Below are 102,053 nucleotides of genomic sequence, written 5' to 3' on the forward strand. Positions count from 1 at the left end.
AAAATGAATTTGATTTTATTTGTAATTTAATGTAGTGACTAAACCTTCCACTTTGTTCTATTGAAAAATGAAAGAGCCTGCAGATATTTTAAGTACTTTTCCTGCCATTCACCTGTGCATCCAACAGGTGTTCCAGTAACCATGGAAATGGGCAGATGTGACCCCCCCCCCCCGCCCCCAACACACACACACCAGACTTTGTCCTTTTAAGTGATAGAAGCAGCCTCTTTGCTGAGCAGTAGAAACTGGTGGGTAGGGACTGAGAGGAACAGAAGCTGAAGGGAGATAGAGAGCAGTCATGCACAGAGAAAGAGTTAACAGTACAAGAGAGAGTTAACAGTACATGCTTTATTTTCTAGTTGGCTTGCAAGCAGCTCTGAGCCCTCCGCTTGCAACATTGCTTGTAGTAGGAAATTTTTGGAGCTGCTTGAGTGAAGGGCTCAAGCATTTTTACAGGACTTAATCCCATCACAAGGACTAAACCAAAGGGAGCGGGCACTGGCAAGCATTTCAAGTATCTGTAAGAGTTTGGGGACTGGAGTTTCTTTTTGTTTTGTTTTTGTGTTTTCCTGCAAGGCATTTTTTTCAGACAAAGGCAAAGCCTGTGAATTTGTTTGACTGAAGCCTCAACCTGGGCCCCCCCCACCCTCTCCATCACACTTAATTAGCAGCTATGCCACTGCTCTTATCAGATTCTAACATGTCAGCTTCAACTTGGAATTGAACAAAAATATTACTTTCCCTCGGTTCCGTTCTTAGAATGGGAGTAGATTGCCCTAGGGACCCTGTGGAATAAGAACCCTGAACCTTCTGGGGGAGTTTGAAAAAAGCCAGCTCCAATCCTGCAGGTACCTTTCATCATGACAAAGCTTTAAGATCTCAGGAATGAATAGTTGAATGTAGCAGGACTGAAAAACCAGCTGTGGTCCAAGATACCATTCATCACCACAAGCAGAGTTGCTGCTTCTTCTCTGACAGCAAGAGGCTGCAGCCAAAGAAGAAGAAAAATTTAGAAGCAGGTCTGATCTCAAGTCTCCAGCCCATTGCAACTGATACAACTTGGTCGGGGAGCAAGAACCAGGGTCAAGCTGTACCATGGAAGGTGAGGACCTACAGTTTTTAAGTTCTTAAGAAATGCATTTTGCATGGGTTTAATTTGTTCCCTTAGAGTCTAATCCAAGGTCAGTGGGAACTTTTTCATTAACTTGAGTGGCTCTTAGATCAGTCTTTTATATAGCATATGTTTTACTGCAGTATATTTATTTGCTGTTATCAGTATGGGAAAGCTATTTCACCTTGCACATGCAGATAAGAGTAAAGGAAAGAGGAGAGAGAACTGTTAATTTTGGAGCTTCCAGAACAAATGCAGCTTATCTCTTTTCTGTATATGTATGCATATGTAGCACTTTGAATTAATGCATTTTGCTAGTTTCAATGCCTTAATGTACAATGTAATTTAAATGTAGTCAAGTTATGATGGATGTGGGAGCCATAGTCTTGTATTTCTAACAACTGTGGGTTTAAAATTTGATTTTACACCTTACAATAATGCAGGACTGGCTCATCCTATACTGAGAAACCTGCGGCTGCAGGGGGCACCACAGCTAAGGGGCCCCCTGCATTCAGCTGCCCCCACCCCCTATGCCAATGCCGCTGGCTTCATGTCCAGCTGCTCGCCCTCCCCTCCGCCCCCCATTGACTCCGGCCTCCGCTGCTAGACCCCCCACCCCCCCACCACCTTTTTCAGGGCAGAAACTATTTCTTGCAGGGGGACCCAAAAAGTTGTGGGCCAACCCTGCAATAATGTAACAAGGAGTGTTTCATTTAATTTACTTCCTTACTTTTAAATAACATTCTGAGTAAAAAGAAAGACCTCTAGTAATCCCTGCCATTGGAAGTTTTAATGCCTTTGTGACACCACGGATTCAGCAAGCACCCTATGGCTAAGCTTTCTTAAAGTGCAGTCCTTTTCTTCATCATAATTTTCTTCTGATTGAAATTGCATGGTAAACAGAATCACAGTCTTTCTGACCATCCTGGTTTCTTCTTCCACTCTCTCCCTTCCCTATTCCCTCCTCAAGGCTTCTGCTTCTCGCTCCCCTCTTTTCCACAGGTTCCTAACCTCTTGCCTTCCACTGCATTTTGTGCTAGGCAACTCCCTGTTCTTCCCCCTGCAATGCTGGGTTATCAGTAGAGGCAAGAAAGTTATTGAGAATTCTCAGCTCCAGTGCTAAATGTCACAATGGCCCCTGCCATCTATGAGGAGCAGTTGCAAGGGAAGTCCCAAACAAGCCCTGCAGCTCTAGGGTTGAGTATGCTCAGTGAAGATAGACTCTTCAGGGCATTCAGTTGCCAAATGTTAAAACAAGTCTTTATTGGGCATATCCCAACCAAGATGTTTCAGGCTTGTGATCTGGAGACATTTTCCCAGGGATGGCAAAGGACATCCCTGTCACTAGGTGAATCCTCCACCACAGTTGAAGTCTCTGTTGCAAAACATGGAAAGCCTAGAGTTGCTCAATAAAAAATATTGCAGAAGTGTTAGCTTGTATTTTCCTGCAGTCATGTTCTCGCAAACAGCTAGACATTTTGATCTAAAACTTTCCTAAATGTAGGCAGACCCCCCAGCATGGGACACTTCAGCTCAAACAATTAAAAGCTTATAGCTTTGCCAAGCTTTTCATGGAAAGCATCAGGCATTTCTAACAATGGTTGTTTTTGTCTGTGCTGCCTATGAGAACCAAGCTGACTAATGTGAGAAATCTTGAGGTACCACTGGAGCTGCTTGACTACAGGCAACTTGGACCAAATCCAAAAGTAGCTTTGGAGATGTTGCTTTCCATTCTGTAACACTGCTGTACATTCTCTGCATATCTGGACATACAGTCCTAAAGCCAAGTTTACACTCCTTCCTGAGCCCACTCTTCATACAGTGGGAATGCAAGTATCCAATTCCTGCTGTTACCAAGAGCACAGCCTTAATTCACACACATGAAAAACAAACAGATTAGAGCTACTGCAGTCCACTGGAGAAACCAAATAAATAGAAAAGATGGTTTCTTACTCAAAAAGAGTATTACTCATGAGTACATTCTGATTATTTGGACAGACATGTTTTGACCAGTGTAATCAGCTTTACACTGGTCTAAGAAAGAACAGATGGCCAATATAAACTCACCTACATCGGTGTAGTTTACTCATATCTGGTCTAGAATTATTCCCAAGACAATCTGGATAGAACTATACCAGCATAGATGTTATCTGTCTGCTCACATCCCAAAGAAGCTGTTTTCTCAATGCAAACAGACTGTCACCTGCTAAAACAGCACCTAATGTGAGCAGCTATCTTGGAATATATGTTCTTCTGTCCCCTTTGGATCTCTGAGTAATTTACAAAACCACTGTAAATTATTCTGATATAAATGTGTCATCTGTCTGAGCCCTGGGTCACAACTATGTACTGCTGATTAAAACTCAGTTTACACTCCTGATATCTCAGCAGGGCCAGATTAATGCATAGGCAAACTAGGCACATGCCTAGGGACCCAAGCTGCAGGGGGCCTGGTCCTTCCCTCTGCAGTGGTGGCGCAAATGGCCCTGTCCATCTCTCTCTCCTTCCCTTCCCCTCTACTGGCCTCATCACCACAGCAGCTCCAAGCTCCGCTCCCCATGGGCAGCAACGCTGGAATGGGGAGGGGGGTCTTTACTGGCTCAGAGCCCATGAGTTTGTTTGCCTAAGGCCCACTAAAGGGTTAATCTGGCCCTGAGGACCAGCAAAACACTGGAACAGGAACAATGCCATTTACAGGATCTGGGGCTGGGACTCTAGAATAGATCCAGGTCTCCAAGTTCTCTTAGTGATGTCTTGGCCATTTTGAGCAAGTCACTTCCCCTCCCTGTTCCTCAGTTTCCCTTTTCACCATTTATCTGATGTCTTATTGCTTTAGACTGTAAGCTGATATAGGACTTTCTTACTCTTCACTGGTAAATGAAGTGCCAAGAATTATGGGGCTCTGAATACAGCTGGGAGTTTTAGGTGCTATTCTGCTTTAAACAACAATAAACAGAATGGCTTCTCATTTGAAGGTCTTCAAGGGAAATAATAACTAGAATTCTAATGGCTGAGTCAGAAAGAGCCTAGTTTATCTTTGATTCAAGCTTGATCTTAAGAAGCTGGCAGTTGAAAAAAAAATCTTTTCTTGTGAAAGGACTAGATCCAATGTGAAAATCATTGACAGCCGACAAGCCAGAAACCCAGTTGTCCTGTACTTACTCATTTTTCAGAGCAGAACAAAGCTGGAAGCATTTGGCTGAGACTTAAGATAAAAGTACTTTTTTTCTCTTTTGTACTTTAAAAGTACATCCACATCTTTGCTCCTGCATTCACTTGAATAAATCCCATCAAAACTAATCAAACAGCTTAACACACTAAGAACCACATATAGTTATTTAATATTAATTACAGTGAACAGATGCAAAGGTGGTATGTTTCTGGGCCTCTTTAGTGTTAAGTAGGTTTTGCTGATGAATGTGCCCAAAGTGGTGAATCTCTCTTAGAATCATAGAACTGGAAGGGACCTGTAAGGTCATCAAGTCTAGCCCCCCACTGTGGACAGGAAGTTATTGGGCTCAGATGAGCTCAACAAGTTACTTATCCAGCCTTATCTTGAACACCTCCAAGGAAGGTGACTGTATTACCTCTGCAGGGAGTATGTTCCAGATTCTGGTGACCCTTACAGAGAAAAAGTTATTCCTTATATCAAGCTTGAACCTACCCTCTATTAGCTTATGCTCATTGGTCCTCATCCGCCCTTGGGGTGTCTTTGTAAAGAGTTGCTCCCTTAGTATTTGTAGGCAGCTATCAAGTCACCTCTCAGCCTTCTCTTACTCAGGCTGAACAGACCCAGTTCCCAGAGTCTCTCCTTGTAGGGCCTATCCTCCATACCTTTGACCATACGAGTGGCCCTTTGTACCCTCACAAGCTTATCCATGTTCGTCTTGAAGCACAGTGCCCAGAACTGGACACAGTACTCCAGCTGAGGCCTCACCAGTGCCGAATAGAGAGGGAAGAGCACCTCCCTGGATCGACTGAACACACAATGGCTGATACACACCAGAGTTCTATTTGCCCTGCTGGCAACCTCATCGCACTGCTGCTCATATTCATCTTCTGGTCAATCATGACCCCTCCCCCCCGGTCTCATTCAGATACTGTGCGAGCCAGTGGATCTTCACCCATCGTGTAGTTGTGGCGAGTGTTCTTTGTATCCAGGTGAAGGACCTTGTACTTCTCCCTGTTAAACTTCATCCAATTTCATTCTGCACATGATTCCAGTCTGTCAAGGTTGTTCTGGATCCTGGTCCTATTCTCCAATGTGCCCATGTTATCCCATTGCTTGATATCATCCACGAATTTAATCACTGAGCTCTCCACCCTTTCATCCAAGTCATTAATGAATATATTGAAGATAACGGGTCCAAACACCGATCCCTGGGGGACACCACTGGAGATGGCATTGCAGGATGAGGCCATCCCATCAATTACCACCCTCTGGAAGTGGCCTCTGAGCCAGTGGTCCACCCAACTCACTGTAGACTGGTCCAGCCCAGTAACCACCAGTTTGCTTGAGAGTATCCTGTGGGGAACAGAATCAAAAGCTTTACTGAACTCTTTAGTACATTATGTCAGTCTCATGTCCTTCATCCAGATGGCTAGTTACCAGGTCGTAGAAGGACACAAGGTTTGTTAGGCATGATTTACCCTCAACAAAGCCATGCTGCTTGCTTCTTAACACCTTGTCAGTTACCAGCTTGTGATTGATGGCCTCCTTAATACATTTTTCAGAGATTATACTGAGGTCAGACTGACCAGTCTGTAGTTTGCAGGATCATCTCTTTTCCCTTTCTTAAAGATGGGCACCACATTGGCCTTCTTCCAGTCGTCCGGGACCATTCCCAAGTTCCACGACTCTGCAAACAGCTTGGCCAGAGGCACTGCTATAAGCTCAGCCAGTTTTTTCAGGACTCTTGGGTGCAGGTCATCGGGCCCAGCAGACTTGAAAACACCCAAGTGTTGTAGGAGATCCCTCACCTGTTCAGGACTGATTTCATGTAGTCTGTTGTCTTCTCCATGATCCCCGGGCCTCTAGCCAGGTGAACAGCCCCCTTTTGGAGCACACAACGAATGACATGAGTGGCCTTGGGCCCTTTTCCTTCAGGCATGCTGGCAGGAAGTCTAAGATAACCCAAGATTTTTTTTTCTCTAGAGGAGCCCAAATGGGGAAAACTTAGTGGAGGCTCCCTATACTTTCCATGGCAGCAGGAATGGCGGGAGTAACTTGTTCTAGCATGAGGAGTCAAAGGCCTATGAACTTTCTTGACATTCCTTTTCAGATCAGGATATGTCATTCAACAAGGCCAATGTTATACAGATGTTCTTATACTTTGGAACTTCAACAGGTTGCACTGTTTGTTCATTAGAGAAATATAAATTAAATTAGTTTTCTAGGCCATCCAGTCTCCCATAGTATGAAGTATCCCTTTTTCTGATCACTTTCAAGCATCTCATGACATCACTAATGATGACTAAGATATAGCTGTATCCTGTGACAATCTTCTGGAAGGATCCCTGTAGACCCAATGTGATCAAAAGATAATTCTGTTACAGAACAGGAACTCTGTTGGGAGCAAACAACTGACATCCAGGGCATGAGGTACAAAAGTAGATAGTCTCCTTGTACTATCAGGCCAAAAAAAACAGGCCAATACCATACCTAAGATTTTACCTTTACCCAAGGAGACAGCAGGAGTGTAAGACTTCTCAGTTGGATTCCTGTGATGCCAGAGAGCTGAGCTCCTAGCTTTCCTGTCCAGCTATTCTGTTCAATGTGATAGATCATCTTACGTCAATTCTAATACAAGACCACTCCCTTGCTCAATGAGGACTTGAGACCTCCCCATTCACTTGTGCCAGCTCTTCATATGCTCAGCTTGGTGCCTGACCATCCCATTGTTCTTGCACCAAATTGGTGTCTTGGTTCAGGACATTGATTTCCAGTAGTGGGACCATTTCCAGGCCTTTGTTTGATTGAGAGTGAGAAAGGGAACCCTGAAGAACTGGAGTTCTCTTGGCCAGGATCCTTCCCTTTCCCTAGTGTGACCAAGTTCTTCAGTGGCCCTTGTCTCTCTATAGAGGGCAGTTTCTTTGGACAAATGGTTGCCCCACTCCATCCTCATTTCTATGAAGCTTTCCTGTTCCCAACCCCTGTTAAACAAATGAGTGAGTGTCAGGACCAGATCCATGCTGAGAGCTCCTGTGTGCTATGGCTGGCTCTCTGCACCTACTGGGGCAGGTTTTCATATCAGTGTGGACACACTGTAGGAAAATAATTGTCCTGGGGATATCCATCACTTGCATCACCTGATATTGGGCTATGGTCTGGCTACAGGATGTATGAACCAAGCCTGCTCCTTTGTCTCATTACTCTGTACAGGATAATCATTTTGGCAGGGCCTTCCTCACAGACCCAGTTTCCCTGGTCCTGATCTATTTGTAAGTACATCCCATGCAAGTGAAGAAACTAGGATGTTCACATGCAAAGCAAAATGTAGTAGAAGCACCTGTAGGTCCAGAGGGTGAGGCTTTCGAAGTCTGTAGAAATGCCAGCACCTGTAGCATTATTTATTGCTGCTGGTCTTGCCACTAGTTAATTGGTTCCTGCACCAATGAAACAATAATTTTGCAGCAGTTGATGCTGATGCTCTTGTAGTTTCCTTCCAGCTGTTTCAGTCACCAGTCCAGGTCCATCCCATGGGCTAGAAAAGATCCTTTATTTTCAATCAACTTGTCATGGGCTTGGTTTCCCAGGGTGCCATTTTAGGGTGTGACAAAGCTCTGCACTCACTCAGCCTCGAGTCCCTGGTACCTGAACCATCAGCTCAGATTCAGGAATGGGAGATACAGCCTCCGAGCTGAGTCCTGCAAGAACCTACTCCTTTTGGAACTCTCAAAGCTCCCAAGAGTAACAAAGGAAAGAAAACAAGCTGGAAAACAAAAGCTTACACCCAACCTACCTACCTAGCTTACCTACCAGGCTTACACCCACCCTACTGGACTAAAGAATCCATAATCTGGGACTCACCTAGGATTTTCCTGCTGAAAACTGTCTTCTGCTGAAGTGTGAACTAGTGCCAGGCAGGGAGAGAAATCTTCTAGTCCACACCCTGTTCTTTCTGGGCAATGTTCTGAGTAGCTGATTTTCTTATTTAAAAGTATGAGTGTAAAACACTCCTAAATGAGATTGGTAGCCATTTGTACACCTTTGGTACAGGTGTACATGGCAACACAATGTGTGAGGCAGCAGGGAACCAGGTCTTTGGCGCCTAATTGGCGCACAGTTATAAGTGGGTGAAGGAGCATGTAGAAAGCCCCTGAAAGAATAGACTAGTCCACGGATAAAAGGATATCATTAATCCAGTACAGGTAGGGCAGTTGCTTGATTGGAAGCCTGTTCTTTAAGAAGACCTTGCAGGCACATGGTTTGCAAACTGAAGAATATCCTTGATGAGACCAAGCCTTTCAGGGGCCTCATACACTCCTCATTTTTGTACAAGTATAAATAGAACCGCAAGGTAGGGGGTAGTGGTAGCTCAGTACAAGACCAAAAGCAATTCTCAGAAGTGAGAAAGAAGCAGCACACTGATACAGAGACATACTCCCTGTGCTGACAAGAACAGCAGGGGATGGACAGAATGGATGTAAATACAAAGAATGTCAGTGCAGAATGAGATGGTATCGATAAAAAGAGACCTCCTGCTAATTTCCACAAAAGGAGGAGACAGCATTGTTGAGAATTTCAGGCAGAGGTCTTTGCAGCCCATAATCAGGCCCTCTGTATTTTAGAAAAAAGCTGATAAATGTGTAAGGGGAGGAGGGGTGGGATTGCTGGGAAATGTTACCTGATAATTAAAACCATGTCCATGCAGCCCATAGTTCTTCCCTGTCCGCCTCAGCCATAGGTAACTGGTAGAGGGTGCACGGAGGTGCACATGCCCCCCAACGGGGCCAGTGCCCCTCTGACAGCTGACACTGATGCTGTTGGCAGGGCCGATACCCCCTCTGACAGGGCTGCCGCTGCCGGCAGCTTCTGCAGGTGCCCCCCCAGATTCAGGAGGCACCAGTCGCCCATGACCTCACTTGAAACATACTACAACACCTTCTCTTTCTTAGACTGCTTAGATGGGAGTCTAATAAATTAAAATAAACTCAAGGTAGTTAAGCAACCAATGCACATTAGAGCCAATATCCTTGCCAGGAATCCCTGAGAGAGGTTATATTTGTAGTGGCTGAAACAAGTGCACTATCATCAGTGATGGTGTCAAGTTGTAACAGATTTTGAGCAAATATTTGCTTGAGAATACTCACCACATTTTGTATAGACAGTTTTCCTTTCTGTATTGAAAACATCCCTGTGAGAAAGAAGAAACACTTGTTTCTTCTATTTTAGAACACTTGTTTTAGAAGAAACACTTAATAATTTTATTTTCCTTATGGATTCAGAAATCTTTTATCTCTAGCAGTGGCCATAAGAATCAACCTGTTCGCAATTTAGACCCCTGTGTTGGCCTAAAGGCTTGGCAAAAAAACAGTGCTAGTCATGAGGAATTACCTCATGCAGTTGCAAAGGACATATTTGTTCATGGCACCTCTCATCAGCTTCCAGTATGTGGCCTGGAAGCAGTGCCAATGAAGTACAACACATCCAGGAGATGGAAGGCATGAGAAGGGGATAAGCAGAGCCAGAGGCACAGGCTGGGCCTGATCTAGTGTCCAGAGAGGTCAGTGGGTGTCCTTCCATTACTTATACTGGGCCCCATGCTCAGCCCATCCAGCTGCTTTGTGTATCATCTGGAAGGGAAAAAAACTGAGCAATAGAGGATGCATCCTCCATCAAAATACAGCTAGGGATGAACCTATCAGTATCATGTCTTTCTCAAAGCCTGCCAACCCAGACTATCACCCCACATGCCCTACCTGGAGCTCTGAGCATTAAACAGTTCACAAGGAATGCACTTTCTATTTTTAAATATGAAAGCTGTGATTGAGTTTGATGTTGTGGCTGTGGCTGAAGCCTACTGTAGTGTTCCTGTGACATAGCTGGCCTTCAGGGCTCAGCTGCATTACACTGTAGACCCTTCTGTGGAGTGTGGAGAACACAAACTAGCTGCGGGGGGGGGGGAGCTCTCCATCACTGTTGTGGGGTTAGATTTCCATCCAGGGTCCCTCTTGTTTTTCAAACAACCCTAATTAAATAAAGGCAGTAGGGAGCGTGGGTGGCCATTATCAGAAGTGCACTCCAGGGGATGCTAAAAAATGGGCGATCTGTTTCTCTAACCTCAAAGGAAAGAAATCTTGCAAGGTCCCCTACTGCTTAATTGCTTTAAAAGCATATTGTAGGCTTCAAAAAGAAAATAATATGAATGTTTTTGTTGTTATGGAAGAAGAAGCACTGGGCATGTTAGAAGAAATTTTTGGTTTAGCTGTATAGGTTGCAGTACCACTTGCAGTACCACTCTTTGGGAACTGAAAATACTACCAAAATGTATGTCAAAACAAGATGAAGGGGATGACACTGAGGAAAGGAAAGACCCCTTGAAATACCTAATTCCTGAATGTTTACAGCCCAGAGGCACCTCAAGTGCTGGGCAGAGCAAGAAACAGCTTTCAAAACAGGTTCTCCATTTAGATCTCAACATCACAGTGTTTAATATATGTCGAGCAGTGTAGTGAAATTCAGATCCTGGCCCTGGCTTTGAGGTCCCCAGGCCATAGCTCCATCTCCTACCTACCAGCTCCTTTCTTTGAGCTGGGGTTAGCAAGAAAAAGCTTAATGGCACTTGAATCTGATTCTCCACAAACTACCAACAATAGCTCTCCCCTTTGGTGTACTTAGGAGTCTTATATGCATAATGGAACTGTAGCAGAGGTTCTTTTGAGTAGAGGGGTGCTGCAGAGACTGGTGAGTGACAGGTATGGGGCTCTTAACTGTCCTGGGGAAGATCTTTAGAAAGAGTTGTATCCTGATACCTACCTCCCCTTTCTGTCCTCAACTCTTTGGTACCTAAGCTGCTAATGTAAAAATAGAAATTCTGAGCCTCTCTATAATGATATTCTGGCCTTCAGCTTCTGCCAAGTAGACTAAGCAGACATTTAACTATATTTGCTAAACTTCCCAATCTTAAGCCAGTAAGAAATCAATATTTGCTGCACGATATTACAACTATGTATTCTAAGACTTCTATTTGAAAAAAATACAAGGCACCTTACTTTGATTTTTGTCTCTGCCAGTTTGAGACAAACTGCAAGAAAAACAGTTTATCATTCATAATTTCCTAATCTATCTGTCCCTCTCTTTGATTTTTTTTATGCATTGTTTGGTTTCACACGCAGCTTGCCTTGGTGAGCTTCTAGACTCAAGTGAACCTCTAGCACATTATACTTGCTTCATAAACATTGATCCTTGGAGAAAAAAACCTTGCTAACTCATTTTTTTCTGCCAAAGCTATTTACTCTACATTGTCATTCTTTTCACCCCTGTTGGGGTATTTTTAATTAATTTTATTCAACATAAAAACATGAGTAAAAAAATATTATAAATAAACTCCCCCAAGAGCCTTATAAAAGGTTGAGGTTAAGCAAACAATAGCTTTACCATACTGAGACTTCATGAGTTTATTATTCTCTCTTCTTTTCTTTAGGTAGTGCTTTCCTTCCTTCCAACACCAGTTTACCCTATTCCAAGAATGAAAGCAGCAGCCATGTGTTCAAGGACAACTACACTTTTTCATCTTACTACCAACATTCCTCCCCCATCGCTGCTATGTTCATCCTAGCCTATATCTTCATTTTCCTCATGTGCATGATTGGCAACATGCTGGTGTGCTTCATTGTGCTGAAGAATCGGCAGATGCGAACCGTCACCAACATGTTCATCCTCAACTTGGCCATCAGTGACCTGCTGGTGGGGATCTTTTGTATGCCAACCACCCTAGTGGACAACCTCATCACAGGTGAGCAAGGGAATGAATGGTAACCCAGATTGCAAAAGACAAGGCGAGCCAAAAGAAGTTGAGGGAACTGAAGGAGGGATTTATTTATGATTGTTGGGTCTTGCAGATGTAAGCTGAAAGCTAATCCATCAGTGGAAAGGGAAATAATGTATAATATTTGTGCAGTTACTTCCTAGAATAGAAGCCTTGAACCTTCAAGCAGAATTTTTTACTTTTGTGCTAATACACTCTCGGACTAGTAAATTTCTTGCATCCTGTCTGGAGTGTCCATTTCAGAAGAGCTAAGACAAAGTTAGTCTTTCAGAATTAAATCTGATCCATAGTAACTGCAGGTGGAGGAAGGAGGGAACATCTCTCATTATAGCTTTATTTTGTTTCTAACGATGAAGCTCTCCAAAACAATATTCCTCTCCCTTTGGTGGTATTCCACCCACAGTGTCTATGTTGGCAGCATAAGAATCATGAAGTTTCCCATGCTAATCCCTTGCCAACATACCCTAGTACAGTAAAGACCTGCTGGCTATGCTTATAGCCCTCCAGTCTACTGAGAGGATGCATGTGAAAAACTACATGAAGACCACGTGTTGCAGCACTCCCACTGCACTACAGCCTCTTTCCACAGAGTTGTTTCACAAAGGCTTCCCTCCTCCAGCTCATGTACTCCTCTTCCGCTACCCCAGTGAAATTTCCCAACCCCTGGCTCTTCTCCCATGCTTTTCCACTATATTTCACCCATTAGATGGTAGCTGTCTTTCCTGAAGTCTTACAGTTGAAATGAGAAAGGCAGGACATGAAATTCTGTACAACCAACTGTGACCAAATAAAAATCATGAGTCGGACCTCCAAAAATCATCATGACACTGGCTTAAACAATATAAAATTTTATTTAAACTGGGGGGTTCTTTTTTTGCTCTCCTAGTTTTTTGAGCTTTTAGGTCATACTCGGGTCATGTTTTCAAAATTATCTCTGCAACTATGAGTGCTGAAGTAAGTAGGAACGATCTTTTTTAAATAAAAGTGAGATTCTTACATATTTTTTACAAATAGAGGAGCCAAAGCATCAAATTCAACAAGATTTAGAGTTGTTGGTTGTAGCCATGTTGGACTAAGGACATAGGCAGACAAGGTTCTTTGAGTGATATCTTTTATTATACCAACTAAATAGTTGGAAAAATTGTTCTTCGCAAGCTTTCAGGCACAAATGCCCTTCTTCAGGCATAGGGAAAGAAAGATTTAGAAACATTTTAAGCCTTCCTGAAATATCACCTCCCCAGAGCATCACAGAGAGGGGCCAAAATTCCCTTCTGATTTTATCTATTTATTAGGGAATGCAAATCAATGAAGCCAACCAATAGCCATTCAGATAATCTGACACTTTTTTGCCTAGAGAGCAAAAGAAAGAAAGTTAATATCTGGCATTAAACAAACCATGCCAATAATGCAGAGGATCGGGGCAGATTTATACTTTCCACACAAGAGGCTGAATTGTATCAATTAATAAGAGGACACAACAACAGGAGCTTCAAGAGCAGGTTTTGCTTGCCAATGAGGGTATTCTTTCTCACAGGAAGTTCTTTTGGGAAGTGCTGGTATTTTCTCGTTGTATTTTATTATTGTTATTTCGTAACTTGTCACGCCTCACTGTGCATATATTGCTGACTTCCAGGAGATGATGATAAGCCAAAAGCTATTATAATTCAGTGTGTACTTGTACTTGGAAAGATTGCTGTAAAGCTTTGCTGAATATGGAATACGATTGGCAAGGTCATTAGTAGTATCATGCAGTGGATTTTATACGAACCAAAGGTCAGATGAGCACTCCAATCTTCTCTTTGATTCCTCTTCCTCACACTCCTACCCTCATACCTGTCAGTCACCTCATCAAGACTGGGCCAATTTATTTCCAGTTACAGCAGCTTTTCAGTTTATGTGTCAGTCACAGCAGCAGCTAGTGGTGTTTTGATACCTGAGGGAGAGCTATTCTAAGGGGCTGATAAATTGCCAAGTGTGATTTCCCCCTGAATCTTGGGGTTAGGCAACTAGTCTGTCAGATCCATTTGGTCTGGTCTTAAGCAGTTAGTGTTTGCCAACTTCCCAGTATTTTCTTCCTCATGCAGTAACAGTGGTGATCAACCTCTAGCTCCTGGGCTGGATGATGTGGCCCCATGTGCTGGATTATGTTGACATGGGATTGGGCCATGGTCAGATCTGGTGTGTGGGTCAGTTTGGTGCATGAAGTAGGTCCACAGCCCAATCTGGCTTGCAGAGGCATGCCAGGGTGCTGGATTGAGCTCATGGACCAACCCTGCATACCAATTTTATGTTGGGTCCAGCCTGCAAACTGACCTTGCCCACGGGATCTGGCCTGTGAACCAGCCCCGCACCACTCATCCAGCCAATGGGTCCAGAAGGTTGAGCACCACTCCTATAAGAATTAGAAAGGTTCCCTTGGCAACCTTGGCAAATTTACAATAACAGCAGGCATCAGGTTCCCTAGTGCTTGAGCCCAGGTCTTCTGAGTTTACGAGTGGAGGCCTGGGATATAGTGCCACCAAATAGCAAACTGGGTACTGGACTCAGCCCAGCCTTGGCCTTTCTGTGCAGTTTGCCCTGGAGAACCATGTGACCCAGGGCAGCCAATGGCAGGCACAAGCCCTTGATGGGAGGGCTATAAAAACCCTACCATTTGCCCTGGGGCCTTGTCCTGGTAACAGTGTTGGTAGCTTGGTTATATGGGACCTTCCAGCCATGTTCCTTCCTTGTTCCACGCTAGACCTCAGTACCTCATTCCTGCCTACCCTGGCTCCTGACCTCTGGCCTGGCCTTGACCACAGAACCATCTTGACCCCCCAGTGTAATACTTCAGACTCAGATTGATATCCGGTACTCTGACCCTGGGCTCTGGCTCCTGGACTTCCCATATTGTAGAGCCTCTGCTCCTGAGGAAGAACCCTAATTTCTTCATGTCCAGGTTCTACCTGTGGCAACAGGGGAAAAATAATGTCATTCAATTCAGAAGGGAAGGCCATCCAGTGACCTGCATCAGGTTGCAACCTTGAACAATGAGTGCCATTAAATCACAAATCCCAGGCAGTCCTATTGACAGAAAACAGTTATTAGTACAATTCATCTCCTTCCCTCTTTGATCTTTTTCATGGGCTCAGCTTTGCATGCTGTGTTAGCCCCCTGTGTGTCTGAAGCCGATGTAATTTGCTTGGGGAAAAAAAAGAAAGCAATTTGTTTTTCTTCCTTTACACACTACAAGATTTTTAAAGGGCAAATCATGTGATGAGATGTCTGAAATGAACATAGCAAGAAGCCAGAATGTTCTCAATTTATGTAGTTACAAAATCCCTCTTTCCCATGTACCATGGTGAAAAAGCTCTTTAATTTATTTGGTGAATTTATCAGTGTTATTGCTTTTAATTTTATCTTGTTTCTTTCTCAGTGCACCCAGCTGTTTGTTTCTTCTCCAGTTCCTTTAACATTTTACACTATTCAAGACTCTTTTTCCTACAGTCACTGTTTATGGCAAAATATAAGCAAGCTCTGCATAATTGCATTCTTCTGCAGCAGGGAGATCTGATCAAAGTAACAAGTTGAATGCACAGGAGTCATTGGATAAGATGACATAGGCTTAGATCAGTTGGTCTACCCCACAGGCTGGATGTGTAGAGTGGAGTCAGTCCTGGGACTGGGACTGGAACCTGTGTGGGTTGGTCCACAATGTGATCCCACATGCTGGAGCCAACCCTGCACCAGCCTGACCCATACATTGGATCTGACCCCATGCCAGCCTGGATACAGCCAAGCAGTGGTATGATCTAGCATGCAAAGCCACATTATCCAGCCCACAGAGCTTTCCTTTGGTTGGGAAATTTGGTTGCAGGGGAGCACAAGCAATTAATGTTGTTGTGCTCCCCTGCCTCTAAATTTCTGAGCCATGAGGCGCTCCAGGGGCCATATGACATGGCTTCAAGGCTGGATCTAGCTGTGGGCTGGAGACTGAACTCTCATTTCTAACAATGCAAAGCAGGCAGGGGGCAGGATGGCACCTTAAACACTAACTCATTTAAAGATGTAGAAGCTTTTGTGCAACATGGGTAAGAAGAGGCAAGTCTAGCTGGATACCTTCACACTGATCTCACAGTTACCAGAAATGTTGGGAACCCCATGCATAGAAACAATCATAGCAAACAGGGAAGATGACCAATCATGAAGCTAGATCACCATCTTGGGCCAAAGCAGACAAAATATTCTCTGCTTCTCCCATCCCTCTTGCTGTTGCTCTTTTGACCCCTGTCCAACATCTTTGACTGAAGCCTGTACTTTCCTGTGTTTCCTATACTTCTCAGATCCTCCTCTGGTTTGCACTCTCCTTCAACCAGGGCCTCTCAGCAATTCTTCCCAGCTTTTGGAGTCTTCTCCAGCCTCCTAGGAGCAATCTGCCTCCTTTCTGATCATCCTGACTACTGCCCTATCCCTTTTTGTCACTTGGATGCTCCTTTGACACTCCCTTTTTTCTTTCTAGTGGCTTCTCCTCTGGTAAAAAAGAAAACAAGCTTTACAGCGATGCAGCAATGTTTGATGGAGAAGTGAAGAAAGTGTAAACCACTTATTTTTCTTATCTCAAAGTGCTGCTTTGATTAGAAAAGTGACTGCTTATGTAGAAACAGCACTTTCTCTTTATTCAGCCCCTTCCATGAATCATCCCAGCTCACAGAACGCGCTTTCCTAATCTACAAACAGACATCGTTTTTGTCACGGAATCAGCTGTGCCAAAATGTGCCCTGGCTCAGCTGATCCAGTTGATTGGCAGGTACAGACATTACCTGGGGCCCATGTTCCGCTTGTCAGTCATGCAGGCTTCAGAGGCCCAATCCTGTGGAATGACCAGGAGTGTCTGCTCAGGGTTTCCTGCTTAGGGGTTCCCACAGGGTTTCCTGCTCAGTGCTTACAGGTGCGTGTCCCAGGAATTCATGCCACAGGACAAGGGACCCCAAGGGAATCACCTGCCCAGGGTGGCTGGAGAGTGCAGGCAGCCCTAGACTGCAGGAATCACACCATAAGTGAAGAGACATCCTCAGGGATAAGGACCAACAAAGTGTGGACAGGTATCATCATACAAATATTTCTGGGCACTAGGAGCACAACAAGAGGCAAGGATGTCTGTTCACTCACAACTTGTACCTGTAAAAACAAGTTGTAAAAACACCTTTATGGTGGCACAGGGGTGACATCTCCTTGCAACCTTCCTGTCAAGCCAAGCCTTTTACCCCTGCTAGTACTGCAAAGCAAGTACAGCTAAATAAGGATGGTCTATATTCTGTTATGCTGCTCACGTGGCATCATCAACAAAATACACAGTTCTGACTGCAGAAGGTTACACTGTGAAGAACAGCACCACCCCAAAGGGGCTCCTGGAGTTAGTCATGGCTCCACCTAGTCTATTCTTCTTTGTGAGCCACTGGAACATAGGTGGCCAACCTGTGGGACACACACGGCAAATAGCATGGGTCACCTGTGTGTAGCAGACAGCAGAAAGCAGAGCAGTGTATCGGGCAGAGGAAGGGAATCAAAATGGCAGGTGTACAAGGCATGGGGCTTAATTTGTGGCATGCCTGCCACAAATGTTGTAGAGGAATTATTTCTCAAACTCAGTGGCTGCTATTTTGCTTTGTCCTGATACAAGTTAGGCAAGGAGGTGAAGAAGCCTCTTTACTCTTTCATGCTTCTGCTCATCAGCAGCAGTGCTGGTCAGGTCTAGAAATCTTTATTTCTAATAATGTGAAGAGCAGAAGGATCTCAGCTTGATTTTTCAGACACCAGGTGTTTTCACTCCTGCCGATTAAAAGAAGCATCTTATTCTCATATCACTTTCACAGAACCACTCTTCAGAGTGCCCCTGAACATAAATATTGGAATCTCTACGTCTAGGAAAAGATAGCAAGTATTTTATCAAGTATTTTTTTCTCTTGGCTTTCATACAATATGTAATTTCCTTTTTGTCATGTGATATCATCTTGCACATCTCTGCTCACTCTGCCATCCACACCATCTCCAGACACAAAGTCTGGATCTTATTAAGATAGGAAACTTGCACTGAAATAGTTTGACTACCAAGTATGCTAGTATTCATTTAATAGAATGAACAGGAAACACACTCAGTAGCCTGCTGCAATTCCAGTTTAAAAGGACAACAGAGAATATTCTAATAGAAAATCTCATACCAAATATTAAGCATCAGCATCCCTAGTGACAATCTAGTGTTTAGTGCCCTGGAATATATAGCTGGAAATGTGGATCCTGTTCCTACTTTCTACCTCCCTAAACTACTGGAGATTGTCTACAGTGTCATAGCTAGTGTATGCAGGTATCACCACCACTCATGGAATGCCAGACTTTGTCAAGCATGTTAGATGTTGCCTCCCAATAACAGAGACTTAGCAGGGCAGTTTCGTACTCTGAGCAGCAATGACACAAAGCAGGACCATCCCCAACATAATCATCTCAGCCAGGGCTTTGTCCCTTAAAAACCTCCAAGGTAACCTGTTCCAGTGCTTCACCACCCTCCTAGTGACAATTTTTTTCCTAATACCTAACCTAAACTTCCATTGCTGCAACTTGAGACAATTGCTTCTTGTTCTGTCATCTGCTGCCACTGAAAACAGTCAAGCTCCAGCCTCTTTGGAACCAGCCTTCAGGTAGCTGAAGGCTGCTGTTACATCTCCTCTCAGTCTTCTCTTCTGCAGACTAAAGAGGCCCAGTTCCCTCAGGTTCTCCTCAGACATCATGTGGTCCATCCCCCTAACTATTTTTGTTGCCCTCCACTGGACTCCCTCCAACTAGCCTGCATCCTTTCTGTAGTGGGGGCCTGAAATCTGGACACAGTACTCCAGATGTGGGCTCACCAGTGCAGAATAGAGGGGCATAATTACTTCCCTTGATCTGCTGACAGTGTTCTTACTAATGCAGCCCTGTATGCTATTAGCTTTCTTGGCAGAAGGGCACACTGTTGACTCATATCCAGCTTATTGTCCACTGTAACCCCCAAGTCCTTTTCTGCACAGTTGCTGCTTAACCAGTTAGTCCCAAGTGGTGCATGGGATTCTTCCCTCCTAAGTGCAGGACTTTGCACTTGTCCTTGTTGAACCTCATGAGATTTCTTTTGGCCCAATCCTCCAATGTGTCTAGGTCACTGTGTATCCTAGCAATACCCTGCAGCATATCTATTTACTATTTCCCTGCCCCCACCCCCAGCTTGGTGTCATCTGCAAATTTATTAAAGGTGCAATCTGTCCCATCTTCCAGATCATTAATGGGAGTATTGAACAAAACCAACCTCTGGGGCACTCCACTTGGTACTGGCTGCCAACTAGACATCAAGCCACTACCTGTTTAGCCCAACAATTCAGGAAGCTTTCTGTCCACCTTACAATCCATTCATCCAACCCATACTTCCTGAGCTTGCTTGTAAGAATGCTGTGGGGAGGCCATTTGTAGACAACACGGGTGTTTACTTCACCCTAAATTGTAGTCATGGTTTTTTAAAAACACCACTTCAATTTAGGGTGAAGTAAACCCCTGTGTTGTGTGCACCTATGTCAGAGCCTGATCCTTACCTGCCTGTTCAGTGGTGGGGAGGGGAGAGCAAGCTGCTGGTGGGTAGAGCGATCCCTGAGCTGTGGGTGGGGGCTGGTGCTTCCCTCCACAGCAGCATCCCTCCAGGCAGCACCTGCCTGCAAGCACCAGCTCAGGCAGTCCCGGGGGGTACCACAGCCACAGAGGGAAGCACCAGGCCCCCACACAGCTCAGGCAGGCAGGCTCCAGGGGGAGGGGAGGAAAAACAGGCTTGCCACTTTTTTTTTTTTCCTTCTGTGGAGCCTGCCTTTTTGGGCTGCTGCCAGGCTGCCTGTATGGTCTGCCGCAGACACCCTGAGCTGCATGGAACCTGGTGCTTCCCTCCGTGGCTGTAGAGTAGAAAATTAAAACTCCTCAGAGTCATTTTACTTTGCAGTGCCCCAAAGTATTTAAGGTGCATTACACTGCCAAATGGGCTACAGCGGCTGGAATTAACATGCAATACGCCGCCAAATTTGCAAACTCGTGCAAACAGCAACACCATTAAAGTGGTGCAAAAGGCGTTTAACCTGCTTTAATACCTCTTTAAAGTGTCATCTACAAACGGCCAGAGACCATTATCAAAAGCCTTGCTAAAGTCAAGGTACATCATGTCCACTACTTTCTCCACAACCACAGCCACCACCTTCAGGTACACTATTGCCCTCTAGTGGCTGTAGCACAGGGAAAACACAAACTACTAATAATAAGCCAGTCACAGTCTACATTAAACACATCTAGCTACAGAACACGGCTGTGCAAAACACCATTGTTTCATTTCGACGTCTGTTTTGCCATTTTGAAGGGACAGGGTTTCATTTTGTTGTTTCGTTTAGTTTCAAAACACTGTCCCAGGCAGCAGCGGTAGTTTCCTCTCATCCGGCACACAGATCGGGGGCTCACACCCCTAGGAGTCCGGCACAGCCCTCTATCCCTCCTGGGGGTGCAAGCCCCTGGATCTGTGTGCCAGATGACAAGAGGCTGCTGCTGCTGCCTGGGACCAGTGCTGAAGTCAAGTAAGCCCAGCTTCAAAACTCAAAACATTTAGAAATTTTCAAAATGTTTTGAGTGCCCTCATTTCGTTTTGAAGCTGTTTTAAAGCCTTTTGTTTCATTTCGATTTTGCTTTTTGAGCTTGAAACAGCTTCGAAACAAAACACCCAGTGAAATTTCGCATGGCCCTACTACAGAACTGTTCTATATTGCTAAATATATTGTTTCATATCTGCCTGTTTGTCTATATACTTGTGTGGCCGTACACCAACTCCTCACAAGGAGCAATGACCTCAAACTGCATCAGGGAAATTTAGGTTGGAGATTAGGAGGAACTTTATGAGGGTGGTCAAGCACTGAAACAGGCTACCTAGAGAAGTTGTGGAATCTCCATCCCTGAAAATTTTCAAGAACAGGTTGGACAGACACTTGGCCAAGATGGTTTAGTAAGGAATGATTCTGCCTTGAACAAGGGGCTGGAATAGATAGGCTCATGAAATCCCTTCCAACCCTACTTTTCTATGATCTCTCTCTCCCTCCCCCCACACCCATCCCTTCGCTATATGCACATTTATGATGTCTCTGATCAGTTTAAACTCCAAAGAAAACCTGGCTTGACTTTTAGGATGTCATGGCACGAGAATGGGAGATGCAATTTTTTGCTTGAGACTAGCAAGGAATTAAAATAAGCTGCAGCAATCTGTTCTTTTATTTAATGATTCTGAGCAGCTCCTTTGCCTAAATGAGGAGAGAACATTAGCATTTTCTCCATCTCTTCTGGATTTTTATGATTTCAATATTTAGGTTTTTTTCTTCCTCTCCTTTACCATTTCCATTACAGTAATGCCTAGAAGCCCTAGTATTGGGCTAGACCCTTTTAGGCCCTTTGTGCTGCATGTGGTATGAACAGAGGAAACAAAAACAATCCTTGGCCCAAAGAACTTACAACCCAGTCATAAGGCAAGATAAAATAAGGGATACAGACAAGTGTAGGAGAGAGTACCAGGAAACCATCAGACAGTACCGGTTAGTGAGATTGGCTGTAGTGTCAGAACATCAGGGGTCTGTTGTCAAGCTTTTAGTAAGCATAACAGCCAAGGTGAATTTAAAGGGGGGATTTGAAAGAAGGTAATGTGGTAGCTTTGAAGATGTTTTCAGGGAACTCATTCCAAGCATGAGGAGCAGCATGGGAGAAAGGACAAAAGTCCTTGTTTGGAAATGTAATGAGTAGGTGATAGAGACTGACATCACTGACCTATGGGCAGTAGGAGTTGATGTTTCAACGGTGAATGAGAAATAATAGTCAGGAAAGACCTTGACATCAAATTACATTGGATGTAACAGAGAAGGGGGAGACAGTGGCGGGAGTCAAAGGGAGATTGGTACAGTCCAAGTAACAGGCTCAGAAAATGATCTTTGCAACAGCATTCTGAATGGATACGAGACGGGAGATGAGAAGCTACATTGGTCAATGTCAGAGAAAATGCTCCTATAATAATAAGGATGCAAGGTGATGAGAGCCTGGATGAGAGTTTTAGCTGTGCTGATGGATACAAATGTTATAGAGTTCTTACCATCTATAGAAAAAAATCAGCAAGATTCAGATAACTTGGACATGAGGATGTAAGAGAGGTCCAAGTCAAAGATGATGCCCAGGTGATAGGTCTAAGTGATAGCAAAAATAGTCATGTTGTCCCAAGTGATTCAGAAAGGAGGTAAAGGGAATTTGGGGGAAAACTATGAAGAGTTCTTTTAACTGCGTTAAACTTGAATTGATCATTAAATATCCACCAGGAGATGTCAGAGAGCATAGCCAAGATTCTACTTTTGGCAAAACTCTGGGGTAAAGCATCCACACCTGAGGACAGGAGGGTGATCCAGGCAGCTCTTGACAGGATCATGAAAAGGGTGGATGAGAACCTGATGGTGTTTAACACTGAAAAATGCAAGGTTCTTCACCTTGGGATGAAAAACCTGCAGCGTACTTATAGGCTCAGCACTGCTACACTGGTTATCACTACAGATGAAAGGGACTTGGGGGTCATGATTGACCACAACATGAACATAAGCCTTCAATGTGATTCTGCAGCTAGTAAGGCAAGCAAAACACTGGCTGGCATCCATAGATGCTTCTCAAGCAAATCCCAGGACATCATTCTCCCATTGTACTTGGCCTTGGTGAGGCCACAGCTGGAGTACTGCATCCAGTTTTGGGCTCCACAATTCAAAAAGGATGTGGAGAAGCTTGAGAGGTTTCAGAGGAGAGCCACACACATGATCAGAGGTCAGGATAACAAACCTTATGATGAGAGGCTGAGAGCCATGGGACTCTTCAGCCTGGAAAAGCGCAGGCTCAGGGGCAGTCTGGTGGCCACCTATAAGTTTATTAGGGGTGTTCACCAGGATCTGGGGGAATGTCTGTTCACCAGAGTGCTCCAAATGATGACAAGATCGAATGGTCACAAACTCCTCTGTGACTGTTTCAGGCTGGATATAAGGAAGAACTTCTTTAGTGTCCAAGCCCCCAAGGTTTGGACTAGACTGACACCAGAGGTGGTTCAAGCACCCACTTTAAACGCCTTCAAGACACTTTTGGATGTTTATCTTGCTGGGATCCTATGATCCCTGCTGACTTCCTGCCCCTGGGCGGGGTGCTGGACTAGATGATCCTCTGGGGTCCCTTCCAGCCCGAATGTCTATGAAATCTATGAAAAGGAGGCAAGGAGACAAGTCAGCAGTAGAGAGGTAGATCTGTGAATCATCCACAAAGATATGGTGCCTAAATTTGTGCAAGTGACATTACTCAAATCTAAGGTGTAAAGGGAAAAAAGAGGATCAAAGAAGTGTCCTCAACCCCAACCTCCCACCCCCAGGAAATAGGAGGGGAAGAGAGATAAGGACATGGCCAGATCTGGGAGAGGCCTTATGGGTGAGTGGCCAGACCCCCTATGGTGGTGCAGTTCATTCACACTGAGCTCTTTGAGCTTGTGACTGGTCAGTGCAGGCACCTACTGGAGCTCTCTAAGTTCACCAGCTGGTTGATGAAGGTTCTTGCTAGAGCCACTGCTTTTCCATAGCTCCAGAGCTCAGTACGTGAGCACTACCACTCTTCACCTCCGTACCCTCTTCCCTCCTGCTGAATTTAGTAGAAAGTGAAAAAGGGATGTAAATGACAGCAGCACTCACCACCTGGGCTCCAGAGCAATGCAAAAGCAGTAGTTTTGGCAGGAGCTCATGCTGGTCAACTGGTAAGCTTAGAGAGCTTGCTGGGCATACGGTGCATAGCCAAAGCAGGGAGCATCTACACCACTGTACCCTCTCCTCCCAAATTCACTCCTGGGTAGGAGATAAATTAGGGTCATGGAAGCCAAGGAAGGGGAATATTTTAAGAGGGACATGACCAATTAAACTGAAGGTAGGTGATGGATCAAGGAGGATGAGGATGGACCACTGGTTCTGTACTATGGTGTGGCAAAGAAGTTATGAGAGAGTTTAACAACTACAGAGTCAGCAGACTGGAAGCCAGACTGGAGGGGCCCTGTGATGTAATGAGAAGAGAAGAAATCCAGACATTTGTCTAGACAGTTGGGTCATCAGTCTGACAGATGAATCAGAGAGGGAAGGTGGGGTTGCTGTTGTTGTATTTAGGATTACTGGATTTTGTTTAGCAATTTCAGTGATGTCCCTGAGGAGAATGAAGGGCAAAGGAGAGATATGGTAGGTGATAAAGAATGACATTTTCTAAAGATCAGAATATTGTTGTCTTTTGTTTTCTCATAAACTGTGTATGATAAAAAACACAGTCCAAATGCATTCCTGGTGCAACTTTACTGAAGGTCTTATACCAAGAATTTGATCCCATGGCCCTTTCCATACTATTGTAAAAATGATATCATCTTTGTAAGACAACATCTTCAGCATGTAACATTTTAGAACAATAAATAATAGCCTAAACCACTTCTTCCTCATACCTGTTCTCAGCATAAAGTGTTGTAGTGGAGGGCTGATTTTTCACAGTATCAGTGCAATGAAACAATCGCACAAGTCCTGGAATTTAGTGTGATTTGTTAAGACCTATTAATGGTGTTATTACATGTGTTGTTGTTGTTACATGTGTAGGTTAAGACCTATTACATGTGTGGCACCTGACATAAATGCCATGGTCGTGGCTTCCTACTGCTTCTCTGCATCAGTTATTCCCTGTATTTTAGTGCCTGCAGCCCAGAAATAGCAGTCCACTGTTTCTGAACACACTTCATGAGAATTGCTACCCCTTTGAAATGAAAATGGATGATAGCTGAGTAACAAGTGATTTGTTTTATTTCATCTAACCCCATAACTAAGAGGATAAGCGCAGTAAAAAGGTTAGAATGCAAATCCTACTTATGAAGAGCTGCGGGTTGTAAATGGAAATGTACTAGATGTTTTCCAACAAATGTCAGAAGTATCCATCAATACCACTCCCAGCAGAGCATGTAATTAGGGCAACAAGTAGCTGGGTAGTAGGTCAGAAATCCATAGGTAAGCAGTGATCTCAGTTGGAGCCACTGGGATTTGAATTGTAATGAAGAACTATTATTCCTGTTTGCAAAAGCAAACAGTAAAACAAGGGTATGTTTTAAACCGATATACACTTGTTCTTCCCCCCGCTCACTTTGCAATATTACCACATTATAGTGCAGATGGGTGCTATAATGACAATGAATATTAATCCTCCTTCTGTTTTGGAGGGTTCTTAGAGCTCCTTCTTTCCATTTTTTCCAACCAGGTACAATCAACCTTTTTTCCTAATTTTTAAGTGCTAAACAACAATATTTGTTTAGACCCTAAAGGAAAAGGCTTAGCAATTTGGAAAGCATAAAATAGGCAAACCTGAACTGGGTGCTGACTCTTGATATTCACAACATCCTTGTCAAGGTCAAGTGTCTGCTTCAGCCTACATGGCCTGTTGGGCTAGCATAATTAAAACATACCGATTTCTATTGCTGATGGCACAGTCAGGAAAGTTGCAGGTAACATAACGTTTGGCCGTCTCTAACTCCCCAGCCTGAATAACCAGGTACCAATTTATGAGTGAGCCAACTGGGAGTAACCTTTGGAATTCACACTGCTGGAAACTGCCACGTCTTATTCCTAAAATTCTGTTTTTCCCAATTTGCACTATCCCATCCTTGGTAATGTGTCCAGGCCCCTCATCCCTCACACAGCTGGAGAGGAGTTCTTTCAGAGCCTTACATTGGTACTTCTGTTTAAATTCACTGAAGTGTTCCTACTGTAGTGCGCAAGTTTGTCATTACCCTGAAATAGAATAGTTTTCTGAAAGCATACTGTTAGGTTTACAATAATTTGGATTTTTAAGAAGTATTAGCTTTACAGCTGAATACAAGGCATGACCTGTGGCCTAGTAATGCATCTGACCACAAGGCAGAATGATAGCTAGGCCTTTGCTTGTGTCAAGTAATCATTTTAACTGCAACAAGCATTTTCTGAGTTAAAAAGTGAATCTGTGTCTGTGTGCTAAAAAAAATCAGCTACAGCTAGAAGTAAGATAAGACAGAGAAACCATTGTTTGAGCTTACTGGTTGTGTCCTTGAGAAGTATCTTCTACTGTGTAAGGTTTTGCTAACATAATGTTACTGTTACTTAACTTTTAGCTTTTAAAAAGTGCTAGTTCAGCTTAATAGAAATATGCTGTTACAAAGATTTGTAGAGCACCGCCCCAAGTATTGCTTTTTGTTAACCATATAGTCTTGCTTTGTTGTAAGAAGTATAAAAGATCGCCTCACCCTTGTGGGGGGGCCATTTTGCCTTTTGCTGGCTTTATGGTCTTTGCTCGAGCAAATAAACAGCTGTCTTTCTTTACCCGCGTTGTCTGTCAATCAAATTACAGCTAGACAACGGACCTTAGGGAGGTTTCTCCCACCACAATTTGGCACCCCAGATGGGACCCGTCTAGCTTGACGCCTTTGGAGACCTCCATCCCCCGACACCCCAGCGCGCACCAGGTGAGTTCACCTATTGGGTTAGTCTCGGGAGGTGGACGGTCCCCTCAGGACCAATAACGCGGGATCCTCAAGTCGGGTAAAGGAACGGTACCGGCGAGTACCTCAGGTCAGGTATGTTTTTGGTTTCTATCTGGTTTCTGGTTTTCTGGTTTTACCTCTAGAGGTCTCTGGAAGCAGTCTTTGAGGGTATCTGTCTGCTGATCTAAACGCTGATAGAGCCAGCAGCCTCGCCGAAAGGCAAAAGACACAGATATAAGGTAGAAATGCTGTTATAACGGCCAATGACTAGGGTCTTGGACTCAAGACGCCCCTCCTCACAGAGAAAGCCAGTGGGGTCCGAGAACACCGGTTGTTGTACGTGGACGAAACAGCTTCTAGGCAGGTAGAACTTAGGGAAATAAGACTGCTTGTGCTTGGATATAATCATGGGTTCCGGTCTAGGGAAAGTTATTCCTGATTCACCCCTTGATTTTATGATTAAGAATTGGAAACATTTGGAGGGACGGGCGGAACTGTCCAAGTCTCGTATGGCAGAACTCTGTTTAACTAATTGGACGTCTTATACGTCCCAGTTAGATTTGGGAAGACAATGGCCAGAAAATGGATCATTTGACCTAAATCGTCTGGCTGCCTTACGAAAGATCTTGGAGGACCTCCGCCCTGGCCAAATTAGTTATTGGTATTTATGGGAAAACGTTGCTAGCAAGCAATTAAAACCTTTAGCTTCCCAGACCCCTGCACCTTTTCCAAATCTGTTAGCTCCCCTTCTATATCCAAAACCTGCTGCACCACCGTCATATTCAGAAGATGATTACAGACCCATGCCTAGGCCCCCTAACCTACCATTGATACCACCCCAAATGTTTGAACCCCAAAACATTGCCCCTGGGCCGGCCGAGGGACTGGGAAGTCTTCGGGAGGCATCACCTCGATTGTCTCTCTCAGAATCCCCGAGTCCCGGATCTGGAGATGGGTCAAGAGATCCCTCTCCAGATTCCAGTTCCACTCCGATTTCAAATCGCACTCATCAAAAATTGTCTAAGCCTGAACTTCAGTTACCTCTAAGAGAATACCCTGTGCCTGGCGAGGGTGGAGAAGTTATCAGTCACTGGACACATGCTCCGTTCTCCACCACAGACCTCTTAAACTGGCAAGAAAACACCCCCAGGCTCAGAGATGATCCCGAAGTAGTTCTAAGACGCTTCAAAACCATTTTCATGACTCATAACCCCTCCTGGTCAGATGTCATGCAGCTTCTTGAAAGCCTCTTAACTATGGATGAGAAGACTCAAGTACTATGCCATGCTGACCAATTTCTAGCCGATCAGCCCCATGAAAACCACCCCATGCCTAATGGCGTGCCCAGGCAAAATCCGAATTGGAATTACAATCAGGAAAGGGGGCAAAATTCAATACGAATGCTGAAAGACAGCATTTTAGAAGGATTAAAGAAAGCAGGAGATAAAACTACAAACTGGTCCAAAGTGACAGCTACTGTTCACGGTCCCGAAGAACACCCTTCAGACTATTTTGAAAGACTCTGTAAAGCTATACGTCAGTATGGAAACATGGACCCCGAGACACCTGCCACTTTGCCTGTGTTAAGACTTGTGTTCATAAGTCAGGCTAGCGAAGATATTAGAAAAAAGCTTCAACATAACACTGAGGGTGTTGAGGGCAAATCCATGGCAGAAATCTTAGCCATTGCTACTAAAACTTTTAATGGAAGGGAAGAAAAAAAGAAGAAAGAAAAACAAAAGGAAGATCAGTCCAACATTCGCATGTTGGCAGCAGTAATACAGCCCACAAATGCCTATAGAACCAATCTGCCCCGTAGCCCGAGGCCCTTTGTGTCTAGGCAACCGGGCCGTACCTACCAACCGTATGGGCCCAATGTATGTCATTACTGTAGACAGGAAGGACACTGGAAAAGAGAGTGCAAGTTAAGACCAAAAAGATCCCCAAGTAATAACCCTGAAAATCAAAAATTCAAGAACCCTCAGTTCACTACAGTTACCCCAGATCTTGCTCAAAACCAATGTGACGACTGACGTGATGAGGGAGATTCTACATGCCACTTTCTGCAACTATCCTCTGTCCAACCTAAAGAAGTCACCCTAAACTGCAGTGCTCAAGATCCCCTAATACCCTTAAAGATAGGAGAACACGTCTACGAGTGCCTGCTAGACACAGGGGCAACATTTTCCAGTATTTCCAAAGGACATCTTTCACCAAGTGAAAAACAAGTCACTGTTATGGGAATTGAGGGAAAACCCTTCCGTTGCTCATTTTCACAACCCACGAATGTAAAAATTGGCCCCCTCTCAGTAGAACACTCTTTTCTTCTAGCAACTGGCCCTGTTAACCTTCTTGGACGGGATCTTCTTTGCAAACTACAAGCCACCATACAGTGCTCACCTGACAGAATTATTCTAACGTTTCCGTCCTCCCTGGTCCCAATGATAGCCACAGTGCTTGCAGTTACAGAAGACTCGAGCTTGCAGTCTCTTCCCCTTGTTCTAAAAGAAAGGGTACCCTCAGAGCTTTGGGGCCTCACCTCCAGCTCGGTGGGACTCCTAAAATCTGCAGATCCTGTCAAAATTCTAATTCGTACCAATCTTGAGCCACCTAAAGTACCCCAGTATCCTTTGAAAGCAGAAGCTATTGAGGGACTCAAGCCTTTAATTGAAGATTTTTCTAAACAAGGAATTTTAATTCCCTGTCAGTCCCCCTGTAACACACCTATACTTCCAGTAAAGAAACCCAAGCCTGGTCCAGACGGGAAACCTGTGTATCGTCTGGTTCAAGATCTCAGACAAATTAATAAGTATGTCATTCCTCGACACCTGGTTGTTCCTAACCCCAATACTATTTTAACTGCAATACCCCCTGACACTGCTTTTTATACCGTAATAGACCTCTGTTCTGCTTTCTTCAGCATCCCCATCCACCCTGAATCCCAATATCTTTTTGCCTTCACCTGGGGTTCTTTTCAACTGACCTGGACAAGGTTACCCCAAGGATATGTAGAATCTCCCAGCATTTTTTCTCAAATTCTTCACAAAGATTTGCAAGATGTTACTTTTCCTAACTCCTCATCCCTTCTAATATACGTGGATGATTTACTCTTATGCTCTGCCTCATCAGAAGCATGTATTCAAGACACCATCATTTTACTCACTGCACTAGCCGCCAAAGGCCACAAGGTGTCACCAAATAAGTTTCAGTTTTGTAAATCCACTGTTAAATACTTGGGCCACATTTTGGAGTCTGGCCAAAGATGCCTGAGTGATGACAGAATCCAAGCTATCCTAAATATTCCCAAGCCTATAACAAAGCGTCAAGTTCGGGGTCTGCTGGGAATGGTGGGGTTCTGTCGCTCCTGGATTCCAGCCTTCGGAGAGTTAACCAAACCACTTGTACAGCTTACTACAAAAGAGGCAGAAGAGCCAGTCTTTTGGGATCATGAAGCTGCCCGTAGTTTCAATAATATAAAATCTGCTTTAACTTCTGCCCCTGCCCTAGGGCTACCAGATTATCAAAAACCTTTCACGCTCTTTGTCCATGAGTGACTAGGAGTAGCCTCTGGGGTACTTACTCAACCCTTAGGCAACACCCAACGCCCGGTAGCTTACTTCTCTGCACAATTAGATCCAGTGGCAAAGGGGGGAGTAGGCTGCCTTCGTGCAGTGGCAGCAGCTGCAATCATAGTCGAGAAAGCCCAGGAATTAGTCCTCAGATATCCCCTTATCCTCAAGGCTCCACATGCAGTTGCCCTACTTCTACTCCAGAAAAATACTCAACATTTTTCTCATCAGAGAATGAACAAGTATGAAACCACACTTTTAATGGCTACAAACCTGGTCATAGAGAGATGCAATACCCTGAATCCGGCTACTCTATTACCTCTACCCAGCAACAGGGAACCAGACTCTCACGATTGCCTTCAAGTTGCAGCGTTTTCAGACAAACCCAGGGTAGATCTTAGTGACCTACCCTTAGACAACCCTGACTTGATTTTTTTTGTAGATGGCTCTTCAAAATTAGTAAATGGAGTTAGAAAAACGGGTTATGCAGTAGTAACTCCATTTGAAGTACTTGAAGCTGAACCACTGCCTGGGCAGTTGAGCTCGCAGGCGGCTGAACTTACTGCCCTTACACGAGCTTGTCAATTAGCATCGGGCCACTCTGTAAATATTTGGACTGATTCTAAGTATGCCTTTGGAATCTGTCATGCCACTGGACAATTGTGGAAACAGAGAGGATTTATGACAGCTTCTGGAACTAAAATATCAAATGCTAAACAAGTTAATGATCTCCTACAAGCTATAATGTTGCCAAAAACATTAGCGGTAATGCATTGCCCAGCTCATACCAAAAAGGGAGATCAAGTCTCAAAAGGCAATGCCCTGGCCGATGCTGCAGCTCAAACAGCAGCCTTACAACCACTATCCGCCCTAGCCTTCCAAGCTCAAATTCCCCAGTCAAAGGCATATTTGGGAATATTGCTAGAGCCAAAAATGTACGAGTCTGTACCACCTTTAGAACAACAGATGGAAAGCGGCAGGAGCCACCTGTGAAAAAGACGGAATATGGAGATTGCCAGATGAAAGGATAGTGTTACCTAAAGCAGCTCTTAGACCCTATCTGCAACAACTCCATCAAAGCGAGCATTTAGGTTGTGAAAAACTTGCGCACTACAATTCCCCACTTTGTTCCAATTTTTCAGAGGAAATTTTGGAACATACTTTTAGGTATTCAACTTCTTGTGGGGTTAGGTTTTGATGATTGATGCTGGATATTTGTACAAACTGACCATACATTTTTACTTGCCTTTGCATAAACTGTTGTCCTAGAGAGGACACTGAAAACAGCACAACAGGCAGATTATAGTTATAACAATTCCAATTAAGCTTAATACAAAAGGTCTAAGCCATCCTGTAAGGGAAGGCAACCAATTTGTGAGCCAACTAAGAGATGTATCTTTGGGGATTTTTGCTATATCTTCGGCTTTTTGGATATGGACAGCTGCATCATTGAGGTGGGTTTGTTTCTCCCACCACACTACAAAGGAAATGCAAGAAATCATCTTTCCATTAGGCCTGAAGAAACAGCTTTAGTACCACAGGCCTCTCTCAGCTCTGGTTTGCCCAGGAAATGAAATTGAAGTTGGAAACTCACCTGGCTCTATTATGGGAAATTAAAATATGCTACTGCAAGATAAAGCTGACGTAATTAAAAAGTCAGGGAATGGAAAAGCTTGGGTTCTTAGAGGAATATTACCTTGCTTATATTCAACATATGCAATATTTTGAATATGAGTTAGGCTGTTAAATGCATATAAAAATTTTAAGTGAATGTTGGGGTGAGCAAACACAACTCCATTAAATCAAGTCAGGTTCCTCAGTGTGGGTCAATTGATGTTAATATGAATACCTCAAAGTAGTGTTCTAATTTGAAAAATGAGCCTGTAAAAATGGCACTTGAATTTCTCTCAGCAATTACCAAATGTGCTCAAGTGAAAAGATGTTTTTCTATTTGCCACTCCAGCAAATAGGGTTTGGGACTTGACGATAAACCTGGGTTCTTTCCATTTGCAGCATCGTAATCAGTAACACAGATTCTTGCAGGCCAGACTAAGCCCTCACTTTCATGCAACACAGTTCTACTCAAATGATACTCCTACTTGTTCCAGTACAACCCTGTTGCCTTGCAAACAAATCTGTTTATAACATATACACTGAAATAAAGTCCAGCTCACTCAGCATTAATTAGTTCATTATCTTTGTAATGCTAACAGGAAGAAAAACAATAAAATTATGTTTGTCATTCAGGTGAGTTTATCTGACTCTGAATGTGGAAAGGATTGGAACTCTTTCATAAAGTGCCATTTTTTATACAGCCACATCTCAGAATAAAAAAGTCCTTCTGAAAATTTGTATTAAAATGCAGCTATAACTTTGCATTGATGTACTTTGCATTAAAGCACAATTTTACTTAGTCAAGCAGCTATATAAAGACATCATCTTTCCTAACCAGTTTACTCCCTGTGTTTGTTTAGTTGTGGCTGCTGACCTTTTTGATGGCTAAAATTTTATTTTACTACTTTTGACACCTGCTCAGCCTTCCAAGCAAGTGTAGCTAAGGTTTAATAAACTGGATAATATTGTGTAATGTATATGGAATTGTTAACTAAGTGCTGATTGCAGAACCTTTATTACTTATATTGCATGGGCCAGAAAGAGCCCAACTTGACTTGGACAGCACAATGTCCAAGGAATCTGTTCGAACAGCTTAAAAGTTCTGTGGAAGGTGATAAACTCTGCATACATCTTTAGAAAGCTGCCAGCTCCATTTTAACTATGCTGTTATCTTTTCAACTCCAGCATGGGCTAAAATCCAAGGACTTTTGGCACTCTTACGGTAGAGGGCTCTTATTCAAATACAAACATCCTAGACATTATGTTTCTCTTTAAGATGGTGATTCTTAACCAGGGATCCTTTCAAGGGTACTGTGAGGCACCACACAATGTTAGCACTGTTATGTGTGCAAACATGATTCACAAGATAAACCCAGAGATTTCAAATAGGATCCGTAGTGATACAGACATTTTGCCCTGTTGCTCTTTCTGAGTTCTTTGAAACAGAAAAAATTCTGTATTATTTTTCCATAGTCAAAGGAAGAGTAAAATCTAAGAGCTGGCATGTTCCAGTAAGTGCCTTTAATCTAAAAAGGTTGAGAATTGCTGCTCTAAGAAAACTGGTTTTGTCATTTGCCAAAGCTTCCTGCCCCCCTAAGACATCCATCAAGTGATTCCCTGAATAGGTTGCTCACATCAGAAGGACTGGAAAGTTATAAAAGAGCAGGAAATTCACCTGTTCACTTTTGTCAGCCATCCTGCACTAGCTCAAGATAAGTGGGGCTATTGCAGGATTCTGAAGATGCAGAGAGAAAACTTGCCTTCCTAAAAGTGGATGGGCCTCTCCAGGTGAAGGGAAGGATTAGCTGAACTGAGAGGCGGTGCATTCAGGAAGGTAATTGTTTTTTAATGATAAATGTTCACTTGTACTTTGTCCTCTAAGTAAAAGCAATGGTGTGTTCAGAAACTGTGTAAAAACTCTTTGAATCTGTATATGCCATTTACTCTCATTTACCATGTGACTTCTGACTGGTTAAAACGTAAAACCTTTGCTGAGATTCTGGGGAAGAGAAAGTCAGTAGTGGAACCTGGGTACATGCCATTTGGTTGCATATTCCCAGATGAGGGTCCTAGACAGGTCTGAATCTCAGGAGTGTGCCTAGGGAGCTAGGACTGAAGGGCAATGCCTGTTCAGACTCCAGATGCCTGAAACATCCAGGGGTCCCTTAACTAAGTCCCTGACGATAATGTGGTAAGAGGCCAACAGGAGTGATTCAACTGTATGCTACTGTACATCTCCCATGTTGAATCTGCCATGCTGCCAGTTAGAAAAAGCTATATTTTGCACATTGAGGAAATTTGAAGTGAAAACTAGAGACAGACTTTTAGATTCTTGTTTGAGAGCACAACCACATAGTAATCAATATTAACTTGAGCTATTAGCTGAATAGGTGATAGTTTTGTACCCAAAGCAAATCTGGTGATTAGTATTGGAAACCTTCAATATAAATCTTAAAAAGATAACAGGATGGTATTTATTTTGTTTGCTTGTCCATTATGGCTTCAAAGTACAGTCTTTAGCAATTTTTCAGAATCATACGGGTTAAAGTACAGACCATAACCATCCTTGCCTCCCACTGATTTGTACTGCAATCTATTTACATTTTTTAAAGTCACTGCATCACCAAAGGACATGCGAGGCGTAGTAAGAAACCAGATACACAGCCAGCCTACAAGATACCGCCCTAGTACCCATTCATGGTAAATGGGGACATCTAGAGGAGATTGTTGATGGAAAGCAGAAATCAAATTTAAATCTAGTGTATTTTAAGGCTTTATAACACACCTCTAGAGGATTGCTAAAAATCTCTTATAGATTTAAAAACTGCATCTCTGGGTGCAACCTGAGAGGATTAGTGGGTTCTGTAGTTTTACCTAGGCCTCAACCAGAAGGATGGTATGGAAAGTGAAAGGCAAACAAGGGGGCTCTGTAAGGCACATGGATTAGGTAACACTCATTTTCCCTGGGCAAAAATGTGGTATCTTCTTTTTTTGCAAGAAACAAAAAATATGTGACTAGATTTATGATCTCTCTGCAAAATATCAGCTCAATGCAATTTAGATGAGACAACTCACAAAACCTCAAAAGATATGCAGCCTTTTCACGAGGCTTATTTTCACCGGTTCTGCAAATATAAACCCTAGTCAAATGTAAATTGTTCTGTATAGGAGTTTATGGTATGTGCAAATTACTATGTTCTTTGTGTCATTTTAGGTTGGCCATTTAACAACACCATGTGTAAAATGAGCGGACTGGTGCAAGGGATGTCTGTTTCAGCTTCAGTTTTCACACTGGTGGCTATTGCTGTGGAAAGGTAGGTTGGCATCAGTAATCTCTTTCTAGCCCTTTCCCTGCAGCAAATAGACTATGGTCAGAAATCATTTCAGTTGATCTTCTCAGTGGTGCCCATTGGGTGGACCTATACTGCAACCACACGGTAACTCTTCATTTCAGTATTCCAAAGGAGTCAGCAACCTTTGTGGAGTGGTGGGCAGAAATGCACAGTTTAGGCTGAGGCAGGCCAGCACTTCCAACCTGACTACCACAATTGCTGCTTCTCTCCTGCCAAATTACTGCCAATACTTGTGTGCAACAGTTTCCCTCAAATGCCACAGAATTACCACTGAATTCTCCTGCCTCTGACTTGCAGCAGTTATGAAGCCTTCATGAACCAGATGAAATCACTAGGCAGGCCAAATCCTGCCCTCAGGCCAAAGGTTGCCAACCTCTGCTTTAGAACATAAGGGCTAAGTGCTGTTTGTACTCCATCAGTCCCTAAACTTACCTGATGCAGCCCAACAGATAAAATACAAAATGTGCATGATGGAGAAAGAGAACTGCAGAGATAATAAAAGAAAAGAGATTTAGGCTTCTGAATCGTAGACATACATATGCAATAGTATCCTGTCAACCCTCCTAATGAAGAGACTTGTCTCAATAGAACGTGAGAAAATCCAGCTGCTCATCACCAGGATTTTTGTTTTTTCCTCCAAAGCCTTCAGTAAGTTGATATCCTCATAGGTCACTTGTTGGTATGATGTTCCTCTGTGGTGTCACCACATTTTCTAAAAACATTTTATAAATAAAAAAGTTAAAGAATTTCCCAGTTCTCCTTTTCCAAGTCAGCACATGCATGAAAAAGCAGAGATAGTTATGCTATGACTATGTCTTTGCATTACCCCATAACTGCAGCATCCTTCTGCCCAAACCAGTGTGAGTAAAGAAGTCTGAATCATCAGTGCTTGCTACTCATTTTCCATCATTGAGGATGACCATGAAATAGGCAAGGCAATGGAGCATCAGGCCCAAAGAGATTTTAGTGTTTCAAAGTCACCCATATAATGGAAAATACACTGTTAAGTGTAGGCGGTGGCCCAGGGGGTCTTGGCAGTTCACTTATTATTCCATATGTGGATTGCTAACACATCAATGGCCATTTAAAATGTCACTGTACAGTGCTTTCTCTCTGGAAATAAATGAAATGTGAATGTTTCTTACTTTAAAAAGTAATTTCCTTTAGTTTGACATGAGTTGTCCTACGGCAGTTTTGCTGTCATGAGATTCCATTAGTAGTTTGCACTTGTAAATGTTACAGAGACAGATAAATCCCTAGCAACTCATGGTTTTATTGAATAATTAATGTATTAACTAATTTTGCCACAATGTCTTTACCTTTTTCTTGAGTTTGTAGTCTTCTTTACAGTCTCACCTGAATATATGGCCCGTGTAGTGCAGGGGAGCCCATGATTTGGCCCTCAAAGTAATTTCATCTGGCCCCTAGTACTGCCTGTGGGTCTTAGAGTGACCCACAGGCAGCATGTGGGGTGCACTGGGTGGGGTGCAGCACAGCCCCAGACTGCCCATGTGCCATTCTGCATACTGTGCTGTGTGCAGTGGCCACTCCAGGGTTCTAGGGCCATGGAGCACAACGCCACAGTAGCAGCTTTAGGACCAAGGAGAACAGCCCCATGGCAGCCAGAGCAGGATTGCACTACATGCAGTGCCCACTCCAGATCTGGAACACAGAGCCAGTCTGTGGTTCCAATCTAGCCCATGGACTAACCCCACAGCACCCATCTGGCCCATGGGGCTAAATGAGTTTGATGCTCCTAGTTTAGTGCATTTAGATGCAGTGTGACATCAGCTTTGATTACAGGACCCAATCACTACAGCATCCCTCTGCTGAAGTTCTGACCCAGTGGTGCTCAGTCTTTTGGTACCATGGGCTGGGTTGGGCCCCACACGCCAGTGTCGATCCCTGTGTTGGCCTGTGCAGCCAGTATAGGATACAGAGCAATGATGTCCAGCCTATAGGGCTCCCTACAGGCCCAGAAATTTGGAAACAGCTCAGTGGCAATTAACACTGCCACCACTCTGTCAAATTTTTGGACCTGGGGGAGCCTTGCAGGCTAGATTACATGGTTCCGTGGGCCAGATCTGGCTACAAACCAGAAGTTGAGTATCTCTGTTTTAATCATTATTTTGTATGTAATGATTTAGTTCCAGAATACAGGCTAATGCCAGATGAAGAGAAGAATGAGTGCTGCAATAATTTTCATTTTGCACAACTATTTTTTTTAAATAATTTTTGCTCCAGGATGAATGGACTTGTAACAGAGTGCCATCTCCAGGGGTGGCCATGAAGCCCCTGGAGGCTGAGCAAATTCCTTATACCTTGTTCTCGGGGCAATTCACCCTCCTTTTTTATGCCATACCTTGATGTAAATGGTTATTAAAGCATGGGAGGCTGTCCTGATCTTACACTAATGTTGGGGATCCAAGCCTTAAGTGCTAATTATGTGGCTCCATTCCTCCCCTATACCACACCCCATGCCTCACAGGTGTTATAAGTCACCAACTGGGTGGGACACTTGTCCCTACATCTCCAGGCCACTTCAAGCCTTCCTTCCTTTGTTGGGGTTTTAGCCTTCCCCGCTTCCACCCCTCTACTCTGGGTCATCCTGCCCTAGGCCCACTGTTTTAGGCCTTGCCTCTGGGCCCCAGCCCTGCTCTTACCCCTTTTAGGCTTCAGGCCCCCAGCCCCTATCTCTGCCCTGCTTGGGCTTACTACAGCTGACCTGACTACAGGGCTGTCCTTTAACCCCTGCTCTGCTGGCTGGCTGTGCTATAAAGACTCTGCCCTGAAAGAAGCCAAACCAGTCTCCAGTAACAGGGTCATGATTCCCTGTTACAGGACCCCTGTTTAAAAGCACAGGGTGTTTATGCACATGCTTTGGGAGGTGGGGGAGACAGGATGGGGGTGGCTTCAAGTGGCTTTAATTAGAATGACTCTGAGAGCTGCTATAATTAAAGTACACATGTATCAGCATCACATGTATCAGCGTCCCCAAGCTGAAAAATGGTGGTAAGGGCATGGGGATGCTGATACACATGATGCTGGATCTGCTCGACTCGATACACATGATGCTAGATCTGCAGACTCAATTAATTGAGTCTGCTCCAATGTGCTGTAATTACAGCACATCAGAGCAACCTTGATGCACATGTATTGGTGCCCACAGTAGTTAAAATGGTAGGACTCAAAACTGGGTCTTCTGCATGACAAAATTTATATAATGACAGTTTCTTTTTAAAAAGGCCTTTGTAAATGTAAGCTCACTGCGTCTTGGAACATGCAGTTAGAGCCTCAGGAGAACGTGAAAACAATGCTTGTTTCTTTTTCTTCCTCTTTTAGGTTCCGATGTATCGTTTACCCCTTTAGACAGAAACTCACCCTGAGGAAAGCCCTGGTCACCATTGTAATCATTTGGGTCTTGGCTTTAATAATCATGTGTCCCTCAGCAGTCACCTTGACTGTCACCAAAGAGGAATATCACTTCATGGTGGATGCTTACAACAATTCCTACCCACTCTATTCCTGCTGGGAGGCATGGCCTGACAAGGGGATGCGAAAGATCTATACAACTGTACTCTTTTCTCACATTTACCTGGCTCCACTCACCTTAATTGTCATCATGTATGCCCGGATTGCTTTCAAACTTTTTAAGTCCTCTGCACCCATCCGGGGCTCCCAATCAGAGGAAAATGAGGGGAGAAGAGTCTCCAAGAGGAAAGTCAAGGTAATCAACATGTTAATCATAGTGGCATTGTTTTTTACCCTCTCCTGGTTGCCTCTGTGGACTTTAATGCTGCTGACAGATTATGGAAACCTAACAGAGTACCAGCTCAACCTGATTACAGTTTATATTTTCCCATTTGCCCATTGGCTGGCATTCTTCAACAGCAGCATCAACCCAATCGTCTATGGGTATTTCAACGAGAACTTCCGAAGAGGGTTCCAGGAGGCTTTCAAGGTCCAACTCTGCTCCGTGGAAAGAGAACATAAGGGCACCTATTCTGAGAGGAACAATAATGGGTTCCTTTTTGGCATACGCAATCGAATCTTTGTTGAAGTGCAAGGCAGTGATTCAGTGCAACCATCTGAGTCTGGACAAAGTAACCCCCCCAAAACTGGGTTATTTCCATTGAAGAATGGGCGGGTTGCTCACCATGGGCTGCTGGTTGAGGATTTGGACAGTAAAGGTTCTTCTCACAACTGTGTCAGCATCCCAGCTTGGGATATCTAATACTGCATACAGGATACCAGTGTTTGATAGATCTTGCCCAGTAATGACATAGGTCTGTGAACTATGATGTTTGCAATCAAATATTTCATTTTGAGAGGATGTTGGCACCAAGGGAATCTTTTGTAGTGATGGGCATCTAGACAAAAAACTACAGGCAGTCCTCAGACTTATGACACAATTGGTTTCTGAAAACCAGTGTCTTAAGTCGAAACGTTGCAACTTGGAACCAATTTTCTCATAAGAAACAATGTTATAAATGGGGGATTGGTTCCTGAACCAAGGCCTGATACCCTATTTTCACAAAAAATACCCCGGAATTTTGTACTCGATCAATTATAGATGAGTAATATAGCTACATGAATGTATTTATATTGTAAATAGCAATCATATTGATTTGGAAGGACTTTTTTGAAGTGACTTTGTTGGACTTCCCGGAGGGCAGGGAACAACTACAAGCAGACCTGGGCAGGTTGGACAAATGGTCAGAAAACAACAGAATGCAATTCAACAAGGAGAAATGCAAAGTGCTGCACCTAGGGAGGAAAAATGTCCAGCACACCTACTGCCTAGGAAATTACCTGCTTGGTGGGACGGAAGCGGAAAGGGATCTTGGAGTCCTAGTGGACTCCAAGATGAACATGAGTCCTCAGTGTGATGAAGTCATCAGGAAAGCTAATGGCACTTTATCGTGCATCAGCAGATGCATGATGAAGAGATCCAAGGAGGTGATACTTCCCCTCTATCGGGTGCTGGTCAGACCGCAGTTGGAGTACTGCGTTCAGTTTTGGGCGCCACACATCAGGAGAGATGTGGATAACCTGGAAAGGGTCCAGAGAAGGGCCACTCGTATGGTTAAAGGGTTGCAGGCCAAGCCTATGAGGCGATACTAGGGCACCTGGACCTCTTCAGCCTCCGCAAGAGAAGGTTGAGAGGCAACCTTGTGGCTGCCTATAAGTTCATCATGGGGGCACAGAAGGGAATTGGTGAGGTTTTATTTACCAAGGCGCCCCCAGGGGTTACAAGAAATAATGGCCACAAGCTAGCAGAGAGCAGATTTAGACTAGACATTAGGAAGAACTTCTTCACAGTTCGAGTGGCCAAAGTCTGGAACGGGCTCCCAAGGGAGGTGGTGCTCTCCCCTACCCTGGGGGTCTTCAAGAGGAGGTTAGATAGGCATCTAGCTGGGGTCATCTAGACCCAGCACTCTTTCCTGCCTATGCAGGGGGTCGGACTCGATGATCTATTGAGGTCCCTTCCAACCCTAGCATCTATGAATCTATGACTTTTTGAAAGGCTCCTGGTTGGACTTTTTGAAGGGTTCTTGGCTGGAGTCTTCTCAGGAGTCTTGGCTGCAGGTTTTTCTGGAGTCTTGTCTGCTTTCTTAAAGAAAGTGTCTAAGGAAGTTTGGACAGATGTTCTCCAGGGAGATGAGTGATGCAGCAAACTTGTTCGCTGCCATGGTGTTGGATCAGATCAAGCATTGCAAAGTCAAAACAAATGTCAGAAAGTTGAAGCAGGGTGTCAATTTATAAACGTTGTAAGTGCGAAACATTGTAAGTTGAAACGTTGCAAGTTGAGGACTGCCTATAATAAATTTGGGGGATAAGATCACAACAGGTTTTGATGGTAATACATAATTATAGTTACAAAACAAACCAGAACAATTTATGTTCAGATTTCACAATGTATTACTTTCTTATAACTTCATGGAATTTAAGAGTGGCCTGAGAATGAATTTGGGATCTTGGCCCATGATCAGAAGGGACATGCATGTAGTGGTAGCTCATACTACAGACAGAGATGTGGAGGTGGAAGTACAGTATCAGGGTACTAATTATTCCAGTCTGCTACCTTATGTGGTGGATTCAGATTTGTTAGGCTACTCCACTTGGAAGAAAGAACAAAGACTCAGTAGTGGGAGAAAGAAAAAAAAAATTATCCAGGGAGCAGGGGAATGACTGGGAAGAATAATCAGTGTATAACAGGTAATTGCAGAATAACTCATATACCCCACCCAATTCCTAGAACCTTAATTCTTCAGCTCTAGGAAACTGATCTTTGCCCCTTGAGCTCCAAGACTCTTCTTCAGCTGCTGGTAATAATCAGTACTTTTGCTTGCTACCCTCCTTTCCAACCATCAAGACAAATCTTGTTACAGAGTCAACTGAGGTTCAGTAGAGTTAAACCTCAACAGCACCCAATGTGCATTGACTTTGTATTGCATGTACACACACACACATGTTGGTTAGTTTATAAGGTGCAAATCTACCCTATTTTCTCTTTGTATTGCAGATAAGAGAAAATGTTAATAGACTTATCTCACATGTCTAATCTGGAGAACTAAGTCATGATGTTGTATGATGTTATGAGATTACACTACCTCATACTGACAGAATGCAGAAAGAGGGAAGGAATAGGAACAAGATGATAAAAGTATTTGAAAATTCATGTCCCCAAGCAGGACATCGCCCACCAAGTGACCTGTGCACAGGCCCAGTCCCTGGTGCTTCTCACACCTGTTTTTATATAAATTGTCATTGTGATTTGAGTAGAATGGAGAACCTCTGTTGAAATGAAAATGGAACATCCAGAGCCTCTGCTCAGACCTCCTTCCTCTCAAACCTATGAAATAAGCTGTTTCATTTAAGTAGATGAAGACAATTCAAGAGATTTCATGTGAGATGTTCAATGTATTTCCTCTCCCAAACAGAGGGATGTGGCAGTGGGGGAACTTCTTTCCCTCCATGAGTAGAAAGTGGAAGAAGCAAAGACATATATTGCCTCCTAGAAGAAACTGGATCTGGGACTTGCTGCTGGGACACCTCTAGTACTACCAACTGCTGCCACTATGCTACTCACTAGCAAGCGAAGTTGAGCACCTCAGAAACAGCATAGGAGGGCACCACACACATTTCTCAAACTGCTCCTCACTTCATCAGCTGATTATGATCTGTTGTCTCTTTTATTAGCACAGGGGAAAGGAAGAGCTTTTCCTTTGAATTTACCAGAGGAAGAGAAGCTGTGTAAGCACTTGTAACCCACACTTACAAGTCTGGGGGATGGAATGTGGCTTTAGATGCTTACCCTCAATAGCCAGTCCTGTGTGTTTCATTGTTTAGTGAAAACTAGCTAGAATAGTCTCTTGGTTATTTATAGTTAATTTTAAGTTGTGAATGACTTCAGTTTTCATAAAAGCAGTTGGCTTGTGATACTGGCCTGGGCCAGGAAGAGTACAAGCATGTGTATGTTCGCTCTTCGTTCTCATTTTTGTTCTCACCCGTGACACTGTGATTCCAGTCCTGATGTTGGCAGAGACTGCCAGCTGTGATTTGTACCTGAGCATATTGTGGTCCTGTGATATACATAGAGAAATCTAAGAGGCCTGACAAATTCATTTTCACTTCTAAAATCTGAACCTAAATCTGTAAAGGTGAAAGGGCAGTTCAGTTAATTTACTTGGCTATGCACATTGCTTCTCTAATAAAAATCCTATTTTTACATAATATTAACTCCAAGACTGCATGTTCACCATAAAAACCCCCCAAAACCAAACACTGTAAACTATTGCTGAGTAGCGTCTTGAACTGTGACATCCAGTTGTATATGACCTAGCTCAGGACATGAGGAAATGAATAATAGGTAAAAATCTGTAAAATTATAGGGCACCTATACACATGCTATGGGGTGGGGTGAGCTTTTTAATTTGAGTGTCAATCAAGAGCTGCTCTAATTAAAGTGCCAGCAGCATCTCATGTGTTCAGTATCCCACATTTCAAAATGGCAGCAGGGGCACTTTAACTAAAGTTTGTTCAGCGAGCTTTAGTTAAAGCATCCCACCACTATTCTGAAATGCAGGTACACTGAATACATGAGACACTGCAGCACACTGGAGCATTGAGTCTGCTTCAATGTGTTCTAATCAGAATGCATCAAAGCATGTGTAAAAGTGCTCTATAGTGTTTTATAGCTGATACATTGGAACTGCTTTTCCTGTCCACTCTGAATGGAGGCTGAAAAGCTGTAACTTTAAATCTGTTTCATTCAGGTTAAAAGTACAAGGTTTAGCTCCACAGGAGCAGACAGACAAAACAGTTATATCAGTTCAGCTGATACAAGCTCCCAAGTGGTAAGTCCTTCCCATCCTTTTAAAATGGCTTATTATCATCTCTCTCCACAGCCTTATTGCATTCTTGCCTTACACTGTTAATATGCATCTCATATGCAACTCCATAATAATACTTAGCACTTTTTATTTGTAAGTGGTTCTACAGCCACCAAATGATCCTCCCAAGTCCACTGTGAAACGTAGAATCTCCTTTTCAGTGATTGTAAAACAAAGGAGCAAGTGCTCAAGTTCATAGGGAGGTCAGTGGAAAGCTGCTATTGGAAATCAGTAAGTCCAAGCCTGTGTACAGGTCATACTTTTCTATCAAAGTTGTCAGTTTTTTCAAAGTAACATCACTAGTCAAAACCATGCACCTTTTCTGTGCATACAATAAGGTACAAGGATCTGTTCCTGAATAAACCTATGATAGTCACGTTTTTAAGAATACTGAATTGTGAGTGCCTATACTTATACCTGATTTTCTGGGGGTGCTGAAATTTATAGCTCCCTTTGACTTCAAGTAGAGCACTGGGGCTCCACTCTTCTGAGAAATTACTTTGGTCTCAAACACACCAGAAGTGAGGCACTTAAAATTAGAGGCTATTTTTAAAAGTATTAGTCCAGTGCTTCTACTGTCCTCCCCAAAAATCTTTTTCTAATGGTTCTTTAACCTGTTTGGTCACCTACAAAAGTTTATCAGGTTAAGGATGGGATTTTCAAAAGTATTAGCATTACTCTAGCCTTGTTCCCTTTTGAAGTCAATGAGTGTTGTCATTCACTTCAATGGGAGTAATGTTTAGCCAGTGCCCTAACACGGGGTAGCCAACCTACAGCAAGTGTGCCACAAGTGGCACAGGCTTTGTGGGTCCTGCCATATTAGGGAGGCGGCAGGAAGCGGAGCAGCACATTGGACAGGGGAAGGAGATTGCACTGGCACTTGGGAAGGGCGCAGAGCTTTATTTGTGGCACCTCTGCCAAAAAGGATGGTTCCTGCTGCCCTAAGACATCAGCTATACCTGTTGTTTTATTAATGCCAGTTGGACAAGTATCACACATGGCTTGAAAAATAAAGGTTTATTTGACATGACTCCAGGACTGGAGTTTGGAGCCAATGACATTCCAGCCTGGGTTGGGAATGGGCACAGTTAAATGAGGCAAGTACAACACAGGGCCTGGCACAGCTGCTCATCATTTAACTGTATCACTTCAATGTGACATCACAAGCACTGGATGTGCGACTATAAATTCACCTTTCCTAGGCACGCAATGGGGCTGGGATACATTTTAACTCTCCTGCAGCAAGATGAACTTTGGTAGCTTATTAGTCTAATATTGCAGAGATACCAAACTAAGACTTGATCCCAGTAGGGTGGAAAGCTGGTATGTCCCTCACAGGGCCCTGAATAATCTCAGCATGTTCTTGCTTCATGCTAGAGGCAATCTGCCAACAGGTCCCACCCTTTACCTAATAACTAGCGAGATAACCTTCAGAGTGGGGGAATGCTGTTCCTAAATTAGCTGGAAGAAAGAAGCAGAAGGTGCTCCTTCCTTCCAGGACGGGCCAGCGGGAGTATTTGTGTAGCACCTTAGCTTCTGCCAGCTCAGGCTAAAAGGGAAAATGGACCCTGAGTGCCCTTCATGGCATGATGTTCACCACCTCCCTGGCTTTAGCAACACTGTGAGTAAGGCTGTGCTTGGTGTGTAGTGAATTCTTCTATTACTGTACCAAACCCTTTCCTGACATCAACAGATCACTGGCACTGAGTAATAAACCGCCCACCCTGCTAACCACCCTCGGGTTTGTCCTTTTCTATTGCAGAGGAGTGATGATGATCTGTGCTCTGGTAGCCCAAGGGCCCTGCGCAGAGCCGCTCGCTCTGCTGTGAATTGCTGCTGGAGCCTGATCCCCTAAACACTGAGCGGAGCCGGGCGCCTGAGCGGCTGCCGCATCACGCACAGCCACAACCCCGTGGCGGACAGAGGGCGGCAGGGAGCTCAGCTCCCCAGGGCGGGCAGGGTCGGAGCTGTCCCGCAGCTGCCGCTGGAAGCGCGGCCTGCGAGACCTGCTTCCAAGAAGAGAGACAGACGCATCCCGGCCCCGAGGTGCAGCCTTCCCAGGCTCGCCCATTTCCTGAAGTAGCCTCGCAGCGCCTGCCCTACGCTTCACGCCCGTCCCTACCCCTGCCGCCGCGTCCCGCCGGCGGAGGCGCTGCAGTAAGGGCCACGTGGGCGCCCGGCAGAAGCCAGATTTGGTGCGCATGCGCGCGCCCGGCGCTGTGACACATTGAAGTGGAGTGCGCCTGCGCCATGCTGCTCCTGGCCGGCTTGCGCGGGGGGCGTCGTCTCTTCGCCCCGCCCCGCGCCTGCGTGGTGCTGCTCTGTGGGTGGGCCTGGAGGGAGGCAGCCCAGCGCCTGCGCAGTAGTCACCGCGTGGGGAGCGGCTCTTTGGCGTGCGCGCGGCGGAGCGGGAGCGGGGCCGGTTGCGTCATGAGCGGTTACAGCGTGGAGCAGCGCGGCGCCGCCAACAGCCTCGGCTACCGCCTCTTCTTCAGTGAGTGTGGCCGGGCCGGGCCGGGCGCTGCCGGGTGCGGGGCGGCTGCAGAGCGGGGCACGAGGCAGCAGCGGCGCCCCCGCCGGGCCTCCTGGCTTCGGATCCAGGGCGAGGGCGTGTCGTCCCCATCGAACAAGAGGGGGCCCTCGGCTTGGATTTAAGCGTGTGGCGGGGGCGTGCAGGCGGCTGCCCTGCGGGAGCTCCAGCAGCCGGCCGGGGCTGGAGGGGGCAGGTGGTGCGTGGGGGGCAAGTGGTGGGACCGGCAGGGAGGAGCTGGGGGCGGGGCGAGGGGCATGGGTCCAGCTGCTCGGTTTTTCCAGCCCCTGCTCCCTCTACTGTAACCCTGGCTGCCCCCCTTGTCCTCCTGCAGCAGTTACAGAAGTGTGGATGGGGGGGTGCTTACAAATATAAGACAGCTCTCCGATAGTCAGGTTCTGTGCATGGAAAATCATAACAAACTTATAAATTCTTTATGTATAACATCTAATTATTGAGGAAGCATCTTAAATCCAGAGTAATCTTGCATTCGGGTAAATATGGTGAGTGAGTACTGATGTTAACAGTAACAATAAAGAGATAGTTTTAATAAAATAAGACTTTTGAACTTTGTTCTGTTTGTTCACTGGAACTTTACCAAGTGACTTTTGTGACTTCTGGTGACTTTTATGTTGACCTTTGCCTAGAGGCTAGCTAATAACATTGCTCCTGTATAATGAAGCAAGTAAGAGGCATCTGGGAAAAAAGGATGCCCATGAGATTGAAACCATTAATTCTGCCCTCTCTGCCCCTTCCCTCTGTCTGTTCCATGTAGACTGTTAACAGCAATGCTCTTTCTGTTGTGGCTTAAAGTCCCTACTGTGGACTCCAAACTCAACCTGCAGCAGTGCATGAGACAAAGTGGACGTGGCTCCAGAGTAAACTAGTATTTTAAACATTGTCAGCACTCTGTTTACTGATGGTTCTGGCCACAAAGCTTTTAGTAGTAGCCTGTCTTACCTCAAAACCAGATATGGTATCATGTAGCAGACAAATAGTCACTTTCACTGAGTATTTTTAGCTTTATACGAGATATGCAATCATGGGGAATACACAGGGTTGGGAAGATCCTGCCTATTTACCTGCAGACTAGTCTGGAACTGCCATCAGAACCTCACCTGCTCAACAGGTCTGAACTGAGGGTTGTTGCCATTTTGGAGAACTGCCACTGCAGAGCCAGAGGAAGTAGGAGGGAGTTAGGTCTATTAATCTTGGCTTGTGATCATGGTTAGTCTTCAGTAGGTAGCGCAAATCTATGGAAAGGCATCTTCATAGCTAAAGTACTCTTCTACATCTTAAAACCATTTACTTGCTGGGAGGTCTAGAGCATTTATGGGGAAAAAAATTAGGATACTGTCATATTTATACTGAACTTTATACACCTGTGCTAACAGCTTTCTCATTTGAGTGTTTGAACTACGCACATGAATTCTGTTTCTGCATTCTGTTTCACTGTGCTGTAGCTGGTGAGAAGCAGGTGGTGTTTGGTAATAACTTTTCTTATTGGACTAACTATAGCTGGAAAAGTTAACAAGCTTTCAGGAACAAAGGCTGCTTACAGACATTAAAAAAGAAAAAACGCACTTCATCAGAAGAAGCCTCTTCTTCATCATGCCTCTTCTGGGCATGCGCAGAGCTCATCATGAGAATGCACTGAGTTTAAAGTAAAGCACAGTTTTTTTTGGTTTGGTTTGGTTTTTTAATGTCTGCAAGCAGCCAAGATGCTCTTCCTTAGGTCTGGTAAAGAAGCACATACAATCTTGGATAAATACCAGGTAGAACTATTTATTTTTGCTTAACTCCATTATCTAAATAATTATTGTATATTCCATACACTGTTATGGCTACAGCATCACTAAACACTACTGTAGCTAGTGAGGCAGGAATAGAAGCATAAACATAAGTACTTTGAAAAGATGCATTCATTTACTTCCTATGTACATGTACCAAACTTATTTGAAAATGTGCAGCTATTACAGAGACCCTCTGCAAAGAAGTAATTGGGGTCTTGAAGTCATAGAACCATAGAAGTAGGGTCGGAAGGGACCTTGTAGATCTTCAAGTCCGACCCTATGCCTGGGCAGGAGGAAAACTGGGCTCAAATGACCCCAGCCAGGTAGGCATCAAGCCTCTTCTTAAAGACCCCCAGGGTAGGAGCCAGCACCACTTCCCTTGGAAGTTGGTTCCAGATCCTAACCGCCCTAACTGTGAAGTAGTTCTTGCGGATGTCTAATCTAAACCTACTGTCCAACAACTTGTGGCCGTTATTCCTTGTTATCCTGGGGGATGCTAGGGGAAACAAGGTCTCCCCCCAAACCCTTCTGGTCCCCCCTAGTGAGTTTATAGACGGTCACCAGGTCCCCCCTCAGCCTTCTCTTGTGAAGGCTGAACAGGTTCAGGTCCCGTAGCCTCTCATTGTAGGGTCTGCCCTGCTGTCCCCAGATCATGTGGGTAGCCTTCCTCTGGACCCTTCAATGTTGTCCACATCCTTCTTGAAGTGGGGTGCCCAGAACTGGACACAGTACTCCAGGTGTGGCCTGACTAGTGTCACGTAGAGGGGGAGGACACAAGTCATCTTGTGTTGTATTGAATGAAATGTAGAGTTTTAGACTCCTGGTTGCAGCACTAGTTATAACAGTAGACTGATTTTTTTTTTTTTTTAATCTGACACTAACCTCACTGTTACTATGTCAGAATGTTGAACCTAAGCTATGCATTCAACCAACTCTAAAACCATAATAAGCTATCTAATGCCAGCATAGTAACCTATTTGTTCTTTTTTTCCCTCCCCAGAAAATGATAAAGGACAATACATTTCACCATTCCATGACATTCCAATATATGCAGATGCTGGCAAGGTAATGTATATGGCTACATTGAGACCTGCAAACTCTAGTCATTTAGGGTGCCTGTAGACATGCGGGGAGGCTGCTCCGATGCACTGTAATTATAGTGTGTTGGAGCAGACTCAATTAATCGAGTCCACTGGAGCATGCTAATTAGCGCGCTCCAGCAGTCTCTGCATCTCATGTATCAGAATCCCTGTGCTTCAAAATGGTGGTGGGGCACTTTAACCATAAAGATTGCGTGCCTCCCAAGGCTGGGGGGGCACAGCAACTGCCTGCAAGTGACGGCAACAGGGAGCCCGTGCAGGTGGCCTCAGCAGCGAGGGAGGAGGGTGGCGAGTGATCAGTGACTGCCCACAGATGCAGTTGAGGGTGGTGGCATGGCAAGCAGGGACTGCCTGCAGGTGCCGCCGGCAGCCAGTCTCAGGGGGTGCATGTGCACCCCTTACCAATGGCTTTAGGTAAAGTTTGTTTGACAAGATGCTGTGGGTGCTTTAATCGTGACCTGCATGAGGCAAGATGCATGTAGTTTCTCTTTCATGGAAGGGCTCTGTGGGGAAGGCATGTGGTGTTGACATCTGAGTTGAGTGATTACACAACAGAAGCTGATGGTAGCTGGGTTCTTTGGGTAAACCTGATATATTTTTATTAGACCAACTCAGATAGTTGGAAAAATTCTTCTTAGCAAGCTCTTCAGGCTGAGGAAGCATCTGCAGATGGTGTATGCTCTTCCTGGATGGAATGCATAGTAAAGAAGTCAGAGGCTGGTATGAATGCAAGAAACCAGTCTTTGAACATGTAACTGAAGAGTCAGTGGGTAAGACAGGTTGCGGGTGGGGGCTGAAGGTAGCTGAGCACTTAATCAGTGCAGTTGCCATTTGTTTATTGAGCAACCTGGCTTCAGTGAACTTCATCCATTCTCTACAGTGGCAAGTAAAACACTTGTGTAAATGTAGTTTCAAATTGAATTATAATATGTCTACCCTAGAACAAGTTTGGTATTGGTTTTGGTGCGTGAGGAGAAGGGGAAGAGGCACCGTTCTGTTAGCAAACTATTGGTTGATTTTTCTTAACTTAAATGTGCAACCAGTTTTGATTACAATCTTATGATAATTGTTTTGCTTTATGGACACGGTATATTAAGATCACAGTCTTTGAGTGTTTAATACAAAATGTGATTCAGAAGTGAAATTAAAGCCCCGTGTCCTGTAAATTGCCCCTGGTGAGCTGAATACCTCTGCAGAATTTCACCAATGTCATGTGAGCCACACACAAAACTAAGGCCCTTTTTTACTGAGCCACTGTGAACCATAGATGAAAAAACTGTTAAATGGGTGTGGAGGAAGAGATTTAAGACAGCCAATCTTGTACCATTGTGTGAAAAGGAATTGTATTGGATTTCTTTCAGTCCATGTAATGTTTAAATAGTTTGTTCTCTTGGAAAAGGATTTTTATCTTGGGGGTGGGGAGAAAGGAGTTGGGGGGGAACTGTGTGGGGAAAAATATTAATCCACTGGTTTTGTAAATGTGCTATACAGCCCTTTTCTGCTGAATCTTGATCTTCAATGCTGCATTGTCCTTAAGTACTGTGATCAGACAGTTAAGGCTAAATTCTCAGCTGTGTAAAGTCAGCTTTGTGTCAGTCACCCAATACAAATCCATTCTAATGTCAGTTTAACCAGCTACTGGAGATCCTCAGGGTGCGTAGGATGACTTTCTGCCCTGTAATGCTAAGTGTGTAATAAGCCTTTTAGGCTGTTGGAGTCTGCTCTACTTACGTGGCTGCTCTAATTTATGTTTGTGGTCTGGTCAAGAACAAGAGGGTTTTAAGTTAGTCTTGCTGCACCTTTCCTCCTTCCTGCACCTGCACTGAGCATTCCTCAGTGGTGGTTTGGGATCTAGGAACGATACATCTCCAAACGATCTTTCATGTATGTATTGCTCCCAAGGTTTATAGGGCTATAGTTTGACAGGATTAAAAAAGTCTAGTATTGCTGTAGAGATGGAAGTGAAACAATGTGACCTAAACCACTTCTGCTGCTATAGTACTTACTGATGCTCGTGGGAGTACCACATAGGTCAGATCATAATAGAATCCAGAGAAAAATTCATTCTGCATTTCATAAGGATTTAATAAACCATAAAATTCTATCAAACTGGGCAATGGCCATACCCAGTACTGCTTAGTAAAGATGTTGGATTTAAGTAGGAATTGTTGCCATTTTTTCACCTTTTCCCACCCATCATGAGTTAAATGATTGTCATTCCCATTGTACAAAGTAACTTGTATGGCTTAAGTTTACAGAGAGAATCTGTTAATTTAGTAGTGATTTGGATGATAGGATTGAGTGCACACTTAGTAGGTTTGCAGATGACACCAAGCTGGGTGGAGTTGCAGACACTCTTCCTGAATATATGAAGTGAAAGCCTCCCAACCTCTCTTTGGACTGGTGTGTTAAACAAGTTCTTAAAATCTATCAGTAATTTTCCTCCTTCCTCTATTATTTGGTTTGATGGTGAAGTAGTACATACTTACAGGGGGTTATTTTCTGTGCTCATAAATTAATGATAGTGATATAAGAGAAGGAAACAGAAGAAAGGTGTGGATAGAGTCCACTGGCTATCTTTCATTTATTACAGTAAAGACTCTTAGTCAAAATATCTGACTAGTATTTACCTGCACTAGTATCATTCTGACGCAGATGGCAGTTTTCCATATTCTGAGAGATGGTGTCATACATTTAAGAGGAAGATGAGCAGGGAAAAAAAGCCCTCTCGTTTATAGAAAGCAAGATTTCATGTACTTGAGCCATGTTCTACATGTAACCATTGTGCACCCCAGAACAAATAACGAGCATGATGTGAGGATGTTGGTGTACTAAATGATAAGATGCATTTTGTAAGTTAAGACCACTTGTGAAGCAGTATATGCTAACTTGGGTGAAAAGCAGGGTTTTGCCTATTGTACTAACTTCAAAAGCAAGTATCTGGAAAGTAATGAAATGCAAATAGGTAGTGCTTCACTGCCTTGGTCTTCATGGAATTGGGTTGAAGATGAACTGGGAAGTGTATTCGTGGAAAGGTGACTAGCTGCTTCTAGGCTGGGTACATTTCCCTTGATAGTCAATCTTGGATAAAGCACTTGGCACACTGCCAGTATGTCTGTGGGGTGAGAAGTCATTAGTGATCGATGTTGTAGGGTCTAAACTATACAGTAGAGTGCTGATCATATTAGAGTATTTTCTCTCTCTCTATTGCAGGAATACTTCTCCAGGGAATTTTCCTGGTCATTATGCAGGTCAAGTAACAGCTCAGTTAGGGAGCCCAGTTTAGGGCAAAAGGTTAAAGTACTGTCTATTCACTTAAGAGTCTTGTGCTTTTAATCCTGGTATTTAAGATCTTGGAAGGATTATAACGTGTCCCTCAGTCTAGGTTCTGAGAGATGGTGACCTTGTCTGGACAAGGATTCCTGCTCTCATAGCAATTAATGTGGCCTTGCAGTACCTTCGTGTATTAATTGTGTATCCTACGTGATAGCAAACTTTCCCACTTTCTTCCCAAATATCAGTGGTTTTTGTTAAGCAAGCAAGCTTTCAGAAACTGTCTATCTTCAAGGGAAGACAGTTGCATACTCCAGTTCCCTTTTGCACCATGCAAAAGCCAGTTTATAACTCTGTCCACATAAACACTGAGCAGCTGCATTTTGCCTTGCTCTGATTAATTTAATTTCCCCACTAGCAGATCTAATTCTTCTCTTCTGCCTATTTGTGTATTGTTCTACTACTAATGAAGCACCAGGAGTTTACAGAGAGCCCCAGTAGCAAATTCCCACTGCTGGAGGGCTTGAACAAAGTCTGTATGGTAACTGCTATGTTAACGCAGTTAACTGACTCTGACATATACCAGTATAACAAGTCCCTTTCACCTGTATAATTTTTTTTTTTCCTGAACTGTTAGTGCTGCTTGTCTGAGGGCTTAGAAGGATTGCTTGATGCTATGCAGCCAGAAGCTGCAGGTGCTCAAGTTTTTTACTTAACTTTTTGTCAGTCTTATTTTTTTTAGGGGAGAGAGCCTCTGGAGGGAGAGGGACTCTAGTGTTAGTACAACTTAATGGGAGTCATCAAATCCCACCTATAGTTTCAGTACTTAAAGAGACAGTTGTTAATCTCTCATACTACTTGTGTATGCCCTGCTGAACATGTTCTTTCTATATAGGAAACTGCCTTACAGACAACAATACAGGGTACCTTTCTACTGTTAGGGCTACCTTAAACTAAATCCCTTAGTACTGGGGTTTTTGGGCATCAAGAACACCATATAAATATCTGGCTTTTAATTGGATGATTTTAGTTTTTTGAAGTTTAAATGCTCTTTATTAAATATTCAGGTTTTAATTAACTGTCCCAATAACTATACAGATTATATAAATGAACCATTTTGATATCTTCAGGTGTCTAAACTAATTCTTTCTTTTTAGTGCTAAACAAATTGATGTCTATCATGAGATACTAGTTGCTGTGTATAAACCTCTAAACTAAAAAGCATTTCAGGATCTGCCAGAGGCATGGGTAATTTTTAAGGAAAGATCTTTGTTCTACCAATTACTTAAAAACCATTGTCAGGCTATAAAATCCCTTAAAGAGTAGTTATGAATGAAGGAATTATTCTAGTCTGGGTATTGTCTTGGAAATCTCCAGGCTGTGGGGCTTTATCAAAACTTCGACAGGACATAGCAAACTGTTTTAGCGTTTCAAACAAACTGATCTGCAGTGAACTAGTTACATGCCTTTTTAGTATATAGGGTTTACTTATCATTTTGGACTTACTGATCTGCTTCTTGCCTTCAGAATTTGTTCAACATGGTTGTGGAAGTACCTCGATGGACAAATGCAAAGATGGAGGTAATTAGACTACTTTTTTTCTTTAAAGTGAAATTCAGCAAAGAATTGGGAAGTCTCATTGCTTCAGTGATCTTTTAGTTTTATATTGTTAAACACTCTAGATTCTAAAACCTAGAAATGCAAGTTATAAATCTAGAATTATCACAAGCTTTACTGATAACAGAGTAAGCAAATATCGTGGAACTTAAAGCTCCGTAAGCAGAGAGAACTGGCCCAATAACAGTGGCAGACTGCCAATTAATTGCAGTGTGTGGACAGTTCTTAATTTGTAAACGTTGAAATGATGTGCTGAATGAGCCTAGGTAGTGAGTAGCTCTTGGCTACTCGCTAGCTAGATTACTCCTGGGGGTGCAGCTACGTTCCATCACCAAGATCTTGGATGGAGCTGTGATCGGAGCTGTGATCCCCTTGCCTCAGCCTCTGACATCCCTTGAAAGAGGATATTTTGGGAAAGGGGTTAACTTCCACCTACCTGCTAGGGGGTTGGAATTGCTACAGGCACATTTAGATGTAAGGAAGAACCAGTACTATAGTGCCTTGTGAGGAGGGCAGGTGCTCAGGGAGTAGCCCTTATGGCTCCTGACTAGTTGCCACAAAGTAGGAGAGCCACAATTCACAAACTATATCTGAATCTGCAACTAAAGTCTTGTCATAGAGTACCAGGACAGTTTGTATTAAGCAACTTCAAGAGGCAAAAGAAATCTATTGTGGAAAATACTAATCTTGTACTAGGGAACCCAAGCCACTAACGAAGTCTTAAGCCATGTTTTGGCATCTGCCTATGGCCAGACTTGGTAGGGCACTGAGAACCCAGTTGTTCAGATTGACCTCGGTGAGAGTTGCTCGGTCTTCAGCACCCATTAATAAATGGATGGGTTCTTAGGTCCTGCTGTCTTCTGAAAATCTTCACCTAGTTTAATAAAAATACTTGCATGCAACTCTTGCCTCTTTTTAGATTGCAACAAAGGATACTTTAAACCCAATTAAACAAGATGTGAAGAAAGGGAAGCTGCGTTATGTTGCTAACGTATTTCCCTACAAGGGATATATCTGGAACTATGGTGCAATCCCGCAGGTATTGTAATGTACATGTATGGTTTGGGATTTTTCTTTTTCTTAGTGGTGAGGAGGGGTGAGGTATTCATCAACCACCATTCTGAATGTATTTATGTAATGTCTAAATGCTACCAAATGAACAAGATACCTTTAAGAAATGCTTGGATGCTTATCTTGCTCGGGTGATGTGACGCCACCTTACTTCCTGCCCCTTGGGCAGGGGGCTGGACCCAATAATCTCACTAGGTCCCTTCTAGCCCTAACATCTATGAAAGTCTATGAAGATCTTCTAAAGCAGAGGTCAACTATCTGGCCAGTGGGCCAGATTTAGCCTGCAGAGCTGGGGGGCTTCTGTGAGAGGGCTTTACCAACATGGCAACTGTGTGGTAGGGAGTAGTAGTGGCATGGGGGAAGCGGATTGCAGTGGTACAGGGACCAGGTTGGAAGTGTTAAAGCAGCCTCCACTCCAAAACATTGCTAAGTAGGTACATCACAAACAGGTCTAGGGAGGTGATATTTCCCCTCTATGCAGCATTGGTCAGGTGGTAGCTGGAGTACTGCATCCAGTTTTGGGCACCACACTTCAGGAGGGATGTGGATGTGGATGGCCTGGAGAGGGTTCAAAGGAGGACCAGTTGTCTGGTTAAAGGCCTACAGAAAAAACCCTGTGTGGACTGATTGGGAGACCTGAACCTCTTCAGCCTCCACAAGAGGAGAAATAGGGGATGCAATGTTTACCAGGGCATCTGTTGGAGTAACTAGAAATAATGGCCACAAACTGGAAGATAACAAATTCAGATTGGACATCAGGAAAAAATATACAATGAGAGTTGCCAAAATATGGAATAAACTTCCAAGGGAGGTGGTGCTGTCCCATTCCTTGGAGGTGTTTAAAAGGAGATTGGACAGACACCTGGCTGGGGTCATCAGACCCCAGCACTCATTCCTGCCCAGGACAGGGGGTTGGACTCGATCTAATAGGTCCCTTCCGACCCTACATCTATGAAACTATGAACCACATGCTGTAGATCCATTCAGACTGTATTTGCAGTAGCTAATGAGAAATTTTTAGATACAGCACAGATGATTACTAGTAGAAATCTCAAGAGAGAAGTAGGTATGCAGTTTACAGTGTAAACAGGCTTATGCAGCTCCTAGAACAAAAGAACCATCTAAAAACTAGACTTGATATTTAGCCTCTAGGATGAGTTTAGAGGGGATACCCCACTCTAAAAAAGGAATTAATGTCAATGAACTATGCCTTCTATCTAACCGAGTAACCCACTTAAAGGCAGCAATACACTATGTATCATGGGTTTCTCTGAGTTGTCTAGCCATTGCTGTAAATTCAGAAGCCTTTTGCATCCTGAAGGAAGGATTGAGGACAGAGGCTATGCTGGATGTTGGCCAAAAAATAAGAGTTCTGTATTAAAGCTAATTTTCTGTATCCTTTCTCTATCCAAGAGGAAGTTGTAAAAGAACTCCAAAAAAAGACGCCGGGGGAAGGAGTGGGAAGAGAGGGAGCAGAGAGAGAAAATGAATGTAGGAATGTGGTTTTCTGAACCCAGAGTCCCCTAATTTACGGAAACTGGTTAAATATAAGAGGAAGCATATGTAAGTACCACTTCAGCAGCATCAAAACTGACTCTTCTCACTGAAGCCCAGTAGGTGCAGCAGTCCATCTTAAGTAAGCCTCTTCACAAGATTATTTCTTCTTACCTGAATTAAACCTTGAACCATCCATTCACTAAATTTTCTTTTGGGGGATGGGGGTTATGGCTCTCTCTTGCCTTGTAGACATGGGAAGATCCAGGTCATAAAGATGAAAATACTGGCTGTTGTGGAGATAATGATCCAATTGATGTGTGTGAAATTGGAAGTAAGGTAACTGCATAATATTTATCTCTTTTAGAACTGTAATCATAACTATCTGATTTCAAAGACTGCTGAATTTTCTGTCTTTGTTAATGTTTCAGTTAATGATCAGATACCAAAATGTGTCATCTTAACCGCTAACTTGAATGATATGAATCTGTGAATCAAGCTAATGGTCAACCAGTAGTGTGGCTTTGAATCACTGATAAGATAGAGCTAATCTCTTTAGTGTTGTATGCCCTTATAATATTTTAGGGTGTTTAACTATTGAATTGTGAGTTCTTTTTGGCCATCTCTGAGCACCTTGGTGCACATAACTGATAATTTCACCTTAATTTCATAGGTATGCTCAAGAGGAGAAGTAATCAGTGTGAAAGTCCTGGGTACACTTGCACTGATTGATGAAGGGGAGACAGACTGGAAAATAATTGTGATCAATGTTGAAGATCCTGAAGCAGCCAAGTATAATAGTAAGTATGACAGGAGGGAACAGATACATATTTTGTTGGGGTTTCTTTGGCATTGTGGGGTGTTTTCTTATTGCAGTATAGTAAACCTGTGAAAAGTTGATTTAACCTTACATCCACTAGAATCAAAGATAAATGGACAAAAGAATTGCCTGTAGCACTCTTAGATGGTCCCTATTTATGTGTTTTATATAAGGGTTTTTATTCTGTTAGATATTGATGATGTCAGAAGGATGAAACCTGGATACCTAGAAGCTACTATAGACTGGTTTAGAAGGTACAAGGTACCTGATGGAAAGCCAGAAAACCAGTTTGCATTCAATGAAGAATTTAAAGACAAGGTAAATGCCTCATCTGTAAGGCACATTCTGATTGTTCATCACAGTGTAGCTTGGTGAAGATGTATAGGTGGTTGCTGGGAAGAATTAAATACTTAAACATTAAATCTCTTATCCAATTTAATTTTTCATCCACAGGGCTGGACATTACTCATTGTATTCTTTTTCCTAGTACTCTAACAACATGCCTTATTTTTCCTAGCGTGAATTTGTATGTTGACAAAATAGGAATCAAATGCTCAAAGGCAATACAATTGCTTATCACTACACAGCTGTTGGAATTGGATTAGGTGTATCCACCCCCCACTTCGCCTTTGCCACCCACATGGGTCTTTTCAATATTGGGAGTCTCTGGCATAGAATCAGCATAGTAAATCCCAAGCTTCTAGTAGTGGCTGTCCTGCACCGTAACTAGAACACAGGTGTATAATTTGGTTTCTCTCTGTCCTGCCAACCCTTTCCTTCCCCTCTTCTGTGCCTTGCTCTTGTGCCAGTAGAGCCTGTTGGCAAAGGAAGTAATATAAAGAACCCTTAAGGCCTTATGCCTGGGAATCTGACTTGCATCCAGCCAAGTCATTATGACTTAAGTTTTGTCACCTTTGTGCACACTTTTTCCCTTCAGACTTTATATTGTGCTAACTCTGGCAGTAGCTCTTACTGGTTACTGGAACCTTGTTATTCCTGTGTCTCAAACTGCCTGTTGACTTCCTTGGGGTAAAGATTTTGTCTGGGCATCATTCTTTCATTTTCACTTGTTTCCTGCATCAGTAACATGTTAAATATATTTTTTTAAATATATATTTTTTTAACCATAGTTATGCCATGTTTCATCTGGCTTTGACTGTAATCTCATCATACTACTAGTTCTCCTTTATGGATCTCTTTTTACTGAAGGGCTCCTGTGTATTAGACTGACGCTTAAAAGAGGAAAGAAAAACCTTGAATTCAGATATTTTGAGTGTCAAGTTTCTTTAAACACAAAAGTGCTTAAAGCAATTTTGGCTTAACTGGTAAATTTCCTTTGCTTTAGGTTTAACCACTTTTTGGCATTAGTCTCTAAAATTTAACAGGTGATTAGCTCTTTTTTCCTGTTCTCTATCCCTTTAGGCTTTTAGACCACTCTTGTATAAGGATTTATCATGGCTATTGGGAAAATCAAGGTTAAGTTAGAGTTGACCAACACATGTTGGCAAACTTCGACCTCCCCCCTACCTAGGAAACTGAGGGGAGAGGAAAGATAGATTTGTGTTTTTAAGAGTCCTAGTCTGAGATTTGAAGATCTGGATTCAGTTTTTTAGCCACATCACAAGTTACTTACCTAAGTTTACATGGTATGTTCCCATCTTTAAAATAGAGAAGACAGTTGCATAATCCTTCAGTTTATAAATTGCTTGGAGCAAGCACAGCTTATGTCTAGGAGTTTCTGTTTCTTTACAGTAACCAGCACTGTATCACCCTAATCTTCCTAAAAACTTTAGGTGCCTTCTCTAATACTGACAGAAGACAAAAATACCGGGGGGGGGGGGACCCTTTTTTTTTAAATATCTTCAAAAAGATCTACTTGTAAATCTGTCTGATTCTGATTTAATTTGTTTTTCTTTTATGTGTAATGTGAAAATTTTACTTTTAAATCCTAGGATTTTGCAATTAAGGTTATCAAAAGCACTCATGAATACTGGAAAGCTCTAGTAACTAAAAAAACAGATGGAGGAGAAATCAACTGGTAGGTTACAGCTGCTCTGTTACAAACTTTAAGTTTAAGGTAATGATAATAAAATTTGCCTTCACAGCTTTAGAACTTTGTATTACTCTTTTACAGATACAGTAAAACTGTGATGAAAGCATTGGGTGTGGGTTTTTTTCTTTTGAAATTTGGCAAGTTTACATTGTTTCTTAATTTTTTCCATTGACTAATACACTTGGGGCGAAATGTGTTTTAACATTGTTGAAATTGACCTCTCTTCTAGTACAAATGCAACGGTGTCAGACAGTCCTTTCTGTTGTACCCAAGAATGTGCAAAAGCTACTGTAGAAGCGGTGAGTACAAGTTGAGCTGGATATCTAACACTGCTTCAGTGACATAAAAGAGAAAATGAAAGTGCCTTGGGTTACGTGGTGGCTGAAGAAACTGTTTTGCTATTAGGAATAGCCCATTAAACTTTCTGAAATTATTCTGGATGACTAAACTGAGCACAGACTAACTGTATAAGAATCTGTGTACACAGAAACACAAGTACTGTTTGCCCTTCTAATTCCAGAGTCATTTTTGCCTTGTTAATCTTTCAGAAGAGATTCCACTCCTTAGGTGACTGAAACTCTTAAGGATCTCTCTTTAATATTGACATGATAAGCATTTTTGGAGACATTGGAGATGGAACCACTGCCAAAAGGCACACTTATGATGCCTGAAGTACCTCATGTCAAATGTATTGTTTGGCATTTCTAATTTGCTCTGTTAATCCAGACTTTTAAGCAAGGGAGGAATCCTAGTCCTGAGGTTTCACTGAAACATCCTAAATCTGTGAAGTAACATGCTATCCAGGAACTTCTATTGAAGTGGTGCTAAAGGTGGGTGCATCTACACATGCATATTAATGTGCAGCAATAAACTTTGGAGCATATTGCGTCAGAGTTCATTGCTCCCGGGTGCTGTGTTTACACACGTGCCTGGGACCGCAGCATGTTGAGCTGAGTCAGAGCAGCCCTGGTTGGCAGGGGGACCGGGAGGTTATCCTGCCAACCTAGGGCTGCTCTGACCTGGTTCAGTGTGCTGCAGAGAGGCTGGCTGGGGCATGAGGTTACTCCCGTGCAGGGCTAGCCACCAGGCAATCCCTGTACTGAAGCACCTTTGTGACCCAGCTAGTCCCATCAGCGTCTACATGCGCATTGCTGCATATGAAAAAACTCTGCCACAGGGTGGTACTTATATTTACAAGTACTAACCTGCTGTGGAATTTATTAGTTTCCTGTGGCCTAATAGGGCCACATGTAGATGCTGAGACATTTACTGCGGAGCTAATTATGCAACTAGTTATGCATCTTGCATAAATGTATCCGGTGTGTAGGAACAACCTCGAGGGCATGGGCAAATGTACACTTAGAGTGGTTTTAAAGGGAGATGGGGAGCTGGTGCTCTACAGCATGCAGTGGATTTTACACTGTAACGGTTACAGTGGCACAAAATGGGAGTGATATAAATGTAAGCTAATCTGTTCCAACTTTAACCTTGCTTCATACAGGATTAAAGTTGAAGCAGTGTTCCTACATTGGTATCGCACCCTGTTCCTGCACCTGCAACTGTTACAAGGTACCAGCTGCTGTGCGGTCCCCTCCCATTATGAAACAGTTCCAAATGTACCTTTTCCCTCTCTGGATAAGGACATCCTTCCAGCAGTTTGGATTGGAAGCATAAGACGTTATAAATGCAAACAAAGGTTTACAACATTTCTAAAAACCAGAAGTTGTTGCAGCTGTGAATTGCCTGGAATATTGTGAGAAAATAATTTTTTATTGGAGTTGTCACCAGCTAGAATACTTTTTTGTCTTGCTTCTAACTGAGTAAGTAGAAAACTCTTGTGAGTATTGAGCCTTGAACCCAACACTCATTTTAAGGGTCTATTCCAATGCACAGAGTTTTTTCTAAGCTACAGAAAGAAAACAGTGTACACAGTAGCATGGTAATGATGCCTGTTGAGAACACAACTTGACCAAAGTATAGGGGGAAATGAATCACTTTTTCACACAGCTAGGCCTTTGTCTTGCACAGGGCTAGCTCTGTTGCTTTAACTGGAAGTTGAAGTACAGACTACCAAAGGTTCACAGTGTTTAACAAAGTAAGAACAGAGGAGAAAAAAAACAATATTGGCTGGTGTGGATCCCTTCACAGTTAATGAACTTGGATTTTAAAATTTGTTTCATAAAGTAATTGCTTTTCTGTACTTAAACTACTGGTCTCAGATCTTAGTGCAGTCTGAACCGTAATACCTTCCATAAGTGACACCCCTGAACACAGTTGTCATTACAGGTACCACCTTGTGGAGTTGCCAACCCAATACCACCTGAAGGTAAGATTTAAGATACCCATCTCATTCTGAATCCAATGTGACAGTTCCTTTAGGCAACTGTAAGTAGGAAAATAATATGGACTTGATAGCAGAGCTGAACGTTAAATATGGTGCTAAACTGAAGCCAAAGAAAGCTTATGCTTATTAGAACTCAAGGCCTTGTTAGTAGCTACACTATATCTAGAACCAGGGAGTCAACTATTTTAGTCAGGGCACAGCCTCCAATTTTTTTAAATTTAACCAAATTTCTCAACTCATGCTTGAGAGCCACTACTATTGTACTGCCTCTGTTTATCTCAGTGGTTCTTAGCCAGTGTTCCTGTCTAGTAGTGTTTTCTGATAAACATAAAGCAGACAGGAACAGAAACATAAGTTTTGGACCCTGGGAAAAACCCTGCTCCTGTGATAGGATGGGGTGGTCTTATCTGCCTAGGGTGTCCCCACAACTAGCTTCTTCAGCCAGGGTGTGTAAAGGACTACTCCAGCTTGGCCTGACCCCCTCCAGCAGAGCAGTGTAAAGGCTGCTCCATAGCACAGTCTCACTTTTCTGGTTGGGCAATGGAAAGGGCTGGAGCCAGAGCACTCTTGCCAAAGCCCTTTCCAGTCTAACTCTGTATGCTTCTCCCAGGAACAGGGGTGTGGGACAGTCCCATCTCCCCATAGTGTCTGTTTATAGGAGGAGCATATGGATCGGGAACAGCTGCAGGAAGAATGCAAGTTCCAGCTACAGCCCCTGTCATTGAGAACTACTGATCTCGGACATCTGAATAGCTGCCCCCCTGCCTTTAACTCCTAATTGGCACATGTGCAGGTGCTATGAAAATGAAAAATGGAATGTCACAACTCTATTTAGAAGCAAAGGAAATGTCTGTTCTAGCAGATTCCTTTGAGGTTTGGGAGAAGCTCTGAAGGGAGCTGATGATAGCAGAACACTCCTTTTAACCAAAACTGATGTAGGGGAAGGCTTATAGTAGCAGTGTAATTAATACCAATACCGAAGTAAAATGCAAGTCAGCTGAAGAAGTGAAGCTAGGCAAAGGAAGTGAGAGAAGGAAGGAAGTAGCAAATATGACAGTTATCAGAAAAGCATTGCTCCTCTCTCTAGAGAGCTTCTAAAGCTTTTTTTTCCAATTGTTGCCTGCTCTGTTTAAAATATTTGTTTAATTTTGAGCATGCTTGGACATGTAGCTTTATCAAGACTATTCAGTTACTAGTTTATAAATGGGTTCAGGGCTTAATGCCTGTCTGTCTGTGGGCTGCTGCTATGCTGTGCCACAGCAGAGGAGGAAGGCCTGTTCAGCGCTGCATAGGGGTCTTGCTGTGCAGCTCCTTGCCAGCATGGTATGCACTTTGGGGGGGATGCAACCCACTGGTAATCAGATATTGGAGAGCACAGCTGTAAGAAATTTCTTCCTAGTAGCCACCTTGGTGTAGTAGCTTCTATAACACTGAGGTGATATGCAAGTGTGTGGCTCAACTTGACTCCAATGCATAGTAATGATGTGTGTTCTCTCTCTCTCTCTCTCTCTCTCTCTCTCTCTCTCTCTCTCTCATAGTGGACAAATGGTTCTATTACCAGAGAAACTAAGACCTAAAGATGAATCTTAAAATGACTGCACTCTTCCATCAGAAATCATGCCTGCAAAAATAGATGAGCAGTAGTTTCATGTTCCATGGTGGGGGGAAGGTCTTGCATATGTAACTTATTCTAATTGCATATCTGTCAATGATGTGGCTTGTTCATGATGTACCAAGGTCATATAGTGACTAAAAGCAATTATTTGTCTGAAAGGTTCCCCCCCCCCCAACTAGGCAGAGTCTTAAAATAGCCTTGTACATCAAACAGTAGCTGTTTCTGTACACAGATGTGCCCAAATGGGTGTAGAAATACTTGATGTATGTTTACTCTGTTAGTAAAGAATAAAATAATGTTGCTCAGAAATATTCAGTGGATTCCAGCCTCCTTTTTAGCCTTTCTTCCTCCATCCATACACAATGCCAGTCTACATCATATAAGCCTTAAACAAACTTCTCAGAGGAGCCAAAGGCTGCATGTTTGCCTTGTGATTCACTGCACGAGGACCTTTTTTTGCAGGAGGGATCGTGGCATTTTAAGTCAGTGATTGAAAAGTCATTGTAATTCTGTTTGGAAAAGTGCTTAGGCCTGGAGAAACTTGCATGAGCAGCAGGCCCGGTTTGCGTGTTGATTAAGAAGCTCTAGCACACTAACTAGAGTCAAAATGCAGAAAGGTTTTGCTTGAATAATGCTGTGGCTTGCAACCCTTCTTGCAAGTGCTCTAAATAAAGTGTTTGCCAAAAATCTAGGTGGCCTGCCTAGTGTTGGTCAGCTGCTTTGACAGGGGTGCTTGCACTGCATCACTTGCAAGCTCTGCCCCAGTAGTTTGCAAACGGTCTTCAATCTGCACAAGCGTTTCAGAGGTAGAGCTCCCTTCAGAGGCTCTGACTTGTAGGGGGAGGGGGTTGTAAGATGATGGCCCTGTGGAAAGTTTTACACATTTCAGGGGATAGCCCTCTGTGTGGGGCTAGGGCCGGACACGTGTGGGTCAGCTGGTGGCTGCCTGGGGCCTTCACAGAAAGGGGGCTCGAAAATGGTGATTTTACTGATTATTATTATTATCATCATCATCATCATCATTGGCGAAGGAGGGCCGTACTAAAAGTTCGCCCTCCGCACTTGAGGCGCTGGTTGGGAGCTCGACCCTACTTTGCCGCAGGGCTTCCCTAGCCGCTGCCTCGGGTACAGCCCACTTCCAAGCGCTGACGGGAGGGGAAGCGGGCCGACCCGCGCCAGCTGCGGGAGGGAGAGGTCCCTACGGCTGCTCCCGGGACTGACTTCCTGCCCCAAACGTGCGGCAGAGCCCGGCCTGCCCTCGGCGCCGGCTCGCGAGGGTCGGGGGGGGCGACGCGCTCGGGGCCCCGCCCGCGGCAGAGACACGTCACCGCTCGGCGGCCGCGCGCCCGGCCCCGCCCTGCCCCGGCCAGCGCGGCGGGCCCGCCCCGGAAGCGGCCGGGGGAGGATGATACGTATTTCCGGCGTGTAGGTGGCTGTCGAGCAAGTGAGCAACCGAGTCGGGGCCGCAGCCCGGGGGTGCCGCAGGGAGCGGAGCGGTGAGGGCCGCGGGTCGCTGGGGGCCGGGCCGGGGAAAGCGCAGATGGTTGGGGGGCCGCTCGTGCCTGGTGGGGGGTGGCCGCTATTGTCCGCCCGTGGCCGCGGGCGCAGGCGGGGTCTGGGCCTGGCGCCCCGTTGGCGCCGCAGCCGCGAGGGCCGAGCTCGGCCGCGGCCCTGGTGGAGCGGGGGACGCCTGATGGTGGCGGCCCTCGGGGAGGGGGCTGGTTTTGCTTCCCGAAATGAAGGGGCCTGTTTGCCTGGCTCAGCCTTGAGGCCGCCTCGTAGCGGCTTGTGTCGTCGTCGTCGTCCCCCCCCCCGCAGGTTGCGGACAGAGCTGTCAGGGTCCGGCTTGTGAGGAAGGGGAACGGGCGACCCTGGAGTGCACCGACTGCCCCTGTCCACAGCCCCACAGTAATTTATTTATTTTGGTGATGCTGAAACTAGAAGAGGCTCCAAGGTGCATCTCCTGGAGCTGCGCCACCAGCTGCATGGGATCATAGGGCCCTACTTTCCCCTTGCACACGATCGAAACAAGTACAAGAGATGACACTGCCAAAGGCAGCGTGGTGTTGAGTGTGATGCCGACAGGCACAGCAGGAAAGAGCTGTTGCTAACGCCAGCAGTGTGATGCTGAATGCAGTGAAGCATTGGCCTGCCAACCATTTAGCAGTGACTGATGCTACTAATACACCAACGGGACAGAACCACCCTGTTGTTGTACAAGCCATTGGTAGCACATTCGGGCTGAGACCCTGGTTGTGGAAAGTGACTGTTGGCTCAGCATTATGTGTGTGAAAACTGCCCACATTCTTAATGTTCACCCTGTTTCGGGGGTGCCAGAGTTGAACACTTAACCTGTTTTTGCTTCATTAGTACCTGAGCTTCCAGTTTCAATCGATAACTTTCCAGTACAGAGGAGAGTGCTCTCCCAGCTTTGTTTGGCTGCCTCATAAGTGTTGTTGGCCTTCTTAGCCATAAATGTCTTGTGTGTGTTTTCTTGCAGGCAGTTAATCTTCAGCAATGTCTTTCATTTTTGAATGGATCTACAATGGCTTCAGCAGTGTGCTGCAATTCCTAGGTAATTTTGCAAGCCTGGGTTACATGGGCTTACCTAAATAATTTTAAATCTTGTTAAGCTGTTGCAGATGCCGAGCAGGCTCTCAAACTGAATTAAGCAAGAGTTTAAATTAATTTGCTAATTTACTGATACAACTGGAGCACATTTTTAAGGGCTAATCAGGCTTGATTCCATCTATATTGCATTGGTTTTAAGGTGAGCAACTCAATCTCACTGCAAGTCAGTTTGCAATCCCTTTTGCAGACATGCTTACTAAATTTACCATATTAACTGGAATATAAAACAACCCTGGTTATAAGATGACCCTCCCAATAATTAGATTCTATACGTAGAAAATTATAAGAAACTTATAAATTTTCCAGGTATAGAACCACATTATTAGAAGTTTGTCTTGAAGTTCCCTTCCTACTGCTACAGCAGAAGAAATAAATCTGGGGAGTAGCCCCCTTGCTCTCTGCCTTCTTTCCCAACTTCTCTTTGCAGTCCTTAATGCCCTCCCCTATTCCTTGCTGTCATATGCTGTTCTCCCTGAGTACATAGAAGTGAGGAGCAATTTTGAAAACTGACCTTGAAATTAAACATAGGTATAGGAATTTGCATTTAGTACCCATAGAGTTAGTTTAATCAGAACTGATGCATCTCATTTTTTAAACTGCTGCAAGTTTTAGCACAGGTACTCCAGAAACACACCCCCACCAGAGTCCACAGCATTTCAAGCCATGGCAACCCCACAGCTGTGTGTGTGTGTCGGGGATGACAAAGGATGGAGCAGGGCTCATCCAGGGGGGAGGCAAAGGTTCCTGCTGCTGCCACACGCCTGGTCCATCAGCTGCTGCTGCTATCACTTGTCTGGGAGGGCACAAGGGGAAGTGTACCCCCGGATCTGCACCAGGTGGGGCAGGCTGGGGCCAGAGCTATTTCCTATGTACCCTGGCTGCAAGGCGGGTGGCAGCACCACTGGGAGCAGGGGACTCTGAGGGCATTAGGATGAATTTCAAGTTGGCTGCATTCCCCCTCTGTAGCCCTCTCCCAGTGGCACCACACCCTGCCCAGCCCAGGCTTTGTTGGGAACTGCCCTGGCTCCGCACAGATCCGGGGCCTGTTCCCAGTGGAGCCCGGCTCAGCCGCTGCCCCGGCTCCAACCCCCTGCCTGCCTGCCTCCCTCCTGGCAAGGCCTTGATCTGTACCCCTGCGCCACTTCTCCCCCCTTACCAGCTAAAGGTAGCTGTCCACACTGCAGGCGGTCTTCACTGCCTATGTGCTGTGCTGCGGCTATGCGCAGCATGAGCATTTATCAGCCTGATGATCAGCCTCTTAAGGCCAATATCCAATATAGATAATTTTCTTTATATCAGTACCAATCCGATATCGGACCAATGTATTGGTGCACCTCTAGAATATGGTATTACAGTTGGTACGTTTGTATTCTCATTTAAAAGTTTTTTGTAATAGGAGAAGGCAAGGTTATAATTAGCTTAAAATGTGTACAAATTATGACTTATTTATTTTCCTTATTTGGACATGCACTGCTTCTTTCTGTACTATTTTATTGCAAATTGTATCAAATTACTGCAGTTTGCCTTTCCCTTCTACCTCTAAAAATTGAGTCTAATCTTCCACATCCATATTGAGTAGCTATTTGAATTCTTATCGTCAGGAAAAATGAAGGTACAGATATATTATATAAACACAGGCCAGACCGAGGGAGAGGTGGGTCATGCCTGCACCATACCACCCAGGTGGGCTCTGTTGCACATGTTCCCTGGGCCCTCTGCCCCCCCCCCCAGCTCCTGGGACTTAGCACACAGGCAGTACCTCACACACGTGCACCCCCACACACACACATGCACAGTATACAAGAGTAAGATTTAATTTTTGTAATTTAATTTTTTGAGCAAAGATTAAATTTTGAGCAGTTATGCAATTGCCTCTATATACATTACTATGACGGCATTAGGGCTCCCAGTGGCGCTGCCACCTGCCTCGCGGCCAGGGTACATAGGAAATAGCCCTGGCCCCAGCCTGCCCTGCCTGGCGCAGATCCGGGGATACACTTCCCCTTGTGCCCTCCTGGACAAGTGATAGCAGCAGCAGCAGGAGCTGATGGACCAGCCGTCTGGCAGCAGCGGGAACCTCTGCCTTGCCCCTGCCCCCTGGATGAGCCCTGCTCCATCCCACACCTCCCTGATGAGCTGCTGCTTTGTTGTCTCTCTCTCTCTCTCACACTGTTTTTAAATAAAATGTTAACTATTATAGTAGATATTTGATTTTTAGTATATGATTTGTTAAAATGATATCTTCTGAAAGGTTTAATATGTGCAGCCCTTGACAGCTCCAAAACTCAGTAAGTAGCCCATGAGCCAAAGTAATTGCCCACCCCTGTTTTAGTCTCTACTGTCCAGTTTTTTGTTCTGCTTGGGTTGCCTAACTCATTGGGCGCAAGGTGTAAGCTGATTGCTAGTTGATCAGAGTTTTCAGTTATCTTAAGACCATGTCAGAGGCATCAAATCAATGGTGAGTTGGTCCCTGTAAAACCTAGCCCTTACAGTTTTTGTTAATAAAGCTCAGAATACCTTACAGTGGAAGTAAGATGTCATGTTCTCCCCATCTTCCCCAATGTATTAATGATGGGTAATCCCCTGCATAAAGCGCCCTGCATATTAAAATGTATAAACTTGTTAATATTTTTCAGGTATTGAATTTAAATATTGGAGGGCCATCTTGAACCTTTCTTCCCCTTTGCCCTCGCTACAGCAGGGAAAGCAATGGCTAGGAGAGGAGGTGGGACCCCTTGCCTTCTGCTCCACCCACTTCTCTCCCCACCCCACCCCCTGCATCCTCTGCCCCTTCCCCCTCCCCCCACCATACACTGCTTGGGGGCCTGCTCCTTCCTGGAGCACAGCACAGAAGCCCAGCCCTTGCCTGGCCTTGCGGCAGTGTTGGTGCTGCTGATTGGCTGGGCAGGGGAAAGAGCCTGACAGTAAGGGGGAGAGAAATGGGTGTGCAGCGGGGAGCAGAAGCTGCTGAGGGAAGGTTAGGAGGCTGCTGTGGGTCTGCTTCTGGCCCTGACTTGGGGTCGGGGCCAGAATTGGAGCCAAAGCAGCTGCTTGCCCCTCCCCCTCCACTTTGTATGTGAATATAAAGCAAGGGGCTTTTTCCCCATTCTGATCAGGTAAGGGTGATGTGTCTTATATTTAAGTAAATATAGTAGGTTTTAATGGAGCAAAAGAACTTGCCAAAAGCTAAGCCACCTTCTGGCACTAATTTCAGCACTGTGGCAATGGACTGTTTTACTAGGAGTGTCCTGCCAGCACCATTCCACCAAGCAAAAGATTCTGTAGTGAGATCCCAACAGGGATATCTGGGGAGTGGCAAGCCAGTGTTGCCAACCAATAGAGTGCTCTGGTCACTACTGTACCAGGTTTTGCTATGCATAGAGTGCTTATGCAAGGGGTCATGATAATATTGATGAGTCCATTCCCTGTGAAGTCTAAGAAGTCACTTATTCCACTTAGCCACAGTGGGATTTTCTAATTCTTACGTGGTAGCCAGGGCTTCCTGATAATCAAGCCCTCTTCTTAAACGGTGCTGACACTATTGGTCTCTGCAGATCTGAAGTCCCACTAAATCAGTTCACATTTGGATGACTTACCTTCACAAAGTAGGATGTTTTTGTTTTTGTTTTTTTAATGAAAGGTTAGGATCTACAGAAACTGATGGAACTATGTTCACATCACTTCATTCTGTTTCACATTCTTCCCTAGGTAAGCCAAGTCACAGTGCTATCTTCTGCTAAATGATGGTATCATAATTTCACTTTTAAGTGTCCATCTTGGGTGGCAGATTAATTTTAACCCATTATGCTTAAGAATTTTTTTCCATCTATTCATCTATTTTAAAATGGATCTAGTTAAGTGTAGATGTGATGTAGCATCACCCTTTTCAGGCTGTCCTCTCTTTCATAGGTTTGTTGGGTTTTTCGTGGGGGGGTTGTTTTTTGAGAGGTTACACTCTTTATAGAAATATGTTTAAGTTCATGGTGAGGGGGAAAGTCAGCTCATAGAAAATGTCTAGTGTAGTGGCTCTATTTTTTACAGTCCTGCCATAACCATAGCGTCAGTTGTGTATCTCATGCTCTATGCTTGGAACATTTTGGAATACAGTGTTTTACAATATTATTCTTAGGAGTTAGTGGATTGTGTTATTGTTGGTTGGTATATAATACAGCCATATGGATCGCACTTCTATCTGAAACAAAAAAAACATCTGTTTGATTTTTCTACCTTTCCTTCCCTTGCGCCATACAGGGTTGTACAAGAAATCTGGAAAACTAGTGTTTTTAGGATTGGATAATGCAGGGAAAACCACTCTTCTGCACATGCTCAAAGATGACAGATTGGGTCAGCATGTCCCTACGCTACATCCAAGTGAGTTTAGCTAGTGATCTAGTTTAACTGGGTCCATTGTGTACAGGTTTTTTTTTTGTTTTTTTTTTTGGGGGGGGGGGGGGGGGGTTCATCTTCTAAACGGTTCATACAAGGAAATACTGACCTGTAGTCTTGAAAGATGCCTCAGTCTTGTGCTTATAATGTAGAAAGACTTAGACTTTTAAAACTGACCTTTGGGAACAGAGGTCATCAGTAATTCTTTGGGTAATATATTACTTATACATTCTGTATCTGATTTTTTGCATGCACATTAAAAAGGTGGGGGTGCTTATAGCTGCAACTGAGCTAAATTAAGATGTCTTTTTCTTAGCATCAGAAGAGCTGACAATTGCTGGAATGACTTTCACGACTTTTGATCTGGGTGGGCATGAACAAGGTAAGAATATACTTCTTGGCATGGATGACAGAAGAAGTGGAAGTGTTTCATGATGACTTAGTTGAGTGACTTAAAGTTTAGTCTTTAGATGGATCAGATTTTTTTAATTTATTTTTTTAATCTCAATTCCAGCATTTAGAATTGTACATGTCCTTGATATGCAAGGTTAACTATCTCTTTATTTTTCTACAGTTCCATTTACTGTATCAGATGCATCTTAGTTTGCAGTTCTGGAAGCTTGCAAAAAGAGAGAACCACTTTCATTTGGTTCTCTTTTGTCTTAAATCTCACCTCTTACCGTATTTGTTAATGGAACTAGACTATTGCAATCTGAAGTTGGTTCCAATGGACTTTAATCATGAACCTTACTCAGTTTCTTTAGAATGCCTAAAGATGATCTGAAAAGTTTTTCTGCTTTTTTCCTTAATCTTAATGCCAGGTCTGGACTCCCTGCTCTTGTGCAGGGTCTTCTCTGGGTCCTTTTTGTTGATAGAATTTAAGCCTCAATTGAAAGAATGAGATGCTTAATTAAGATTTCTCTTCTTTAAAATTTCAGTGACTGAAATCAAATAGGCTTTTAGTAGTGCTTGTTTTAAACTAAAAATCCCTTCCTTCTCAGTTGTTCAGCACTTTTTCTCAACCCTTTAAACATCATTATAGCCAACATTCCAAATTAGACTAGCCTTGAACTGTAATGCTTAGAGAAGCTCTCTAGGTATTGTGCCTCTTGATTCAGAGGCATAAGTTATGGGGGCTAGGTATAAGAACCTGGACAGAATAAATTTACATAAAATAGTTAACTGTTGCTGTGGCTCATTGACACATGAGTCGGTATGAAAGCTTTTGCCTCTATGGACCAGTTAGTCTCTAGGGCACTACCCTATCCTGCTTTCTGCATTCTTAGAACAGTGAGTATCAGGCAAAAATCTCCTTACATTAGAAAATGAAAGAAAAAGGTAGAATTGACACTTCTCCCATGCAACCTTGCAGCTTTGATTTGTTCTGTTCATCTGAAACTTTTAAACTGCCTCTGTGAATTGAGGGGAAAAGATTCCTGTTGTTTCTTCTGGGTGTAGGCATCGAATCTCTTCAAAATAGCATTTTCACAGGGATGTTTGTCCTTTTCTATTCCAGCTCGTCGGGTTTGGAAGAATTACTTGCCAGCAATTAATGGTATTGTCTTTCTGGTGGACTGTGCGGATCATTCACGTCTCATGGAGTCCAAAGTTGAGCTTAATGTAAAACTTCCACTTCATAGTTTGTTTGTTTTTTTTTGGTCCTTCTCCCTTATGTCTGAGCCATTGATTGGTACAATTCCTCTTCTTCTTTGGGCTAGACCTTGGTGTACAACAAGGTCTAGGCCTCAGATCTACGTTCTTTTTCCTCCCTTAAAAATTTGGCTTGCATTTTCTCAGGTTCATCCTGATTTCCTAATATGTAGGTGTTTTGTAATAGGTAACTAAACCAGTAAGGTGTTGATAGATGAGCTGTTGGAGAGTCACAGGAAGATGTTGCATTTCTTACTATGTTTGCATGATTAATATTTTTAAAATGGCTAAATCTTTATACATTACATGGGTCTCTAATCAGCTATTTTTAGAATGGCCTGAGGATTTTTAAATAATCCACACATTTTAGATAATGGCCGTCTTGAAGAGGCTGTTACGGTGACACTTCTCTTATGAGAGGAGTTTTCTTTAAAATAGCATAATTCAACTGACAACAGTTTATGACCATCTTCTGACATTAGAGCAAAGAAATACATTTTTATAGATAACTTTTTTTAATACATGAGGTTAACACTTCTGTCTTTCCTACAGGCACTAATGACGGATGAAACGATATCAAATGTGCCAATCCTTATCTTGGGTAATAAAATTGACAGACCAGAGGCCATCAGTGAGGAGAGACTGCGGGAGATCTTTGGGCTTTATGGACAGACCACGGGAAAGGTAAAGAAGAGCTTGAGCTGTTAGTAAAACTTGGGTTCTATATTACAGAATGAAAGCTTCTTTAAAAAATTCAGCAGGAGTGCAAATCAAGCATTGGTGACCAGATTACTACTTGAAATAACATCTGGACAGGCTCTAAAACAATAATGCTAGTGGGAATTCTAGGCAGCTGAGACTTGCTATATGTTGTAGAGCGTGGGTATTTGAGAGATTAAAATAATGTTTCAGCTTGGAAGCTTTTTTTAACTGTTCATCCAACTTAAATGAAGTGTACAAGTATTTAATTAATAGCTTTTATGCTGTTATGAACAGCAGTGTTGAAAGGTAACTCATTACAAATGCTTAAACATATAGGGCAAAAAACTGCATCCAGTTCCTGTAGAACGTGCACAAGCTATATATATACTCTATGTACTGCAGTTTTAAAGCAACAGTTTATATTCTCTTTATATAGAAATGCTTGCACCGATTTTTATCTCTTTTAAGGTTTTTGCTTAAGTGGTCCTGTTGCTCAACTGCTAGAGTTTTAGCTCTCTAGTTGGGCAGCTAAGTGTCTAGGTTGATATCTTTGCTATTAATATTGGTACTTATAGGACTTTCTAAAGGGTGGGCAGTTTATTTGGGCTGGTGGGCCATTAAAGGAGGTTCAGTGAGCTGTTGCAGGTCAAGGTGGGAGTAAGCAGGATTGATTTTTATCCAGCCTCGGGTCTTTCTGCCTTGCACCCACTACCAGGGGTGCCAGATGCAGTGGGCGGGCATGCAGGCAGTGTCTCTGGGACCCCCATAGGCAGGGCACACATGGCTGGGCAGATGAGACGGGGCAGCAGGTAGGTGGGGATGGGGATTGCAGGGTAATGACAGTGCAGGGCTGGGGCAGGGCTGCAGTCCACTCCCCACTGGCCCCTGCAGTAAGTTCCACGGGCAGGAATGTGCGGGAAGTGGATCCAGACTGGGCCCTGGCCCTGTACTGTCACTGCCCCAAGATCCCAGGCCCAGCCCTACCCATTCTGCTCCTAGACACTGCTCCATGCTGACCCACACCCCCATCCTATCTGCCTAGCAGAGTGTGCCCTTCCCACAAAGGTCCCAGGCAGGTCCCCATGGAGACCCTGCCCTCCTGCTCGTTTGGACACCTCCTTGTGGTAGGTTGTGGGGGAATGACCCAGGGTGCCCAGGCAGCACCAGGTGGTATGGGCTGTCAGGAAGCCATCTGGCTGTCCCCACCCTGCCATGTACCCAATGGCAGCTGGACTGGCTGCCAGTGCCATGGCCCAGGTCACACCTGGTGCTGGGCAGAGCTGAGGGACCCACCACGGGCTGGATAAAATCCCTTGGTAGGCTGCATCTGGCTCATGGGTTGTATTTTGTCCACCCCTGTTCTAAAATTACATAAATCTGGAAAATAAAATTAAGAAAATCTTGGCCAGCTGGTTATCTTTCCCTGAAGATAGGGAGGTGTATCTTTTGGCACCTGTGAATTTAGTGCTTGAATTCTGACTACTTTATGTTGATTTCCACTGATTATTTCATCTTGATTTCAGGGTAATGTGCCACTGAAAGACCTGAATACACGTCCCATGGAAGTGTTCATGTGCAGCGTGCTGAAAAGGCAAGGTTATGGTGAAGGCTTTCGTTGGCTATCTCAGTACATTGACTGATAAATGGACAGACATAGTCTTACTCCTCTGGACTGATCCTGTTCACAGCTTCCTATGGACTTTTCTATTAGAACATGGAAGGTTTTCCAACCACATACTGGCATTGACCAAGAGACTCCTGGTTTTCAGCTATCCTGTTGCACAGTGGTGACACAACTCCTTCTCTTTTTTTTTTTTTCCCCCCCACATGACTGGGAGAGAACGCAGTCTGCACACAGGTGCAAATTGTCCCTTTCAGTTGCCATCGTTTCCCATGGAAACCATGGCTTTCAGTTACAATGGGGCTGGGGTGCAGAATTTCAGCACACTGCACTGTAGCAGCTGAAAGAACACGTCTCACCACTGTGGCTAATTGACTTAATAAGAAAGCAATTATATTTTTTAAAGAAAGTGTTAATGTAAGCAGTGTCCCTTCTAACTTTTTAATTTAACATTTGTTGTATTTGGTCCAGAGTCTGTTAGGGTTTTTTAAAACATATTTAATGGTATTAGATATTTCCCAAATTACTGAACAAAGCATCATGATATAGAAGTCCTCAATAAACATGGATTTGGGCTTAACCGATCTGTAGGATGGTTGTGCTGTGTCACATTGTCTGATCGTAAAGAGGGTGCTGTTGACTGACTTGTGCAATCAAGGTTTTGGGGTTTTTTTGTGTTTTTTTTTTTTTAATTCACAGGGATTTTAGTTGTGGGGGTGGGGGGAGGGAAAGGGCACATAAGCACACCTGTTTTTGTTGCTGCCTCATGTTTAGGTGTTTTGAATTAAATTACCAACCTCTGGTCCTTAAAGTGATGACCCATCAGCAGTCTTTCTACCGTGGCAGGTTCTGTTTACTGGGCTCACTCTACAATGTGGAATGTTGCAGGGTTGCAGTGTACTATAACAGTAAAAATCATGAGGTGGTTGTGTGGGGTTATTGTAGCATGAAAAGTGTTCAACACTTGCATATCTTAAGTTTATTAATGTAGACTAAACCAGTTTATTTTATATTTGGCAGATTTTGTCTAAAGTTTCATTGCTGTCTAGAGCGCCTCTTTTTCAGTTAAATAAAGACATGCCTTTCTCTTCGAGGGTTGGTGATCCTTAGTTTAAACTGATCAAAGCTCTAGTAACTGGCAAGCACCCTTTATTGGGGGAAGGATCTGAACTCCGATATGTTGTAGTGAAAGGTGTCTGAGAGAATCTTGTAAAAACTTGTCTACCATGTGCCTCCCTCACCCTTCCCTAGCCCACTTATTGGTTATATCATGAACTGCTACAAATGGAAACAAGAATAATCCCAGCTGTGTGTGTTCTCTGCTATCAAAACTTGCTCTCATTCATTCTATTTACTGTGGGGATTATACTGGTGTAACATGGGAAATAGATTCAACTCTGAGCTGACCTAGCACTTTATTCCCTTCACAAACATTTGTTATTCCTAGTAAGGGAAAATGAAACACCCTTTTAAAAAATATATTCAGTTATGTATTTCCCAGGCTTTCTGAGAGTTGTCACTTCTGCAAGTGGTTTTAGCAAACATTTAAGATCATACACTTGAAAAAGTAAGACTCTCTTACCATGAACTAGTTTTGTGTACTCAACCCAGCTTCTGACATTTGAATTTTTTTGTTATGATTAGCATTGCCATCCATTCTCTACAGAAGCACAACTGAAAAGCAGCCTGCAGTAACAGGTTATAGTGTAGTGTCAGAAACAAGTCAGTTTTTTTCAATCAGAAATGGGCTAATGTGCTGCAATAATGGTGTTTACTCTTTATTTTGGCCTAGAGTCTAACACTGTTACTTATTTAGAAATCTTTTATCCTTCACATTTCACTAAGTTAAACTGAGCCTTCCGTGAGGCAAAAATTGAATGGATGGCTGATTGTTTCCCCCTGCCCTTTTGGTAGCAGAAATTTGACTCTAACTCACCCTGGGATATATAGAGAGCCTGTCTGCCTCTAGAATTTCAGGTGATTAAAACATAAAATGACTGCAGTGTGTCCCCATTGGCGTTTGTATGCAAGCCAAGGTCACAGAAGTGGTCTCCGTTGGGTTTTTGTCACTTCATAACGTGTATAAGGGTTCTAAGAGCATTTGTGGAGCCAAGATTGTTTGTGGTTTTAGTACAAAGATGCTGCTGTGAACCTGACCTTCATCATAATGGTTCTAGTTATGAGCTGAAGAAGACTGCCAATCTCTTGCTCAGTCAGAAACACTACAGTATTACATTTAGATTCTTTAAGATAGTTTGCTGTGACTCGCAGTGCATAAGGGTGGTAGGTCTCCTAATTCCTGTTAATAAACAGAAAACCCAGTAGTTCCAATTATCTAAATGTACTATGGCTCTGCACTTATAGTGTCTAGAAGGTTGGTGCCCTGACATAGCACATCCTTCTGTGAAGGTGGTGTCTCTACCACTGGAGAAAGAGAGAAAGCAGTAGTAAATAACTCTGATCGTTTACTCTGTACACCTATAGGGTACATTCCCTATATACAAATACTTGCTAAAATGTTTTGCTGTAAAGTTTTAATATATACTTCAGGAATTGGGGTACAGATAAGTTATAGTAAACCTAGGTAACTCTTAAGTCGGTTGTAGAAAAGTGCTTGCTTTAATTTCCAGAAATGGGAGAACTATACATATTTTTGCAAACAAAAACCCATCTGTATCCAAAGCATTTTAATAAAATTTTTAAAAAAAATCAGTCTAGACTTGGTGAATGGGTTCTGGTATGTTGTATACAAGTAGCAGAAGGAGATTGGATGTGATGATATAAAATTGGATTTGGAAGCATGGGGAACAAGTTGTAAGGCTTAAATGGAAGCATGCAAAAGCATGCCATTCAAAAGCAAAAGAATACATGAGGTGTATGCAAAAATTGCTTGAGGAACAGGTGGCTCTGTAGCTTATACTTTTATCAGTAGAAGTAGAGCAAATCATGTATGCAAATACCTTGGTTTCAGATCTAGAAAGGATGCATCTAGAATGAAGGTATAAACAGTGCTGTGCAGAATGCAAAAAGCCTCTGAAGTGTAAAATTGAATTTGGACAGAAGATACCGTGTGTAGATCAAATTCAGGTGGAAATAATGCTTTGAAATGTGCACAAGAGAAAAATGGTAAAAGAGTGTTTGCCACGTAGGGATGGTTCCCCCAGTTCAGGTGGCTTGAAAATGTACAGGGAGTGGGAGATGCACGGGGACCTAGTAAGAATGAAGCTTAGAATGAGAAATGAAAGCAGAATGAAGTTGAATCTAAGATGGAGACATCTGAACTGAAGCTACTGAACTGACTCCAATATACCTTAAAAACAATGCAAGAGTGAGAACTGTGCAGGAAGCTTATGTAGTATTAGCCTGTGTGTGCATGAGTCTGTGGCAGACAAACTGCACTTACACTTTTAACAGTTTTCTTCAAAAGATTTTACACTTCAGCATATTTCTGAACTTTTGTAAGTGATAGAGAGAAATTGGATGGGGGCGGGGGTGAACCATGGCTGCTGTAGCTCCTTTCCAATGTAGGGCTCTGATGGTACATCTTGTGCTTGACATACTATTGCTTTTTTTTCTTTGTAGGGGGGAGGTTGTTTTTTGTATTCTGTTGGGGTTTTCTTGTGTGTGTGCGTGTTTGTTTTGAGTGGTTTGGTTTTTTTTAAGACTTAAGTAGTGGGACTTTATTTTCTTTCTGAGGCAATTTAATTACAAGGAGCTCTCTTCTTGTCATGTGGATTTTTCTTTAAGTATTTGTTTTCGTAGACTCATGCTAATGTATTTCACTTTCTCTCTATCTAAATAAGCCTCTATGAGCAGAAGTTTAGGCAGGAAAAAAATCCCTTCTGAAGAGGAAAAAAGCTTGGTCCTAGTCCTGATAGTCTTGTTAACCTTTGGTTTGATTTTTGTCAACCTTTAGGTAGAGGACAGCATTCATGCCTTCTGTTTCCACTTGTGTTGAAAACTTGAGCTCAACTTGCTGAATATCCTTAAGTCTTCAGGGTTTCTGGCTTCCCACCATGCACACGGGCTTCTGTCCCTCATGCAGCAGCATTCAGCTCTGTTCATGTTCTGGTACAAGGTACTTTTACATACAGAAAATGCAGGTGACCGGTAGCTTGTATGGAAGAGGGGTATCTGGTTGGCTCAGTCCCTTTCTCTTGGTCCCAGATTACAGCCTGGCTTGTTTAATTGACTGCTTTTGGGGGTAGAATTGCTGTGTTTGGTGTTTAAGATCAAACCTCACTTAACTTAAAGAGGGTGAGTGGTACAAAGCTGTCTGTGCCAGCCAGTTGTCGGGGGGGGGGGTGGACATCGGAAGCTAGAAGCTTTTAGGACTGTACTGGGCTTAAACTCCGTGCGGGCTTGCTTTGAAGACCGGCCAGGTACAGGCCACAAGGAACGGTGTTGTGCCTTTTTTCTAAATTGGGACCATAGCTCAGCCCCTTCCCAAGCCCTCGGGCGCTTTTAAAGGCCCGGGCCCTACTCTTGAGTCCCGCCTGCGGCGCGAGGGGCTCGTCCCCGGGGCCGGGCTCGCAGCTCTGCCCGTGCCCAGCTGCGCCTGCCACGTCGGCGCCCTCCCGCAGTAGGCGTGGCCACCTGGGGCTCCTCCCACGCCGCCGCTCGACACAGGGCGGGGCGAGGAGCGCTCCGGGCTCGCGCGGGGGCGGGGCAACAGACTCCGCCCCCTCCGCAGGGCGCCGACACCTTCGTCTCCTGCCCCCTGCCACGTGGCTGCGCTGGCCCCGCCCCCAGCGCGCAGAACCGGCTGGCGCAAACGAGCGTCGCTCCTCCCTCATCCGCAGCCCAACTCCCAGCGGCCGCCAATCGCCGACGGCCGTCTGAGCTGCTCCGGCCAATCACCGCTCGCCAGCGCAGCCGAGCGGCCAATAGAACGACACCCCTCCTTCATATGACGTAAGGTGGGGCGGCGCGGCGCGGGCTCCCCCTGGCGAGCGGGGGGGCGGGCGCGGAGCTGAGTCGCCATGTGGGCGCCGCCGGTACGGGGGGCGGCGGGGCTGGGCTGCGCGGTGAGCGCGTCCGACGCGGCGGGCGGGGGCGCGCGGAGCTGCAGCGGCGTTGTGCTGAGCCGCCGCCTGGGCCTCGTGCTCTGCCATGGCGTCGTCTTCGCGCCTCTACTGGCGGCGGGCGCGGGGCGGCGGGCGCGGGGCTGGGCCTGGCCCCGGGGCGGCGCCCTGCTGCCGCGCAGCCTTCCCCCCGGCGCCCGCCTGCGCGTGCTGCGCCCGGGCCCGGGGCCGGCGCTGGAGGCGCGGCTGCTGCTGCTCGCGTGTTGCGCCGCCTTCCGCGACGCGCTGGCCGCCGCCCTGGGCCCGGCCGAGCCCTGGCGCTTCCCGGCTGGCGACGAGGAGGAGCCGGAGGCCGAAGGCGAGGCCGCGCTGCGCCGCCTGCCCTGGTTCGCGCTGCTGGCCGTGCCGGGCCTGGGCGAGGGGCCGGGGCTGGCGCGGCTGGGGGCGGCCGCGGGGCTGAGGCTGGGCCAGGTGCTTTGGGTCTGCGGGTCCCCGTTCGGCGCCCTCTGCCCGGACATCTTCCTCAACACGCTGAGCTGTGGCGTGGTGAGCAACCTGGCTGGGCCCAGCAACGCCTTGGTCCTCACTGATGCCCGCTGCCTGCCCGGCACTGAGGGCGCAGGCGTCTTTGCCACCTGCCCCGACGGGCCGCGTCTGGTGGGCGTCGTGGCAGCGCCACTGTGCTGCAAGGCCGGCCAGTGGGTGGGGCTGACGCTGGTGTGCTCCCTCGCCCACATCCTGGACAGCCTCAGGGGCACCTTGGAGGGCCTGGCCGACTCGCAGCTGGCCTGCTGGCCACAGTTGGTTGTGGAGCCCCTGGGGAAGGCGCCGGAGCCGGGACGGCAGCTCCTGCCCCCCACGGTGCTGGTGGAGTGTGGCACCGTCTGGGGCTCGGGTGTCGCAGTGAAGCCGAGGCTGGTGCTGACCTGCCGACACGTGGTGAGCCAGGACTCGGCCGTCTGCGTGAGGGTGCGGCCCAGCCCCGAAACGTAAGCCTCCGCCCCGCTCCCTTTAACATTTCCTGTCTAATTTACGTCATCCTCTCAGTGACTGTGCCAAAACCTCTGGGACAACCAGGCAGATTTAGGCACTCTAGTTGGTTCCACATCACAGTCTCACCATTGTTCTTTGCATCTTTCTCATGCCTTATTTGCAGCAGTCGGATATGAGACAGGAGTCAGGCAGCTGCCAGTTTTGGCAGTGAGGTTCTTGTCTGGTCACATATTTTCAGCCTAATAAATTAGAAGGAATGAGGTACAGTGGCTGTATTACATGTATATGCATAGCAGAGAGGAGCTTGGTTTCCTTAACTGCAAAACTCAGCCAGGACTATTTATTCCTGTTGCTTTCATTGTAGCAAACTGGTTATCTGCTTGCCACATGAACTGCTTAAATGCCTGACACCCAGCACTGATTACTTTGTATTCTGGCTAGATGTGATATATCTTTAACTGTAAGCATAGACTTTGTAACTGACTGTTGTCTCTATATTTCTGTACCAGGAAGTGTGGAGGGGAAGCTACTGTCAGAGCTGCTGCCATTTGGCAGAAACAAGTCCGCTTGGGGCTGCTAAAAACACAGCCTGACAGTGCTGTGTTCATTGCTTATGCTGCTGTAGGTCCTCTGCTGTTGACTAGCTTCCTTCCTTTTCAAACCCTGTAATAGGGAGTTTTGAGGATGCACATATTGCAGCACAGACTGGACTTTACACTTGGTTTGAGGAAGTGCTGACTCCAAATAAGTTCATAACCTTTGTTGGTTCTGAGGCCGTGCACTTAGAGTACGCTGTTGTGCATTTCTAGTCGCTTTTTCACTCTGGGGCTCATGAAGGTAATTCAACTATGTAGCAAGCAGTCACAAACAGGTAAAGTGCCTCTGAAAAAGACACAGTAACTAATTTATGCAAATTGCGGAGATGCACACAAGACAACATTTGCACTTCAAGCCCTATAGATTTACTAAATGAGCAAGACATCAGCCTGGGGAATTAAAGGATTTCAGTGTTCTGTAAACAACTTCCTGTGGTCAGATGTTCTCTCATTGAACTTTGGATTAAAAGGAAACTTATAAGTTTGACGGAATGTAAGTTTGGAAGGGTTCAAAATAGAGAAGTTGGACTAGCTTCTAGACCACAAACCAAGTATTACAAAAGAAAGTGCACATCTTCTCTCCATCTCAAGTGACACCCAGCAGCCAAACTGGAAGTAACGTAGGATTGTTTTGGGACCCACCTTCCAGTGCTGCTGGAAGCTTGGAGATGAGTTTGAATCAACAGTGGGGAAGAATGAGGGTGAGAGCTTCAAAGCTGCAAGGTGCTTCTGCAGTCTTACTCTGGTAGACCAGCAGTATTTAGAACAGCTGTCAAACTCATCCGGCCCCACTGGCTGGATGACAGTCATTGGGCCAGGCTGTGGGCTGGATGAACTGTGCCAGAGCTAGCATGCAGGGCAGGTCTGCTAGGGCACCACATGCAGCGTGCACCCCCTGTCGACCACATGCAGAGTGAGGGAGGCCTGGTGCAAGGCCAACACATGAAACATATGGCATGTGAAGCTGGACCAGCAGCGTGTGTGGGACGCAGCACAGGGCACAAGCTGCATGCAGGGCCCACAGTTTTAAAGGTGGACAAATAGGTATGCACTGGCTCCACTGTGGCCCAGTCTAGACTGCCCTGGAGCCAACACATAGCACACCCCAGACCAACTCCTTGTGCTGCATGAGCAGCACCAGGTCCAGCCCCCCTACTAGATCAGCTCTGTGCTCTGCATCCTGCATATATGTGGTCAGTCAGAGACCCATGGGCTGAATCATGAGGCTCCACAGACTAAGTTTGGCACCCTTCATTTAGAGCATCTGTGCAAAAAGGGCTTCTCCGCTTAACTGAGGTATTGGCCACTAGTGAGGACACGCTAGTGAATTGCTGCTCCTGCTATTGTGTATCAATAATAATGACCAATCCTAGGGCTTTTAACAGCTTTGAAGGGGTTTGTGTCAGATCATCCAGCCCATGTGGAGAGAGAGTGCCCTTTCTCCAACCAGTCTGCTGTCATGACCATACCCATGCCTGACCTCTTTCTGGCACTGGTGTTAATTGTAGAAGGCAGTCTGTCTGTGTGACTGTTTTAAACTGGTTTGGCCTGATGTCAGGAAATGATGCTGCCCTTCTCTCCCTGACAATTTTGAGATTTTCTTGCTGTGCTGTGATGCAGCCTTAGCTCTGGGTAGCACCAGCACTGTCAAGTTGACAGCTGTCTTCTCATTGACACCATCAAATGGGCTCTGGCCCGTCAAACAGGTCCTGGGGCCTGTCTGAGCCTGTCCAAAGGAGCAGACATGCTATGGAAATACAGGGCACTGGAGGTCATCCTCAGATAGAAGAGCACTAGGCAGGAGACAGCAGTGCCCTCCAGGTTGTGAAACTGAGACACCTGAAGAAGCAGCTGGTTTGCTGAGCAAGGGGAATGCTTGTGAGTCATGGAGTATGTGCAGTCTCCTTGGGGCCATCTTTGCTTTACCTACCCCATAATGACCCATGGGGGCTATGTGGAATAGTGTGCAGCCACAGGGTGCTTGGGAGATATGTTCTGCCTCCTGGGATGTAAGCTGAGCTGTCTTTATCTGTTCCATTGCAAGTGCTAAACCCTGAACCTGATGTACAGCATGTCTCTTACTTGGTACAGGTTCTCTCATTTTCTAAAACAAGCTTTTTCAGACTTAACCCTGGGGAACTTGTTTGTGTTTGTTTCTAGGAGCTCTGTCATTAATGGGAGAGTGGTGTTTGCTACACAAGATGATTCTCCCTTTGACATAGCAGTAGTGGAACTACAGGAAAGCTTACTCTCTTTTGCAGAGCCAGTTTTAGCTTCCAAGTTTTGTGAAGGTAAGAGGCACCTTCTTTCCTCTCCCACACTCTGTCTCCTTGCAGCCTGGCCAGTTATGCCTGGGACATTTGACTTCTAATGTGAACTCTGTGGGCCTGTGTTATAAGCTGGAGGCAGAATTAAAGCTCAGAGTTGTCTGGTTATGTCTGTTTGGCAACGCTCCCCTGTAGAACAGCATCCCCAAGAGTGGAACTGGTGTGGTACTAAAGCAGGGGTGGGCAATTATTTTAGCTGAAGGGTTGCTTTAATGCATTTTGGTGAGCTGTTGAGGGCCACAAGGGTATCCCCACCCCTTGATATGTGCCCTGCACCCTGGTCACCAGCTTGGGACCAGAAGTCCTACCCCAAACCCCTGAACTTTGCCACCAGAAGTTCCTGTCCTTGTTCCCGGAAGTAGTCCTTTTGACAGGGGACTTTGCCATCTTGGAACCAGAAAAAAAAATCATATACTAAATCAAACATCTAGAACATTTTAGTTTAGAAAATATTTTTGTCCTGATTTGTGTGTTTGCATAGTGTATATAGAGGCAATTGCAAAATAGCTCACAATAAAGTCTTACTCTTGTACAGTGTGTGTGGGGGATGTAAGAGGTTTATGGGGAGGTGTGTGTGTGGGAGGGCCCCCCTCCAGGACAGACAGACCCCGTGGCTGGCAGCAAGCAGGCCTGGCTGCAGTGCCAGGAGCCCTAGCTGGTAGCATGGAGCCAACCTGGCCCAACCTGATCAAACACAATTGCCCACTGGAGTGCCAGGAACTGTATGCTATTGGGTGGGCCAGCTCCATGCCTCCATATGGGGTTTCCAGAACTCCAGCGGGGAGCCGCACATGTAGGCACAGAGCCAGGCTGGGCTGGCCCTCTGGTGCGTGGCTCCCGACTACAGCTCTGGGAGCTGCACGTGGTGGCACAGAGTTAGCCCAGCCCAATTGCGCATGGATTCTGTGGCTCCCAACTCTCTAGCCAGGAGCCAGAGGTGGAGGCATAGAGCCAGCCTGACCCAATGGTGCACTGCTCCCCGCAGCTCCCAGGCAGAGCCCCAGGAACCGCATATGCAGCATGAAGTGGGGCTGTTGCCTGCAGCTTCCTTCTCCTCCTCCCCCCACCCCACACCATTCCCCCAACTCTCCCCTAAGCGGCTCTTACTTTAAGTTCCACTCTTGCAGGGAGGGAGGGCTGGGGAACAACCACAGGGTCACCAGGCAGAAGACTGCCTGGCAGAAGCTTCCTGTCTCCAGCACCCCCTACCTTGGGGCTGGGGCAGGGTAGGTCAGGCCAGGCTGGGGTGGGGGTTGGTCACTTAGCAACCAGAGCCCTCCTGCCAGCTTTCAGAGAATCTGTGGGCCAGTAATAATGGTCTTTCAGAGGGGCCCTGTGGGCCAGATAGAATGGCCTGGTGGGCTGGATTCTGCCCATGGGCCATATTTTGCCTGCCCCTTGTATTAAAGGAAGTGCTGATCTCCATCACCCTACAATGCCAGGAAGTGCTTTCTCCTTTCTGCATATCCCAGTGTTCTGGCCAGCACTCCCAGTATCCTTTCTAGTGTCTAAGATTGAGCAATATTGCTAAGCAGAGTGTGACAGGTAGACAAAGTTTTGGTGGCTTCAAACTCTGTAAAGAACAGTTTGGGGGAAGAAATGCAGAGAGGTGTAATATAGCTGATCTTTATTAAAGATCTTGTAATATACTATAGCAAATGTTTGAACCCAAATTTAGTTTTCATATGCTGGGTTATATACTGAAAACTCATATGAAGGCCTGCAAACAGCAATGTGTGGTAAACAGCAGTGTATCTAGTTGTAGAGAGGTGATTTCTTCATAGGTTGTTATAGGTTTCAAGCAGGTACACCACAATACAGCAAACAATGGTACATCACTGGGAGCAGTCTAATGTGGGGTGTGAACAGAAAGTTAGCAACCCACACAGATGATGCTGAGTTGGAAAGAACTGTGAAAACAAGCATGGGTAGACCACTAAAAAAGTAAGATCCAGGAAGGTTTTAAATGTGGATGGAGAACAAGTGAGAAGGGGAGAGTTCAGCTGGCAGACTTTCTTGAAGTGACTGGTGGGGGAGGCTGGCAGAGGCCCAGGGCCTGTGCTTTTGAAATCTTCAGCAGTGCCCTAAGTGTTGCCAGTATTTCATCAGAGAACCAACATTCTGCTTCCACTTCTTTGTCACGTTCTGCATCCTTTTTTCCTGCCCTTTTCTATTACAGGTGACATCTGCCACTGGGCTCACTCATCTGCTCCTGTTGTTTGTTTGCTGTGTGAATTCTCCTTACTTTCCCTCCCCCTGACTTGTTTTCTCATTTGTGCAGGAGAAGAAGTAAGTGTTGTTGGCTTTGGTGTCTTCGGCCAGGCTTGTGGCCCTTCAGTGACATCGGGAATCTTGTCAGCTGTGATCACTGTGGCTAACAAGCCTGTGATGCTTCAGACAACCTGTGCAGTTCATGGTGGCTCAAGTGGGGGTCCCCTTTTTTCTACCCACAGTGGAGAACTTCTTGGTAAACAAATGTACTTTGCTTGCTTTATTTCCTTTTCTTCCTCATTCTCAGGGAAGTTGCCAGTCATGTACTAAAACATTGCTGGAAGTCCTCACAGTGCACAGGCCCATGCCCTTGAAGTTGTTAAATGGCCACCAAGCAAGACAGATGCACAACACTATATAGTACTATTATGCTTTCCATCCCAGTTAAAGAATAACCCATATGATACTCCTTTCAGGTTTAGATTATGGCTTTTCCCTTATTACTGATGGAAAAAACTGAGGCATGGCATAAGCCATACATCCAATACAGATGAGAATGAACTATAAAACTCTTAACTCTCAGGCCTGTGCTCTGACCACTAGGTTACTTGTTATTCCCTTTTCATTTTGACCATCTGGAACCTTTCTTGGCAAAGGTCTAACTTAGTTCCTCTCTTTTTTTCACTCCACTAAGGCTCTGGTAACTGGGGAAGTTCCATTTTTGGTGTCCTATGTGTGAGCTATAAGAAACAAAACACTGGACAGGATGGAGGGGAGGGAGAAGAGTCCCAGACTTACGAATGCTACTGATGTTGGAGGCTGCCATTATGGAGCACTGATGGAGTCATGTAGAACTACCTGGCTCCTCATTGCATTATTCATAATCCTGTCTACTCCTGTCATAGTCATCCAGATACAAAAGCCCTAATCTAGAAAAGAACATGCTTGACTAAAGTGAGCTTTTCCTTTGAAATAAGTGAGACTGTTCATGTGTTTAAATCCTTAGTAGGAGCAGGATCTAAGTTGCTGACCTGTCTTTTCCCAAAATAAAGCAATTTATTTTGTAGATATCTCTTATGCATCAAACATAAACCCTATAGAGTTCCACAGGAAGGGGCTTGCACTCTGCCCTTAGTGGGACTACTAACATGCAGGGATGTCAGACAGTGAGCAGAGATGGAGCTGAGGGATTCTTCCCTATATTCTTTCATGGCCACTAGGCTCCATAGCAGACTTTTTCTGCTTTGTGTCCCTAGTTTCTTTTTTAACATGAATGTTTCCTGACTAGAAAGCATGTGTCAGGATTTCTGTCATGTATAGCTATTAGAGCCCTGTTAGCAATTTCCTTCTGGAGGCTTGAAAGTACGTAACTACTTTCCTTTCCTTATCAGTTAGGTCATCTTCAGCATGGTAAGCTTCCCTTATTGGGATGCTGCAGCAGAAGTTACGAGCCTGCTTCTGTCCATAGTCAGCTGCATTGAGACTAAGATATTTAATTCTTGTCTTGGTTCCATCATCTGAAAAAATTAATTTAATCTTTTCCAAAGTTCTTTGGGTATTTCAGTTTGCACTAACACTGTTGTATCTTTATGTGTATCTGGAGTTTGATGTCTTAATCTGGCCTTTTGTTTCTGTTGGTCTTGTAGACCTGGAAAACAGAGTTACTGTGCCTGATGTGAAGTTGCAAAGGACACAGATCCTACAGCCAAAACCCTTTGCAGGGAGGGGTTGTGGGGGAGGTTAATCCTTAATTTCTTAAACAGCCAGCAAGTTTGTAAACTCAATTTTTGTCTCCTGCTGCTCCCCTCCACATGCAGGGATTGTTGCCAGCAACACAAAGGACAACAGCATCGGAGCTATATATCCCCACCTGAATTTCAGCATCCCCATCACTATCCTGCAACCAATGGTCTCTGAGTACAGCCACACTGGAAACTTGAGTGGCTTCCAGGAGCTAAACAGGGCCTGTGAAAGCATCAAAGTAGTGTGGCGGCTCCAAAGGAAACCCACAGGTGTGCTACATAGCAAGCTCTGAGGCTGGACATCCTAGAGAGAAAAAAGGTAGAGCTCCTGTGAGCAGGGTAGCTGAGGGTGTGGGAATTTATGTTTTTATTTCTAATTAATCATAAATTTTCCCAAATATGCCAAAAGTCATGGTGTCTTTGGGGCTGACCAGCTGGCTTGAAAGTAGTGATGAGAACCCACTGAATGCGGACCAAAGCAAAAGATAATTGCCAGCTGCTACAATGAACAGAAGCACTGAAATCATAAAGATTTGCTGGAGTGATTCCACAGAGTCCTGTGGGCTGCAAACTGTTGCATTAACAGCAATTTCCCTGGACACCACCATGCTTTTGATTCCTGGGAATGTCCTCAGGAGCACAGTCTCCTTCAGCTTGCAGATGCTGACTGGCTGTTCATTATCTGGAGTGCTGCTGAGACAGGATAAACTAATATACATGGGTAGCCAATCACTGAAAGGACTCTACTACTTAGAATAGCAGCAGGAGGGTGATGAATTGTTCAGGGTGCTGATAGCTCGAGGAACATAACTAAGCAGTGGGCCAAAACCAATGAAAAGAAGGCATTCAGGGGAAATGTCCTAGGTTGGAAAGCCATAAGAGAATTGTCTGAGACCAATAAAATCCCACCTGGCTGAAGTCCTAACATTGTAACAACTCTGCTCAGGTAGGAGGATAGTCTAATGGGACATTTCCTTCAGAAAAGGTGACCAAGACATACTGTGAGAGACTGCATACTGAAGAGATCCCTTGTGTCTGAGGTTTTGGCTAAGCCTGTGCCACTTATCATTTCAGTGGACTGCAAGTGAGTTATTAGAGGTCTATCCAGGTATCCCAGCTTGAGCTTTGATTGCAGACTGGAGAGCTTGAAGAGATCTGTGAGGTTGAGTTATTGCCCTGTACAAAAGGTTGATATCAGGTGTAAACGTGAACACATATTACTGCTGTCTTCCTTGCCTCCTTTGTTCCTTAGTCTCTAGCAAAAGATTTTTACAGTCAGACAAGAATTTTCAACCGCAGTTCCTGTCATGATTTCCTAATAGTAAAATTGGATATTGTGCTGGTGTTGGAGTGATGATGTACCTGTGATGGTCTGGGAAATATGTGAGAGGTTAGGATACTTTTTTGTGAAGAGGAGCAGTGTCTTACTGGGTTGGGAGAGGTTTTAGACAAGCTGTTGAGCCCAGTGGAAGAGCACTTCATGGCCAATAGTTTGTCTAAAATCTCTCCCAACCATGCACTTGGTCCAATAAAAGATATCGCCATTCAGAAACATCCTTGCCTCTCAAGTTATAATGGCATACCCACTTCAAGAAGAACTACAGCTACACAGTTTGTGGTGCTGGGCCTGTACCTGGGGAGCTGAATGCAATGGGAAGTATTTGTAGCAGCAAAGATGGATCTTTCCTGGGGGAGAATGCAGAAGAACACAGATTTCACAAGGAGCAGGTGGGGCTCGCAGCACGCTGGCAAAAGGAACTGTTTTAAACATGCTGTCAGATGAAGCTGGTTGTGCTATGCAATGCAGAAGAAAAAGCCTGATCCACATCAAGTTTGTGCTGTATAATATGCAGAAAAGGTTTACATAAGTGCCCCACTTCCAAATGCAGGAAAAATACCCTGGGAGTTTCATTTTGCTGTCCAAGAGGGCCTTGGTCAGGGATCAAATGCCTCTTATGACCACTGGGTGCTGCTCTTGCTCTGGTGTTTTGGGCAGGATGGCTATGAGCAGCTTCTCCTGTTGCTTTTGCTGGCCATGCATCTTTTGTTTGTTTGTTTGGGTTTTCTTGGTCCCCCGGTGCTCATAAGATATCCTGCCTCACATTGAAACAGCTGCTTGATCTCTGCTTGATGGGAGGTCTCCTGCTTAAGCATAAAAGACCCTAAGCTTGTCCATTAGCAATTTGGCAGCTTCTAACAGATCATCAAATGGCTCTATAGAGAGGAGTGGGGCAAAGCACTGAAGTGTACCATTCGGAAGCACTGAAGTGGACCTATTATGGACCTTGAAACTGGAGATGGGTCAAGGAGGTTTAGTTTGATTCTGGATATAGAGTTCAGGGCTTCTCAGATCCAGGATTTGTGCCTTTAATTAAAACCGTGCATACACATATGAGAGAATGAGTTAATGTGCCTGCTGGGGTTGTGCGCCAGAAGAATCACCAACTTTAGCATCTGCTGTGTTTGAATTTTATTAGTGGGAGTTTAGAGCAGAAAAACTGGCCCTTTTGGAAGGTCCTGCTGCTTTCACAGGAGAGCACCTCTTACCATCTGAATCACTTAACTCATCTAGGCAGGTGGGAGGAGTTACACAGCCAAAAAGTTGCTTGGAAGCAGATAGCTTCTCAACTTGAGCTGATATGAAGCTAGATCCTGCCAGGTTCCTGCTGACTCTTTATGCCACGTGCAGAGCACAATGAATCCCACCTGTCCGTATGTCTGTGCAGCTCTAATAGCTGGCTGCGCAGGTGTAAGGGATCAGACTTTGGCTTAAGGCACGGCTGAATACACAGCTGCTTGCTGTAGGATTCATCCTGTGCTCATCTAGGTTGTGAATCATAGATCACCTGCCTGAAGGAAACAGAACTTCCTAAGAACATGCTCTTCATGCCAATATGCTCCACTTCACTCTTGATTTGGCTGCTTGTAGAGCTGTTGACAAATATCTGTGAAAACAATGCAGGATTCATCACTTTGTGGGTGACGAGACTTAGCTGGTTTTATGTGGGTAGGTCCAATGGCTTGGTTCCCCATTTGTTTCCCAGCTTCTTGCATTCACCTTGAGACATATCAAACCCCCTTTGGACAGCCATAGAAGAAATGACCTGCCTGAATAGATATTTTTTTGGCAGGGTGGGGAAATGGCCAGCTCATAAATTATTTGGTTTTCCTATTGCTTAGGCAATAAAATCTCTGTGACTTCAGCCCATTCTTCCTCTGTCATACAAAAGAGAAATGAGTTTATTTAAACAAAGGTGAAAGAAATATGAGTTCTTCCTTACCAGCACGCAGGAGATAAGAAACTGCTAATGTCTCTACTGAGCTCATAGCAGCAGCCTTAGGGTGCAGAAATCTCTCATGCTGCCATCTGACAGCTTCCCTTAAAGCCCACCCAGGTGTGGTCTCAGTAGAACAGTCAGGTACAGATGCCTTTGATCAGATGTAGTCTCTGTGATGGAGAGTCAGTTTCAAGGGAACTGTTTTACACATTAAATTAATGCAAGTATTTGTGAATGAGATCTCTGCCTCAACAGGAAAGTGTCTGTGCCACACAGATGGTCTTTGCAGTCCTTTACAGCCTGGATCATCAGGGAGAGGTGGGTATTTTCAAGACAAGGGGCTGTAGAGAGCTTTGCCTGCCTGAAAATGAAATCCAGGTGTTCAAAATGATGTCCTTTTCAATTTAATAAGCCTCAACTCTCACCTATTCAGCATACTGTTTATAAAGTGGTCTCTGGGCTGGGACAGCTGGGCCCTAATTGTTGCAGTGCAGGTGTGTAACTGCCTCTGATGTGCACATCTAACAGTTTCTTGAGCAGACTGGGTGGCTGTGCAAGCAAATGCATCTAGCCCTTTGTGTCAGCTGTGCCATTGCAAACATAGGCATGTATGACAGGGGCTGTTGCTTGTGTGTGTCATGTGAATGAGAACTGGGCTGTTGGTGCTATTCTGCAGTAGAACTCTGTTTTTTCCTCACTGCTGTTTGTAATCCCATCTGAATCTGTAAACTAAAACCCATTAAAGTCAATCAGCATCTGTCTTTTCTTTCAGGAACAAATGTCCTCCTCCTTTTTCTGGTCCTTGATTCCTTCCCTTTCCAAAGTTTGCCTAAAAAAATGTAACAGAGGCTTTAGGTGGGTTTTCTCCTCAATGCTGCACAGCTAAAATGCAGTAAGGTATGGAAGGCAGACAAGGTTCTTTGGGTAAATCTGATATCTTTTATTAGACCAACTCAGACAGCTGGACAAATTCTTAGCAAGTTGTCGGGTTTAAATACACTTCGTCAGGGTGAGGAAGCATCTGCAGTTGGTGTGTGCTCTTCCTAGGTATGGAACTGTTTCTAATTGCAATGTAGCTATAATTTCTTGTAGATCAATAGTATGTCTTCACAGAGGGGCTGTGCAGAGGTACATGACTAAGCTTTCAATGTAGCACTGCATTGTCTCATGCTGATCTACCCAAATTCCCTGTGTTTCTTTGAAAGAAAGGTCTGGCTGTAGAAAGGAATTCTTGCATGGCCTTCCCTCTTCCCTCCCCAAGGAGGGTGATTTGCTTTTGCATGCTCATCTGTACACGTGCATAATCAACAGTGCCATTTGGCTCCTGTTAATTAAGAAAGGGGATTTTTAACTGCAAGCTGGAATGATTTTCTTTTTAAAGAGGGAACTCTTTTGAGAGGTGGAGGCTTTAACATCTGGCATTATCCCTGTCAGCATGAGCTATGAATTCAGCTGTTGCTGTCAGGTTACTCTGCAGGTTGCCTTTGGTCTGTTACAGGACTAGAGAGTATCAATATCTCTATCCTGTTTCTGGAAACTCGATTTTCTGTTGAGCTTCTGCACCTCTATGCTTCCCAGTTTCTGTGCTTCTCCTCCCAGGTGCAGGTGGGAAAGCTCCTTATCTCATTCTAGTTTCCTCCTCTTTGGTTTCCACAGAGTTCCCTCTCCATAATGTGTAAGTGACTTGTCTGAAGCCCAGAAAAGTCCAGTGTAATAGCCCTCCCCAGCAGGAGTCCTGGCTCAGGGATTATGCCAGGATAAATGTACCTGGGTGAGGGTAAAGTGTGGTTGAGGGATATCCTACTCCACTGTAGTACGCTAGCCCTTGGACACCTCTAATCTGTAACTGGGTGCTGAATCATGTGTGCAGGTTCATATGCATACACATGCACATACACACACAGTTGCTACCTCTTGTACTTGTGCTGGGCTCAGTGTTGGTAAGGAGTAAAATGGGCATTTGACCCTCGTCCCTGCAGTGCACTCACTCAGAACACTGCACTGCCCCATGCATAATTTTGAATGGCGTGACCAAAGCAGTGCAGCTTCTAAACATGTCCCTCCAAAGCAAAAGGGCACGCCAGCCTGTGAGCGTCTGAAACATCATGTCCGGGCAGGGAACGGTACAGACACAGGTGCAGATATAGGCCGCTTTTTCCCAAAGGGACCCAAAAGGGAGCTCAGCTCCCTTATGAATTAATCACAGAATCCCTCAGAACAGAAGAGCGGGCAAGGCCCATGAGAGAGGATGAGCAGATGGCAGCCTATGACAGAAACTGTGCAATGACTTTTGCCAGCGTGCTGGCAGCTGGACTCTGCATTCGTGAGAGAACTGTGACTGAAAATCCTCCAGCGGAGATGCATATGTCGCTCTCTTCTACACATTTCTTGCTTATGTCTGCATGTCTAATATCATTCATGGTCTGCATGTCTAACATCAAGGTCCCATAGGTTCCCAAGTGCTCCTCCTAGCAAAGTTACATCAGTGTTTGGCCTTTTCTTTTGAATAGGTTGCCTCCTTGACCCAAGCCTCATTCCCCACTTTCAAGTAGGCTGAAGGGCTAGCCCTAAAGAGATAATTGCAGCCAGCCTTACCCTGCTGGGCTCCTGCTATTTGGAGGGTTGGGAGTAGAAACAAGCAACATTCTTCAGAGACAGCTTTCAAATTCAAACAAGGACCACAGTTTCCACTGGCCTTTTTCAACCCTGACTTGTCACTATGGTAGCTGATGCCCCAGTGGGTCTGCCCTTGCAAAGCTGGCTGTATTATCAGTGCTGCCATTTTAGCACTGACAGCCAGGCTTATGGATAGGACCAGGCATTCTTGTTTACAGTGCTTTCCAGATGGCTGTTGTAAGCTGTTTCTAACAAACTGATAACCAAATGACACAAGCAGCAGCATATGCTGAGCAAGCCAAAGCTCTGCTGTCCCAAAGTACGCTGCTTATGCCAGACTCCTGCCTCGTGCTACTGTTTCAGCAGCACTGGTCAGCCTGTGCATAAGGTTTTGTGAGTGTCAGTCTTTCACAAAGTTTTCCCTCAGCCATGGCTTTGTTTTACAGTTGCTAGGACTGAGGGATGGAGATTAAGTGACTGATCACATTGAGAGAAAAGCCAGCACAGACCAGGCTTAGCACCCAACTCTTCTGTGCTCTGTCCACTGGACTATACTGTGTGGGGTTGGTCTTAAGGACACATCTGGAGTCCCAAGGGCAGTCTGAATGGGCTCAGATAAGCAGGGACAGATACTGGCACAGAACAAGAACTGGAGTGAAAGGCAATATTGGGGACAAAAAAATCAGTAAAGTCCCTCAGAAAATATTGCCTTCTATACACAGTTAGCCTGTCAGATTGTCTGAGCACTACACTTAGCCTAGTCCCAAGGTGAGCACCCCCACAGCAAAACCTTGCCTTTACAACTGAGTCAGCACTTTCTCCACTCACCTATGCATGTCTAGTCATAGTCTATGAGTCTTTGTGCTCAAATGCTCCAAAGATGATTTCCCAGTCACTTGTATCAGATGTGTAAGGGCTTTCTGCCCTGAAGGAAGACATTTGGGGAGGGCGGGGAATAGAGAACTATCAGTATTAGAGTTGTTTCACTTGCATCCTCTGTACACAGTAGGTAATGTCCAATGGCAACTGAAGTAGAGTCCATGCTCTAACCCACATTTAGGTCAGCTGGCCCAGGCTTGAAGCACATCCAAACCTTGGCCAGAGCCTTTTCTGGGCTGATAGTTAGGGGGTAAGTGCTAAAACCTGGGTAAGAGAATGAAGTAACTGTATTGGAAACATACCCTAACATTATAAGTAACAAAAGAGATACAAACAGCTCATTAGCTCCTCTGAGTGTGGCTGCCTCTGTCAGGGCCAGAGGAAGCTGCATTGTAATTTTGCAGGCATGACTCCACACCCTGATGGAGAAACACTTAGCTAAATATTTATATTTCAAAGCACCACAGGTTGGTGAGAGCTCCATAATTACAGAAGGAGCTGTTTCCATTGTCAGGTACTATTTCCTCTAGTAATTAATTATTTTGTATGTTTTTGTTGCCTGAGTCCCTGTTCTCAAAAAAAATGAGCAGCTTTTCTCCATGTAAAAAAACAGTGCCTCATGCAAAATTTGTGGATCACTTTGTTCACTGACAAGGACATCACTTGCTTTTCATCTCTTTTCTTATTTTGTAATTGCTAGGGCTATTTGCATGAAAACAGCCTCTTTGTTTCCTGAATCCATCTGCTCCTGCTTCTGGAATCAGAATCCACTCTCTGTGGCATTACCAGCCTGTTCCTCTACAGCACTGGTTCTCAGCCCCATTAGACTTGAGGTACCCCTCAGAAAATGCCAACTCTGCTTTTACTCATTTTTTGACTACAGAAAAAATAATCAAGTCTTCTGTTGCAGAGAACTCAGGTCTCAGTAGGACAGAATTTTTTTGACACTATGGATTTCTATTTGAAATCCCTGGCCACATCCAAATGCATGAGCACGTGCCTGTTGCAGCATCTCAAAGCAGTGTGAGACACCGCAGGAGGCACACTAGGAATGAAAAAATGTTCCCTGCACTGCATATTTGCACCACAGACTCTACGTTTGATAGCAGGAAATCCCAGTATCAAAAAAACATGCTGGAAAAAAGCAGCAGAAGGCATGCTCCTGGAGCATGCCCTGAAGCACCCAGAGGCTGGATCCTCCAAAGTGATACTCTAGCACATGGCCAAAGCATCTCTGACTGCCGCATGTCCGTGATGCTCCAGCATGCTGGAGGTAATAGAAGCAGGGCAAGGCTGGCACCAGTAGCTCAGACCCAGGCTCTGTCCCCAGTAAGTAGAGACATGGGGGTGGGGGGGACTTTGTGGGCCCCCTCTAGCACACAGTCCCTGCTGCCCTCAGTGGCAGCAGCCAGCAGGAGGCCCTCGGGGTGCTCATGGCCCACTGCAGGCAGAGCCCGCAGCAGTGCGTGAGACCCAGGAGATACACATGGTGCATAGAGCTGGCTTAGCCCACTGGTGCATGCCTTCAAGCAGGAGCAGGCTGGCTCCTGCTACCACCTGAGGCTCCCACTACTGCATGCAGGAGCCATGCTTCTTTGGGCTGGGTTGGCTCCATGGCAGTGCCAGGAGCCCTGGATGGCAACAGGATGCCATGTGTAGCCCCCAGGTCTCCAGTGGTGCCTCATGCTGCCTGGGGCTCTGCCAGCAATAAGCCATGAGGATCTGCTGCTGCATGCTGCGGCGGGGAGTGGGCAAACATGTGGCAGGGCCCCCGCCCAACCCCTCCGTGAACTGTCAGACACCTTCTTCCAACCCCTCCCTCACAAACCCACTTACAACCTCCACACCCATGAACCCTCCCTCAATCCACCCATAAACTCCAAACCCCCACACCCATAACCCCCACAAATCCACCCACAAACCCCACACACCCCCAAGCCCCACACTCCCCCACACCCCACACAAACCCTTCCCAACCCATACCCACCCCCCCCACAAATCTCATATCCTGCATGCCCAGCTGCCAGACAGGATGAGATCTGCTGGCGAGAGCCATGGCTGCAGGGGAAATTGCCTCCCTTTAGCCCTGCTCAGAGCCACAAAGCAACGGGTGGGAAAGCTGCAGCTGGACTCATATCCTGGTGCTGGGATGGAACTGCTGCCAAGTGGAAGCTAGTGTAGGGCAGGCAGGGGCTGCAGGTCAGGAGTGGGGGGCACTGTCAGGGCTGTGGGTTGGGAGTGAGGAGCAAGGGCAGGGCATTGGCATATCAGTGTTGCTCAGCACCACAGAGTAGCTGCGAATCCAGCTACAGCTGTTCCCACATCTTGATGAATGAAGGGAGCAGGGGTAGCTCTGATTTTTCTACGATTAGTCAAATGCAAATGCTAAAGTGTATAGATATTTAGAATTTATTTTATAATGATGATAGAGGCACTGGTAGGCTTCCAAATTGCTTTAAAATTGTAAATATATGAAAACATTGCCCAACTGATCTCTCTCTGTATAGTGGCATTTCATTCTAATCACGGAAGAATGCAGATTTTGGGTATTATAATCAGATAATTTGGGGGGGGGGGTTATCAGAGAATTTTCTGTTTTTAAACAGGGAACATCAGGATCCCTTCTGTTGAGGCAAGTGGTGGGACCTGGGCAGAGGAGCCTGCCCAGGGCTGGCATTGGGGACCCAGCTGGAGGATGGACAAGGTGGCTGACCTCCAGGCCATTTGGAGGCCAGGAGGATATGCTTCTACAGTTCAAAGCAGGTCATCGAAATGCACATATCTGCCCAGATATGCTGATAGCTTCCCAGACAACAGAGCAGGGGCACCAGAATACATGACAGCAGTACTGTATGAAGGCCAGCTGTTCAGCCAGGGCGCACTGGCAGCTGACCCAGAGGTGCAGGAGGCTCTGCTACAGGGGTACAGGAGGCTCTGCTGCAGTGCCCATGCCACAGCTCAGGTGACCGGGTGGTCCCTGTCTGGGTCTGGCAGGCATGCAGCCATGGGTTCGCAGGTCCAAGGGGTTGGATGCTGTCACAGTTGGCAGCAGGTCACAGCCAGGCAGCAGCCCCCACTGCCAGACTGTTGCAGTGGGTAAAGGGTTCAGGGGCCACTCTAGGTTAGGGCTGTTCAGCAGACACAAGGGGCTAGTGTCCCCAGATACCAGTTGGTGTCTAGCTTCCCTCTGGCTGAAGATTCAGGAGGACCTGGGCAGGGTCAGTTTGCCCCAAGTAGCACTATTTGCCCCACACCAAAGTGCATGTTCAGGCACATATGTTGCAGCACAAATCTCTGGCACAAATTTGTGCTGCTGCTATTTGAGCTGTTGGAAGCACGTGTGGACGTGTTCCCTGCGTTTATTATGTGAATCATGCATGTGTTTGCACACCTAACAATGCTAGCATTGTGTGGCACCTTATGGTATGACACCCTTAAAAGGATCTGATGGCACCCCAGGATGCTGCAATACCCTGCTGGAGAATCATTGCTCTACAACCAATGGCGAAGCTATGGGCAGGGTTCAGAAGCAGATTGCATAGCAAGAGCAAATTACGTTATTAATAAGAATATGTCACGCAAGCATACATGTTTGTACACACAAACCTGTGTTCACCCATGCACCTCCTGTTCCCCAACACATGCCACTTTGAACAGTGGATATGCCCTTCCATAGTAGCATTCTCTTTGGTCCCCATGCAAAAGGCCAGTGTTTGATTCTCAGATCGCTGAGCATGGAAGGATTCCTCCCAGGTGAAATGTTACCTGTAGTCTTTGCTCTGAAAGCAGGGGCGATGCGTAGGGGGTTGCACATGCACCCCCTACAAAAAGTGTTGGCAGAGCTGGTGGGCGATTGCCACTTGCCACCCTGCTGCTGACACCGCAGGTGATATCTGCGGGTAGTCTGCGATTGCCGCTGGCCGCTGCCGCAACTGCTGACAGCGTCTGCCGGTGGTCGCTGACCCCTAGTCAGCACTCGCTGCTGCCACCACCACCCCGTCGCCAACAGCGCCAGCAGCACCTGTTGGAGCTCCTGCTTATTGCTGCTATGCTCCCATTGCTGCTGCATTCCCACTACTTCTGTGCCCCCCTCAGCCGCCAGGGGCACACGTTGTTCACGTCTGGAAGTATCCAAAAACAGTGTTCGTGGGATCAGTGCTATGAACAAAGGAAGGGCACAAGAGGGAGTCACAAGCAGTAGCTTTTAGAGAGCTACTTGGACAAGACAAAGGGGAGAAGATTGGAAGAAAAAGCACAAAGCTAAAGAAGAGAGATTCAGCAGAGGCGGCAAGGGAAAGGCCCAACAGCAAGCCACAGGGAACAAAGGCTGCAGAGTAGGCAACTGAGAGGTGTGTAATGCTTTAACTGCTGACGCAAGGCCCTGCTCTCACCATTGCCTTGCATTATTTATGGCTATTTACACCTGTGTAAAGTAGGCATCAAATGCTAAGAATCCATTTGTTTTGAGGGTTTTTTTGAAATAGTGGTATAGCTTGAGAGAGAGCATGTTCCCATCCCAGGGTGTTCTGGGGCTTAAGGTTGTCATGCAGGATGCAGAAGGAGAGATCTGAACCCAGGAGGCTTCTACTTTCTGGGTGAACACGCAAATCATTGGGCATTATATGAACATGGGTAGCACCATCACCTCTCTCAAAAACAAACTCCATTGACTTTTGTTGGGAACCTGTTACTGTCAGTGTCCTGTCCTGTCAATCTACTGGGTGGATCCCCACAGAGGGCTTGGGTAGAGGGACGTTAGGTCCTTCATTTCAATATGCATGGGCAGGAGGTAGTCACTGACCTGCTCAGCCCTGGTAACACTGGGGTGACCATGTGCAAAAGCAGAGCTTGAAGGCCCTTGGGAATTTAAGGTCAAACATAGCAAAGCCTTGGCAGCTGAGGTGCCCATAGGGTCAGGCTACAGCTGAATGAAGGAGTTTCAGGTTTGCAACTTTGAACTGAAATTCTGCTTAAGTCCCACTACTGGGCCCCTTTTTGGAAATGGCCCTATGTGCTTCACTTTCAGAGGTGCTGGTGACCTGCAGCTCCCATTGTCCTCTGGTGGAAGTACAGGCAACTAGCATCTCCAAGACACTTCCAAGGCCAAACTGGATGCTGGGAGATTCAGGAGAGTGGAATAAGGTGACGGCACTGAGAGACCACAGCAAAGAACTGGATTCTCAGGAAGGGCTGTAAAAGGAGCCTTTCAGTCCTTCAGGAAAACTGGAATAAGAGGGCTTATTCTTTCACTTCTGCTAGAGCGGCACAGTGTGCCCTGGCGTCTCACTTAGCATCTTTCCTTTTGATTTATAAAAGAATCAAGGTGTAATATTCAAGCCTGCAATTTGAAACCCAGATAGAAAGGGCTTCTTACAATAAGCTGGGAGCCACCAGTGCCTATTGTGGTGTGTGGATGGGGTGTTATTAAAATGGGAGGGGCCTTTTGTTTTGCAATAACTTGTCTTGTAGGAAAATCAAAGCCAGACCTTCCCTGTGGGGTAGGGAGTGGGCACAGGCACAGGTTGGTTTGTGACAGCAAGATTCTGGATATGTCAAGGTAGATTCATAAGACAACTTGGTGGTGCTCACAGACCTTGTGCACTCTAAGGCACATAGAGAAGTGAGCAGGAAATGAGTAGTATCTAGACCAGTGGCTCTCAACCAATTTGCCATAGTGGGCCACACTTACAGCACTCAATGTGTTACTTACTTCCTGTGTATCCATTTAAAAAATATTTTAACAGGATGTCACATGGGCCACAGCAGTGTGCTGATTGGGTTACATGCAGCCTGCGGGCCATTGGTCGAGAACCACTGATCTAGACATTCAGAGGTGCCCCAGGCAAGTTTTAAGAAAAAAATATATTGGAGCCTCAGCTATTCCCTCAGCCCTTTCTATAGAATAAATGGTATCAGTGGATAATGTTCAGTGCTTTTATACCACTGCATTTCTAGCACTTTACAAATAAACCTTTGATGTTATCATCTCCCTTTGTGCAGATGGGCAATGGTAAGGCACTGGGAAGTAAAATGACTTTCCAGGCATCACATAGCCACCTTGGTTATGAGCATGCCACCACTTTGTGAGGTTGAGTGCGCAAAAATAAATAAGGCAGAGATATGCAGAGGTCCAGCACAGACTGAGGATATGAGTGAGACCTACAGGCATAAGGAGAGGACCGGAAGCATCCCTTATTGCTATGACAGCCCTGGGGTAGAGTCAGAGGGACTGACAGAAATGGAAACCTCAGTTTAGTCTTTGAACACTTCATTATTGAGACTGAGTTACCACGGAAACAAGTAGCAAATCTACTGCTATGAACTAGCTGCAGCAAGTGCATGAAATCATGCCAGGCCACTAAGCAAAGTGCCCGCTGTCATGCTGCAGGGGCCTGTGTGCAGCTCTAGGCCTACACTGCATTTCCACAGAGCTGTCTTCTGCTGTTCCGGCCTGTCAAAGCCCATTTCCTTCCCCAAGGAGCTGACACTGACTTGCACTTCTGTTGCTGTAAAAACCCATGTCCATCCTCCTCGCACCTCCCATGATTTATTTAGTTGATGGGATTTGCTGCGCTGCCAGTTCCACTTTGTGTGTGCCTTTCTCATACTCCCAAGTCATATTTCAGGTGTCAGCCCCTCACGCAGCAGCGGGAAGGAGCTGGAATTAGATTCAGAGAAGAGAGAGGCTGTCAATCGCTTCAGCTTGTTGGGACTATTGTTTAATCTTGAGTGAATTCTCTGCTTATTATTGTGGATATTATTTTAGTTGATATTTATGTGCTGTCCTGTCCATTGCTCTGAAACCTCTCCTGAAAATGAGAGGCTGATAGGGCCAGCTGGGTTTTGTGGGGGTGTTCTGTAGTCTCTCGTAGGAAGTGCTGTACTGGATCAGACTTCGGTTCATCTAGCCCAGGGGTGTCCAACCTTTTTGAATGTGGGGCCAGATCATGAACTTTTTATCACCCAGTGGGCCGGCAAACCATATTCAAAGACATCACAGGAAGTGGTATCCTATCAAGAAGTGATGTCACTTGACCTTTGACACCAATGAAGGCGCAGGGGGTTGACATGCCCGGGTTGACATGGTGCTGCAGGAGCTGCTTGGCTACAACCGGATTGACCTGGTGCTGGAGAAGCTGCGGGGCCAGGCCGGGGTTAACCTGGGGCCCACCCAGCCTGCTGGTACCATGCCCAGGTTGACATGGTGCTGCAGGACCCTGCTGGGCAGAATGGGGTCGGCACAGCCAGGAAAAGCAGCATGCAGCTGAAGCTGGCTTCCCACGTGCTGCTGGGGACGGGAGGAGGCCAGCCAGGTCTGCACTGGCCAGCAGAAGTGGTGGCAGAGCCATGTGTGGCTCGGGACTGACTGGTGCAGGCTCGTCACATCCCGAGCGGCACATGGCTCCACCGCCGTTTCTGCTGGCCAGTGCAGACCCGGCCAGGCTCCTCCCGTCCCCAGAAGCACATGGGAAGCGGCCTCCTTGGGGCCTCTCATGTGGGTGGCCGGGCCCGGAGAGCTGCAGCACCCGGGGGGAGGCTGTCCAGGGGAGCAGGCTCCACCTTGCTGTGGGGTGGGGTGGGGTGGGGTGGGGTGGGGTAGGGCAGGGAAGGGCAGCCAGGCTGGCTTGAAGCAAGGGGGGGGGGGGGGGGGGGTGGTGAGGAGGCAGGCGCGGGCCACAGTGCCAGCAGCTGCTGTGTGGCCTCCCGTGCGGGGCCAGGGGTAAGCAGCTCCCCTCCCCTCGCTGCCGGCTGGGGCCCGCAGGCCGGCCCTGCCCGCCTTGCCGCGGCTCCGCAGTCCACAGTGCTCCCTGCCTGCCTCGCCATGCTCTCTGCCCGCCCTGCCGTGGCGGCTCCGCGCTCCTCAGCGCTCCCTGCCCACCTCGCCTTCACTGTGGCTCCGCGCTGCTGCTGGCTCCGCACTCCACACCGCTGAGGCTCTGCGCTCCGTGACGCCACCGCCACCACCGTGGCTTCATGCTCTGCAGCGGCGGCCAGATAAAATAGCTTGGTGGCCCACGTGGCGGCCCGCGGGCCGTATGTTGGACAAGCCT

At 45.2% G+C, this 102,053-nt stretch overlaps 4 protein-coding genes across 7 annotated transcripts; all 4 read left to right on the forward strand.

Moving 5' to 3' along the window:
- The first annotated feature begins 204 nt into the window (after positions 1–204).
- NPFFR1 (neuropeptide FF receptor 1) lies at positions 205–45,370 on the forward strand. The gene is made up of 4 exons (XM_006265073.4): positions 205–1,102; positions 11,758–12,069; positions 35,102–35,201; positions 38,583–45,370. The coding sequence occupies exons 1-4, from the start codon at positions 1,096–1,098 to the stop codon at positions 39,472–39,474; spliced, it is 1,311 nt and encodes a 436-aa protein (XP_006265135.1). The 5' UTR covers positions 205–1,095; the 3' UTR covers positions 39,475–45,370.
- Positions 45,371–45,990: 620 nt separating this feature from the next.
- On the forward strand, positions 45,991–63,657 carry PPA1 (inorganic pyrophosphatase 1). Of its 2 annotated transcripts, XM_006265061.4 has the most exons (11): positions 45,992–46,130; positions 48,960–49,024; positions 53,860–53,913; positions 54,869–54,988; positions 56,767–56,853; positions 57,188–57,314; positions 57,525–57,652; positions 59,287–59,372; positions 59,617–59,686; positions 61,674–61,713; positions 63,270–63,657. In XM_006265061.4, exons 1-11 carry the CDS (start codon positions 46,067–46,069, stop codon positions 63,299–63,301), a joined length of 873 nt encoding a protein of 290 aa, XP_006265123.1. In that variant the 5' UTR covers positions 45,992–46,066; the 3' UTR covers positions 63,302–63,657. The 2 variants fall into 2 exon arrangements, with proteins under 2 accessions (XP_059585898.1, XP_006265123.1); XM_059729915.1 differs by lacking the exons at positions 61,674–61,713; positions 63,270–63,657 and adding an exon at positions 60,114–61,667 and having other exon boundaries at positions 45,991–46,130.
- Positions 63,658–64,739: 1,082 nt separating this feature from the next.
- On the forward strand, positions 64,740–75,427 carry SAR1A (secretion associated Ras related GTPase 1A). Of its 3 annotated transcripts, none has more exons than XM_014609327.3 (7): positions 64,740–64,842; positions 65,847–65,921; positions 70,229–70,348; positions 70,680–70,745; positions 71,880–71,983; positions 72,566–72,697; positions 74,239–75,427. In XM_014609327.3, the coding sequence occupies exons 2-7, from the start codon at positions 65,864–65,866 to the stop codon at positions 74,353–74,355; spliced, it is 597 nt and encodes a 198-aa protein (XP_014464813.1). In that variant the 5' UTR covers positions 64,740–64,842; positions 65,847–65,863; the 3' UTR covers positions 74,356–75,427. The 3 variants fall into 3 exon arrangements, with proteins under 3 accessions (XP_014464813.1, XP_059585900.1, XP_059585899.1); XM_059729917.1 differs by having other exon boundaries at positions 64,769–64,790; XM_059729916.1 differs by lacking the exons at positions 64,740–64,842; positions 65,847–65,921 and adding an exon at positions 69,009–69,685.
- Positions 75,428–79,318: 3,891 nt separating this feature from the next.
- TYSND1 (trypsin like peroxisomal matrix peptidase 1) lies at positions 79,319–91,256 on the forward strand. The gene is made up of 4 exons (XM_019484174.2): positions 79,319–80,349; positions 83,110–83,240; positions 85,558–85,743; positions 87,305–91,256. The coding sequence occupies exons 1-4, from the start codon at positions 79,319–79,321 to the stop codon at positions 87,520–87,522; spliced, it is 1,566 nt and encodes a 521-aa protein (XP_019339719.2). The 3' UTR covers positions 87,523–91,256.
- Positions 91,257–102,053: the final 10,797 nt, after the last annotated feature.

The sequence above is a fragment of the Alligator mississippiensis genome, chromosome 6 (assembly GCF_030867095.1).
Source record: "Alligator mississippiensis isolate rAllMis1 chromosome 6, rAllMis1, whole genome shotgun sequence".
NCBI lineage: Eukaryota > Metazoa > Chordata > Crocodylia > Alligatoridae > Alligator > Alligator mississippiensis.

What these genes read in the sequence shown, in the direction of transcription:
- NPFFR1 (XM_006265073.4), top strand. An exon ending in AGTGGACAACCTCATCACAG is followed by an intron (nt 12,070 to 35,101) that starts GTGAGCAAGGGA and finishes GTGTCATTTTAG; the next exon opens with GTTGGCCATTTAACAACACC. An exon ending in GTGGCTATTGCTGTGGAAAG is followed by an intron (nt 35,202 to 38,582) that starts GTAGGTTGGCAT and finishes TTCCTCTTTTAG; the next exon opens with GTTCCGATGTATCGTTTACC.
- PPA1 (XM_006265061.4), top strand. Translation starts at nt 46,067, where the DNA reads ATGAGCGGTTACAGCGTGGAGCAGCGCGGCGCCGCCAACAGCCTCGGC. An exon ending in TGTGTGAAATTGGAAGTAAG is followed by an intron (nt 56,854 to 57,187) that starts GTAACTGCATAA and finishes TTAATTTCATAG; the next exon opens with GTATGCTCAAGAGGAGAAGT. An exon ending in TGAAGCAGCCAAGTATAATA is followed by an intron (nt 57,315 to 57,524) that starts GTAAGTATGACA and finishes TTATTCTGTTAG; the next exon opens with ATATTGATGATGTCAGAAGG.
- TYSND1 (XM_019484174.2), top strand. Translation starts at nt 79,319, where the DNA reads ATGTGGGCGCCGCCGGTACGGGGGGCGGCGGGGCTGGGCTGCGCGGTG. An exon ending in GTGCGGCCCAGCCCCGAAAC is followed by an intron (nt 80,350 to 83,109) that starts GTAAGCCTCCGC and finishes GTTTGTTTCTAG; the next exon opens with GAGCTCTGTCATTAATGGGA. An exon ending in CCACAGTGGAGAACTTCTTG is followed by an intron (nt 85,744 to 87,304) that starts GTAAACAAATGT and finishes CTCCACATGCAG; the next exon opens with GGATTGTTGCCAGCAACACA.
- SAR1A (XM_059729916.1), top strand. Translation starts at nt 69,565, where the DNA reads ATGACTTACCTTCACAAAGTAGGATGTTTTTGTTTTTGTTTTTTTAAT. An exon ending in TGTTTCACATTCTTCCCTAG is followed by an intron (nt 69,686 to 70,228) that starts GTAAGCCAAGTC and finishes TGCGCCATACAG; the next exon opens with GGTTGTACAAGAAATCTGGA. An exon ending in TCTGGGTGGGCATGAACAAG is followed by an intron (nt 70,746 to 71,879) that starts GTAAGAATATAC and finishes TTTCTATTCCAG; the next exon opens with CTCGTCGGGTTTGGAAGAAT.